The 103,015-nt window shown below is 42.4% G+C and overlaps 1 protein-coding gene and 1 long non-coding RNA gene across 8 annotated transcripts; both read right to left on the bottom strand.

Moving 5' to 3' along the window:
- Positions 1–29,570: 29,570 nt before the first annotated feature.
- Positions 29,571–72,538, bottom strand: ISM1 (isthmin 1). 7 transcript variants are annotated; one of them, XR_008449335.1, is made up of 9 exons: positions 71,915–72,127; positions 71,147–71,544; positions 49,503–49,739; positions 40,462–40,729; positions 37,221–37,364; positions 34,706–34,795; positions 32,494–33,103; positions 30,917–30,990; positions 29,571–29,727 (listed from the first exon to the last, which is right to left on the bottom strand). XR_008449335.1 is itself a non-coding variant. In XM_054063668.1 (7 exons), exons 1-7 carry the CDS (start codon positions 71,922–71,924, stop codon positions 32,586–32,588), a joined length of 1,665 nt encoding a protein of 554 aa, XP_053919643.1. In that variant the 5' UTR covers positions 71,925–72,127; the 3' UTR covers positions 29,807–32,585. The 7 variants fall into 7 exon arrangements, 2 of the variants coding, with proteins under 2 accessions (XP_053919643.1, XP_053919645.1); XR_008449333.1 differs by having other exon boundaries at positions 29,572–29,727; positions 31,510–33,103; XR_008449331.1 differs by having other exon boundaries at positions 29,573–29,727; positions 30,917–33,103.
- Positions 72,539–73,421: 883 nt separating this feature from the next.
- On the bottom strand, positions 73,422–101,933 carry LOC128851826 (uncharacterized). Its single transcript, XR_008449318.1, has 4 exons — positions 101,396–101,933; positions 90,700–90,795; positions 87,351–87,411; positions 73,422–75,036 (listed from the first exon to the last, which is right to left on the bottom strand). It is a non-coding gene; the product is annotated as an uncharacterized LOC128851826 (long non-coding RNA).
- Between the last annotated feature and the right edge of the window lie 1,082 nt (positions 101,934–103,015).

The raw sequence follows: 103,015 nt of genomic DNA, 5'->3' as shown, positions 1-103,015 counted from the left end.
GTGGAAGTAATGCCAGTAATAAAGGGTATAAGTGAGGCTGCGGTAACTGCTATCATTGCCTTAAACATAGATTAAGAGTAGAGTCTAGAAAACGATACCGAAACTATTGGTTATTACAGTATTGCATGTGAAACATTTTGCAGTGGCATGCAGTAGTGGTGCAGCTGGACAGTCTTTATACTTCAATTTTGAGCAAAATGATGCAGAATTAGGTGAGAAGTTCTAGAGTATGTATCTACACATTTTTAAAATAGAAACTTGGAATTCCATCAGAATTTCTGTTTCTTCTGGTTGTTATGCAAATAATTGGCTTTGAGTCATCAAGATATACTGAGAGTTCCAGTCACTTAGTGGTAGCAGGATTAACTTGTTCAAAGTCATTCTATTGTATGAAAGTTTTTTAAATAACTGAACGCCATCTGCAGTCTACATGGAGCCCTATTTCAAAAGCGTCTCCTAAATCTCAAAAGTTTGCCACTCTAACAGTGTTTGGACCTATGTTATTCTAGGTGACTGCAATCTCATCCTCTAGTTCAGTAGAAAGGTACCTTTGAGGTTAAAATGTGACTTGGGGAAGAATCTTGTTTTCATGTCAGTTTTATTGGCAGAACAAGTCTTTGAAGAGAACTGGTGAGTTGAAGGGAAATGTTTATGATGTGTCTGGATAAGGAAGTAAAGGCTCTTGCTAGAAAGCGAAGTATACAAAGAAATTTCTCTAACAAGGGAGATTGGGAACCAATGTAAAGTGGGTAGAAAGAAAACAAAAGTATTTTTAAGGAAAGAAGAGACAGAATAAGATGAAATAGTTGTGAGCACTTACAAGAACTTTGAAGATTGATACGTCCTCCACAGTGCTGCTAAGGCTAATCTTCCAAGGGATAGTTGAAGAAATGAGGAGTATGAACTGTTAACTTACACCAGGCCATGATTTTTATGTGAAAGGCTCATTTTGCTCTACAGCAAAGTGAGGACAGCCACAGAATTTCTGTGTCTTTTTGCCTGGAGTGTCAGCAGAGGTTTTTGTAGATGCCGTGCAGGTGAGTTGAGAAAGTGCTGCTGCCTCATATCAGAGTCCAAATCTGCCAAAAGATGCTGAGAACCTACAACTCAAGAAATTGTATTGAGATTCTGTATGGAAACTGACATCACTGATAGCTTGCGGTAAAGGACTCCTGCAGTGGGTCTAAAGATAACACTACTGATTAATTAAACTTACCACTTTTTTTTTTCCTCCTTTTTTACTGCAAAGCTTATGGGAGATTGTTCTGCTCTAATAGCCCTTTGCTGGATTATTCACTCCAGTACAAAATAACACAGAGATAAGGAGGACTTGTACATTGACTTTTATTGGTTTAGATCCAGCATTAGTCTTCCACATAACCTGGGTAATAAATCCCCATAAAGACCATTAGCATCACTTAATGGTGATTTGAACACTATAAATGTCTGTCTTGTTACCCACTCCTGTCTGCCTAATGGACCAAATAAAATTTGTTAGCAAAGACATGAGCAATAGATGCGATGGGACCTGCTTTCCTATGGCTTTGTGCTGTAACCATAATACCCTCGCTTGCTTAGAAGTCTCCTGTGTGACAGTGATGTAATACACTTACTGTAGAGCTTATGTCCTATGCTCTCTCAGTAATTTGCAGTTCCTTGCAAGGTAATATGCTGCTCTTCCTGTGTTCCTTATCCCTGTACAGAAATGCCAGCTGCCTGTGCTCCTCTGCCTCCACCCACTTTGAGCCAACCCTTGTGTCCCCAGTGTCCACCTATATGTCTTATGTAAGAGAGGGTTTATGTGAGGGGTCACTGTAAGTAGGTGGCTCCTATCGCCTGGCTGCTGAGTTCAAGTGTTGCCTGTAACCCCAGTAGGAAACGAGCATCTGTCAGAACTGTAGTCCTCTGCAGATTTGTAGAAATTGGCTAACGGATGCAGAAATTACTGGAACTGTACAGATCAACAGTATGGACATGTGAGCATGATTTCCTCAGGATTCAGGCTACAAGGATTTGAAGCAGTGCTTTTTCCTTGTTTTTTAAACAGCATCTGAGAGACAGAGAGCGGTGTTCACTAGTCCTCCAGTGGTGACTGCGGGATGTAAACATGGCAAAGCTGGCAGGCTCCAAGCTGTTTATCATATAAAAGTCTTGGAGACAAAACAGCTGTGAAGTTACGGTGTCGATGCTCATCCTGGAGGCTGTATAAGCCTGCTAAGGACTATGGGTGTCGTGTCCCTGCACAGTTAACTCCTACAAGTCTCTGCACCTTCGGGTGTCCGTGGCTGCTCCTATGCCCAGCATGCAGTTGTACGTCAGCCAGACATCAAGGCTGACTCGCAGAGGAAGAGCCCCCATAGCTTATCTCACCATCCCTCATGAAGCCTATCAATATACCATAATAGGTATTTAGTATGTTTAGTTATGTGGCTGTAAATATCCACACAGACATACAAAAAGAGAGCAACTAAACTCATCTTCCTAAAACAAAAAGCCTTTCAAAGTTGTTAAAATGAAGTTTACAGAAAGTACTACTTGAAGGCAAGTGTTTGAAGTGAGATCCTGTCCGCGGTGAGGTCACTTGGAGCTTGGCCATGAGCTTCAGCAGAGCCAGGCTGTCACCCTTGGAGGTATTTCTTTTAGAGGACTCAACTATTATGAGTCCCTTAATGTCAACACTGGAGACTTTGGAAATGAGATGCTGTGAGATGTTTCAATGACTCATATTTATTTTTTGGATTATCTGGTGGGTGTGCAGGGCTTGAAAAGTCAAGTGGAAGAACCAAACCAGAGACTCTTCCAGGCAAATAATCTGATGCAGCCAAGTAGTGACTTTGCTCCAAAAAGAGCTCTTCGCTAGCTGGGGGCTCTTGGCATAGATTTTTAATTTAAATGTCTTTTCTAAAGGTGGTCTTTCCTATAGCCCTGTTTCACTTTGGGTGCACGTTTTTGGATGGTTCAGACTACATGCCATCACAGCACAAACATGAGCAACTATTTCAGTTTGCTGTGATACAACTTACCTGTGACAAAAGCACTGCATTCAAGGTGAAGTGGCAATAAGCCACAATAGCAGCATAGATTGTAACATCTTCTGTACCTGCACTAGAAATCGTATTTAATGTATTTTTTTAGAATTGGTTCCTTAAAATGTGAGTTGTGTCTGACTGATATAGCTCGATAGTGTGATGCCTTGCTGGAAATCTCTGGCTCTACTGCCTGGGGACATGCAAAGGAGATTTGATTTAAAGTTGAGATCAAATTGTCCATTTTTGAAAATGATGATTTTTCACTCTTCATGGCTGATAGTAAGTTCCTTTATCTGGTTCACTACTGGGTGTGGGTGTCGAGGTGCTGACAAGGGGGGGCTATGAAGAGAGGTAGGGATGCCCCATGTGAGGTGCAGCTGGTTCTGGCCAATTCTAGCAGCCCCACTGAGGGGCACAACCCAGGCACCCCTCTATGCCAGTGGTGCCTTGGGGGAAGCCTTTTAGCACCTGGCAGCCAGAAGTGAGGAACATAATGTGAGAATCAGCCCCATGAGCCTCTCTTGCAGGAGAGGAGGAAGGATTTGGGGTGAGGGGCTGTAGAAAAGGCCGCTATCTCTCATTATCCAAACCTATTCTAACTGGCAATAAATTAATTTAATTTTCCCCAAGTCAAGTCTGGCTTGCCCCTGATGACGCTTGGCAAGTGATCTCCCTGTCATTACCCCAACCCATGAGATTTTTCATCTTAATTTCTCCCACACACTGTTCTTTGGACAAGAGGAATTGAGAGAGTAGCTGGGTGGGTGCGGGCAGGCAGCTGAGACCAACACACAGATTACAACTGCACCCAGAAGTCCCTTCAGCACTAAATCCAAAACTAAAAATTTCAGAGGAGTTAAACTTTTGCTCTTGGTAGGTTAGTGTTCTCTCAGGCCAGTGAACTTGCCCCACAGCCACGTGATTGTTAAAGCTAATGTAAAGGAAACATGGGAGCACACAGCTGGAAGAGGGATGGGGAGGATGGGATAACCCACTTTTGGCTGATGTTAAATCAGATTAAGTATAAAATGAAGCTGCCCCCTCATTGCACTCGTTATTCATATTGTTGGATGTTCCTCTCGTTCTGCCCCAGTCCATCTCTGGAAGTAACTGCTACATTGCACCATGGATGTTGTTGGAAAAAAAATGCCATGTTTATAAAATTGCTTTTGTGTCTAATTTTACAGAAATCAACTCTAGTGAAGTGCACTTCTCAGTCTGATGAAGAAACAGCTTCTAAAGTTTGGAGTCCCTTCCAAAGGCGATGAACTGTTCTGGGGAGATAAGAGCTTGCCAAGTCTTGAGGTAATAAACAGTCCATGAGACATGATGGCCTTTGAAACTAATATTGTGTGTGTGTGTGAGGAGGGAAGGGAGATTGTTTCAAACCCCATGTTTATTGTATTAATGTGTCATGTAATGTCCATGAAAGCAAATTAGCAAACCAAAAGGCAAACAATGCCATGGCACAGCAGAAAACGCTTTATAGTACGTAATATGCAAAACATTACAATTTGAGAGCTGCAACCCATTTCATTCCTCCTGGAAAATGATGAATGGATTGGAGAAGCATAATTTTTTGTGTCTTTTTTGCACATTAATAAATAGTTATTCCCAGGTAAGTTTCAATAATCGTGGGGTAGGAAGGTACCTAAGTTAGAAGAGAATTAAAAAATAAGGAAACTCCCAACTATAAATGATAAATAGAAACTCAGAATAAAGCTCACTGTTAAAAAAAAATATACAAGGAGAAGAAGGCAACTGAATTATCCTGTTGTCCAAAATGTGACTCGGACTTTTAAGTTCAGGTGTGAGCTAATGCTATTTTCTTCTTTCAGTAATTTTATATTTTATTTGTTTTCAGTTTTGAAGCTAAGATGCCTTTTTATTTATTTTTTTTCCTAGAGTAAAGGTATTTTCACTTTAGGAATCTCTAAAGTCATATCAACTCATTTTAAACAAAGATGCTTTTACTTCTGTGGAGATGACAAGCTCAGGTAAGGTAGTCAGTAGGGACTAACCCTGCAGGGAAGTGGCACCCAAAAGTGTTCACATGTCTGAGGGAATGAGGTAGGTTTGCAACAGTCTCCCATTCTTCGTCTTCAACTTAGTGCAAATTCTACTCTTTCATGCATATAAACACAATAGAATGAGCCACAGACACGTTAGATGGTCTCATAAATGACACACGCGAAGAAGTCAAAAGCTTTTTAAAGAATACAAGATCCATTAATTTCTTTTTTCCCCAAAACTGGCCTGCTGCTCGTCTTTGCCTGAACCCTGAGGATAAGTCACAATTTCTTCAGGACTGAAGAAGTAATAATGGTAGTCAGGCTGGCTAGTAAGCGTGATTACCTGTTCATTTGGAAATCTTAGGTGTGTGTTTTTTTCAGGCAAGTGTGCTCCTGTACCCACAGTTTGTGTGTGTGTGTGCTGTCTTTAAGTATGTCCATCTTTATGTCCTGTTCTCTTCACTCTTCTCTGTTCCTCTTTCTCCTCTCTTCCCCCAAAGGCATCGGTTGTCCAATACTATTAACAGAGGGTAAACAATTAAGTTTCCCTGGTTAAACTTATGTCTGTGGCCACAAAGAATAAAGAGCTACAGTAAGTTCCTGAATTGAAAGGAGACTGATGAGTCCCTTGAGGATCCCTGCAGGAGAAAGACTTTATATAGGATGTTTTCCCAATTAATGCTGAAACGTAGGTTGCTGTGAGCTTCATTTGGCACAAATCTGGAAGAAGCCAGGCCTTGTTTGTTCCAATAGAATGACTCTAGTCACGATTCAAAACTTTTTAGGTCGGTGCAAAAGAGGTTCCTCCCCTCACCCTCTACAATTTATTTGCCTTTTTTATTGCTCGGATTTTTCACAACTGGTAAAAACCAACTGCATTATACTGTAGTACCAGGCTTACACTGACAATTACCTGAAGAAGCCAGTGAATCCCTACTGGAAACGGTGGTGCTGGTGAAGGTGACGAAGGATCCATATCTGCTTTCTGTACTGATGTAGTTTATTTTTTCTCCCCACAAATTTGTCATCGAAGTTGATACTCCATTAGTGCACACGCAGAGGTTTTGCTAAGAGCAATGTTCAGGTAACTTTGAAATAAGAAATTCTGTATCCATTATTTAAATGTACATACAGTGGCTTTTTGGAGCAGGGCTTGTAACAGAAAGACCACATAATCTTTTGTTTCTTCTTTGCTGAAACCTTCCATGTGGAAGACACAAGCCTTTTTCCCCTGCCTGCTAACTAATCAATTTTCCTTACCTGTAAATAACAAAAAGACAAAAGACTTTCCAATGAGCTCATCCTCATCTTAAATTTCCTGATTATTTATATTTCACTAGCAGACAGGCTGCAAATCCTGGTTCTTTGTTAGTCATGTGCAATAAGAATACCAAATACATTTTGTTTTGGTCCATATTGCCATGAAAAAAAGATGTAATAACTCTTGAAAGTGGATTTTTCCTACCAGCTTGCTCCCTGGTGAAGCAATGCAGCTCTCAAATTCACTGCCCATATACACGCATGCTCAAATCCAAGAAGCATCACCTATTGTTTACTCTTTTCTCCTTCCTGTCTTCTTGACAGTCCACAACACACCCCTGGATGCTGGTGAGCTGTGGAGGTTTCATGCTGCACTTGTGATGTCAGCCTAGAGAGAAGTGTTGAGGACTTCAGTCATCCAAGGAGATGATGGCGGGGGGGGGGAGGGAAAACTCTGTGATGTGATGTTTGAAGTCTGTGATTAGGCTGTGAGGAAGGAAGAAGTCCTGCAAGATGTGTCCTTTTGATTTGAAGCTCTGATGAGTGATGATGTGAGTCCAGCACAGGACTGTGAGGTTCCAACCTTCTGCTGAAGTGGTGCTATGAGCCCTTCTTCTCTCCATGGAGAAATCATGGGATTCCCCTTGTTCTGGGCCATAGCTTTGTCGACAGACTTATTTTTCACTTTAGCATGATAAATAGAGTGTGTCTCCTGCTTGGAGATGATTCATCTGTTATTATGTTTAATAATTAGAATTCCATGCTCATCCACTGCTTCCTTGGTGCCCTGCCAAAGTGAGTGGTCTCTGCTCTGAACAGCTCCATCTGTTGGGATCACATTGCCATATCAAAAAACAAAAGTCTAAAAAAAACCCACAATCACCCTTCTAACGTCAGCACAGCAACAATAGCCTTTCTGCTTGAGCTGTGAAGAGAAATGATGAGCATGGGGCCTGGCACACCAGCTGCCTGCCTCCAAAACAAACCTGCCGGCTAAACCTCCTGAGCTCCCTTGTGTCTTCAGCACTCTCTGCAATCAGGACTACGAGGTGTCTGCTGAGCATGCTGTGGATCTGGGCAGAGATAAGGACTCGAACCCTCTGCACCTTGTGTCCTCACACCATTTCCTTTTGTTTCCCAGCCCAGCCTTGCCATGTTGGGTGCAGCCAGCAGCCGCCTGCTGGGAACAGGAGCTGGAGGCGGCTGGTGGTGCTGGGCAGCTGGGGGTGGGGGCTGCACACCCTGCCCACTGCACACAGCTGGAGGAGAGCTGCAGGAGCAGCTGAATTATAAGGTGTGGAAAGAGGCAGGAGACATCCCTACAAAGCTGCCCAGCTAGGAGTTGCAGGAAAGGCAACCCTGTTCCTCTGGGCAGAATCCAGTAAGCAGCAGAGCCAGGGGTTCCTGCGCCCTGTGCTGGGGCAGGTCCAGCCCTGTGGGAGCTCTGTGCTCATCAAGGGCTGTGCTCAGAAACCAGGGGCCAAGGGTGGTGCAGGGATTGCTGGAGATGAAGTGTTGTGGGTAGCGTGCAGGTTGCTATGGATGGACATATGACATGGAAATGACCAGGGGTGCAGAAGCATGGTGGGTGATGTAGTGGTCAATAGGGATGGACATATGACTTGGAAATGACCAGGGATGCAGAAGCATGGTGGGTGGTGGGTTGCGTGGATGAAGCTGTGCACTGGGATGGCTCTGGAGTGGTGTCCCCGAGATGCCATGTCAGACCTGGCCACAGGGGGGTACCACAGACAGTGACACAGCCACTGGACGGCTCAGCACTGCAGCCATCGCCCGTGGAAGCACCGCTTCTTGGGGCTCCATCTCCCCTCCTGCCCCTCCGCTGCTGGAGAGGCGAGGTGTGAGCCAGCTCCTGCTCGAGCTGGCAGAGCATCAGCCTGTTGTGCCTTCCTATATAAATCCTTTGCAGTGTTCGCTCTCTGGGCTGCTGGGAATGCATCTTCCAGATGCCTCCGTGTTGTGCTTGACACGAGGAGCTCTGGCTGCTATGTGATGGCCTGGCACATCAACAGAGGAGACCAATGTTGCTTCCCAACCTGATTTTGTAAAGGAAAAGCAAAGCAATCTTTGCAAAAACTGTGTTGCTTGTGGGGGCTGAAATTCAATGCAAACTTCTTTCTGCTTTTAAGCACCTAGAGCCCGATGCTGAGCGCCAGTAAATTCAATCATCTCCCTGGTGGCTCCGTTCATGCCGGGCTCAGCTCTGTAGCTGTATCTGAGCAGCTGCACAGCTTGTTCGAGGCATGAATAAGGCTGGCATCAACGTGGGCAGATTCAGTTTCCTGTAATTGTCCAAAGTTGGAGCCATTTAAAAAATTAAAGTTATAAACACGATCATGAGCAAACACTTTTCCTTTGTATGATTTATGAGTACCTGCTTCAAATAAATTATCATCTGCTTTCTTGAAAGTGTCATCTTCTTCCACCTGCCTCCTTGAAAATGTTGTCTTCTTCCAGCTCCTTGTGGTGTAGGTATGAACAGGCTTACAGAGCATTTGGTGCTTGACATCAAATATTGGATGTTTTCAGCATTTATACCTTTTATATGAGGCCTTGTCCTAAAGCAAGAATGAGGCTTTATTGATTTTTCATACATTTTTAAAAAGTATCTTCTTTAAGGAACATCAGATGTTCAGAATATCAGCAGTATTCATTATGATGAAAGTATACTGATTTTTTAGTGGAGGTGCTATTTTTGCCTCCTTAAAAGGCAGAAGAAATCTGCTAACTAAATAAATGCAAACATTTTACTTCTCATGCTATCAAATGCGGCATGAAATATGATCCAGCCTCATTTGTGAAGGAATAGTCCTAGATGAAAAATTATACTTGAAGGGCAAAACCAAACGAAACTGTGTAGCTTGTTTGCTTATCTTCATTTGTGATTGTCCTTTGGAGACTGAAATCCAGCCTGGAGCTGACATAGCACAAGATAGATTGCTTCTATGGACTTGGATTGGGCTATGAGATGTTGCAAAATGCCTCCCAGAAGGATGTGAGTATTACTTATTCATAATGGAAAAAGTGGGATATGAGCACTGCAGTGATTGCTTCAGATTCCCAGATTTCTCTGCCTTGAAAATGTCTATGTGCATATTCATGTTGCAGATGGACAGCCCCGAAGGAGAACTGTCAAGCAGAACCTGAGGTTTTGCCACAAAGGAAAGCATTGCCAGGTGCTCCATTATTGTGCTCTGGCATGGTTTGAGTTGCCTTGGCTCGAGTGCAGGTACAGCCATCCTGGGAAGAGCAGCAGCCCTCAGCAGAAATCCTCCCTGCACTAGTCAAGACATCAGCATTTAGCAGACAGAGGACTGCCACGTGCATTTGATGCTCATGCGCAGGCAGCGACCCACCCTGTGGCCTCAGCAACACCTTGGCTGTATAGTTAAGAGTTCAGAGAAGAACACTCTCTTTTCTGTGGCAGACAGGAGACAGAGATTCAGCAGTGTCAGACAGAGAAAGTTAAGCAGAAGTTAGTTGAGTGCCCCAAAAGCAGCCTTGGGTTTTTTTTATATCAGCTTATCCCTGGTCACAGCAATGGGACAGTGTCGAGTCTGACACTACAGACCAGCAGCTTGTCAACATTATGGAAGAAGAACAATACTTTGATCTCCCTGCTATTAAAGTAGACTTTCCTTCTGGGAATTAAAGGAAAAGAAGGGAATGGGAAAGCTTCTTTCACTGCAGCTTCCCTGTGCTGGAAGACAGGCTGCTTTGACTGTGGCAGCTTTGCTGAGTACTTTCACAGCTGCCTGATGTTGCTGTGTAATTTCCAGCCTCCTGCAGGATGCTTTGCGCTTCTGCAGTTTAAGATGGCCATGGCCAGAGGGTTCAGGACTAATTCTTCCTGAAAAGCCGGGTTATAAAGAGACAAATGCCAGTCACACCTGTGGGTGCATTTCTGGAAAGTGCTTGAATAACATTCACTGGCACAGGTTGCTGAGGGAAGTTGTGGATGATCCATCCCTGGAGCACAGCCAGGTTGGATGGGTCTTGAGCAGCTTGATCTAGTGGGACGTGTCCCTGCCCATGGCAGGGAGTTGGAACTGGATGATCTTTAAGGTCCCTTCCAACCCAAACTATCCCATGATTCTATGACATTGCATTGGGAAGTTGAGAAGAATGAGGATTGGAGTTGGTAGAGCACCTTGTAGATGAGGAAAAAGAGAGGAAAACTAGAACAGAGTTGTTTTCTCTTTAGAAGCTTTGGGGTTGTATTTCTAACAAAGTGAAGTTCAGATCAGAGAAAATAGCTGTATTCTTGAAACAGCCCCAAATTCTGCCTCTTTGCAGAGCTACCCCAACCGATTTTCAGAAGCCTTGAGATGTCTTCACAGTTTGAAGAAAAACCACTACCAGGGCTTGGGAAATGTGAGTTAGTCTGACTTTGGTTATGGAAAAGCTACTAGGCAGAAGTATGAAAAGCTTGCTGGTAAATCATTCACAAGAAAATACCTTACTCAGCATGGGGTTTGCAGTGAGGGGGTCATTTTAATGACCTGTTTCAAATGTTATTATAAATCATTACTTCCTCACTAGCTAAATCACGACTGCCTAATACTCTGTGTGCTCTCCCATTGAAATGTCACTAACTTGTGAACATGTTGGAGTTTGGAGCCACGTGGCCCCATGGGATGGAGGGAAGTGCAGGAAACATGAGAGGCCGTCAGGCATGCAGGGAGGGCAATGCCCATCCCAGGTTCGGCCGCATAGCTCCTGTGGTTTCATAGCACCATCCACTTCTGCAAAATGCAAGACTTTTGGGAGCTTTTTGACAAGACACTAAACTGGAGTAAGCTCAATGAAAGCATGTCCCTTATGCAGAAGCAAGAACAGTTTTCAGGAGGATAAAGGAGGCGAGAGTTTAGCTTTGGTTGAATGATTTCTTTGCATTATGTGGTAAAACTTCTTCCAAGCTGTAATAGACTTCATGCTTGCCTGCGATAGTCAGCGGAGCTTCGCGATAAACTGCTCCAGAGCCACCCCAGGCCAAATCTCCAAATCCCTTTCGCTTGAGTTATGCACAATCTGCAACAGTTAGAGGTGCAGGAGTGAAGGCAGCCCAATGAGTACATGGCTGCCTGGCCAGAGAGACATATATCTAGGGAGGGAGAAACTCCCTCCCCATGGAAAATAAACATCGCACCTCTGAAAGGCAGCAGCCACTGCAAACACGAAAGAATGTAGGTCCCACATCTAGTTCCTGACTGAGGGTCCACTTTGTGCTGGAAGAAGGCTATGGACTGTTTTCACCTAGTTAATTCTACACAAAGAAGTGGCAAAACCTTAGGGCAGTTTGTCTGTGGAGGCAGTAACTCCTTAGAAAAGTGCCCAGCAGTGAGGATGTCAACAGAGGTTTGGTAGTTTTTAAAATTTTTTCTACCTTTAGATCATGACTTAAAAAAAATAAATCCCCGTGTATTGCATATTCCTTGTCCTTGCTGCCTATGTGAGGATCATAGTCAGCATTTCCATAGGTAATTTAGGGAAATTCTGTGGTAACGATGTGCAAGTGAAAGCAGTATTTCTTTTGATGGATATGTTTAATATAATGAGTGCTTTTACATTTAAAAAAAAAAAGTGAGAAGAAAGAGAGAGCTTTAGTGTTATCTCTTTAGTCCATAATAAGCATGAAAACCAAAATCAAAGCAAATTCAAGGACTTACTATCTTAACAGAACTGTCTTTGCCAAAGAGAGGCAATAGGGCTTGTGATCTAGTTTCAAAGTAAATGGACAATTTTGGATTTGGAGTGAAGGTGGAGTAAGGAGTTAGAAAATATAATGTGAATGGAAAAATCAAATCTTCAGCAGAATCACAACTACCATAAATATAGCTGCGAGAGGATGCAGAGACAAGCAAGAGACTTAACCAGGCTGGGCTGTCCTATTTCCCATGCAGAAACCAAGACTGCTGTTTGCCAAGCCTGTGTACATCACAGTGTTGTTTATTTTCTTCAGTGTTTTTTTTTTTTTCGCTTCACATTGTGCATGAGTAAGATTTTAATTTTAGAAGAAATTCTGTTAGGTCTTTGTGGGCAGTTTGGAGGAAGGGAGGTGAAGGATGGTAATTTTCTTTCTTTGTAAGAATTCGGGGTAGTTGTCTGAGCTCAGCTGGAAAGGCCACCACCAGACAGGTGTTACAAGCTTAGTTTGCATTTAACTTCCCAGGATTTTCTTTAGAAGTGAATATTTGATGTCACTGTGCCTGTTTTGACAGTGTGTCCTATTTGACACACTGGACCTGTTTGCATGCCTATCACTCTGGTGCATTCAGAAAGTGGTTTTGCACTCCCAGGTCTCTTCACTCACCCACGTTTGGATAGGAGGGCTCCCAGGTCCTATGGAGATGTGGCTCTGTGTGAGCAAAATGTATTTAGAAGTATAGAACTCCGCTCACACATCTTGCAACTCTGGATGGGCCAGTATCTGCCTGGATTGTAGAGGAATCTCACTGACCAGATTAATTAATCTGGAGTCCAAATGTCCTTCATGTTGTACTTCTTTGATTCTACTGCAAAGGGGTTTGTCTGAGTGTGGGATAATCTTTGAATGGGCTTAATCATGATGAAACAGGTAACTGAATTGATCTCGTTATTTTGGATAGGGATCTGAGGCACTCGTACAGGTATCTGGTGCGAAAGCAGAGAGAAAATAGCACAGAGTTTCTTTTGGACTCCTTCTCCACTGACCAGTGCTGGAGTCCGAAAGACACCCCTGCCTGCTGTTTGTTTGTTTGTCCAGCACTCGTATATCCCTATTTACTTACTGACACAAGGGACACTGACTCATTTGGCAGCCTCTAATGACAGCTTACGGTTCACCACCCTTTACTAATTCTGTGGTGTTAAAAATACAAGTTTTTCCAAATGAAGAGCAACAGTACGCAAACACAGCAAACGGCTCTTCTCTAATTCACTGTATGTTTACTTTGTCCCACACCTTTGTTTTTGGAATTTCTCTTTTCGTAGAAAATGAGCACAAAGTTAGCTAAGTCTAACTCAGCTCTTTCTAAATATGTTTTCTGGGGATTGTCATGTTGGCTGAAAAAGAAGCCACTTCTCACAGCCAAATATTTGAACTGAAAATGAGGTCAAGAAACATTGATTATGGAGGCTTTTCGGTTAAGATTGGCTGCATTGCTGTAGAATGGTTATTACAGGTCAAATACTTCCTGAAATGCTCAACAACTCCCAGAGAGTGGTGTCGGGAGCTAAATTTACCAATATTTCTGTGGGGCTTTTAAAAGTAATTCTTGTTCTGTTCCATCAGGCTCTGTATCAGTAGTGGTCAATATTTTTCCCTACTTTGGTACAAGAGGAAATAACGACAAGAACAGAAAATGAGCTATTTATAAAGACCCACTGCAATGCACACTCATCTGCTTCTGATGAGAGGTTCTGGCCACTGGCAAAACCTGAGGCATTAGAGGAGAAAAAGGCTTTGTGTTTAATTTTGTACTTTGACTGTTACTCTGTGGCATTTGACCTAATGCTTTTCCAACATTTGAGCCTCAGAGGCATTTGTGGAGATGAGAATTTCCTTGGTTGCTCCTACCTGACTGATAAAATAAGGGGTCCTACGCAACATATTAAAGAATAGCTGTACGTGGTGGATGTTAACTCACACGCAAAATCTCTTTGGTTTAACAGAGGATTTTGCGTGCCACACCCTTTACCCTCCCTCCAAGTCAATAGTATGCAATAGACTTTTATCATGGACCTAAAGGCTGACGAAGGATTGATCATGCTCTCGTACTTTCAGTTGGTGTGGTGGTCTTGTAACACTTCTGAAATACTTGGGAATATTTGGTTTCTTTCATGTTTTTAGTGGAAGCGAATGTTGGCTTTCAGTGGGAAGAGAATCCTTTCTGTTGTCTGAAGTTGAAAGTCTTTTGTGATGCTAAACTAATGGTGTATTTTAACTCCTTTTTGTGGTTTATCTAAGAGAGTCATTTAGTGTTTCACCACTGTTGGGTAGTTTGATTTATATCCATCTTTAAAAGTAACTTCTTTATCCATTCAGGTATGAGTTGGTTAAACCATATAGACATTGCTGTTGTGCTGATAAAGGAGCAGTGTCAAGTCCTGGCCGTGGCTGGGACCTCTCTAGCTGGGGATTGAGCCTGTGAGGACCCTGCTGTGCTCTTGCGTTTATGCACACTCAGATTTATCAAAGAACAATTAAAAGTGCTATTTGGCCTCCAGTGCATTCTGGTGATGAGTATGTGGTTTGGCGTGCAGAAACACTCTCTCACTGATGAAGTTCCTTTTGAACCCCAGGTGTACTTCTGCCAGAGAAATAGGCTTAGAGTGGCTTTGTGGGCCTCCAGGTTGTAGTAACTTCTTGTGACAAAATAGAGAAGCATGGATGGTCACTGAGAATTTCTACAAAGGTCGGCTGTGTGAGACGGAAAGTGCAGAAGTGTCTACAGGTCTGTAATCAGGACTATCTATTAACAGTAGACCAAAACAGTGTTGTGACCAAAACTAGGTGCCTCTGTCTTGTGCAGTCTTTCTCAGCTTGGACACAGGGCTTTTCACGTCCTAGCATAGTGTGAGCAGAAACCGATTATATTCTGTAAGGCAACTAAGCATGTATGCGCACATGTAAATTATATAGTGAACTACATGCCTTTCTCCAGACAGCCTTCTGAGAAATGACTTCTTATAGAAAAGTTGTATTTTTCACGTCTGTCTCTTGAACATTGTTTTCCACTTACATGGTACTTTCTGTAACTAGCAACAAAAATTCAGGCATAAGAATATAGTGTGTGTTTGTTCCATGAATAGCTGGGACCTTTCTGATATTTTGCAAAATATTGAAAAGCTCATTTAATACCAGCTCAGCTATTTATACCTCTTGCACAAACTTAGCAAAAAATGCAACATAACTCATGAAGCAAAGGAGCGCCTTTGCCAAGTGTAATATTTGTATTTCGAAACATGGTCTATATTGTATGAAGCAGTAGCCTTCAAACCGCCTCCAAGGTTTCTTTTGGCTGATGTTTATCCAAATAGTCTTGCTCTTCATTCATTTTAATGGCTCAGAGGGAGCCGAGTGATTTTACACTGTGAGACTGGCCCAGTTCAGTCTCAGCTTGGCTGATGCCAGATGCCCTTGTCCACTAATCCAGGTGAGCACAGTGCAGCGAGTGCCACAGTGTGCTGACAGTGGGCTGATGTGCGCAGCCCTCATGCACAAATGCCTCTTCTGCCACTCCTCAATCACATCTCAATATTTTGCACTCTGATGTCTCTTTTTGCCCTACATGTCCTGCAGATTTGGCATAATGGAAATGAATAGGAAGCTGAGGGGACACCTTATTGCTCTTTACAACTACGTGAAAGGAGGTTGTAGTGAGGGGGTGTTGGTCTCTTCTGTTAAGTAACAAGTGATTGGATGAGAGGAAATAGCCTCAGGTTGTGCCAGGGGAGTTTTAGATTGGATATTAGGAAAAATTTCTTCACTGAAAGGATTGTCAAGCACTGGAACAGGCTGCCCAGGGAAGTGATGGGATCACCATCCCATAGGTATTTAGAAGACATGTAGATGTGGTGCTCAGGGACATGGTTTAGTGGTAGTCTTGGCAGTGTTAGATTTACTGTTGGACTCGATCTTAAAGGCCTTTTCCTACCCAAATGATTCTGTGATTCTGTGAAAGAGTCACAACACCGTTGTTTAAAGGAGGTGATGCCCTTTACTGACATGGCCATGAACAACTTGTGCAAAACCAGTGGATGTGGGAGAAGCACTTGCACCTGTGCCACTAGAGAGGGGAAGACTTCAGGAAGTTTGGAGAGAATGCATCTGGGAAGCATCCATGGGCTCCTGCTCTGAAGATGATAGTGGTCAGGTAGAGAGTGGAAAATGTGTCCTTTCTTTTTAACTAGCTGATGTGGTAAAATGTGGGAACTTAGTTACTTCCTATTTGAGGCCAGTGTCTTTGTCACTCTTCTCCCCTCTAGAACAGGTTAGCAAATATTCCCATCTCTTTTTTTCCCTCTTTGAGTTCTCTTTTTAAAATAATAGTAGCTAATAATAATAATAAAATCTGGTAGATGTGTTGTTGTACGGACTGCACTTAAGCCTTAACACTTTGGTAAGCTTAATCAATTTAGGGACCTACATATGAAGGTAAGTGTATGCCTGCCTAAATGGCTGCAGGAAAACATTTCCGTGGGCAAGGACATCCCACTTACCCTGAAGAGCAGAAGATGTCAGGACGTATTTCAAGGGAACTCTTAAACAAAAAATAACTAAACTTTAGGGAATGGTACAGTTAGGAATAAGGTACAATTGCTACACAAAACAGTGGGAGCAACAAGCTGGGAAGACATGAGTCATTCAAATGTGAGTCAAAGAAGCCTATTAATAGTGGAAATTTTGGAAGAAACAAAGACCAAGCCATGTTTCTCTCTCTGCTTTCCCCATCTGTCAGTTATATAGCATGTTACTGTAGGCTTTGCTGGTCCTGACACTATCACAGCAGCTATTTCTTCATGTGGGTGAATTGTTCCTGAAAAATGCAGTTGGCACAGACCACTCTTATTTTTCACACAAGGAATGCTGTTCCACATATTTTTCTTCAATGAGCACAATTATTGTTGTCACTGGGAGGAAAATCCTCTGTCTGTCTGCTAGAATACTTGAGAGAGGGAGATAAAGCATGAAATCTTTTTGTTGTGGCTAAGGATTTCCTCTGCAAGTCTCCACTTCAGTGATTCACTGCTCTTTTCCAAAAGAAATGCAAAGCTGGGATGCGTATTAATTACAATTTTCAGTCCTGGGCTAAATCCTCGGCTGTTGTAACTCGAATGTTCACTGGCTGCTATGAAGGAGATTTAGGCTGGACTAGGCGATCGGCGCTCAAGTATGTGCTACCTTCTCACACTGCTCTGTGCTCAGGTACGTGTCCTCGTGCAGCCTTGGGAGCGCTCCTTGGTGCCATTGGTGCCAAAGGACATTGCAAGGTTTCGGACATCATTTGTGCCATCCCCTTTGGTGTTTGCATGGCAAAGCTCAAGCGATTACCTGGCAAACTCTCTTTGGAAGTCACTTGCCAATCTGTTTCACAGCATGGAGTCTGCTTTTGTATTATTTTTTTTTTTTTAGTGCAAGAAGAGTCATAATAAATTTTGGCAGGGTTGAAGCAAAAAAAATAAAGGCAAGTGTTCTGATTTTTCTCTAAAGTTAGAGCTATTGTTCATCTGGGCAACTTTTTGTTTATGAAATGAAGGCAGAGATCTGTTTTTTGGGGGAGAGCCACAGTGTGGATAAGTGCAAAGGAATTCTGCCACAACTTTGCAGTGAATTATATGTTGTCTGAAGGTTTTAACAATATCACAAAGATCATCAAGAACAGGAACACTCATTTTCCTATCTTTTTCTGCCAGCAAAATGAACACGCGATTTTGCTTCCTTAAAGAAATTCCATCCGGTAACTGTGCCAACTCTGTCTTCCTCATGTTCGCGAGCATTTGCTTTGTTCCTGAGTCCCAGATGGGTCTCTGAAAATGGCACAGAGTTGCCAAAATGCATCTGAAGACACATATCATCAGTATGCACAAATTGTAAAGAATGCAGCCCCTGGAGCGATGTGTGATTTCATCAGAAGTGACTTTCCAGCTACGCTGAAACCTTTCATGTCTCTTGTGCAATCCGCAATGCTAAAGCAAACAATTCAAGTGCCAGATTGTCATAAGTATCTGAGGACTTCAGTATATTAAAGGGCCACAATCTTATCAAATCAGAGAAAATATGAAATCTCAAAGAAGATTAAGCTGCTATAAATACACTCAGGTAGATGCAATCAATTTGCATCCCCTACCAAAAAAAAAAAAAAAAAAAAAGAAATAGAATCATAGAATGGTTTGAGTTGGAAGGGACCTTAAAGATCATCCAATTCCAAACCCCCTGCCATGGGCAGGGACATCAGGGACATCTCACTAGATCAGACTGCCCAAGGCCCCATCCAACCTGGCCTTGAACACCTCCTGGGATGGGGCATCCACAACTTTCCTGGACAACCTGTGCCTGTGCCTCACCACTCTCATCGTGAAGAAATTCTTCCTTATGTCTAGTCAAAATCTACCCCTCTCCAGTTTATACCCATTGCCCCTAGTACTATCACTACAAGCCTTTGTGAACAGGCCCTTCCCAGCTTTCTTGTAGCCCCTTCAGGTACTGGAAGGTCGCTGTAAGATCTCCTTAGAGCCTTCTCTTCTCCAGGCTGAATAACCCAAACTCTCACAATCTGCCCTCATACGGGAGGTTCTGCAGCCCTCTGATCATCCTTGTAGCCTCCTGTGGACTCGTTCCAACAGCTTCATATCCTTCTTATGTTGAGGATTCCAGAACTGGACACAATACTCCAGATGAGGTCTCACAAGAGACGAATAGAGGGGCAGAATCCCCTCCCTTGACCTGCTGGCCACGCTTCTTTTGGTGCAGCCCAGGATACACAGTTGGCTGCCTGGGCTGCAAGTGCACATTGCCGGCTCATGTTGAGTTTCTCATCAATCAGCACTCCCAAGTACTTCTCCGCAGGGCTGCTCTCAGTCACGTCATCCCCTATCCTGTATTGAAATTGGGGATTGCCCTGACCCAGCACTTGGCCTTGTTGAACCTCCTGAGGTTCTGACAGACCCACTTCTCCAGCCAGGTCCCTCTGGATGACATGCTGTCCTTCTGGTGTGGCAACTGCACCACTCAGCTTGATGTCATCTGCAAACTTGCTGAGGGTGCACTTAATCTCACTGTCAATATCACTGATGAAGATATTAAATAGCACTGGTCCCAGTATGGACCCCTGAGGGACACCATTTCTCGTGGATCTCCACCTGGACTTCTAGCCATTGACCACTACTCTCTGGAAACGACCATCCAGAGAGTAATGGTCAAAACAAACCCAACCCAAATCCAAAACCAAACACCCAAACATTTTTAAGCTTATGAAGGATTTTAAAGGATCGAGTTATACTTACCAAACTTTTCAGTTTTTCTGGAAACCTTGGCCCACATTTTTTTGAGCAATGCTGTGTTTCTGGTGGTGTCAGAGGAGTATTTTTGGTGTCTCACCTGGGAAAAGGTGAGAAGTTTTGGATTTTTGAGGAATCTGTATATGTTATTGCCTACTTTTTGTTTTGGATATAGCAGCCTATATCATCTTAGGTTGTGAAAATAATGAAAAATAACAGAGGAAAAGTGGATTCTGGATGAGCTATGGGAAGTTTTCAAAAGGGTGGGTTGGTGGTAGGGAGGTGTACTCTGTGATATAGATTGAAACTGAACCAGTGTAGGAGTTTGTTGGAGCTAGGGTGCACAGTGACAAAAATGTGTACCCAAAAGGTATACCGTTGCAGGGAAGAAGAAACTAGGAGATGAGAAGAGAGCAAGAGAACAAGTGCAAGCCCAGGAGAGACAAGAATAAGGCCTTGGTGCAGTAACAGACTCTGGTTACAAGAGGACATCTGTGAGGAGAAAGGGAAGGTGTTGCTCTCTAGAGCCATAGAAAGGGGTGCATGGCCTTTGAAGTGGAAAGTAAGGAAGCTTTTGCAAAAACTTGCTGATGAGGGAAATAGCTTGCTCAGGTGTAGAGTAAAACCTCCACCAGCGGAAGTTTCTCAAAATAGACAGAACAAATCTCTGCCAGAAGCCCTGTGTTTAACCTGCTTTAAGAAAGGACAATGGACTGAACTTCCTCATGAGGGCTGCTGGGCCCAATTTTCTTCTCCCTATTAGCCCTGCTGCAGCCTCTGATGCTGTTGTGGTGTCCTGGTGCCTTTTTGTAGCATCTGTAAGAGGATGATGTCTCAATGCAGGGGTTTGGATATGGTGCCTGCATTCTCCCCCCTCCCCTTCCTTTTCCAGGCTTTGGGAACAAATCTTAAATGCTTGTCAAGTTTCAAGACAGCAGATTAAGTTGGTCATGTCATAACTTTGCCAACTGATCTGTTTCAAAAGAGTAAACCAGTGATGAATTCCATACAACTTGATGTCTCTTTTGGTAAAGGCACCATCTCCTCTTCAACTCAGTTTATGGTATCAGGAAGTTGGTATTTTCATGGCACTTTTCTTCAACTTAAAAGGAGATTTTTATGAAGACACTTCAGTCACTTGCTTTCTTTTTTCTATGTTGTTTTTTCTCTTTTAAAACAAATTAAGGAAGTTTTTGTGTTCAAAGGCAATGCTCGTATTCTGGCTGGAAACTTCTTTTTTCTTGCTGAGGATTTCAGCTGGATCAGCTTCCTGAATTGAACTACTGAATTAACACCAGGGTGAACACAAGGGCTGACAGTGAGTGCATCCGGCTGGAGGCAGGGGGTAAGGAAAAGAGACAGTCTGGGTGAGGAGAACAAAGTAGATCCGACCCTTGGTTGCTTTTCTGAGGGTCCACTGACACCACTAAAGGAGCTCACAGCCGTGGGGTGGAAACTTATGAGCGATGGCAATGTAAAGGCACAGCTGTCCCCAGAGCTGATTTTAAGCCAGAGCTTTTGTTTTCCTTCCAGACCCTGTGGGGATGCGTGCAGGTCTCTCTCTGATGTTGAGACATCTCTGCCACAGCAGCATCTGCAGGTGTTTGCTTCCCCTTTCCTCTCCCCCCGGTGCTGCTCTGCAGGCAGCCTTCTTTTTCCCAAGCAAAAGCCAAGTGCTCAGGCCCAATGCGGAGGCAAGATCCAGTCCTGGCAAAAGGCTGCCTGCCCTGCTGTGGCTCCTGTTGTCTGGCAGGTGTCTGCTCCTGTCAAAGGCTTTGCAATCTGCTGAGCAGAGAGGGGTCAGAAAAATGCTGCCCAGACTGAGCCAGGACATGCTGCAGCCCTTGCTTCTGTATGTTTTGAATCCCACAGTCAATGCTATTTCCAGTCTTCTTGCTGGTGAAGGAGTCCTATGCCAGCAGCTTTTGTTGGCGGAGCTTTAGGGGTGCTCATCCCCCTTCCCCTCTCTTTCCCTAGTTTATATTTTAGAAGGAGCTGGGAGACAAAGGCAGTGAGAAGCTGAAGTGGCCGGCAAAGCAGGGAGAGACAGCGTCGTATGCGAGGAAGGTAGATAGTGCTTGCAGGGAGCGCTTTATAAATGGAGCTGCAGGGAAGGTTGCACGCCAGCGTGTCCTCACCTCTGTGTCCATAGCTGTTATGTGCTATATTGCTTTGTGGCTGGTTTGAAGACAATACCTGCACAGATCATCTGCGTGACATTGGATGGGAGGTGATGACTGGGAGCAATGCCCCTACGGCCTCTTGGAAGGGCTCTGCCAGACCCAAGCAATCCTCCATGAAGAGAATGCACGCTCTCTGTGCTTTCATCATATGCATGCTTACACAACTGGCTTTGTGACTCATCCTTTTGGCTTCTGTGATTGCATTTAATAAACTGAAGACTGAGGTTTCACCCCACAGAGAACAAAGCCCTCCTGGATGCAGGACGGCATATCATTGAGCCGCCTTACGAGTGGCACATTCCTTGGAGCTGCTGAGAGCAAATGGTCTGTGCCGCCTGCGCTGTCTGTGTGCACCCTGTTTTGTACTCTTCAAGGCATGCAGGATTTGTGTGTGTTCTTCTTTGAGGTGTGGAGAGAGTTTAATACAGGCACAGGCTTCTGCCCTCCACAACCCGGTGGCTGCTCAGTTTCTGCCTAAACTGATGATGGAAACAAAACAAAATCACTGAAATCTTAGAAAATATCAGCATTAAAAAACATTTATCTTTCCTAGTCTTGCTTACACCGTTAGAAGTAAGATGGAGATCTATGAGAAAAGTGATTTACAGTCAGTTCTCAGTTTTACCGCAGCCTTTCCTCTTGGACTTTGGTCAGGTTAAGTCTCTTGACACAATGAGTTTCCCTTAAACTCATGAGGATAATATTAATCTTCATGCTTTAAAGCTTGGGGGGGAAATTAGCTTGTGAATACATGTAGTAGTGGAGACTCCTGAGAAGGGCTTAGAGAGGTTTTACTTTGTGGCATAGAAATGTACCGAGTAATGCACACCATATAACTTATGGTTGTGGTCCTGCTGCCTAAGCCTGCCAGTCCCACCTGAAGGTGTGCAGGGGCTGATTATTGCTTATAAGAAGTATCACCATATAATTGATTTTGTTTTTAACATAATGTTTGTGTGAGAAAGGCTGATTAGTGGGAAGGCCCCAGCTCCTTCCCTGTTTTGTCTGGAAATTCTGCCCGTGGTGGAGGAAAGCTCTCAGGAAGGGGTTATATGAGCTTTGCTATATGGGTATAGTTAAGCTAACAGCTCATAGTCCCCTGAAGCCCTTTTGTTATGTGCCAATAATCTAATGAAATTTGCATTACCATTGCCTATGGTTATAGGCAAGTTCCTTTGCATGGAAGTAGTAAAAAGCCTCACCCATGTGTTTGTGTGGGATCTCCAAGAAGCACCACAGCCTTTATGTTTGCTCAGGCTTTGAGCTCTTTGTCTAACAGCACCAGTTATAACTGGCTTTTGCAGTGGGGCTGCTTGTCCATAAGGATAGAACTGGGACTGTCAAATGTTCCCAGTTAGCTATGGTCAGATCAGTAATGGTGCCAAGATAGCCGATGCTGTTTCCTTTATGGGGAGAATCTGAGAGAGTGAAAAATGTACAAAATTTCATTGTCCATTTCCTAATTTTTTCCTCCTTCGATGAAATTATCTCACCTTTCCTTCTAAATTACTTTCATTGCCAGGGTGCGTGGCAGCGTGGGTGTGCAGGTGAGGAGCTCCAGCGCCAGGTGAAGGTATCCAGTGAATTGTCAGCAGATGGTCTGCCCAAGGAGAGAAAGAGCCTGTAGTACTGGCAGGGAATCAGGGAGGTCAGCTATTGGGATACTGCTTTGGTTTTGTAATAGGCTCCTCTGTGACCACCACCAACACTGAAAACTGCCCTCTATTTCCAGTTCTTTGCTTCCTAAATCATTTGCTTTGCAAAACTATTGCAGAGTTTGATTCACAAAAGTGCTCTGAGGCCTTGAGTGTCAAAGAAGGCATTCCAGCTCTTAATTACCTAGCACATTTTAAATCATGGAAAATTGGTCTAAAACACAATAAAATTAGCATAAAAAGGAATGTTTTCCAATTGCCTGTCAGGATCCTTTCAGTCTCACAACTGTTTTCGTGTGAAGCAACGAGTGTAATGCCTGTTGATAGTTGTTTGTTCCCTTGTTGTCTTGAAGTCGCTGGAAGCAATTTACAAGTTACTGTTGCTCAATGTCTAGGGAGAGAATGGAACATGTTTGCTTGTTTCTTTTTGGTAAAAAGCTCATTCCTGAAACAACAGACTGCATTAAAGATGACTTGAGCCTTGTCGTTGACTTTGGAGGGTGAAGGATCTGGCTTTTTCTATCTCCACCACTTGCCATAGGTGGCACTGAGTAAAAGTGTGGGTGTCAGGACCCTGTGCCCAGTGCTGTGACTGTGTGTTTCAATGTTCATTTATGCCACTCCCATTAAAGTGAAGGCTGCTATGGAAAGGGTCTACATATGAAGGACAGGATCATTTATTGTTTGATACTATGTGTTGGTACACTTTCTTTCCTTCCAGTGTTCAATATAGTCCCATTCATCTGACCTGCTCTTGTGCTGGCTGTGCCGCTGGCCCTTTGCCAACAAACCCAGCATTTTGCTCACCTTGTGCTAACCTGAAGACAGCATTCAAGCACTTCCTGATCAGTCTGAGTTTGTTTTCACGTTATCTTCAAGTATGCATGTCTCTTCGTTGAATAAGGGATGGCATTTTAAGGTGCAATGCAATGACAGAGTTTCTGAGGGCATTTAAAACCACATTTTCCCTTCACTGTCTGCCCAGGATGCCCGCCCAGTGCTCTGGAGGAGAGACATGGTTGTCTCCCGGGATTTGTACATCTTCCACAGGACTGAAAGCTTCACAGTTTGTTCTTTTTGACTTCCTGCAGACAGTCTAATTATATGAAAGAGTATCACTCTCCATTTGGCCAGAAGATGTATTCTTAGCTAAGTTTACCTAATGCTTTCCTGATTTGTGTTGGTTTTGCTCTTTTTCCCCCTCCCTTGAGCTGGACAACAATGTGATCTTAGTCCAGCAATCAAACGTGAAAGAGAGGCCATATGTATAATTTGCCCTTCTCATGCTGGAACTTTTCCAGCAGAGACAAATTGTCTTCATGGTGGAGGTCTGGGTTTGCCTCTTCCCATTAAAAAAAAAGAAAAATCTGGCATGAGAATTGTCTTGGGATAAGTTGGGGCAATGCAACAGCCATCGCCAGCAGCGCTGAGCTGCACTGTCAGACCTGAGAACTCAGAGATGCAGTGATGCCTCTGCCACGTGTGACTGCATTCTTGCAAAGCTGACAAAGGGCAAGTTAGTGGTAGAAGGGCTGCTGTCAGTTGTCCTCTGCACTGGAGGGTGAGCAGCACATGTATTGACATGGTGCCTTTCAGAGGATTATTTCAAACAGTCCTTGGTGGTTGCAATAGCAACCACACCTGGCTTTACCTGAAAAATTCAGCCAGTGGGTAGAAAAGCTAGAAGTGTTGGTATAAAGAAAAGCCTGGAAGCTCTTGGTGTTTTTTGAGGGGTGCAACAACATGGTGGATGTCATTTGGTTGTGTGTGGGATGATGTTGATGTTCTTCCCCTTCTCTGTTTTTCCGCCAGACAGTGAACCTCTCTGGAAAGCTCTGGCTTTGGAGACATTGGAGAGTAGCTATACATCTACTGAAAGTGGTGGGAAATTTTTCAGAAGGCAATGTGTAGGAGAAATGGATGGATATTCTTGGGAGGAAAAACCTCATGGTTTCTATCAGATTTTCTGTCTCCTGTTCAAGCTCTGGTTAAAGAAGCTTTTGCAGCTCACATAATGTCAGCCTGGAGATATCAGATGGACCACATACTCCTGTGGGACTCCTTGGTCTTGCAGATCTCCTACAGCTGGAGTTATCTGGTCTTACGTGCTTTCTAATGCAGACCAAACACCCCCTGACAGTGAGTTAGATGTCAAAGCCTGGTTTTCCTTCCATGTGTCCCTTTGGTGTGGGTGAGGGCCAGCTCCCTGTGTGGCTGCCTGGGTGCTGTTTCCATCCTAGGACTAAGGTTCAGCTTGGCAGTGTAGGATCTTGTACATAGTTGGATCTTGAAGTACATAGTTCTTGAGGCTTCCCACTTTCCTGCCCCCCCGTCAGTGCTGGTCAGACATGGAGCACACTGCTGCTTTCCTTTTGGCTCAGACTGAACCCATGGGGCAGTCCTGGTGGCTGCAAAAATGGCACTGTATTTCTAAGAAGGACACCCAACCTAGCAATGATAGATGAGGTTGTGGTTGAGGTTGTGTCAGCTTCCTCTCGCACCTCCAACTTATGCATCTTTGGTGACTTTGTGTCTCCTGTCTGTGTGCTTGGAAGATGATGTCAGGTCTCCCTTTCCTTGTGGGGAAGGAGACTGATCGCAAAGTGACATAAGCCAATGCCCCTGCTCTGTTTTGCAGCTGGTGGTGCTGGGAGGGGAGCAAATCCACTGTCCTGGGTGGTTGATATGGGCATGAGAGAACAGGGGTTGACCTTTCAAGCAAAAGCCGCATTAAATTACAGGAATACTGAGGGCTGTGCCACTATGGGCAAGGGCAAAACATTGTTATTTGTCAAGGTTAACCACCACCGTTAACCTCTCGTGGACGGCTGAAAGCTGTGGTGCAGCTACCACTATGCTGTGGCCTCTGTGGGCATGAGGATATTGTGGGCTGTTATTTAGGAAGAAGGGCCCAGTTACTTTTCCTCCCTCTGCACCTGCTAGGCTGTACCTTTTAATTTTACTTTTCTCATATTGTGTACCTAGTGGTGATTAAATACGTGGTGAAATAGCTGGGGAATAGGTCTGTGAGTGCATGGCCAGGCAAGGGAAGACCTCAGCCTCCTGGGGACATAGGTGCTTCTTCAGCATTTTCTGTGCTAGGCTCCTTTTCAAGACTTGCTTTCTTCCTTCTGACTTTCTCTGAGGGCATCCTCCTTCAGGATATCATTATGCTGATATAAATGTTGGTGACCCTTAATGGGGCCACATTGTAACACAATGCACTGTTGTTTCCTCTCCACACTGTCCCGAAGTAATTTCCGTTCCTCTTACTGCGTCTTCTTTATCAACCCAAAGAGAATCCTCCTTTCTCTAGACTCTTTCTCTGTGTTTCCCAGGCATATTTTAAGATAAGGGTGCATAAGAGGACCAGTGCATGGAATTCAGGCCACCATTGCTTTCAGACACAATTACTACTGCAGAGGCAGTGGTGGACCTTGCTATGTCTCCAAGCCATCACCCTCTGGCATGCCTGGATGCACTGGACTAGCCATAATATTTGCATATGAAATGAGGCTGTGCTTTTTGCCTCCTGGTGGGGGCTGGTTTTGGACAGAGGCTTCATGCCGGGCTGGATCCCCTATCCATTTGGGGAGTGACAGGGACGGCAGCAGTGCTGGTAAGCTCTTGAGATTTGTCCTTATGCTTCTCTGGCAGGTGAGAGATGTATGAAGCCAGGCAGTGCCGTGGTTTGAAGGTGCTGCTTGACTGCCTGATAGTTAATGCTGCTGAGGACAGTGGAACACAGGAATCCCTGTGTCTGTATGGTCAAGTACATCTGTACATTTCTCATCTTCTTACCTGAGAGCCCTCCTCAGCCAGTCAGGGCTTTTCCCAAGGCCAGCCATGTCCTCCTCTCTTTTTTGTGGCTGAGCGATGTCCCCTCAAGCGCCGCCCCTGGGAAGTGGGGAAAGGGGATGGCTGCTGGCTCATTTGGGGACAAATGAGTGTGTTAAACACAACTGTGCAGAGGCAGAAGCCAACCTGAAAGATGGTGCACAGAGTGGGAATTGGTTCTCAAGCCTTCTCTGCTCGCCGAACTTTTTGACTCGTACCCTGCATCTACTGCAATGGAGTGTGGATGCTGTTCCTTGCTTAAGGCATGTTTCAGAGTCGTAACAGAGCCCTCCTGAAATCCATACAGTGAAACACTATTCCACCCTAAGCAAAGCATTGGTCAGGCCCATAATAAACAGCAAACTCTAACGTGTAACACATGTAATGCTGTTTGTCCAGTTTTAAATAGGAAATATTATCTAAGTGCTCTCTGAAAACTAGAGCCACCCACACTTAGTTTTGTTAGGTTTGGCCAGTTTGACCTATGTCACATTGCTATCACTTCCAGAATACAACATTCTGAATTCCTTATGAACTGTGCGTTTTCCCGAATGAAAAGCTTCTCTATGTGTTCAAAAATCCCCAACACCTTCTGACGTTAGAGAACAAACGAAAGAAATGATAACTCCCTAAACTGATAGAAAATTAGCACAGTCATAGAAGACCTATATGGCATTAGCAATGCAGCTGAATAGGAAAAATGAATAAACCTGCCAATAAAGTAAAAGGCAGAACTGAAGAATTACTGCTGCTGGTTCAGCTTCCCGATCCTTCTCCCCACTATGCCAGTGCAAATAATAGCCTCATTCCCCTATGCAGGCCAAAAGCAAGTGCTCTTCTGTAGGCCCATTCCTGCAGACACTCGGCAATGTACTGCTATGAAGTGCATGACTAGAGGATATCCTAACCTAATTTACATAGATATAGAAATATATGCATGTGTGTGTATTTTGTATGAAATATGAAACCAGTGATTTCTTAGCCAACCCCTTAATTTGTATGAAACAGTGCAGGCATAATGGAAACTGCCCACACATTTTTCCATTAAAAGTTACAAACGGAAAGGAGGGGGGAACTGGCGATAGAAAAACACATGCTCTCTCTGCTGTCACATAAATGCCATGCAGCCAGGCAGCAACATGCATCCACACCCGTTTGCTGGAAAAAGAGTCATCTTTATTCTGGTGCTTACTGGTGATCTTCCTGTTCATGCCCTCCCTCGTAAGCACTCTGTATATGGAGGGGAGGAATATGGCTGTGCCTGTGCCCGTGCAGGTGCATGCAGTCAGCATAAAGAGGTCTGAGCTTGTCTGTATATGTTTTGCAGGCTTCCCCTTCTGAATTAAAAAGAGATAGCATTGCCACGCCATTGCCCCTTGCATGGTGTTGGATGATAGCGCAGGTGACTGTATGGAGCCTGCAGCGTAACTCTATCTACATGGGTTATAAACAGGCTCCCTGCCCCACCAGCTTCTTGACCCTGCTCGGCGTGGCACTCTCCAGTTTTGGGAAGGGTTTCTGTGTGGTCTGTCCAGCCTGAACGTGACTAATTTTCTCCAATGATGGATGAACATGGAACTGTGCTGCTGAGCATATGCCAAGTCAGTGCCACCCAGCAGCCACCCTCTGAAGTGAGCCATGCCGGCTGCTGGGTGGCTCCAGAGATGCCTTGATGGAGAAAGCAGGAAGGGGAACAAGGAGGGGGGCACTGGCAGTTCCTCAGCCTCAGGCACTTCCCCAGGCTGTCACCATGAGGTGCAGGTGCTTCCTTGCTGCCTTCCTACAGCTGTCCAGGAAGGCCACCACAGAGCAGCATGAGGCCTCTGTGGTCTGGCAGGGTCATCTTCTTGCTAAATGGCTCACACATACACTGCAATCTCCTACCAGCAGATTCTTCAGTTGGAAAATGGTGCTTTTCTCCTCTCTCCCACCTTCGACTCACCTGACTCCATTCAATCAAAAGTGTCAGGTGCCTCAGTTGTTCATTGCAACCAACCCTACAATCTCAATGAAAACGCTGTCTACGGAAAAGGCGGTCCCATGAACTTACTAGCATTTTTTGAAAGAATGTTTTGTGTTGACAGTGTTAACCATTTTGCACAGCAGGGGGGAAAAATGCAGCTGGTAACTAATGCAGGACTGTGGGGATTCGTGAATGCGTGTATGTTTTTGTTTTTCGCTATATTGTCCTAGAACCCATATGCATCACTGTGGGTTGTTAGTGGAATCTTGCTGCTCAGCAGCTGTCTGGGCAATGTGAAGCCAGGCCCACTCATCCTCTTAACCATCAAAGGTACGCATACAGATCCATTTATGGCTGCCTTGGGGCAATGCTCCACACATCTTCTTCAGCAGCAGTGCCAGCTTAAGGCATTCCTGCCAACTTGGCTCTAAAACTGTGTGGTAAACTGTATCTGTTGATTGATCGGGGTTAAAAATAACTTGGATGACTTGACTGGTTCCTTTTGCTGCACAAACAGCCAAACAGCTGTGCTTGCCCAAGAGAAAGGTAGTGCAGAGGAATGAAAGGCCAGGAGGTGAAAATACTCTACCCTGGCTTTGATGATGAGAAACAGGGAGACAGAACTGCTCAGAGACTGAGAGGTTGCTGTAAAGTCTGTATTTTAAGTTTCCTTTTGGGAAGCAGGATGGCTACTGGTGGGAGACTTTCTGAGCCCTGTTTAGTTCTGCTTCTTTCACTCTCCCTCATATCTTTGGTGGTCTTCCAATATGCCCATTCCTTGGTGACCTAGAAACATAAAACCAGTTTATTCTACTGACATATGCCTAAGAACGTAAGGTCACAATGCCTTCCTTGGGTCTTACTCTAATATGAAGAATTATATTTAAAGGACAGAGACAAAATTGGCCATGGCAAACTCCAGCACCTTATACATTCGACATACAATAGTCATTGGAAAGGAAAGAAAATAGAAAGTAAAAAAAGAAGCAGCCCAGACCTGAATTGATCATGATTTATTACAAAATAGGACTGACTTTGTTTTTAACAAAGACCATTACTTAAGACTGCAGAAGTGCAAATACTCTCTTGATCTATGCTCCAAGACTCATTCTTTCAAAAACCTGGTAGGTCCTTATGGGTGGTTATTAGGCTCCCTCAGAGCTTCTAGCGTTGGCAAATTACGAGTGGTAACACTTGAAACTTTGTGCGTCATTTCATTTATTAGAATATTTTTTCCTCTTCCCTGACACTTTCTTTGTTACGTTCAGTATTAATAGTGTAGTAGCATTTCTCAACAGCACCATAATTTACTAATCCATAAACTGCAAGGATGTGTTTTATATTTCAAGAATTGTGACTGCCCTCTCATCGCCCTCCCAGAGAAACCTGAGACTGCTGTTCCCCCTACACTGCTAACTGAAGTAAAAAGCAGGGCTTTCACTCCATATTGCAGAAAAGACCTTCTTCCCTGTTAAGTGACTGATCCTGGACTTGCTCAGGCCTTTCATCCATCTGCTGTCAATTTAACTGGCTCCACTAGCTAGTGGCTCCTTCTTATGACCTTGCAAGAATTTACAAAACCCGGTTTCTATAAAAATGAAGGGCTGATCCCCATGTTTACCCTCTTGCTCAACTAACCATGCTTTGTTACTACCCGCTAGTGCTAGAATACATTCACGTCCCCCCTCATCTCCGACTCAAGCCTACATCTGGGAAGATCCAATGACTCGGCCAAGACTGCCAGCTGCTGAAGTTACCTCAGTTGCTGTTGCATATGTGCAGCAGTTTTGCCTGGACCACTGTTTTTGGAAACCTGAAGCTATGTACAGGGCTGAGACTCTGCAGTCTGCCCGATAAGCCTGGCAGATCTGGGGAGAGCCTTCGCATCACCAGAAGTTTGGTCACAGTACGTGTCCTGTGTCCAGGCTGCTTTTTAATCCCCCGATTCGTACCACCTACCACTTCCCAAACTCACCAGACTTATTATGCATATGTTAATGCTGGGGGGCTGTGCACAGGCCTGTCTGGGAAGCCACAATCAACCAGCACCTGAAAGGCCAACAGAGACTTACAGTTATATGTGTGTACATTTACAGCAAAATGAATTGTCTTTCACAGCTGTTTTGCCTCTTTTGGCTAAGACTACAGTGCAAGTCTGGCTTTACTGCTGTGTGAGGTTCCATATGCATTGCACATATGCGTATCAGACCATATAACCCGAAAATAAGCTCTAGTGACATTCAGCCTTAGTTTTCCAAAGAAAGACATTCACTTGCAGTGACAGCCTTTTACAGGATGGAACTGTAAGTATTTATTTACCCATGGTGCAGTTTTTATCTTTCATAAGAATGCAGGTATCTGCTGCTGAATTACAGGATTACTTATGTAAAAATTTGGATATATAACCTTTGCCTAATCACAGTCTTATTCTTGGCAGTCAAGTTCCATCTACAGAAGCCTTACATGTCAGACACATATCCCAGGTGTGAGTTATTGTTAGAATTTAATAAATACTTTACAAAAATAATACTAGCTTTTTTTTTAAAAAATGAAGACATTTTAACTCACCAATAGTTCCTCCTAGACAGCTTCCTTAAAGAATAGCTTCTTCTGTAGGACACTGTGCACTCAGCATATGATAGATGGGGAAAAAGGGCTGGTTGCATGCTTTATCTCAGTGTGTTCCACTTTTCTTGTTCTTTAAAAAAAACCCCAACTTCTTTCTTTTCTTAAAAGAAAGAAACAAGCAGATCTAAACAGTCTTCATATTAAAAACTGGGAAGTAAGCATAATTTATTTTTTCCTTTGATATGGTTTCCTTCTCTGGCCTCACACCTCCAACGCCATGCTTAGCTTACAGATAGCTGTCCTGAAGGTCTGCTCCCCAGTATAAGACTGTAAGCCCTGACAGCTGTAGCTCTGTATCTGAATTGTCTCCGAGCGTGAGTTGTTTGTAACACCTGCAGAACCACTGTATCAGGACTTTTTCTGCTCCATAGGAAAACCAGAGTTATGTCTCCCTGCAAGCCTACCCTGGATTGACTGCAAAGACCTGAGCTAAAAGATACATGAAGAACTGCAAGAAAAAAATTGCCAGTAACTGTCTATATTCACTTTTGAGTGCTACCCTTCAAAAAAAAATTCTTCCTTTCTCAGACAGGACTAGTCATGAAATCAATTACAGAGAAAACTGATGCTGTAGGTGCATTACTCTTGTAAACCATTCCCATATGGAAGAGTACAGTCTTTAATCCTATTGCTTATAACAACTTTTAAATATGTGCCCTCCTCAGCTAGGACCCTGGGGCCTGATGATGATGGCAGCTGTCTCCCACCCCTTATGTTATAGTTGGGGAATAAAATGAAAGGCACATTATTAAATGAAGTTATTGCAGTATAAAATCCTACCAGGACAAGTTTTATGTAAGTCTGTATGTAAAAACGGGTGTGTGTGAGATAGAGAGATATGTGTTTATAAATTACACACACTAAGAAAAATACTTATCTATTATATTACAACTATATACATTCATTAGAAAGAAACTGATCAACCTCTATCAAGAAGACAATGCAGCAGCCATTATCAGTTCTTTGGCATCCAGGAAACGAATGCTATTTTGTGTCTGAAGAGAAGGAAAACCTTTTCAGTATTCCCTTGCTTCTTGAAATTGCTTGTAGTAGTCTTCGTCTGAAGGGTTTTCTGTACACTTCTGCCCATTGTTTGGAGGCCGTGCTTCGTTGTATCGACTCCAGTCACCTTTGCATATAATCCAAGGCAGAATGTCCACTTTGTAATGGAGCTCTGCAGAGAATTCAATGCTGATCAGGTTTGGCGTACCTGCTCCTTTCCCTCTGGTAATCAGCTGCATATTATCATCATAGCAGCAGTGCTGTGCTGCAAGCGTTGTGCTTTCCAAAGAGAGCATGGAGCGGATGCAGTATCGTGCAGTGGGCTTATAGATCTCCAGTTTTTCCTTCGGACCACTTGCATCTTTCCAGCGGAAGTTTTTCCTCTTAATTCGATCATGGATTTCAGCAGTGCTGTATGCAACTTCTCTAGGGTAGGAGCACGGGCAGCTGGGGAGATCATTGACCACTTTGTGCATATATTTCTTCAAGAACTCACTTTTGCAGCTCATCCATCTTTCACAGCTATCAGTATCTGTTTAAGGGCAGGAAATGGAAACTTAAGATACATTATGCAGCATCCCAGTTCGTATGATCAGTCATAGCAAATGAGTAAAGTTCAGCATCAGTGCTCTGCTTAAGAAAAGGCAGTCAAAGCTTGCCTCACTGCCTGAAATGTGTTAATATGCCATCTTGTCAGATAAAGAAATCACGTGTGACTGGTGTTAGGGCCTCAGGCAGTGCTAGTCTGATTTGTAGTGCAGCACTATGCCAGTGAGAATCCTTGACATTTCTTCTACCTGGCAAATTCTACTGCCAATATCCCAGCAGCACAAGAAACCCTGTCACAGGTTTACAAGCGACAGAACTGAAATAGGAAAATCACAACAATTTGATGCCATTCTCCAGTTTAAACCCCTTGTCTACACACCTTGTAAAAACAGCAGATTCAGATGTTGAAGGATTAAGTTTATTATGACACTAGAAATACCAAGAAGGCAAGCAGGGCCTGGATTACTTTTTCTGTAGTTGATTATTGAGCCCAAATACTTTTTTCCTATTTGGTCTCCAGCTTCCCAAAAGGGTATTTCAAGCAGCTGTAGTTCAAACATGGAGACTGACATCTAAACTACCTTCTCACAAATACAACCAAAAGTTGATTAAGATTCTAAAAGGGCATATGTTACATAATATCATGAGTGTCTGTACATTAACAGGACCTAATGGCACCAGAGCCATGACTTAGAGCTGGGACTAGAGAGATTTATAGACTAGCAGCATATTTAATACTGGCACTTTACTGTTTTGCAAGGGTCTTGGGAGAAAGCAGTTAAACATCTCCTACATAAAACATTGTTTAAGGTGTCTGTATCATGCTACAGGCTTTCCGAAAAACCCTGGACATGTTGCTCCACACTTACTTAACAGGACTCTGGAATAAGGCAAAGGCTGGGACCTAAACTCTCACAGCAAACATCCTTGCAAAATATTTACTTAGTGATCTGCGTCCTGTTTTTGTCTCCTTAAAGAGTCCTATCCCAGTTGTCATTAACTACTGCACTTTGCCACCATAGGAGGGAGGTGGTGCTGGATTACATTATTTATCCAATTAGTTCAGCATGAAATCAGAACTCTGTAGAGGTTGGGCTGAGTTCTAGATAGATGAGTATCAAATCATGCCCTATTAAATTGCTTTAGCTAGCCCCACTGCAGCGCACACAGTTATAAAAGCTATGTATGCTCATAGAAGTAATAGTAAATATTTTTTATTGTGACAGCTGTATCTGAAATGCTTTTCTCTTATTATCCATTTGAGGCTATTTCAGCAAAATGCTAAACAGTGTTTGATTATTTTCCCCTCCATTAGTGCGCAGCCTTACACCTCTTTTCAGAACTAGGACAGAGAATCACCACTTTATAATGGATAGAAGAGGTACAGAAATGTGCTACAAGTTAAGAGGAGAAAGATTCTATGACAGGAGCAAGCTAAGGTTTAGGTCATAAACTTAAGCAAGATTATAAATGGCCATTTTTACCAACACTTTTAATGGTAAACTCAGTCCTACAATGAGAGTCAAAACAGGAAAATCTAAGGAAGACTCTTATCTATTACTGAAAGATTGACTAGGCTGCTCACCAACTTCAAACAGTTTGGTAGCGTTGAAGTCTTCACTTCCTGCAAGCAAGCTCACTTCTGTGGCAGCTGTTCGGAAGGTATCTTCGATCCCTAAGACAAACACATGTTAATGGTGATGGTGTTTACCTACTAAAACACAATGCAGTCAACTCCTCCCTCCATCCCCCTGCTCCTTCCTCAGTTCTGCAACGTACTTTTGTTAGGCTGGGGAAGTAATCTGAAGTTGTTGCCGGTTGTTAGGCTGGGGAAGTAATCTGAAGTTGTTGCCGGAGGGATTGTTCATTTAGAAGTATAATATGACCAAGGAATCTGTGGCGTTAGGAAGATACAGCACTGGCTTAACCCAAAGGTCAAAAATTTTCAAGTTTTAGTGCTTAGATTGTATTTAAGCAACAGATGGGTTAGTTATGAACCCACTGCAGGGAGATGAGAGAGGAAAGCAATTTTGTTCTTCCTCTTTTTGGCACAAGGCTTGCAAGCATCTCCCAGTAATTCAGGTAATAAAATAAAATACCAGGATATGCCAGCAACCACCCGTTCAGTGTTTGCTATCAGTATAGAGAAACATGGGTTACCAGAAAATATATTAATTGATCTCACTGAAATAAATATCCTTTCATTGCTGCTTTAGTTTGGCCTACTGACCTGTCTAGCGTTTCTGCACTGTGTAGCCCTAAAACAAATGTCTCTTCAGAGAAGCATCTGAACAGGGTTTGTATTTTTTTTTCCTACACATTGAATTAAAGACCTCCAAGGAGAGCAGAAAGCTCTTTAATATGATAACTGTATGGTTAATCATGAAGTCTGTTCACCATCCATCTCCTTGCCAATGAACTTTCTCCTGATCTCCTGAACTGGGGCGTAATAGTGGCTTGCAAAGCTTCCAAACAGCCTCAGGCAGCTTTTCAATAAAATTATCATAGGGTTTTGCCTTAACTCCAGCAGTAGATGCAGAATAATAGATACCCAAGTACCCATTACAAGGCAGTAATTCACTGCTGGAATTATAAACAGTAGAAGCTGAGCTTTGCCCTTGTCATTTTAAAATTGTCAGCACAGCCTCAATGAGTAAGTATATTTTGCTTGCTGATCGTTGGGGGCCTGTTATGTGACATAATATATTCTTTCAAGTTTGCCACTGTTTGATGCTAGCTGGTAATAAATACTGGAGAATATAACCAGGGGCTACATGCTTTCTTCTGGAATTAACCCCTTATTATCAAGGTTTTAGGATGTATGAAAGCATCCAAGAAACATTTTTCTCCTGAACTACTCAGGATGCATACACCTATTTGCAAGCGAGAAACTTCTCTCCAGCTCTCTCACTGAAGCTTCTGTCTTCTCTCCAGCACTGCTGACATTTTGCTTCCCATAAAAAAAACCCTGATCTCCAGCTTAAGAATTTCTGCCTTTCTGAGTCATTGAGTAAACTCAGTGAAATGTGTACCACAACATTATGTGTTTTTGCTTCTCTCTGACCTTGTAGAGCACTGAAATTGCACATATCCCATGTATTGTGGCAACTACCGCATCACTGCATTACAAACTTGCCTAAATCCAAACACAGAGTTGCATTTAAGGAACGTAATGGGAAAGTTTTCCATAGCAGCTTTAGGTTTTTATTATGTAGGTTTGAGTGCTCAGTGCTGCTTTCATCAAAGTGAAAACTGCATCATAGCAAGGACACCTCTGTTACTGGTATTTAAATAATAATAATGCCTGTAAATGAGCAGGAGCTAAGGTAAGGCTCCTTGGCCATATTTTCTGAACATATCCAAGCCAAAACTTTACATTCCTCAACCCCTTGTGCACAGCTGTTGCAGTGCCAAACTTGCTGGTTTAAATTCTCCAGTTACCAAGCAATGTGTAATGAAACAGAGATGACATTTTCACCTTAACATTGACTTCCTAGGACAAAAAATTTTGTAGCTTAGCACCCAAAATCACTGAAGCGAAACGCAAAGCCGGTATTTAGAGTATTTTTTTATATAAATTTAAAGTACTTTTTTTTAATATTAATACACATGGAGTCTTAAAGCAACTCTGTGTACATTAGGCACAAAACTGAGAAGCCTGGGGGGAGCTATTGGTTCACAATAAAGGCATGCCCAGTCACTGCACAACAGAATGTGAGCTTGCTGAGGTAACAGTCAGCACAGCTGTTTCGAAATTCTGAAATTAATACAAATTTGTTTCAAGAGACTAGATTGCATCCTTTGGAACACAAAACATACTGTGCACTAAAATGACTGCCCTAACCCAAAAAAAAAAGCCTGTATTCATCTTTTAAGTCCCAGGGGATAGTAAACTACATCTAGCAGCATATCATTACTAGCAGAGAACCTGCCATTTCATAAATGGCCTTGAAAACCAGCGTATCTCTTCCCAGTGAAACCCTTCTCTAGGCAGGGAACAAACCAGCCCCGGGCTTTACATTCAGGGGGCTCTCCTTCCCCTCCCTTGACTGCCTCTCCCCACTCCTCTCTTCCACCAGTTCACAGGAACATGATCGCACCTGGGCAGTTGGGCCGGTCGCAGGTCCGTGACTCAGTGGCAGTGCAGGCATACCCGCAAGACCTCGTCCGCTTCTGATTGCCGCTCCCACAGGTGACGCTGCAAAGGGACCATGGGCTCCAGTCTCCCTCACCATCAATATAATCTGTGTAAGAACAAAGATGAGGAAGGAAATGAAGAAACAAAACTCCGACTACCCAAAACTACTGTGTGGTGTTTTTTATTAAGAAGGCAAAACAAGAATGGAATCCAGATGTCTCTACCTGAAGCTCGGGCTAAATGCCAGGCATAAGCCTGCTGTTTAAATGGTTTTCACACTTGGTGCTCCTCAGGGAAATGCATGCAACATTATTTGAAAAAATATTTCCTTTCTCTTTTGACCTTTTGCCAGCTGAGAATCCTCAGCTGCAAAGCTGGGTCATGAACTAACAGCACACATCTATTCACATAATTTCTTTGTATACGAGAATATGTTTTCTGACCAATGAATAATCAGGCACAGGATAAATGAAATTTTCTTCTTCTTCTTTTCAAAGCATACAGCAACAGCACAACAATACTCACTTCGCTAGTTTTTAGGTCACAACGAAAACTGGACTACAGGAGGCTGAGGGTCATGCATGAAAAACTGCAATTTGTTTTTTCAGTCCCTTGAAGAGGAGACATATTACAGGAATACCGTCATAAATACAGGGAACTGCATATGCATCTTGCACCCAAAACAACATGCAATTTGTAGTGTTTCATGTGAATCATTAAATAACATCAAATCTGACTGTTTACTAGTGAGAGCCTTCTGAAAATGAAACACGACTTTCTTTTCTTCTAGTACACAGACAACGGCAAAAGTCTGCACTGCCATGGCCTGGCTCAGGGCACTGGAAGTTCCTAGACCCTTTAGAGCCAGACTCCTTTGTTTGCTGAATTAATTGTTGCACATCCCAACTTGTGAAGGCCACCAAATGGTCCATGAACCAGTCCCAGTTTTCTTGCCTTCCCAGGGGCCTCCCTAGCCGAGTGTTATCTCCCGCTAGAGAGACAAACTTAATGCATTAAGTTTCATTTGATGGATTTCTCTGCAACCTAGAGGAGATATTTAACTGACCTTGTGATGATAACTTGTAGCCTTTGCTCATTTGGGTTAAACCGGCACTGATAGCAAAGCAAAACTGGGTTTAGTGACTCTAATCCTGGCTTGCTCTATGGGTATAGTCTCATCGTGTATGTACAGGCAAGACACAAGGACAGATCCCTGCCTTCACTGTCCTCTGTGCTACACGCGATTCCCAATTTCCCCTCACCCCTCCACCGCGCTGTCTCTGGGCTTCCTGAGCTGGTTAGTAGAACACGTAACTTGATTTGTACCATATGTAATGACTGATGACAACTCTGTAGGGTGCTATTAAACATTTACTGCCAGGAGTATGGGATGGTTATATATCTCACTTGTAGCAAGCTGCCTAGATGTGAGTTCCTCATAGCAGGGATCTTATATACTTTCCCTCCTTTTCTTATGCTGCTGCCATTTGGGAAGCCATGTGCCAGCTGCCCATGGTGTGATGTGGGTGGGAACATAGCCACTGTCTGTGTGCGAAGACCCACAATTCAGAGATTTGCCAACAGGAGAGCACTACAGCAGTCTGAAGAGGCCTGAGACGTCTTAGGAAAATGTGATTTGCCTTTTTTTTCCTGGCTCTGCTCTCCTTCCCAGTTGCTCTTTTTCAACACTGATTTTTCTGTCTCTACATGGCTGGTGAGGGAGACGGAGGGTGAGCAGGTGCAATGCTTGTCAAACAGCCCAGCCTTGGAGGCCCAGGAAGGGCAGGCAGAGCCGTGTGGCTCTTTTTGGCAGGGACAGGACAAGGGAGATAGAGCCATGAAAAGTGTGAACACGTCCATGGGTGGACCTGGCATAAAAGACCCATATAGGCAGGATCTGCTGGTACATCCTTGTGGCCGGGGCCAACGGCACACAACATTTTAAGTCAGTCAGAATGCCAGGAGGCTTTTCCAATTAGTAGGGTGCTCTGGAGTATAGCAGAATGCTCAAGGACAATTTTTAGGCCTAACTACCTAGTATATATACTGCACTATGAAACACTATAGTATCTGCTATTAAACATATCACATTAGATTTTAAGCTGGAGCTTAATCTGTTCTTTTTATTTTTATATTTGTAATTCTTACTATTTTTTTCTTACCACGGTTATTTGTGAAAGCAATTGTATTTTATCTAAATGAATAGCTACCTAATATATGAATTCTTGGCAATAAAATGTGCCCACAAATAAATGCAGGTACAAAAAGAAGGGATAGACTTTAATCTTCTGGCCACAAAATTTAATACATATGGTTGGTTTTAAGTACACGGTTCCATCAAAAGTCTCCCTCTATTGTTAAGGCTCTAGGAATTAAAAATAAGCAAAACAGGAGAAAAAATAAGACTAGATCAGTGCATGACAGCCACTTTGCGGTATCTATGGAATCCAGAAGCGCCAGGGTAAAAGTAATGTGGCTTTGAAACCCTGCTCTAACTAAAAATCTTCTGCATTCATATAAAATTCAAATCCAAACGGCTCTGAGCTACCTGTGAGCACACAGTAGTTCACCTTTGCTCAATCATTCCCATGTGGATAACTACAGCCTGTTGGGGCAGTGCGTAACTGTAGCTCCTCTCTGTTTCTAGTTTCTGCAACTGTTTCACACAAGCTGAAAACAATTGTTTTCGCCATGACACATCTGGAAGAGTATTACACACGCAAATACACAATGTTCCTGCTGCATATGCCACTCCCCACACATGTACCAACATAATTCATCTTATTTGTGTATCCACCAAATACTACCATGTTTTAGATCTTGCTTGTTTACCCAATAATTATATTAAGTTTCCCAAACTACCACATAACTCTAAATTTGTACTTATCCTTACTCTAAAAATAAATACAAAACCTTGTTTCCTTTGCTTTTAAAAAAAGTACATTTAGGACTAAAAAAAGGTCCTCTTATGGGATAACTGGTATGATTTTCAAGATTATAGACTTACTAGTGGAATGCAGCTACCACAGTCCAGCTTGTGCATCTGCACAGATTTGTATTTAAAAGCTGATGAACAAGAGCCCCATGCTGAAAAACTCTGTTTTGCTTGGCCTACTGTCAGCGATGCCTCACCATTCTCATTTCCCCCAAACTCGCTTTTACAATCCCAAGATGCCCATAAGAGGCTTGGAATGCAAACTTACCATACTCTGGCTGCTCCTTGGACTCAAACGTCCGGTGACTGGGTGCATGACTATCCCACCCACCGAGAGGGTTTAGGAAGTTGCTGTCCTCAGTAGTGCTGTCATACTTGTAGTCCTGGTCACCACTGCTCATGCGAGTCAAGGTGGAGGACCTCTGCCACCAGTTTCTCCAGTCAGGTGATGGGACTGGCCAGCTAGGCTTGCTGCCTTCTTTCTGCAGGTCCTTGTCTGCCTCAGTGTCGTGGCCATCCACCACTTCAATGGTAACCTATGGGATTCAAAACAGACCAGGCTGTCTGTCAGCATCTCCTCCTAGTCAATAGGAAACTTTCTATACAGTGAAGACAAATGACTGGCGTTGCCTTGCAAAGAAGCTATGTAATACTGTAGGGTTCGCATGCTGCAAACAATATGTGGATTACTGAGCCCAGAGATATGCAGCAGCTGAGTGATCCCTTCTGCTACCTCTGCTGAATCAGGCCTTGGAACAAAGGCTAGGAAAAATCCCACAGAAAATAATAACCCACGCTGGGCCTGAAAACTTTGCAGCAGAATTTTCTGCCTTATGGAGAAAAGATGTTTAAACCCAAGCATATATGAACAGGAAAAAGAAAACTGAATCTGTTACTCTAATTACGCTGAGACTGAATTTGAGGCAAGCTTGAAGCACACTGGTGTGCAGAGCCCATTCCAAGGACTTGTACTGACTCAAAACAGGACTAAGTAACAGCAGGAGTGGGAAGGTGGAAGAGGCAGAGACCTTGGGCTTCCATCTGCTTTGCCCTCCAGTGGCAGCTCAGCCTGTCTCCTGGTACAACCTCCCTGCAGCACCAGCCTCTTCAGCACACCACGGTGTGGGCTGTCACTGCAGTGTGAAACCACATGCTGCGGTGACGAGAGCCAGCAGCTCTTTCAAACATTACCGAATAAGTCAGTCATTTGCTGCTGAGCCCTTTGAAGTAGGTCCTTTTTCTGTGCTAAAGAGTATACTGATGTACAACCCGTTAATGGTTTCTACAGAAGCCCGGAGCCGAGATTCAAAGTTTGCTGCCCTATCCTATCACAGATATCATGAATGTAAATATAATTCAGCATAGGGACAACCCTTGATTACTCCTTTTCCGTGCTGAGCAATGTGTAATTATGAAACTCTTGGATAAATACTGCACGTGCACATAGGTGCCTATTTAGGTAGAAACAGGAACTAGCGATCAGAAACCTTGGCTCTGTGAGTCATGCAAGCACAGCCACAGATAAATCATGAAATGTTCCAATGCTCCATGTTAATTCAGTTCAGTGATTACATTGGACTGGCTAAATGGGAAGGGAAGGGAAGGGAAGGGAAGGGAAGGGAAGGGAAGGGAAGGGAAGGGAAGGGAAGGGAAGGGAAGGGAAGGGAAGGGAAGGGAAGGGAAGGGAAGGGAAGGGAAGGGAAGGGAAGGGAAGGGAAGGGAAGGGAAGGGAAGGGAAGGGAAGGGAAGGGAAGGGAAGGGAAGGGACTTACAACTATCATCTACTCCAACTGCCTGATCACTTCAGAGACAACCAAAAAATAAAGCAATGACACAGAAGTGACTATCAGATATACCCATAATATTTAAAGGGGTTGGAGGTATTATTCACATTTTATAGTTTACAAAGCGGTCTTTCAAGACAGTACTTCACGAAAATTGTGTAAAACCAGAATAACGCACTATTATGCTAAAAGTAATTTACATTTGGATTTTGGATAAAAGTTTTATTTTTATACAATTGTTATTAGAAAAATCATAAGATATACACAAGTGTCAGTGTTTCTTCCACTACCTGTGATCCACAGAGGAGTGTGACATAGGAAACCAAGCAAAACTCCTGCCATAGCTTCGTAGCTGCAGACGTAGCTGCACAGATAAGACAATGCCCACACATCGTTTTTTCTGGAGAAAGGATATTTTGCATCTATTTCATGCTTTGCTTTTGGCCACAGACCAAGCCACTGAAAAGAAACAACATTCAGGCTACTAAAAAGCTCCACTGGGAGAAAGACCAAGAGCGAGGGAAAGTGCAGTTAACAGTCTAACAGCATCTTTACACAAAAAGCATGGAATTTGAATGATTACTTAACTAAACCTCAGTTTCTACAGACCAAGAATTAGAATGGATTTCATAAGTTTGAAAACATCAGGGTTAGTTCAGGGATTCAAAATTATTGCATCTGTCCAAGCAAAACAGAGTTTTCACAATAAATGAAAGGAAGTAGTGTTACTGAATGGTTATCACTGTATGCTGCAGGCCAGCTGCAGGGCTTTAGTACTGCCCATGTGAAAATTATCATGGCTCTAGTACTTTAGCAGCAAATATTTTTAAGACCACATGAACTTTGCAGGCAATGACTCAGCAAAATGGGGGAAAAAAACCCTTTTATAAAAGAAGACAAGGAACACTTGATCATAATTCCATTTGGTTTGGTAATCTGTTGTTATATGATTGTGAATCAGAATGAACTCACATTATTTCAGTCACGCACAGCGTGAAGAACCATAGGGATTTGATTTAAAACACTTATTCAGGATGCCAAGTCAGTTAAAGCAAAAGAGAGTTTGTAGGGGCAGAAAAATTTCTGTTGTGCTATATGTGCTATACTGGGCAAGAGAGGCAGGTGTAATGCACAGACTTCCAGGCAAAAGAGACCTCCAACAACACTACCACTCAGTTACTTTCAAGACATGTCTGTGCAATCACATATCTTGCTTCAGTCCTTGTTTACTACCAGGAGGCTTATTACAAAGGCCTTTGAAATGAGTTTTCCAACACACAAGAACATACCCTGCCACCAAAGCTTCCTACACCTGGCTTAGAGCTGGCTAACATGGAGCGAACTAGGAAGCCACAACCCATCAGGCTGACATGGTGCTCTGCGATAGGCGTGCTTGTCATCAGCAGATAAAATCACACGGTGCCTCTTTCGGTGACACCTAGGAAGAGAAGTTCTTCCACTCTGTCACTCTCCTCTTTACAATGATTCTAACTCACTTTTCAGTACTATGGCACTTTGTCGTCCACAGACCAGATAAGGCGTTAAGGCCTGAGATCTTATTCCAATTAATTATCCCCTTGTCTCAAAGAGAAGAGAGGTCTGGAGCAAGGCAGCATCAAGAGATCCACTCCAAAGTAAGCAGTATTTTTTAAATAGCCTATCTAAAAACCGAACATAACAAAAGCAAAATCCAGTGTGGTAGTCCGACACACACCTATATTACTTTCTCCCCTGTTTTAAACTTTGATTAACAAGTTGTTTGCTTAACACGTGGCATAAAAAATTGTAGACTGAAATTCTGTACAGAATCCTGGGATTGTCTGAACCACTGTTCTTGGATATCAGAAAAGATGCCTTCAGTTGACTCTAGCTCTCTGTTTGTCTTCAGGGGCTCAGCTATAGTCTGCTCAGCCCCATTTAACTCTAATGCACCTTCCAGAGATGGGGAGATCAGAAAGCAATCCCAGTAATCTCTCCATGGTATGACCCAGAAATTAGAGCAGAGGTGTGAGAAGAGGCTGCTGCTTCGGGCAAGCAATTGCTTCCCTATCCCAGTGTAAAATTTTGAAAAATCAGCATTCACTGAATTCTCAGTACTTACAGACAGCCTTAACTACTTTAGCCCACAACTATAATTATATGTATACATACATGTCTCTTGTTTGATCAGTTTCTATACTGGGGGTTGGTTATACAAAGGAAAAAAAGAAATCAGATCTAGAACTAAGGTCATTAAAAATGTGTGTTTAAAGCAGCTCTGGAAAAGCTTTGATGCTGTATAACTACTCCAACAAAACCATGTTGTCTCAAAAATTAAAAAATAGACCAAGTTTAGAATTTTTATCTTGTAAACTGTTTTAAAGACTTCAATTTCTCTGATTTCTTCTTCCAGTGATTATCAAAGCTGTAAAGAATACTTATTTTTTTCTCAAGCTTCCCAAAACATCTGTGGTAACATGGTTCTTGCATAAATCCACAATCATCTCTAGAAGTATTCAAACCTAAACCAAAGCCATTTCTTTTATGGTTGTGTGAGCTATAAAAAAGGATGTTCCTCTAAAAATTGTTAAAAACAATTGGCACAGGTACATTAAAACAACAGATTTGCAGTCAACTTCTAATGAAACAAATGTATCAAGCACAGATGTCTTGAGAAACCAACATCCAATTTTCTCCTGGCAAAAAATATAAAGAAGATAAATATTATCCCCGCCTGCTGGAGTGTACAAAAAGTTCTGTGTACTTCATCCTGTTTACTGAGATAATATTTCTGAATTCACTTCAATGGTGCAAACATCGCCCCAGGCAACACTAAGATGATGTTTCAGGAAGAACTACATTTACAATATTGTGCAAGCAGTGGATTCTATGACATTTCTATCCTTTGTTTTCTTCATGCAACTGATGCAAATTTGCAAAGCAGAATGTGCAGTTCCATTAAGGTGGAAATGTGCAAGTCAGCAATGAGGTAACTATAATGAGCTCATTAGATTTTAGTTCATTATAAGATATTGAAATGGTAAATTAAGGTTTACACCACATAACAACTTCAGTTAAAATGATATCAGTGGCGAAATAAATTTACTTCTAGTCAGAGCATGATAGGTCACTTAGACAAGTTTTCTGGACTTGATGAAAAAAAAAGTGAAGGACCCTCAAAATTTGCTGGGAGCAAATAATACAATGTGATTCCAAACCTGAAATTTGTACTTAATGTTGTCATTCCTAGTTGTACTCCCTGATGGGTTTACTGAACCCCAGAATTCAAAATCTGGTCCAAAACCCAGCTCTGAATTTTGCACTCTGCAGCAAGCTCTGATCACATCATGACATTAAGAAATCTGGGCAGAGGTAGTAACAGTCCTGGTATTGAAAGAGGTTTAACCATGGCCCTTGTGGCACCTTGTTCTGCCTAGACCAGTCTCTATAGCTAGCTAAGAGGATTAGCTAGTTCCCAGCATAGCTACATCACGTCTCTGGTGCTGCAGCTAGCACAGCGAAGGAAGCATACTGACCGGAGAAGTTCTTTAGGGCAGAGAGTTCCCCATGGTATGGACTTAGCCCAAGGGTCAAGAAAATGAACAGGTGCTCCCTGCTTTTCAGGATCTTAATTTAATGATAGGGACAATTGTTTGCTACTACGTTAAACGATTAAGCCTTAAAGGCATTACAAGAAATAAGCGCTACTGGGGTCCTTACTGTGCTAGATTAGGAATGGGATGTACTGCCTAGAGCTTGGGCAGTACAAGAGCAAGCCCAGAGCTTGGTATTACAGATATTGCTGAGTCTTTTGTGATGATACTCAGAGAGTGTTGCTTTCCCATGCAGTGAAACCAGCAGGTTCAAACGACAAATATAAATGCTACCTAAAAAATACGTCTTATAAAACGTGTTAAAAGTGACATACGTTAATGGAGGTGAGGGAAATGCCCTTGGATGAACCTGAGAAAAGCTGGTTTCAAGTGCTCAGTTTCTTTTTCAAACACAGATAATATAGGCTTCTATCTCTGTAGTTGTTTATGCTCCTAGAGTGTTCCGTGTAGATGTTTTTTTTAGAGAAGGTAGGAACTGAATAGATATCAAAGAGAATAAATAAAGGTAATACAGTAGCACTGGAGTGGCATGACTGGTGGATATGATCCACAAGCCTCATGCAAAATGATAAAGACAACACATCACCAAGCAGGCAGCATTAACTTCTTCTGCCTTAAAATCACTCCTATCAATTATTACCACTACCATGACTCAAAGTGAGGACAACAATCACCACAGATTTAATCATGCACTCATTTACTTCAGTTTTCTAGGGCACATCAACATGTTTTTAGGCCAAGAATCCTACCTAACTCTGCACAGTTTCTACGGGGAACCTATCACCTCATCCAAAATGTTTGACATATCCATCACAAGTGGAACTCACCCCACTGTGTTTCAGGTACACTGGCTGTGAAGCTTGATCAAGATTCAAGTCCTCTGAAGAGCATTAATATCAACAACATGTCCTTGCCCGGCACCGTAAGGAATTTTCCCTTTTCTGTTCATTTGTCGTGGTGTTGAGCACTGCTAGGAAAGCTGCAAAGCAGTGGTACAAAAGAAAGCAGCACACTATCTGTAACAGTACCCAAGCCTGGGAAACCAGGAGTAAAAAGAAAAGGGGAGGGACAAAAGCAAGAGTTCAATGGCAAGTTGAAGCATCTGCCTCCAAACAGAGCATCCGCTGCAGAGAAGAGTGGAGGGGTTATAGAAGACTGTTTGGAACAGACAAGAAAAACCCATCAGAAATGGAAAATAGGCAGGTTCCTATACACCTCCCATGTGACTTCATTCTGTTAGAATGGGTAAGAACAATTGTGTCTTACTCTGAATAACAACCCTGCCCAATTACAAGGTCTGCATAGGCATCTCTCCTCTAGTTTGTCAAATGAGTGCAAATCTATACAAAAGGGATTTTCCTCCTGTGACAGGAAACCCAAAGAAAATGTGTAATCAGCTTTTGTAATCACATTCTCATCCAGCAGTCTTCCAGGCATTGACAGAATCATTGAAATGACAAAAAAGAAGAAAACAAGATACCTCAAACCAAATAGCCAGGTTTGCTCAAGAGCAGCTACTCTCAACCAAACAGCGTGGAAACAATGCTAAAGCAAAAAATACCAATTGAAATGATGGGAGATTTTACAACGCTATAACACTACAGAAAGACCAGTAAGTGTCATTCTGGTCTTGCATGCAAAGAGTCAAATTGCATTTGGATTACTGCATATCCAACTGTTATTTCTGGCACTTGATTATCACCTGATAAATACGGTTGTACCTGGGGACATGTTCATTTTCTGAATTTCTCTGATAGCATTCTGATACCCACCACTTCTTTCCCAAAAGAGCACACACCCAGGAAACCAGAGAAGGAATGACCATAAAGAAAACTCACTTCAGTATCTGCTTTTACAGGCTGTTTTGTGTCTGTTTACTAGTCTTTTAAAATTTCCACGTATAATTTCCCTTAACAATTTTAATTTTTGGTCTATGCAGATTTGTACTAGTAGGAGGAAAAAGAAGTTATGGGTCTTTGAGAAGTAAATGTAGCCATTGTGCTACTTTAATACAGAGAGGCTTTTTTTGCCTTTCCAACCTCACTGTCCTAGGAGGACTTTAAAATTAACACCCCCAGGATTGTAACTTACGGAGCTTGAAGCCATTGTGCAAAAAGAAATGTGAGTATTGATTGTGCTCTCACCTGCCAAACGTCTGATAAGTAATTCACAAGTCAACATTTCCATTCAGGTCAGTACGATACTATTTAATGAATTCACTAAAATCCTGTTTTTCCCCAAAGAGTAGTCAACCTTTTACAATCCTTAGGCAAAGAAATAAACTTTCATCGACTCTGTAATGAATTAATGAGAGTTTTATCTTCACGACACCTGACCTGCTGCAGGACTCTCAACTGGAAGATCAAAGAAGCTTTGTATATCTCTATTTATGCACCTAAGTAAGCAAATATAATTAAATTAAATATAATGCAGAACTTGGAGAGCCTGTTTCTACAACAGATGATGCTTGTGCACAAAAGCTCTGGGATTAATGTTGCCCAACGTTTTCCTGTTTACAGGACTAGGTTTCCCAGTTCTCAGAGTCCAGCAATACTGCTAACAAAGTTGGATGACACATCTCCAGGATTGGGTGGTGGAAAAAGAGTCGTAACAGAGGCAGTTACTATCAAGCCAAGCCAGGAAAATGTTTCTATCTCATTTATCTGTTCTCTGGGTCTCAACAGTAAATGTTGTTACTAGTCAGATGTTTTTGTTTCCTCCTGTCCTTCTCCGTGGTTTACATACTGTTCAAACAATGTTATACTATTTACCTCCTGACACAATCAAGGGCCCCTGTAGCTTCCCAACCTTCCTTTCCTAAGGCTTTCTGGAAGGCTTCTCCTAGCACGAGAGATGTGTACAGTCACCACATGTTGAACATGTTTACTACCTTGACGTGTCAAGTACTGGACCGCACTTGATCCAAATCTGCTAGTCTTTCTAATGCTGCAAGCCATCTATGACATAATGGAGTGTCAAGTGGGAGACAGCTTGTTCTCGCCCGATCACGTTGATCTCTCACCAATAGATCTATTGTATCTTTATGTACGTACTTCTTAGACGTACTAAAAGGATGGTAATTTTGTGGGCTGCGAGACTATAAAAAGCCAGGAATTAATTTAACCAGAAAACCAGTTCTAGTAGTGTCTTGTTTTTATAAGCACTTCTTAGGCAGAACAAAATTTCAGTTTATTGTTTTGGTTAGAAAAGACTGCTTATTAATGCCAATTTTGTTTTAAGGCTATGAATTAAAAACAAATCACTCATTTTTTTCCTCTTTCTAATCCTTGAAATTTCAAGATGCAAGTGGCTTATAAGAGGCTATTCCAAACCCAAGAACAGTTTGAGGAAAAACGTATAACAAAGTTTCTCGCAGATGACTCTTTTTTTACTATGGGCAGCTGCTGCAGGAATTAACTTTACGTCTTGGGCCCATACAAAAGACTAGATTTTGAGCTGAAACTGAAAAGACTTGTTCTCTTATAACCTTTTGAAATGGCTGCATTTTATAACAGCACACCAAAAGAGAGTCTGTTTGCAAATAGATTTTGCAACACAGAATGAAAACCAGAATTTAAAATACCCATTTATTATTAATGAAGATAATATGTTCTAAAATGGCAGTACTAAAGATTTTAGTTCATAAATAGGTCTGTATTGATGCCTACAACTTACGCAATCATCACTATCCAAAGAAAAATTGAGGCAAAATTTGAAATCTCTGCATTCAATTTAAGACAAGAAGTATATTATATATAATGTGTGTTATATGACTATATATAATGTATCTTATGCTATGTTATGTTACGTTACATTATGTTATAGGTGTTCTGACTGCATGTCATGGAAGTCAGGCTGAAAGTTCTCTTGGTTCAGTAAAATAATTTTGTGCAGCTCAAAAAAAAACCTCATGCATTAACAAAAACTTGTACCTGAATGTTGGGATTTTGCCCATTGATATCAGCTTTTGAGAGGTCAGGGAAGTTTGGCAGATCCAGGAGGAAAGATCTGGGTCCATCTCTTTGCAAGGACGTATGTCCGTTGTCCTGCCTGAATCGCTGCTTAGGGAAAGGCCGGTGGGCAGCCTGGAGATCAGGGTATTCTCTTCTGTCCTCAGGGTTCAGGGTGAAGCTGTCTTCAGGAGAATGGTCGTCTGCTGTGAGTGAGTTCTGGGAGGAAAAAGCAGTGCACTGTAACAACAGCTGAGCGTGCGTGCAGTCCTGCCAGTACCCCCGTCTCCATTTCCCTGCCAACGATGGCTGCAGAGAGCAGGCAGAAATCCTTACAGCACACAGACCCACAGCTTGTCACTGAAACACACAGAAGCTGCGACTGGTATTTTCTAGTGGGCTCATGAGCATGGCACCTGACTCACTGAAATACACTTAGAGTGGTGCAAATCCGTAATCATCTGACACAAGATAAAAGGAGGCAGACTCGCCTGCTTATCTCTCTCAGGTTCCTGTAATTCCAGCCTTGCAGTGAGCGCCTACACACTGACACAAGCATCTAACAAAGCAAAACTGGAAACATGAAGCTCTGCAGCAAACTGAATTATCACAGTGATATCAAAAGAAACACGTCCCTAAAATGGAGAAAGGTATCTTTATAATAAATAGCTTTAGTTTTCTTTGTTCCAAAGCGAAGCAAAACCCCTGACTGTTGAGTGCATGTTGAAATCTATGGTATTAAAAGATCCTACTGCTGAACTGGCAACTTCCTCCTTTCTCTCCTCATGCTGCTGCAACTTCCATCTCATCTGTGTTCCTCACCCAGTTCCTCTGGTTTGAACATCTGAACCTTCCTTCCTCTGGGATCTCATTTTCATGTTTGCCTAATGGTGGGATTGAATTTCACCAAGCTGTGGGTCAGTGGTTAATGTTTTTGTTATTGTTGAGCGTACTTTTGGGTTTTGTAGTATATTACTGCAGGCAACCTTCGAACCAGTAGCACTGCTGCCACTGCCTTTGACCTCACACAGGAGATACATTTAGTATCAAAACACTGGCTCTCTGGGTTAGGACTGGGCCTGGGGACTTAGGGAAAAACCCAGCAGAGAAGTCCAATCTTCTTATGGCTACAAAAAATGCATGGGGTAGATTCTGGACAGGCTTTGCTTTTGACTCAGCTGAAAAACTTCAGGCTTGAGGTCTTCATATGACTGCCTGGGGAGCTTTTATTTTCAGTTCATAAAGAGACAGCAAGCATGGAGAGGGTAAATGTTAAAGACCTATCTTTTAAAACAAGCACAATTAAAGTCGAATGGCCACATGTGGTTCTGGCTCTACCGAAGCATATTTTTGCCAGCATTTCTGGTTAAATGCAATCTCCAGCCAGCTCCCCTGGCTCAAATTAAGCTAGCATACCTTTTGTTAAGCTCACAGATAGATAACAGTTCCAATGCGTTTTATTTCATGTTTATTTGCCTAGAAGGTTCTAAATCGACCTTTGAAGAGATTTTTACAATATAATCTGTGCACGTTACAGGCAAATATTCAGCGAGTTAACCAAACCAAGATTTAAGAGTCAATCTGGGACTAAGTGAAGTTGTCTCAAGCAAAAACTAATGTGGTTTCCCTCTCCCTTTCTGTACTACATTCGAAAAGGACAAAATCAAATTTAGCAGAATTAATGGTATAATATATAATACATATAATGTTAATGATATATGTTATATCTATGATTCTAATGTTGTCTTGGTATTTTCATGATTAGAGTGGTTAAACTCTGAAAGTGTCAAAAGGGTAAGCAAGCTTTGGGAAATAAAATTGAGGGCCATCCATCTAACTTTAGCTTCCTTACTTCATGTACTAGTGCTTTAACCTCACACTTACTAAACAGAACTTAAATGCAAACTTATTGGCATGTGAGGATTAGACGGCTTCTCAGTTATTTCTGACTAACAACAAGGTGTGATTGTGCTGTTACTAAATTACTTCACACAGTGGTACTTTACTACTTTTTTTCTCAGGTATCGTGCCCATAATCTCCCCTTTATTAAAAATAAAGCAACATTTTATTAAAAAATAATAAAATTCTCACATACAATTTCATACTTTCCTGATCTGCTTGCCAATTCAGGAGCATCTTGATTCTCCACATTAACATACCATACGGCTAAAGCTGTTCAAGGACTTTAGAGACCTACATTTAATTCTGTGTGATCTTGGCAGGTCGTGGTCTGTCTATGCCTTGGTGGGGATAAGAGTACTTCCCTTCCTCACTGTGATGTTTGTGGGGAGCTCAGCAACTACAATAATAAGGGCTATATAAAAAGTTTTTAATAGTGTCAGACAGATGGAGTATCACATGGAGTTAGTTAGAAAATTGTTATGGTGAAGTAATGACATCAGGCTGATCAGGCCCACTACCAAGCTGCGTGGGGAAGGGACTGTCATTAATTACAGACTGACTGAGTTGGGGTTGTTTAGCGTTAAAAAGAAAAATGGAGGGGGGACATGGTAACTGCCCTATACCAAAAGCTGCTACAGTGAGGAAGGGAGGTGGGCCACTCCGCTTGTTCAGGGTGGACACAATCAGAAGACCCCAGCTCAGCATCAAGTACTCAACGCAGTGACAGCCAAGGTCGAGAGCAGACTTGAGGGGGGGATCCTGGAGCTTGTTTTAAGAGCAGGGTTGACCAATGCCTAGCAGGAATGTCACAGGTTAAACAGAATGTCCTCTGCCTAAAAGCAGCGTTATCACTTAGCACCTTTCATGCTAAGGCAAGCTCCCACCATGCCTCCCTGGGGCTTCTGTATCATCCTGCAACGTACGCAAACAGAAACACTTAATATGTGTGACCATTTCAGTTATCTGCTCACAGTACCATGAGAGAACGAACACTTGTTTCCAGTTACTAACATGAGTAGAACATCTATTTTTCAGGTAGATAGTTCTTAGTGTTGCGTCTAAGCCAATTCACGGTATTCTTAGAAATGTACATTTCTGGTAAAGAGATAACAGAGGCTGCCATAGTAAACAGTGAGCCTGAACTGCATGTGAGGAGGCTCACTCTGTTTTACTGCATTAACTCAGGCAAAGACTCTTCCAAGGCCAATCTATCAGGAAAAGTTTGTCTTTACTGCAATACCAGCATCCTTTCTGAAGAAAACACGAGTTTGTTTTCCAAAGCTAATAGACAAAACTTAATTTCTTTTTATTTGAAGGGGGGGAATAAGCTTCTTTATTTATTTCTCTGGTATTTCACATGTTTATACTTCACACTATTTATTTTTAGGTATACACAACTTGTATTCTCCATTACTTTGGGGAAAGCAGTGTTGCTACTTGCCTTCCTTTAAAAGCTATGTCACTTCAATTCTGAACTACTGACTCAGTTTCTTGGAACCGCTGATATTTCTAATTCAGGCACACTGGTTTCTTAGTCAAGTGATGGATCTGCTCTAAATATTTTAAGATAAATCACTTTTCCCCCCTACAATTAATAGGATTATTCATAGCTTTTTAACTTTCCATTAAGATTATTTTTAAGGGGTTGCTCATGCTTGCTGTCAGCTACAGTTCTGCTGCCCCACAGGATCAGATATTTATAAAAGTTCCTAATATGAAACCAGCTTCAGATTTCTGAGTGTTCTAAGTGTGGACAGCATATAAGGGCAAGAACAGATTATTCCTAGCTGTGTGATAAGGCAATGAATGAAACCCGAGATTCTTGCACATCATTTGTATGACAGACTAACACACCTTGCCACACCCATCACTGAAAAAGGGAGGGCAATAGTTCAGTACTTGTCAATGTCTTCGTGCCCATCTATAAGCCAGGGTAAAAGAGCAATTCACAGGGCTTTTGTGAGGATAACTTTAAATGCTGGTGATCCAGGTGGGACTTACACCACAGCAGGGTTTAAGACACCAAGAGACAACCCTGCGTGCAGGATAAAATTCCAACCTGACACTGCAGTGTAACTTTCCAATAACCAAATGGGTATTGTAGCTCCCTCCATTGGCTTCCTATTTTGTTTCTCCCTCTGTCACACTGGACATTAGCAGCAGGGAAGAGTACCATTTCTTCTCCCAGCGAAGAAGTTAAACAAAAATGGGAACTTGTGAAAATACCAAACTAGGGTAAAAGGGAGTTTCTCTGCATTTTTAGCAGGTGAGTAAATCCATCTCCCTCCTCTCCTCCTCATTTTCATCTTATTTTCAGTTCTGAAAAAACAACCAAGATAGAGAATAAGAAACAACTGGAGCTACAGAATTGTGGAACAGCTGCTTTTTCTCTGTCCCTCATATTTCTTACCTTCCTTCATTCCCTTCCCACTTCCAAGCTAAAGGCACATTTGCAACCACTGCTAATTATGGAGTTAAAAGAATTTGGGAAAACTGATGCAACTTATATCTCTAATGGCTTCTGGACATCAAGGGAATCTATTACTAAATGCCTGCTGTAGCTACATTGCTTCTTTATTTCTTGTACACTCCTTTGAAATATCTTGTAAAATGATCTTGACAAGAGGTCTTGAATTGAAAACCAACAGTCTGTCACTGCACTTTCATGATGCACCTGTACAGCATCTTCAACCACCAGGAACAAGGAATGCTTATTTATTAGGAAACTTCACAGACGCTATAAAAGATTATATTGCTATCAGAGACAAAATGAGGCCTGGGGCCTTCACAGAAAACCATTATAGGCATTAGGACTGGTTTCATTTCCCACCTGTCTAAACAGATTGTTTTGATTTTGAAGGCTGTTGTGTGTTTCCAGGTTAGCGCTAAATGATCACTTTAAAATTAACTGGTCTGGGGAGACTGAGTAACACACCGGGATACTACATGAGACTTTCACCTCTCCAGATCCAAGATCTATAATGAACTTGGGTGACCTAATTCCTGGGTTTTATTTCTTTTTTTTTTTTCCTGTTGTGAGTATAAGCAGCACAGGCTCAAGCAGGGAGAGGTATGAGGACAGGGGCAGGACACTTAGGTAAGCAGACAGGGATGTTAACAGCTGAAAGGCATTGTCAAAGAGACATGGAGTATAATTTCTTTTATGATTAGCGCGATGTAGTCCAGGCAGTCAGGAGACCTTTCTTCTGCTCCTAGCTCTCTCTTGGCTTCCTCATTTAACAGGCAGATCACTTGGGTTCATATTCAATTTCTGTGTGACTAGCTGGGGGTATTGAGCTCCCAGCTCCAGTTCATCAAGGAGTCACTGATAGTTTGTATCTCTGAAAGAAGTTAGACCAGAGGGATGTCACATCAACCACTCAGCTACTGAGCCACTCATTTTCTTAAAACATGCTTGTCCCTCGTGGTCACATACATCAATGAAGTGAAAGGCGTTACTTATCTTTAGAAAGCCACAAAAAGTAATAGTTGTGTCAATAATTAATAGCATGTTTTAGACAATCACTGTTCCTAAATAATTTAAAATTAACTACATTGGCTTGCATGTACACAGTTGTTTTCACTAAGGGGCTCCAAAACAGAGCATCTGCTTCAAACATTATGTAAGTGGAAGACTGATCACTGATTACAGTTGGTGATAAAATATAATAATAATTTAAAAAGAAGAGTTCTGTTTATCCAGATCTATTTTTTAATAATGCTCTATACGCTCCAGCAAAATTAATAAAATGACGTTTTATCCAGTTCTTTCTAACTTGCAGTACATCCGCATGTGTGGCTATGTAAAGACCAAACCCAGTTGCCCCACCGGATCTTGTTATGGAACACACTGACTTCAGGGGCTGTACAGCTCTTGAAGTGATTATGTTTCTGTGGAGAAGGGAATGGAGATGCAAATCCTGTCACAATTAGGACAGCAGAAATTCAGACTACAGTCACTGCTGGAGCAGAGGTCTTCTGTAGATAGCTTAAACGTTGGATGCCAGTGGCATCACAGTTAGGCAGTGAGGTGCTTGGGATACTCAAATATATACCCAGCCCACCGCGGCCGATTTTCTGCCATATGCCAAAATAGCTCTCAGAAGCTCCATACAGCGGAAGCAGAACCTCAAAGCATCTGGGCACTTTTATCTCAGAATCACAGCTTTTGTATTTTAGGGTTTTTACACTAAAAACTTCTAGCCCTCATAGCTACACAGAAAATCTCCAGAACTGAACATGTAGCCAGGACTTACGGTACATCCATAGAGATCCCACAGTGGTAGCATTGAGGCCCCCTTCACATCTAAGTTCTAGTAAGTTCCTGACCACTCTTTCAAGGCACTTTGCCAACACTATACCAGGACCCTCTGCAAAGGAGGAAAAGGCTGTTACCATCTGAACTGATACATCCCAATTGCTGGAGCAGCCTTACTGCCATTCCTCCCCTCTTGGGCCTGTTTATTTACTTGCAGTTGTCAAGCTTTGGTCCACCCTTCATTCAGTCTCTGGTTGGGAGTTTCATCAAGTTCCCTGTCTCTTTCACACCGTTAGTAAACAGTCCACATCTGAACTGCTCTGGCAGATAATATATTCTCCTCAGAGCTTAACGAGAAAATCAACCGTATCATACTCGAATCTGACCACCTTTTGCTACATGTTGTGGACACGCATTTCACAGAACAGCTATTTTTTATGTTCTGATGTTTGCTTGTACTTCATATTTATCTTCAGCTTCCAGGTGAAGAACTGTCAGTTCATATAAACACTTTAATAATGCAAAGGACTTGGTGGTGGTTACAGCTCAATGTCTAATGGAAAAAACAGCAACCCTTTAGCAAATTTTCTAGCATAGTACACACTAGTGCTTTGTTTTTCAGCAGATACTCAGCTACCCATGGGACAGCCAAGCACACAGAATTAAAACTGTGTAGGGTTTTAGTTGCCTAAGCTGGTGGCAAACATTTAGTTGTTCTTCATGACTCTGAAAATCTTCCACTGCCTGGCTGGAGCTCTCCATACAGGATGCCTTGATTTAGCAGCTGAACAGGCAAATGTACAACTGAAGAGTGGCCCAGCTATTCCACTCCAATAATCTGTGGTGCCAAAAGCAAGTTCTTCCAAAGTTCCCACTCTCTTTAGGCTTTATTAATACTTGCATAAAATCAGTAGCATTAATAAAGCTTTACATAGAATCCATTTATACCACGGCTAAATTTAACTGAACAAGTCTAATCTCACACCTCACTTGAAATCTGCATCATAATTTACACATCAGATTCCAACAGAATGGGAAAATCCAGCTCAAGCTGCAATCAAAACTGCAAAGGCAAAAGAAATCCGTAATACTAATACTCTTGGTACACAACTTTTGGGTCAGGCTTTGCAGGCAAGCACACACAAAGTCAGTGTAAAGGAAAGAGAACAAATATACATCTGAAAATTTTAATGAGTTTTAAACTAGGTCCATTTGCAAGTTTATTCCACTAAATCACTATGGCTAGGATTTCACTAGGTGAACCAACTTTAATAAACCAAGTTTTCATCTCTCCCTAGCCAAAAGAGTAACCTTACTTGAAACCTTTTCAATTTTCAAAGTTGCCTTTAGCTTTTAGTTTCCAAGAAATAGCTATTCCCAGCCTCTGTGTCTCCCTCTCATCTGCCACTGAATACCCACCCTATGCTTTCAAAAGTGTCCATGACTCTAGCTGCGTTAGCTGGCAGACGGTTTTAGAGACTAGAAAGTGTTTAGTCCCTGTGGACTAAAAGTTACATGATGACTTCATCACATGAGCAAAAACTAATAATGGGAGAGCAAGAAGGCAGACAAGTGTTATATTCCAAAAACATGATGTTTCCTGTGCTTCTGGCAATACTACTTCTATGCCTGAAAAAAGGAAAATCACTTGAGTCTTGATGCTCGAAACATACACACTATCGAATCACAGCAAGGTAATTCACTCAGTCCTCCCTTAGCTGCCTTCCCCACCAATACTCATTTTTCTTTTCATGGAAGTTAAGAGGGTGAAGGCAGAGGAAAGGCAGCGTTTGTTTACATTCAATAGCTATGCACCAACTATATGCCTCTGGAAGGGGTTGTTACTACACCCAGGAGTTTACAGCAAAACAGCAGCAGAAATCTGAGTGGCTGCCTCAGGACCACGCACCTCTGCTCCTGCGGAGAAGTAGTCTTTCAAGCTTGAACATAATTTTACTCTCTCCATTTAGAAAACCTTGGAGACTGATAGACGAGCAACTGGAATTCATTAGTATTAAGTGGCATCTGCACACGGAGTGCAATAACTGTCTTATTTTTGTATCAGGACATAAGCAGTGGACATTATGCCCCCTCTCTACATCTCCACGAACTGCCCTAATGGCAGAACTAGAGAAAGAAACGAGAGGAAGCAGATACACAAGAGAAAGGCCTCCCTCCAGTGACATTATGGGGAAGAAGAGCAAGGAGTAGATACACAGCACTGTGACAAGACCCCTCCCTGTTCAAGAGGGGAGAGAGAAAAGATTTGCCCTGGAGAGGAGCGTGGGCTTCTTGTATTATGAATTCTATGCATGTATATGTAAGTTTTCTTAGAACAGTAAGGGAGGGGGGCTATTTCCTAGAGCTGATTAAAGAAGCATGACTTGATTTTCAATTTGAAACGACTTGGGGGGCATTCCAATAGACTGCAGACAGGAAATGAATACCATACATGCACTGAACAAGGCAGATGCTTTTGAATCTGATACACGTGAAAAGAAAATATCTTCATTTCTGTCTCCCCTCCACCCCATGATCACTAGTCAGTACTGAGCTATTTTTAGGATAAATGGTTTTATTTTTCCAACTTGTTATAATCTTAGCATGTGCCTGAAGCCACTCAGACGCCACTGACAATAAGCTGTATTGAGCAGACCAAACGCATCTTTAGATTAGTCCCAGCAGCCAGAGCAGCAACAAGGTAGAAAAGGAAAGATAAGCAGTTCAGGTTTGAGATATCCTGACCTCCTCTGTTAGAGGAACAGAGGTGGGACTGAAGCTGATATGACATATTGCAGTGAGGGAAAGCCTTTTCTGTGCAAAGAAAGATTCTGAAGCACATACAGCAGACGCAACGGAGAGCAGGTTGGAAGAACGTTTCCTGGTAGGCTGTGGCACACAACTCACTTCCAGCTACTTAACTGTACTAAAGAGATAAATATACATCTTTTCTCCTTGCATGGCTTTTACTGCAATAATTGTCATGGGAGTATTTTGGGGCTTATAACCTGACTGCAATGTAATTGTGGCTCCTTTTGTTAATGGCAATAATGCGCATTGGGGCATTGGCATTTACAGTTCTTTTGCCCCACTTAGTCCACATGTATACTAACACACCATTTCAGCTGCAAATTGCTCTTGCATGTTATTGTGGGAAAACTTAAATAGGATAAAGAAAAAAAAATCAAGAGGTGGTATTAATCTGGCCCTCACTCTGATGTAATGCAAATAATTAGTTCATTTTATTTTGCTGTTATGACTGCCATAGCTATATTTCTAAGAACATGAAAAAATCCTCTTAGGAGAGAGACTGGAGAAGAAAAAGGGATGAGTAGGTGAGAAAGGAAGCTCTGATTTACATTGTTCAAAAAGCCATGAAAGCTAGATGAAAGAAATGCAAGAATCAAATTCACTTCCACTGGAGGGTTTCAGCAGCTTTTTCAGAGCTATTGACCCCTCAAGGGCAAACTCTTTCAAACATTAGGTGATGCCTCTAACTAGCCAGAACTCCCACCTTATGCTGGCTAAGCCTCACGTAGTTTGCTTTCATCATCTGGGATACTGGGAAAAGCAGAGACACCTAAGACACTGCTGTATCTGGGCCTGGTGAAGGAGACATACAGCAGAGCGCAGAAATAGCATGTGTGCATTTTCCGCACCAGATGTTGCCTTTTTAATGGCTATCATGGTAGATGTTAAATAAAAAACCAATTCCTGGCTGAAGAGCTGCGTGTTTGGTGACCACCGGATACCATGGAGTGCTTTGGCCAAGGACAGAACACAGTCACCCTGGCAAAAGCCTTGGGAAGGCTTTGTTTGCTCAGTGCTGGCTTGCTGATAAATATAAAATCACTTTGTATTTTGTTGTGGGATAAAGGAGCTACTGCTGCTCAACCAGCAAGTGGTGACTTGTTCATGAGTTTGGATTTGCAGGTCTAATCTGAACAGAAGGCACAGGATCTAAGCCTAAATCAAGTTTGATTTGAGCTGTCAAATGCAGTACAGATTGGCATCTTTCATTCCCCTTCCCTTCCATGGTCAGGTGCCTTTAGAGTCTGGTGGAGAAGCCTCCAGGTATTCTGCCTTGTCAGGACACTTCAGGATCATGCCTTAAGCAAGAGCCACTGGAACCGGGGGCAGTGAAGTAATTTCAGCTGCCTGAAATAGTCTCCTAAGAGCTGCCTTTGGGTTCTGATATAGATTCACTTGCGCAGAGCTCATTGGTGCTGCCATCTTCGCATCCCTAGAAACGCTACATTCATCCTGCCTTCCACATCCACGGCATTACACACATGACTACAACACCGCATTACAGATTATTCAGCTCCTTCCAAGCTTTGCTTACAATTCAAAGTCTATCTCCTCCCACCAGCAATTAGTACAACTTGGTACCTTACACATTTTCATGAATGTGATGACCTCTTTCCTGCCTTTGATCCAGAGCTAGTGCTGCTACCATTTAAATGGGTATAAAAAGCTCCGGGACTCTATCAGGCTAAACAGTTGATTTGAAACCTCTGGTGCTATTGTTCCAGCATGCCTGAAGACACAGACATAGTGTGGCTGCCCTAGGGTCCCTTTAGATATATATTTTCACAACTGTTAGACATATACATATCAACCCCTCTATTCTTCCCTAATGAAAAGCTTGGATTCTAAAGGACAAGATGAGGAATAGATACTCTACCATCCAGCTGCAGCAAGCCTTTCATAAATAACACTACTATCAACCCCTGTAAAGTAAATGATACTCCAGAAGCTATATGCTGACATACATCTGTTTTCCTACCGTAGGAAGGAATAAGACAGAAAATGTTAAATGCTGAAAGCCTAAAGAAACTCTGAATTAAGACGAGATGGGAGTAGTAATGATGAATGAATTGTAAGCCACCTGCAAATGTTAAGATTGCCGTACCCTTCTGCAGACCACTGAGTCTATACTGCAAACCTCCAATAGATGTGGACTGTGCTCTATAAAAATCATGATGAATGCAGACTTGTTTTTATATTATGGAGGTCCTAATCCTCCTCCTCCTCTGCCTTTGCTCTATTGTTACAACATCAAAGACCAACTGCTGGCCGAGATACAGTCAATATGAAAAGGGCGACCAGCAAATTTACTGCTTGACTTCATCCCCTTTAAATGGAATAGGCACCATGGCCCTTTTTCAAAGTCCAATCACCGACATATATCTTTTTTATTGGACATCATGTACAATAAAGTGAAGCTGTAACTTGGAAAAAAAATACAACACCTTAAAAAATCCCATGAGGTGAACATTCCTTTATAAAAATATCACTGTGGTTACGTGTTTTGAAAAACGCTGGGCACTCCACAGTGCAAAAGGCATGGACTGGCTAGGTTATAGTTTAGCTAAGATGCATACCCATGCCTAATATCTAGTGGGTTTAAAAAAAACAACAACAAACTCTAATAAAAAGTGATATATTTAAGACAGAATGCCCATGTCATTCAAATAAACTGAAATGGCAGCATTCATGTCACAAGAATCATTAACTGCTTTGTTATAGCCTGCTCTGTGCAGTGAACCTTTACAGACTTCTTCAGTCCAGAGAATCTTAAAATGCTGATATATACATTGCATCTTAAACAACTCCAGTCTGATTACTGAAGTAATTTCAAGAGGTACTTTAGGATGAGAGTTTTATCTGTAGACATTAAAGACAGAGACAATTCTTTGGCTGTTGCTAAACAGATGCTAAATAACCTCTCGCTATGAAATTTAAAAGTTTATAAGCAACTCACATGATGTAGGAGGTGAGTATGTTGGCAGTTTACAGAACTCATGCTAGTTAGCTATTGGTTTTATTTTTAAAATAAATTATATTTCAATTTAGTGAAAAGCTTCTGGCTTAAACTGTTTTAAACTATTAATCCTTTTTGTTTGTTTGGGGTAAGTTGTGCAAATAGACATTAGTAAATATCTGATTACTAATGGTATATCTAGATCAAGTTCATATTGATCTTAAAATCTTGCACTGACATATACGGCAGAGAAAACCAAGGAAATTTATGTTTTGTTACAACTATAGTAATCTTAGACAGTTGATTCCAGTGGAGTAACTTCAGTTTCCTCATGGTAAAATCTGCTGCTATTGGGTTACTTCTAAGATGAGAAAGATACCAAGTATATGTGACTAATTTTTGAAGCACAAAATTAGTCATCTTATTGCTGGGTCCTCTTCACTGCTCTTTCTCTTGCCTTATGACCTGTTGCCAGTCTCATCCTCTTTCCATCACAGCCTACAGCACAGATCTTCTCGTGCAAGAACCTCACCTCCTACTCAGCCTTCCCAGACATGCACAATAAAAGGTGTTTCAATGACAGGTGGACTTGACAGCACTAGATTAATGGTTGGACTTGATCATCTTAAAGGTCTTTTCCAACCTAAATTATTCTATGATTCTACAACCTCATTCAATTGTTCAGTACCTGAACGCCAAACAATATGAATGCAAAGGCAAGATGCCTGAAGAAAGCTTCTGGGAGCTGAAGCTGTCTCATGGACAACACTCAACCACTGCAGAGGAAGGAATTCACTTTTTTTTACAGGGTACCGTAAACTGTGGTGAAAACACATGAGGCATACTATTTCGGTGGTTTTTATAGATCCTCACACTGTACTCATAATGGCACTGCTACAATTTCTGATCTCAATGTCCATGCAGGCAAAGAAGAAATTTCAATCCTTCTGAGGAAGAAGAGCTACCATGGAACAAAGCAGTCCAGGATTTCTCAGTGCATGTGAAACCAAGAATGAAATGTAGTGGTTGGGAATGGGTTCATGCAATCTGAAGAAAGCCACACACCAAACCCCAACTTGTCTTCATGGATGGAGGTTGAGATTATGTGTGTTATAGGCATATCAATTCTGTAGAAAAACTGAGCTGTGAAGGACTTAAATCCAAGAGAAACTTCGGATGGGTCTGCAGCCAACACACATCACTGACTTGTCTTGCTTTGTGAAAGTCAACGTAACAAGGTCAATTCAAACACATTGAGAATACAGATCTAACATGGGGGCATAAAAGCCAAGGTACATTTGAACTTCTTCTGCCTTTCAACATGGACCGACTCCAAGAGCGATGAAAGATTTCATCTATGATTTTCCTCTCTTGTCTTTATGAGCACCTCTGTAAGACTAAAAGGACCCAAATAGCTAGCATTCTACAAAAGCTTAAAGGTGAACAACTCAAGGTCTCTTTCATCCTGCTGACAGCTAAAGTGGGGGAATAGAAAAACAATAACCCACTACTATAAGTTCTCCAATCACTGAAAAATAAGGGCAAAAGGATAAAGGAACTGCTACCAGCACTGCCCACACAAGCTCTTCTGACCAAGTACTGTACTGCCACACAACTGACCACTGTGGCAAGCCATCACTTATTACAATAATAAGTTACATTTTACTTTGTTTTTTTTCTTTTTCTGGTATTTCAAATCAAAAGTACATGGAAATGCCACCACTGGAAACATTCTGCTCTTACTAAGATATCAATGGGCTCACTACTCTATTTCTTGGAAATGTTATTACATTGATATCATTGACTGAATTTAGCCTGGCATCTTCTGTCTTCAAAACTTGTAAAATCAGTATCCTAGAGGCACAACGGTATTAAAGTGCAACAGTAATCACTGCGTCATTTAATGCTTCCTTTTGCAACTTATTAGAGCCCTTGTACTTTTCTGCTATAAGTTATCACTTCATTAGCCAGTGCTTACAGCCTCCACTCAAGCCTGGAAACCTATTAGACAAGCAACAACACAACAATGGAATCCCAACCTCAAAGAGCTTGGGGTGAGATTTAAAAGATAAAATAAAGAATAAAATGTATCAGTGACCTGGCTTTGCTGCCAGTGAAAAATGACTCTTCTAAAAAGTCACCATTTATGGAGACTATCATCTAGTCAGTGCAAAGAGTAAGTAGTCTTAAAGGAAATAGAAAGATAAGAAGCATAACAAAAAGGCCAAACAAGCTTAAACAACACTGTAAACAGAACAAGTGAGGCACAACTATGTATGACAACATTTGCTTGCCAGGAAGACTGACGAACACACAGAAGAGCGGAAAGCAACAAACTCCGACAATTAAAACCTGCCAAAGCAGCTAAATCTCGTCTATCACTGTGCTTTCAGGAAATAAGCACAAAGAAAAACTATATTGCTTCAATTTTTTAGTTTATTTTTGTTTAAGGAAACATCTAAGTTGCCTGTGTATGTATTTTGAGTTCATTTCAAGACTTCAGAATGATGACTCAGAAGAATGTAAGCACAAAAAAGTACAGCAAAATAATTTCCTACTGTTACTTGCATTCTGTGCACTTTAGATACTGATAACTTTTCAGCAGTCATGTCTATCTCTAGCATGTATTATTTTATAAAGCTTTTCAAACATGACTAGTACATTTATGCACCAGTTTGGATAGCATAGTCTGCACCATTATCAATACTATCGTCTTCTGCACTTCCTGTGAAGTTTTCAGATGCTGTGACAAAACACAGCTGGAGTTTTCACCTAATCAATAATTCTTCCATTGTTTCTTGTTTTCTTTGAAGACTTTTCCCACCATTTTGGAACAATAAGGCATTGATTGTTAATATAGAGATGTAGGAGATAGGAATAAAGACAAAAGAACAACAGCTGAATTCAAAACGTGGTTCCCGCTTTACATTTAAGGTAACCTGGATCAGTTAAACAGATGTCTCGCTAGCAAAAGAATTCCACAGCAGAGCAAGGTGTCGAAAGGCTTAGCATGCTTAAGTACTAGGGCTGAGTTACCTATAAACAGGTCATAACACATATGTTAAAATCACAAGGGACTACACAATGACCAGCTCCAGACAGTAAAAGGATGATGAAATTGTGGGGGTCAAAAGGACCAACAGCAGAGCTTGAACTCTAGGCCTCCTGGTTTTGTGGACAGCTGGCATTAGGAAAGGACAGAGCAGGGAATTGGGACTCAACCTCAGAGTTTAAAACGAAAGTTAAAGGAACGAAGGATTTTGTGCCAGTCAGATAACAGCAAGTGGGGTCAGCAGGAGTGTGGTTGTACCACTGTTACGCTGCTGTTACAGCTGTGATGGACCAGACGAGTTTGTCTTCTATAAAACAAGCTTCTCTTTACATGATGAATGCAATATAAAATCTACTCCAGAACAGGTGCTGATTGTCCAAGCTAGATGAACTAATATGAGAAATATCAACCCAGCTCCCTTCAGGATTTGTGTACCCTGAGATCTGTCTCTCTGCTCTCGAAGTCATCACAGCTGATCATTATGGCTCTAGAACTTCTCAGGAAACAGAGTCCAACATACCACTTCTTCCACTATCATATGCCAGCTGCCTGACCATCACAGGGCTCAGAAACACAAGGCAGCAGGCTTCCCTTTCACCACTCTTCCCCCAATTAAACAGCCCCATAGGTAAGGATGGACGGAAAGGAGAGAGAAAGGCAAAAGCACGAATGTCTCTGGCACCTCTGCCCTGTAGTAGTTGCTGTGATTTGTGTTTGACTCCAGGCCCATAGGAAAGGGGACATGATGGCCCAGAATGAATTCAGGATTACATACACTGTTTTTCTCATACAAATACCCTAATTTTATAAAGAGCTGAAAAAATGATCCTAAATCTTGCTCAAACCAGAAATAAAGTATTCCAGTAGACTCTTCTGTATAAGGCACCAGGAAAAAACCTGCACCAAGCTGTAGCTGTGAAGGCAACATTGAGAGGCATCCTGTGATTTATTGTCTCATATATATCAGTGACGATCCAAGACGAGCAGTATAGTAATTGTTAGCTGTTAAACTGAGGATAAGTTCAGCAAAATATGCCTCATCCAAACGTCTTGGTCAAATCTAATGTAGAAAATTATATTCATACCTGCCTAACTCTGGTCCTTGCAGCAATAACTAAATATAACCTGGATCCCTGTTTGAAATTATTTCAGTAGTCTTAGATACTAAAAAGGTTCCCACATCCTAACCTGAAGGTGTGGTAGCTTTTTTCTACCAGGGATGCTGTAGTTTGTAGGAAATGAATCCAAGTGATAGGTACGAAGAGAAGCTTAATTAACACTTTCTGGAGTTTTCCCAGAGCCAGGTTTGGAAGGTGGAAGAATCTCTCATGGGAGCAACGGACAACAGCAAATGCTCCTCTGCTCAGAGAAGTAGTTCCACTCCTTCACCCGTTTTCCATTTTATCCTTTGCTTCCATGCACGCAGCAGCAGCACACGTAACGCTAATCACCCTTCCTTTCCCCTAGATCCTGGAACAAGCCACAGCCCACTAGCAAAACCACTAAAGAGCACACATAATTCTCTCCCTTGAGAGATGAGAGAATGAACTGCACATGGTGTAAGTCATTCGTAAAGCTTAGTGCACAACTGGAAGAACATATGCTCATGGTAAGGGTGAGGTTTAGCTAACAACCTATATAGCAAAGCCTGCTGACAACAGGCAGGTTTTACTTTCACTGTCAAAAAGCATGAAATAGCATCCTCTGTGATGAGTAACAACTTCACCAAAAGAGATTTTGGTTTTCAGAGACACAGCCTGCTTCATTTGCAAACCACCTGCTCTCTGAAAGTTATTTGTGCAATGTAAGAACTGCACTTTAGGCAGAGAAAAATTTAGTGCTCGTATTAAATATATGATGTACACCCACTTATTGGCATCTTACGCAGGCTAAGGACAGTCTGGAACACATGAATGCAGATGTTCAATCAACAGCTTTCCAAAGATGATTCAGTTGATCAATTTCTATTAGAACTAACCAACCATAACGCTCTAGAGCTTGAATAAGCCTTAAAAATCTCAGTCTAAAACTCTCCCAAAGTAAACAGCTTGAGTCCTACTTAAAGGACTTGAGAAAGACAGAAAGCTGAAATATGCCATTGTGTATAACTGCAGATCATTTTGCAACTTGCTTGAATCCAGTACAAGGGGCAGCAGGAATGTATGAACCTTAAAAGGACTGAAACGCACCCCTGCAAAGGTAACCAACAGCACAGAGTTTCTGAACTTCTCATAGTGTTGCGCTGTGGGTCTCAGGAGAAAATTAAGAGTTCAGCCCTGTAAAGGAACTCCTCACATGGTTTGGAGAGTGACTCTTGTGTAACTGTTTATAAGCAGCAGAATGTGTTTCTCCTGGTAGGGCTCAGAGAGCATTTCTGACGCACTGTAATTGCTTGCATGCTTTTTGAGGAGAGGGGCAAGGACAGGAGCAAGGAGATTAAAAGTAAAAAGCTGTTTACAGCATTGTGCTTCTTTTCAAATTATGTGCTCTTATATGGCTCCAGCTTTATGCACAACTACTGAGTTTCATACTAATGTAATACTGCTGCAAGTACCGCAGTGGAGAATCTGACTTCATGTGCTATGGCATATATTGTTGGTGGCTCCGTTACTACATTTTACAAGGTCATTTTTCTTGGTGCGGGAACACTGTTTTTCTTGGTGTGCAAAGCCTGCTATGGAAAAATTAGAAGTGATGGGAATAAACTTCTCGATGAAATATTTTCTCAGAATGAAAGCACGGATTTTAGAGCATTGTGAAGTATTACAAATATCTTTCAAATTTCATGTTCAAGCCTCTCCTTCATTTTAGAGGTATGTAAAAAGATAAAAACATATCTGAGCAGCTTAATATAGCTTCCCTTGCTGTTATTCAGGAGCAAAAGTTTGTATTTATCCATTCCATAAATATACTCCACAATAGTTTCTGGATGTTAATTAAATTACACCTAATAGGGTTCTCACCAGCAACAACAAAATGTCTTCGCTCCCCAATTCTCTCTTTTTTTTTTTTTTTCAGGGTAGAGATGGAAGGAGGGAATAAAATCTGTTTGAGAAACAAATGGCTGATTCCTTCTCATAACTCCAAACTGTGAGATGTTTTACAGCTCCAATCTGGATTTCCCATTTTGCGTCAGTTTACACAACCACAAACCGATTATATCGGCAGCATGAAACGGCAGCAGTGCAGAGGTCAGTGCCTACTTCTACAGCAGTGAACCGAGGAAGCCTGTGCCTCTATCTCACCCATCCTGAAAAGGACCAGCAGAGCACAGAGTACATCAGGGTTTGCTCCTCACTGCTGCTCCATTACAGCCAGTCACAGCAGCACAACATGATCCCAGACATCTGGGAATGCTAGAGACGCACACAGCACAGGGAAGGACATAGAAAGTAAAAATAAGAGGGAAGAAAAAAAAAATTGTTCAATTTTAGGATGGAAGTTTTTTCTGGATTTCTTTCACTTATCAATCTAATTAATTGCAGGGTTTAACATAACTGAAAGACCAAATGAAATCAAAACCTATCTTTCAAAATCCTCCCTTCATTTGAAGGACCAGGGGATGGATGAAAGCTCTCCCTCCCTTAACGAATCAGACTTCAAATATACAAGCCTGTATTTTACAGTATTTAATTCTCAAAAAATATTTTAAGATTTCTAAGAATTCCTCCTGTATCTGTTTTACATAAAAAGGCTCAAGGATGTGCAAAGTTTTGGAGGGTTCATTTTCTTTTTTGTTTTGGAACTAAGACTAACACTTCAGATTTTCTTTCAGACACACAGGACCAGGCTCTGACCACTTTATTTATGCAAACAGACCACCTAAGTCCTAAAGTACCATACTCTGCATTTGATAAGTTTGTTTGTTTTTATACAAATTTGCCTTGTCAAAATACATCTATAAACAGTCGCTGCAAACATTACTCTTCCCTGGACTCACCACAATGTGCGCAACAGACTTTGTCAAATGAAATATTGTCAAATCAAACACTGACCTAATCACTTCTCACAATCTTTTCTCTCCAGAGACCTACCAAGACAGAAAAAGCAACAGCTTTTTTTCAGTATAAGCGATAGCTACCAGAGATTTCTATCAGCTTATTCCAACAAATCTGGGCTTGTGCAGTTTTGCTTTCCACATTGATTCTTTACCTGGGAATGCAACGGACTAGGATTTTGCATTTCACTTTAACATGTGCCATGATAACAGTCCAATAAACCCCAAACTCTGAAGAACCCAGTGAGAATTTGCCATCGAGATCTATATTGTGATGCTCTGGATGGCAGCATCTGCCTGTCAGAGTACTATTTTCTAAAGCAGGTTATAATATTTTCCCACTGGCAACAGAATCCATGAAAATTATAAAACAAAAAAAAACTGGTAGATTTCCATCTGTTTAACTGATTGCTCTAATCAATATACTTTCCTCCCATAATGTCTTGTACAGACATGCTCTCTCAAATACATCTGCAGAATCAATTCAGTTGGGAAGTACATAAAAATTTCAATTCTACAAACGGCAAAACATGGCGAAAATATGAACTGCTAAATCTATCATGATGCATTAAAGGCACAGAGTTTTATTAAGTTACCTGTAAAAAATCACCAGGCAGAAAAAAATCCTTGAAGTCAACACTCAACAAATTTCCACAAGACAGCAAGCTACAATGATAATACTCTAGGATAGTTAGCTGAAGATGATTTTCCTGATTTTCCTCTCGTTTCACCCTAACCTTATAACGGTGCTCTACAAAGAGCTCCTTGGGGAAATGGCATCACCCAGCGTTCCCACTTGCCCAGATGTTTCCCTCATTATGTTACAAGCCTGTCAAGAAAAGGCAAATTCAGGGTTATTCTAATGATAGCAAACACCTCATAAAAAACCTCTACAAATTTACTTTTCCAAGGAACATCATTTTAGAAGGCAATCTAAGTGCCCATGAGGAAAGAAAGCATCATTTATAAAACATTATTACCAGAAATCTTGAAAATATTAAAAAAAACCCATCCTGGAATGTCAAGCCAGTGATAAAACTGCAGCTCAACAAGAGACAGCACCCTGGGGCCTTACCCAAAGCATGCAGCTGAGCACTCCCAGGAAGGACTCCCACGAAGTTCATCCGGAGGTTTTCTGAGTTAAGGGACCCAATCCCAGCCTGCGACTAGGATGTTGAGTCTGCAGATCTGGGTTCCCTCCTGTGCTAGTGGTTTCACTTTGTGGACCACCAGCCGGGGATCCCACGCAAACAGAGCGATCATTACAGCCTGCACTCTCCTTATTTTTCCCTCATTCCTCACAGAAATTTGCTCTGCTGGTACTACGACTCTTTCTGAGATAATAAAGGGGGTTATGTAAATTTATAGTGATAATAATGATACATTTTCTGTCCATTTCTTTGCATAATTTGGTGGTTGATTTTTCTTTAACACTGGGATGTGGGGGGAAAAAGTTGGGCAGGACACATGCAACTGTCCAGAGAATTTACTAGCCTTGCATGGGGATTTTGATGATTCGGCAGCTTTTATGGCTGTCTCTAACCATTTTAAATGAATAGCAAGACATGACACTCAATAGAAAAGAACTACCTGCAAAAACAAGGAAACAGAAGAAAAGTCCTTTGCCTCCGCTGGACATAATTCACTGGCAGTTTCATGGGATCAGAAGGCTGGAACAGACTGCCTAGATCATGAACTGTGTCCTTCCTGATCCCAAGCACCCATCACCCAAAGGTTCTTGGCCGTTTCAGGACTATCTACCTGCCTCTCAACAAACTTTCCAAGAAAAGCCATGCAATTTGTTCCCGCATTTCCCAACACCACAGACCAGTTTGGTCCCCTCACTGCATTCTCATGAATCCCACCTGGGTGGGACAGGGGCCGCCTTGCCTCCATCCCTCGGCTGCCTCCATTCCATCGCCTGCCTCTATCCCACTGCCTCTCCATCCCTTGCCTCTCCATCCTTCCCCTGCCTCCATCCCATCGCCTGCCTCCATCCTATCGTCTCTCCATCCTTCGCCTCTTCATCCCTTGCCTGCCTCCATCCCAACGCCTCTTCATCCCTCGCCTGCCTCCTTCCCATCATCTCTCCATCGCATCGCCTCTTCATCCCATAGCCTCTCCATCCCTTGCCTACCTCCTTCCCATTTCCTTTACAGCCCATCTCCTCTCCGTCCCACTGCTTCTCTATTCCATCGCCTCTCTGTCCCATTGCCTCTCCGTCCCATCGCCTCCCCGTCCAACTGCTTCTCTATTCCATCGCCTCTCCATCCCACCTCCTCTCCGTCACACTGCTTCTCCGTTCCATCTCCTCTCCACCCCATCTCCTCTCCACCCCATCTCCTCTCCATCCCCTCTCCTCTCCATCCCCTCTCCATTCCATCCCCTCTCCATTCCATCCCCTCTCCATCCTTCACCACTCCATCCCCTCTCCGTCCCACTGCCTCTCCGTCCCATCTCTTCTCCATACTTCACCACTCCACCCCATCGCCTCTCCGTCCCCTCTCCCCTCCACTCCCCGGTGTGACAGCGTGGGACGCACGCTGCCGCCACTCCGCCGCCGTCCAAAGGCGTCGCGGGTTTCGGCTCCGCCTCTCCGCCCCGGTCTCCCCGGCCGAGCGCAGCCCCGCGGGGGCGCCGCGCACTCACCTGCCGCTGGCTGTGGTTGCCGGCGGGGACGTGCGCCTCGCCGCCGCCGCGCAGCACGGTGATGTGCAAGGTGAGCAGGAGCAGCCCCAGCAGCAGCAGCAGCTCGGCCGCCAGCCGCACCATCCTCTTGAGCCGGGCGGCTTTAGGGCCCCGCGGCGGCGGCGGCCGCGGAGGAGGCGGAGGAGGAGGAGGAGCCGCAGCCGGAGCCGCCGCCGCCGGAGCGGCCCCGGCTGCAGGCGCGGGAGCGGCGGGGCGGGCGGCGGGAGGCGCGGCGGCGTCGGGGCAGCGGCGGCAGCAGCAGCAGCAGCAGCAGCGGGGGCCGCCACACCACGGCGGAGCCACCTCGGGGATCGCGGCGCTGCCCGGCGGGGGGCGGCGGGCGGTCTGTGCGGGCAGCCCTGCAACCCAGAGTCACCGCGGGCCGTCGGAGGGAGGGAGGGAGAGAGAGAGAGAGGCGGAGGGGACGGGGCTCACATGGCGGGGAAGACGGGACGCTCCGAGGGGAGGAGAGAGAGAGCTGGGGGCTATCGCCTCCCTCCGGGGTGGATGGGGGTGGCCCCCGGAGCGGCTCCCCGCGCCCTCGCCCACCCCGCCGCTGCCCCTCCCGGCGCCCGCCCCGTCCCCCCGCGGCTCCCAGCCCTCGGCGGGGCGGCTGCGAGCTCCCCGGGCGGGGAGAGGGGCGGATCGCCGCCTGCCCCTCGGCCGCCTCTCTGCCCCCCGGGCGCTGCCGAAAGCCTCAGCCGCCCGCGCTCCCTCGGAGCTGGATACCTGGCTCCATCTCTCTCTCTCTCGCCTCCGGTGGCCCTAGGGCTGGCGGGGGGGCAGCAGCTCCGCACTCTCTCCTGCCACCGTGCGTGCGTGTTTGCGAGCGGCCGGCTCTCCTCCCGGCTCCTCCGAGACCCGCTTTCTCGCCCCCTCGCTCTGTGTCGGGAGAGGTGCGCGTCGGATGCTTTTATACCGCCCTGCCTCCCTCCCCTGCTGTCGTACCCCCCTCCCCGCTCCCCCCCTTTCCCTTCTCCCTCTCTGCGGCTCCTGCCCTGTCGTACCCCCTGTCCTCCCTGTGCCCCCCTGCAAGCGCTGGTTTGCGGGGCACCCGCACCCCGTCCCGCTCGCAGCTGCACCTTGCGGGGTGACATCCAGCGCTGCTCAGCAGGGACGGAGCCGTGCGAGTGTGTCCTGTCCCCTTCAGCTGGTCCCCACGCACCCAGAAGGGCATGGGACACGGGAGGACTCATTCCTCACTCTTAGTTCCCGTCCTCTTGGTTGCTGACTGCGTAAGTACAGTGGAAAAAACTCTCTCTCGGATGGGAGGTTCCCCAAATTTCAAAAATAACGTGAATTTGAAAATATGTGAAAATGAGGGTTGGATTTTCAGTTGCTGTAAATCAGTATCGTTGCATCCGATGTGATGGAGCTAAACCTCTTTCGAGTGCTGAAGATCTGTCTCAGTGTAACAAGAACACGGCGCAGCTCAAATCAACTTGAAATGTAAATAAAGTCACCTAACAAAAAAACCGGGAGTTTTGGTATCTTTGTTGTTGTTCTTCTGCGTCTGGGAATGTTATGAGTAAAAATCATAGAATAACCGGGTCGGAAAAGACTTCTTGGATCACCGAGTCCAACCATTAAAAAATGAGGATGTAAGTGAGCAGGGCCTGTGCAGGTGTGTGACAGCCAGGACACTGGATTGGTATCAAAATGTATGGGCAAATTCGGGAAAAAGTGTCTCCCGTCCAAAACATTTTCATTTTGAGACCGTAGTCCTCAGCAGGGTTCCCATGACATAAAGGTGAGACGTGCTCACAGGGTGTGATGCCACCTGGGGTTGAGGTGCGTGGTGGGAGCCTCTGTCTACGCTGTGTCTGACCCGGGATGCTGTCAGATTTGGGGCATGAGGAGAGTTGGAGCTCATGGGAGGTTTCTTTCAGGTCTTGATGCATCTGAAAACTGTGATCACAAATGAGTTGGAATGATGTCTTGTACCTTTCCAGTCAGGTTTCCCTTCCAGTGATAACGACGGTAAATGATCAGCTGTTAGGCAGGAATGTGATTAAAATAATTTCACTGGAGTATTGTTAAAGGTGTGACCAAAAGTCAGAAGACATTCAGATTTAAGGATTTTTAATCTGCAAACACGTTACATGTTAGCACTGTAGCAGGAATGATCGGCACAGATGATAGCGCAGGGTAGGGACTCCCATGGACTGTTCTGAACATGTTACAGGGAGGCACACCCCCTCTATCTCATGAAATCACTCACTGATAAGTACCCAATATCACACTGATGCTCTCAGTTACGCGACCATTTCTACAGAGCTATTCAATATTACATAAAGCCGTAACAGCCTGTGGGACCATCACGTGGTTTTTAAAAAATGTGTTGTTTTTTTGGTTTTTTGTTTTTTTTTTAACCCAAACATTCCTTTGACTAATCAAAATATTGAGAAGATAAAACACTGATGTACTTCAGCTGTCATCGCTCGGCCTGGGCTCTCCTGCTGCCATTGCTGTGATCCTGGTGTCCCTGTGTCCCCTGGCAGGCATGCCAGCGAGCACAAAATGGGGTGGTTATAAGGAGGCAGGCCTGGGGAGATGGGCAGCGAGGAGGCAGGAGAACTGTCCTCCAGCTTTGTCAAAGCCTGACCCTACCTAGTGGCTTTCAGTGGATCCTGGCTGTTGAAGAAAAGTGGAAACTTGGCATGTAAATTCTGTGTTTCAGAGCTTAATAGTACAAATCGACAGCCAGAGTGAGACCGAAGGCTCGTAATGCAAAACAGTCCAAGTGACAGCCTGGTGAAAAACGCACACATGGAACTGTGGCTGAGCTCTGGGTAATGTAAGTTCTCCTTCGCTTTATGAAAGAAACTGAACCAGAAGACATCTTTAATCCAGATGAGATGGGCCCATACTGGTGCACGTTTCCTCGTGGGACATTAAGTTTTGAGCATTAAGTTGTTGTGTAAAGACAGTGAGGGACAGAACAGTGCTACTATTAGTATTAGCAGCGAGCGCACGCCAGAAAGCCTCTTCCCACTTGAAAGAGTTGATGTAAAAGTGGCACCTGGGTATGGCTAGACTGCCTGTGTGGCTGTGCTGGGGGCAACTGGAGAGGAGAGCGTGCACGCGTGGGCTGTAGATGCCAATTTAAACTCACCATAACTGTTCAGTCAGAAGATAGGTTCATCAGTGAATCCAGATCACTGAGTTGCAACCTGTAGGACTTAAAAGGAATAGCTCCCTTTTTGTGGCTGGGCAAACACTTGCTACAGCAGCTACCATATAGACCCTGGAAAACAAAGCCAGGCTCTGCCCCGAGGAGGAGATCCATCAGTAGCCTGAGGGTGATGCTGCTCCTGGGATGTAGTTATGGGCAGCCAGCAGGGAGGTAAATCAGCGGTGCTGGGGTAAGGGAGTTGTGTTTGTTCCCTGTGAAGGTTCACAGCTCACACTTTGCTTCTTCACTCCCAGGTTTTAGTTTCTATTTCTCTTCCCTCCAACGATAAAGACAGACAGCTCCTATGCACTCCCAGCCCCTCACCAGTGCCAGAGGAAACACACTGAAACCAAGGTCTTTAAAAAAGTGTTAAATTCACAGGTTTTGTGCAACATTTGTGATACGACTAGCACATTACATGGTCAGGTAGTGTAGCTCAGCTGACGTTTGAGGAGTCAGTAAGCCATGGTAGCCCATGATCTGATGTCCTGCCTCTCTTGAGCCCGGCAAAACCTGCTTTCATCATTACGTGGCTTCAAAGAGGGGTCACAGTTGTCCATGTCAGAGCCTCCTTCAGGTTGTGATGTCTCTCTCCTGGGGAAGTAGTTCGGGGATCTGTTGGCTCCAGTTGTGGTGCTGCCTCACCAGGAGGCTCCAAGGTCTCCTTTACACCAGCCTGCAAACGACAGTTATCTATGACCATCGTGCCACTTTCAGTGTTCAAGGCTGAAAAAATTGTGTCTGGAGCTGAATTTGCGATGTCCTCCCTAGCATATCCTGCTGGCACTGTTCCTGTCTCCTCCTGTGGCTATCTTAGCTGACCATTTCATGTATTGACCCTACCACATTGCTGTGCAGGCACCTACTGTTGGTGTTAAGAGCCCTGGAAAGCAAATCATTGCCTAACCGAGACACAGCACTTTGCAGAATCTGGGTGGTCCTGAAACAAACAGTGCTTCAATTGTACCTGCTGAAGTGTGAAAAATCCTCATTTTGGACAAGTGGCACCAGGTGCCAGGTGGCATCCTTCAAGGGCAGCATGAGAATTGCTGGAGAGGGAGGGGGGAGACACAAACACAGTATGAGTGACTTATACAACATAAATCTCTTTACATGTGTTGTCTCAGAAGTGAGGACATAGAGGCTAGAACAATAGATTTAACCTTGGTGAGTGCCGCTGGGTTTTACGTCAGAACACCACGGCTTACTTGGGTCCTGCATCCCAGTTGTCCCAGCAGTTGAAAGATATTGGAGTTTACGTGGTTGTCCGCTTTACCTCTTTTTGATATTGCTCCAGGACTGTGGAGGCATCCTGTCAGGAAGACTGATTCTCTTTTAGAGGAGCATAGTTGGTTAGATCTCCGTCTGCCCTCTTCAGCCTGCTCCTGCCCGCGTCTACTCCCAAGATGCTGTTGTTTTATCTCTAAGCCTGGAGGTTGCTTTAAAATTATCTGGGATTAAAACCTGGCTGTACTGAAGTTGTTGGCAAAGCTCCCATTGACTTCAGAGGAGCCAGGATTTCACCTAAGACACTTTGTAGATTATCTGTGAATGGAAAGCATACGTCTGGATTCTTGAGGGTTATTATTGTTGGTTGTGACCTCTGCTCTGGTGAGCATTGAGCAAGGCTGGGTTGAGACAGATGGATAAAGCTTTCCTTGTCTCTTCCCCTGCTTCCTCATAGAGGCTTTGCTTTACGGCTCATCATCTTGGATGCTGCTTATCAAGGAATACCTTCTGGTCACCTGCCGGTGGAATTTAATGCCTGTTTGCCTCCATTCCCCTTCCCCCAATGCCAGCAGATCAGAAGATAGGAGACAGAATGGCTGATTAGCTTCTAGCTCCAGCCTCTTAGGTATAAGCTGCAAATGCACACACAAGGGTCTTTGCTAAAAACACAACGAAACCAAAATAAACAACCTAAAAAGAAAGAAGCAAAAGAATAACTGTCCTCTGCAGACAACCTAAGTCTTTCTGTGATGCACGGTTCCTTTAGTTCAATTGAATACAACTTGAATAGTAATCACTCTTCTCTTAAAATAACCGATTAGCTTAGAGTTCTCCATTTTCCCGCTTCTCCTAGACCAGTGCTTTCCTTCCTGTCTACATATTTTGCCACCAGCTGGGCCTAATGGCTGGGTCAAGATTCCTGGATTCTGCAGCATCTTGTGTGACAGATTGGAAACTCACCGGCCACTTTATTAAAAACTGGACTAAAAGTGGAAATGTATGAAGAGTAGTCTGAATTATGGAATATGGAAATGGAGAAAACAGTCCAGCCCAGTTTCCTGCCTGCTATTTATTTTTTTTTAATATCATATTCTGTTTATTTTACATTCCCACACATTTTCGCTTTTCAATATGCTGCACATTTCTGTGCTGATGATGTGCAACTGCACTGTAGCATTTGCCAAGATGCAGCAGTACGGGACTGTGGGAATCAACACGCCAGGCAACATTTTTCAGAAGTGCCCAAAGAGCCTAAATTCTGCTGACTTTCAGAAGAGCTTGCCACAAGGAAATTTTTGCCTCTTTTGAGACATACAGTGAAACCAGCAAACCCATTTCCTCTAAACACAATTTTATCACTGAAAAAAAAGTGCCCGGGTTGGTTTAGCTGAGACAAGTGCTGCAAATGGAGTAAAGGGTCAGACACCTGATTGAGTTACCTCGGTTCAGCGAGTAACATCAGCACATCAGCTGAGGCAAGTGCTTTCCTGGTGATTTTTCTGGCTGTGGTGCTTGCCGTGCGGCAGAGCTGGCCCCTTGGCCTGCAGCAGGGAGGCAGCCTTGCATTTTGGCAGCAGTGGGCCATTACCTTGGCTCATCCATTAAGTTGGCTCAGCCACATTCATCATTAAATTTAAATTGCTGTGTACAATAATGAATAACATGGCAGCTCACTCTTTGTGCACCTATGCAGGCTGTCTGTGGGTGCACAGCAGTGGGCACTGCAGAGAAGGAGCTTTGCATGAACTCGTCTGGTGGGAGCTAAGAGCAGGATGAGGAGGTGGCCCTTGCCCAGCTGATGGATGAAAAAGTTGTAAATCACTATAACGGGTTGTGTGACTGAGGCTGATCACTTCTGACAAGTTTTGTCCTGCGCTTAGCAGAGTAGCAGTTGAGCAGCCTTTCTGATAATTAAAAGAATAAAGAAATAGAGATAAACAGAGCAATTCACACCTTCCATACCTATAGTTTTCAATCCTTCACTTCACCAGGGAAAATATCACATTACAGTTGGCTTTTCTCAAGACTACTTTTGTTACTCTAGGGATCAGAAACTTAATTAAAAAAACAGATAGACAGCTGAGCTACTGAAGGCTAGCTCTGCAGATAGGAAGGGAAAGGAGGGAAGGATAACTCTGCAGCTAGGAAGGGAAAGGAGGATTACACAGAAAATGCTGGGATGATGAGTGAGAGAAGACTGATTGTCTCCTAAAAAAGGAATTTAGTAGAGAGGCTTTCATTCCCACAGAGGAGGTGAAGAAAATATAGCTTATTTTTTAGTAGCTTCAGGTGGTGTCACCTGGCTTCACTTAGGGGATTTAACAGGGCTGGAGCACAGCCTGTGCAAGGCAACTCAGATTTCTGCTAGGGTGCTGCTGCACTGGCACAGGTAATGATCTCCCTTATCTAATTATGTTTCATAGGTAGGGGCTTCAGGGATTTTATTTCATTGTTCTTATTAAATCAGTTCCTCTGCTTGATTGCTGATGCTTTGGATTTCCTAATACCTTTTTGCAGTGTTTTGTCAGGTCAAAATTATGATGCATCAATGAAACATTCAGTTTTGAAACCTGCATATTCTAATGTCTGCAAGAGCAGAATGCTGAATTTACACTGATTTCTCAGCTCAGTTTTGAGCCAGTACTTTAGGAGCTAAATAGAATTAGTGATAAATTTCTTCTTTTCCATAATGGAATCTTTGGCAAATGTTTCGAGATAAATACTCCACATCATGTACCGAAGCAAGGAGAAAAATGCCACGGTCCTGTCATTACAGAGAGACTTTGTTCAACAAAGGTGGCAGAAACACAGAGAGTGAGGGCATATTTTTTCCTTGCCATTCACCTCTTTCTCTGAGGCCCATTGGTACCCCAGATCTGAACCTGATGACAAATGTTGTACAACTCACAGAGATGTCTGATCTGCAGCAGTCTTTTCAAACATATATGTTTGGTGAGATGCAGGGAAAAAAGCTCTTATGGGAAGTAAATCTCTTTTCTGTAGGGGGTGTGACTATATGCTCAGCAAAGGCATATCTGTTACACAGCTATTTAGTGTACAGCAAGGGAACAGTGGGAATGGGCTCATAGTTATTACAGCAGGTGAAGAAATATTTTAAACTAGCACATGTGTTCCTTCTCTTAATGCTTTTTATTAAGTTGCGGAGATCTCTAATTAATTTGTGCAGGACTGAGGATGGCCAGTTGGATTAGATGTTCCTTCCACCAGTACTGAAGTGCAGGCTGGTTTTAGTGTTGTCTCTTACTGCAGCTTTTAACATAGCAGTGCCGCTGTTTGCGATACCCTAGCTCCAATAGTAACAGTCATAATAACAAATAAGGATAAGAATCCCTGGGCAATGTCCCAGGCAGAAGCGGACAGGAATAATTTGAAATGTGCCTTTAAAGGAGGATGACATTATGTCAAATAAAGTAATGGAGAAAGAAAAGAGAATCTGGGACCTCTGATCTAAAGTAGTTAATTCTAAGAAAAACTTTCCCTGCTACCCAAATCCAAGCATGCTGTCTGGTGAACAAATGTGCACATCGCTGGTGCTCTCAATTGCAGTACGGATAGCAACAGCTTCACCTGCTGTCCACAGTGGGATGGTAAAATTCACAGTGGATCTGGGTGGGATGGTCAGATCACAGAGCTAAGGTGGAGGAAGGTGCTCAGAGAACCTCTGTGGCAGACCTGATGCCTGGTGTGTGCCAAGAATAAGGGTGAGAGACCACCCACGAGTGCCTAGGAAAAGACCTGAATGCCTCTCCTGGTCCTGCCAGAGGCAGAAGTTTTGGAGAAATTGCTCTGGTCAGCTGGAGACACTGGGCTGGGCTGGCTGGAGGCTTCCCTTCACATGGCTGCAGCGGGTTTATGGCAGTGGTCGGCACTTGTGAGAGCAGGAGGGAGGGAGAAGAGTTTGAACACGCAACACTGGCATGCACAACCGAGGAAATCACTGAAGATCAAAGGACGTGTTTATTCAAGGCAGCTGACCTGTCTGTAGGAGATTTTCACTCTTCCAGTACCCTGAGGACAAAAGCAAGCGTGAAACCAAATGGCAAGGAAAAAGCAATACCTGGAGCTCCACCTTGCTGCCCGAGACAGTAATTTGTTGCTAATCAACAACTGAGATTTTTCTTCTCTGTTTATCAATAACATCCCAGTGCGGTGAGAATAGTCTTCAGGAGATGGTGTGACCCTACAAATCTTCCTGGGAGGCTTTAGAAAGATTGGTACAGGAAAGGGGCAAGTGCCACTGAATGACAATGCAGCCCCGCCTGATTAAGCTCAGACTTCATCTTTCCATTGCGCTGGCTATAACCATTGGTCGCTTTGTGCAGTTATACCATGTAACTGTCTATACATTTCCAATACATTTGCTTATACATGGTGTCATTCGCTTTTTAAAAAGTGGGATATATGGGCTTATTGTTGCTGTTGAAGCTGCTGCTGGTGTTTCTTTTTTCCTGGCTGGTTCACCAGTCTGATCAAATGGCAGGGCATTCGGGCTAGACTCTTGCAGTTTCTGTTCCAGTCACCTCTACACAAGGCTAAAAACTCAGGCTGTTTCTAGTGCTAGCTCCACAAAGCAGGTTGTTGATAAGACTATTGGCTCAAGAAAATAGAAAATTTGTGGCTGGGCCCACTATAAAAGGAAATTCTTTTCAATAATTTACAAACAAATGAACTTCAGTGCAGGCAAGATCAGACCGTTGTGTATGAAGAGTCCTTTTTACTGTATATGGAGATGCTAGAGAGATCTTTTTTAAACAAGAAATAACTTGAAACAGAATGAGAAGGGGGGCAAATTAACCCTTTTTTGACTTCTGGCACTTAACCTCCTCTAGCTTTTTAGTAGAATCCTGAGGGAGTTCATCTGTAAAATACTACAATTTACAAGCAGGTTTAACTACAACATGTTGCTTTTCAACCATAGACAGACAGAAAAAGATCCAATTGACACCTGCTTCAGACTACAAGTGGAACACAAAAGATGAAACTCATTTCAAAGGGTCTATTTGTTTGTCTCTTGTCATGGATTAAACCAGGGGGCCACTGTTTCAGGATGGATTCTGCTCCCATTCCAGTCAATGGAAAAAAACCCCTCTATTTGTGTGAATAATGCAGAACTGGCCCTTGGCAAGGAAATGAGTTGGTTGTTGCTGAAGTTTTACTGACAATTCTGTAGAAAGCAAGGATATAGTACTTCTGAAATGCTCTATTTGCAAGCCAGCTGTTTGAAATATGAATATTCACACTTGCAGAACTTTAAAAAAAGCCGATGAAAGTTTACTGAAAAACAATTGGGAATACAAGAATTTTTTAAGAATGCAAAGTACCACAGTGCTTTTCAAAAATAGGTTTTCATTTATTTGCTTCAAGTCTAAGTCAATTTAGAAAATTCTTCATGTCTAAAGCAATTTCTCTGTGTCTGTGTGTAAGAACAGAGAAAAATTGCTAAAAATTATGCTTTTTAGAAATTCAAACCAAATGAAAAAGAAAAATTACCTCTTTGCCAGTAGTTTCATTAAAGGGCATAATGAGATGCAGAAGCAAACATTCCAAATCATCAATATGCTTAAACAACCTCCCTGCACATACACTGTTACAGGGCTCCGCTAAACATGTGCATGGCTAACAAACTATTTGCACTTTCTGATTTGGGCCCAAAAGTCTTGCTGCTTGGGTGGAGGTCAGGCTGTGATCAGCTCAGTTGCAACCCAGCTTAGCCAGCCCAAAGGGGAAACAAACAAACAAACAAAAAGCTTGACATGAACATTTTGGCAGCTCTTTGTTTCAAAAGGAACGGAACCTTGTCTACTACTTGCTGTCCTTCAATTTTTCATGGATGGATTTCCAAATCCCCGCCAATCAGCAAGCCAGTTTTTGTCCTCAGATACCTGCCTCTAGTCCCCTGGAGTTGCAATGGGTTTGGTCCACACATCAGCTTTAACTTGTCTATTCAGTCAGTGTGGGGAGGGTGGTAGTTAGAGACTGGACTGTTATTCACTGTTCTGCTCCTATGGTTAATCTCACAATCACTGTTTCTTTTCCTTAAAGCCTTCCAACTTAAAGCTAAAGAGCATATTAAATTAGTGGGATATTTTTTAAACTTGCGTTTCTAACGCTGGCATGTATATAGGAAATAATGAAGTCAAAGAGACTCCGAAGCAGAAGACAAACCCCAGGACATGCAGATTTTAACTAGTTTTCAGCATGCATTTACTGAAATGCTTTAAATCTGTTTTCTATCCTTTTAACACCCCATGGATCATTGAAGCTAAAGTACATAGGGTTTTTGTATCAGTTTAACTCTTCTAGTTTGAAAATGGGGTGCTTAAATAATGTGGTGACACTGCCCACTCTTTGCAGGTAGATATAATGCAAATATAAAGTGTGTTCCAATACGCAGGGACAAACTATACAAGTATAAAGCACCGTTTGCCGTTAACCTTAACTTCATTAGGGCTTTCACTAATTTAACAGGTTCAGTTAAAAAAAAAATGATACTCCCTGGCTGAAATAGATAGAAAATGGGTATGGGATATGAAAGGGCTATAAGGCATGGTTGTTCTTGGCTAATTATACAGTTTGAAGTATCAGATCTTAAATAGATTGATTGGATGTGTGTGGAACTAAAAGTGGCGGATTGTTGGTACATTAGATGACAAAAATGTTAGCGATAATTAAGGGTGCTGAGCCTGAACCCCCATACAAATACCAAACAAACTTATGTGATTGCCCAATAAACTAATTAAAACTGGACAGCTTTTAGCACCTTGGGGGACAATGAACATGTAGTTTTTTTAAACTGCTCTGTTTTGTCTCCTTCTTGAGATCATCAAGCCTGCAATATCTTTTCAAATAAGTTAGGTATGGCAGCTTTAGTTCTGTCTCTTGAAAACACATGGCAATCTTCTTGGATGCAATTAGACTACTAACAGTTCTGGTTCATGTAGCGCAGTGTTTATATCTATAATGGTATCTACTTCTTGTAGACATCAGTACCAAGTAAAATAGTTGATATGATCATTAAAGAAATACAGGACTTGCAAGCATAACATGAAGAGCGATATTATACCTCTCCAGTCCACTGGCGTTCTTTGACTGTTTCAGCAAAACTACAAAGACTTCTTGGCCTTGCAGAAAGATGCTTACTAGAGATTATTAAATGAGCTGAACGATGATGGTTGAAAGGATGAAATTCTACCACTGGCTGAAAATTATTTAAACAGTAAATTAATTTCTTTTAAAAAGAATAATGAACACATATGTGTGTGTGAGTGTAACATAACATGACATATATAAAAATTAGTCTTCACTTTCAAACAAGGCTCTGGATTGCTATACCTATTAGCGATTTGAGGAAGAAACTTGGAATTGATGTGCTAAATTTTGCAGCTAACACAAACCTGATAATGCTAAGCAAAGCTGAAGGAAAATACAAACAAATTCCATTCCAAATAAGCAATGCAATGATGAAGAAATTCAAAGTAGAAAAATGTAGCAGAAATGATGTTGCAAAAATGCTTTCATGCATTGCTTGATGCTAAGGAAACCTACTAGCCTAGGTGCCAGTGTGATCAATCGACAGTTGATTGGGGAGAAACGTTCAGAAGAAAAAGCTGTGAAGAATGTGAAGAAAATAATGCTGAAAATATTCTTGCTGTAATTTCAGTTAGTGTTTGGAGTGATAACTCTGTATCAAAACTAGAAACCAGTAGAGAAATAATTACACATGACAACCAAGGTCAAAGGAACTTTCCCGGAAGAGACCTAGAGGGATCAAAAGGAAGGAAGGGAGCAAACATACCAGTAGACAGAATAATGTCTAGTTAAAATAGCAACTGCTTTACACAAAGGGAAATGACCTCTTCCGTACTATTGGTCAGAGAGAATGCAGCGTCATTAAATGACATGACTTCTGAAAGCAAAAAGGAGCATGCTTTTAATAAATGATGCCTAGCAATGTAGAAATGAGCAGCATGATTCAGAGAGAAAAGTGTTGAAACCAGAAGACCAAAGAATTTCTCCACAAATCTAAGCATTTTTATGAGACCAAAATCTTTCACAGACAGCATAACATTAGCAAAATCAGTGGTCTTCCATGAAGTTTTTAATGCGGAATGCTGCATTTTTTTAAGTAGAAATATAGATCCCTGTGCAGTTCCTGAGCCTACTGACAATATGTTTGTTTTTCTTAGCTGCCTGTTGCTGCCTCAGATTCATAAGCTACAGGCTGGAAATCTCTTTTCTAGCAGATTTCAACCCCTGGAGCTCAGAACACAATCGTCTCAAGACCAATTAGAGAAAAACAACTAGTGATGGGAATGGAAGGATTCTCCATTGGACTTAATTATCTAGGACAAGGAGAAAACATCCCTTTCATCCAAGAAATGCATAATTGTTTATTACGGGCTATGGTCTTGGTTTTAAAATGAGTGACAAAACTTTTATTGAATGAAACGGAAGAAGGATTTGACCCATGAGTGTTCAGACATTTCGAAGCATCTGATCTGCTGATCACTGACCAAAACAATCTGGGAAAAATAGAAAAATAGTTCAGTACTTAGACAATATACTTCCAATGTCTGATAAGCTTCCATCTCAATAAAATCCCTAAAACCAAAACCCCAACCAAACAAGAAATCTCCACTGACTCTGCCCATCTCCAGAGTGTACATGTGCATTTATGAGGTAAAGTTTGCCCATTGCCCAAGTGGAAGTCCAGGCCATACGGAGAAAATAAATTTTGTGTGTAATTTGGGGGTTTCCTTACACTCAGGAATGAGTACGTGTGTGTATATAAAACAAAAGTAGAAAATAGGAAATTCATAAATAATCAGCATTCAAAAGAGTGGTCAAGGCTATCATTACAAATAATGAACCCAGGCTAAGAGACCAGTTACAGTCTGTGTTAGGCTGACAAACTGGATTTGAAATTAATTTTTAGCTGGAATGAGTTTCTGAAGTTATTTTTAGCCTCAGCCATGTGAGAAGCACATGGCTCCATAAATACATTCCCCTCAAGAATACATTAATGAGGTTGGGGGGTGTGGAAGGAAACAACCTAAACAATTCATTTAAAGTTAATAACTGAATAAACAATTTTAGAGCTTTGTTTTTAAAACATTTGTCATTAAAGTTTGATTCACTTCTGCAATAACATGCATGCATATACCAAGACTTCACGGTATAATAGGCTGATGGGAGGGTTCAAACGGGCCCCTGTTAGGCTATGGTATCCCTGGGTCCTCCCTGGAGCTGAGTGAGAGAGGAATTATTCACAAGAGCATTTTGATGCAGTGGTGGTAGGCTCTGGCTCTGAAATGCCTAATAAAGGGACTCACTTTTTCGTCTGCTCATTCAGAGAAGGCTTTGGGAGAGTCTGCCTGTGTGAAAACCTCCAGAGATCATTTTAGAAAACTGTGCATAAGAAAAAAGTAAAGAAAAAACCAGTTGTGCAATAATGATTATTCATTTTCATCAAATGTAAGGGGGTGGGACCACTGAATGCGCTAAACACGTTTGGCTTTTCAGCAGAAGAGGGACATGAGAAAGGACTTCTGCGATAGAAATCTAGCCTGCTTTCCCAGCTACATCAGCAGAACTTACAAAAAGGCAGTGCTTTCTCTACAAACCTCCTCTCTCCTCTGGGTAGAGATAAAGATGACAAAGGGCTTCAGCAATTAAACGATATCGTTACATACTCAGCCTGCCGATGTTTCAGTTAAGAGACACACCTGAGCTTTAGAGGTGGAAAAAAAAAAGGAAAAAAAAAAAACACGAGAAAGAGAGATAAACGGGGCTTGTTCTGGTTTATTCTCTGACTCAAGAGGTCACAGGCTTGTCACCTGGGTGCTGCAACTCTTCAGGTCTGCAGGCTGATGAGGAAATTTACTCCTGGTGGAAGAGCAGACACCCAGGACTTCGCTGCTTCTGCAAGATAGAAGCATTTTGGTCATTTTGTTAAGTTGACCTAGGCACCAAATTACCATTATGACGGCAAATTTGACTACCAGTCTGGAGGGGACCCTATCAAGGGTCTCCAGGACCATCCATGACCAACAACACCATGGAGGAAGAGCAGCTGGACCTATAAGAATTCTGTGGAGGGACTCTTTATCAGGGACTGCAGTGACAGGACAAGGGGTTACAGTTTTAAATTGAAATAGGTCAAATTTAGACTAGAAATTAGGAAGAAACTTTTTTGTGTGAAGGTGGTGGGACACTGGAACAAGTTGCCCAGGAAAGTCATGGAAGCCCAGTCCCTGGAGTTGTTCAAGGCCAGGTTGGATGGAATCTTGAGGAACCTGATCTAGTGGGAGGTGTCCCTGCCCATGGCAGAAAGGTTGGAAGTAGATGATCTTTAAGGTCCCTTCCAACCCAAACTGTTCTATGATTCTATGAAATGGCAATGAATTGTGTTTTTTGGCATACTGGAGTCTGGGCTTCACCTCCCAGCTGTATGTGTCCATGTGTGTATCTCTGACTATGGGCTTGATTTTCTTAAACTCTACACAGAAGTTTATCTTTGGCTACTTCTACTGTGCACTACTGGCAGCTTTGCCTCTTTTCAACCTACAGATCAAAGACGTTATGTAAAAACAGTGCAATTATGGCTAAAATAAACACTTTACTGTGTTTTCATCCTGTTACTGTGATTTCATCCAGATTTTTTTTTCTAGGTTTGTATTAACACTCATGCGACTCAATCATCATTGGTAGCAATAAAATACGCATGATAATCCCCTGCTGATCCATCATTTGTACCCAGAAAACTTAAGCTGTGCAGCTTGTATTTTATTTCCTTTTTCTAGCCTCTGTCAAAAGTACATGCCCTTATGAAATGTACATATGATACTTAGAAATCAAAAGAACAGCTAATTAATTACATCCCACCTCCCCATATGGAAAATGGATCTAAACTAACATCTAAAACACAATGTGTTTGCTTTAAATAGCTTAACGCGGAGGGACTAGAGAGATCTGTGGGGAATTTTTGGCACCATATGAAGATTCTTTCAGCCCTCGAATCCCCCACCCTTGAATTCTGTGGTGGGTTAGTAGGGAAAGGATATAAAATTGTGGAATTTTTTTAAAAGGCTTTTCTCTTTGTTTTCTATTCTCCTTGGCTGCGCTCTTATATTTTAATACTGTATAATAGTAAGGGACAAGGAGGGTCATTCAAAAATATTTTTTAATCTTTATTAAAAACAGAACTGCCTTTTGCTGCTGCTGGACCACATTTACCTACAAACTCCTAAAATGGCTGAAAAGGCTGCAACCACAGCTTCTACTTAGGGATTTTGAGGGGTGCCCACACAAGTCCGAATGACTGCTGCCGGTGGAGAATACCAGTCTCTTGCTAAGTTTTTACATGGTGGTGACCACTTCAGTATCAAGGCATTTCCCAGGGGTCCAAAATTAGATACCAGCATTGCTCTTTTGCTTCTGAACAAAAGAAGATGCTTTGCTTAGGCCTGACTTTTTCCACTTAGCCCCCCTTTCATTAAGGCGTATTTAACTTTAATTCACTATGATGGGATAGTAGGATGAATTTAAGGGTTTTTGGTGAATGAAGAGGGGATTGCTCATGTCTTGCTCATGCACATTACTCATGTATTAACAGTTTTAAAGTGCCACAACAGCAAGAGATGGAGTGAATGCTCGGTGTCGGCTGTGATGGGAGTTTGTTCTCTTGCTTCCAAAAGTATTTTTACATTTGGGCTTTTTTATGTTTATATTGATACTTACACTTTCAGACTTGGTTTTACCGTCTGCAGAAAAGGTAACTCTAAAAGCCTGAAGAAGGGTTCTGTAAGGAATAAGAAGGGTATTGGGAATATGAGGGTTTAGAGAAGAAGGTTTATGTCATGTTTTATCCTCATCCTGGCTAAATTTTGGCAGCTAAAACAGAGGAGCAGTTGAACTTGCAATTCCCTTCTCCCCTGCCCCCAGGGAAAGGGTAAAGGGAAATGAGAGGAAGAAGACTTGCAGGTTGGAAACTAAAACTACAGCTTTAATGAAAGGATAATAATAACGATGATGAAAATAATTAGAAAGTAATAATATATATATGAATATGTGAGATTTCAGCTCCATCCCACCCCTTGATGACTATATGTCAGCACAAATGCTGCAGAGCAGACACAATGGAAAGAGTCCAAGGCTAGGAGGGAGCTGAGCTCAGGAACTGGATTCAGGAACGCACGGATCTGGGATCAGGAGCGATTAGAGATATGAGGTCCTCACTGGATATCACCCATCCCTGAAGAGAGGTAAGACCCTTGTGATCTCCCATTTTATACCAATTATGATGTATATGGGATGGAATACGCTGTTGGTCGGTTTAGGGTCATCTGTCCTGTCCACTCCTCCTAGCACGTGTGGCCTTCTTTTCCACCAGTTTGAGGATGGCCTTGGTTACTATAGGGATAAGTATAAGCATTGGCCTTTTTGCCTACCAATGCCCTGTGTTATCACTTTTAGTGAAGAACACTGTCTCAAAACCATGCAGTTAGTTTCAGAGAATGAACTTACTTAGAGTGACTGAGTTAAGAGTTACAAAACTGATTCTAACTTAGCTCAAACGACAAAATTCCACCCCTTATTCCGTACTATTTACATCATGCTCAGGTAATTACTACTTGTATTTCAGAAGTGTTAAGGTTGGCCCAGCTTATTCCAGTACAGGGGATGGAGTGCCTGTGCTTTCTTTTTCTTCCTCCCACATGCTGTACAATCTCAGAATCTATTGCCATTTGTACAAATCAGCAAAAAAACCCCCCAAAAAAATCCAACCCAGATCACCAGAATTAATGGTTTTCTTCTGCCTTTAGGGATTTCTGTTTCTTGCCCATTTTATGAAGGATAATGCGTTCCACCCCCAGCTTCCATGACATGGACAAGATCTCAAATGTCTATATAACAGAAGTCAATCTCACTGCTGATACTTATTGAGGCTAATCAGATAATCTGTGCCCTGCTTTTTCACACAGGCACAGATATTGGGAATTGAATCACTGACATGATCTCACATATTCTGTGGAACCTATCATAGAACTATTAGGAATACTAACATAAATTAGCAGTCACATCTAAAGACAAGTAAACAAGAATTAAATAAATAGAATTTCAAAACTTGTTATTTTAAAAGGAGGAGAATTTAAATGTTTACACACAAAAAGGAAAGCAATATAAAAAGAATGGCAATTTGGCTTGTGTAATGTCTGAAGCTGTCTGGGTTCCTTCATTATTAACTTTCATCTTGAAAAAAAATTTCTCAGAAAATTAGTGCAAAAGATCATTAAAAAGAGTAAAATACCATGTTAAAATTGTATGAAAGATTCTCATTAGAGCATACACATCCTATCTCATGGTCTTTGATGTAGTTACACTGAAATACTTTCTTTTCTCATAAAGAATGGGAAAATGACAACTTCAGTAAATACTGTGTATCTACCAATATAAATGGATCGACAGCATGTCAGCTGAATTATCTTGGGAAAAATATCCAGCAGAAATTATAGCAACATCACAGATATGCAGACCAAGTATCTTAGATGAGTCAAAATATCTACTATTGCTTGTTTTTATCTTTCTTTAAAGGGAAGCTATGTTTGACCTTTAAGGAAGGTCAACAGCTTAATTATTGTACTCAAGACAAAGCTACTCTGTGCACAGGAAATGAAAGATAAAGAGAAGCACTTTGAAAGAAAGACATTTTACTCTCTTAAATAAATGAGACCTGCAAAATTCAATATTGTTTTCATCCTGACCACCAGTCTTCTGGATGCTAAGTGATGTTCACCAAGTAAAGACAGGAAATCCAGGAGCCTTCCTGCCTTTGCAACACAGGAGCTGTAGCAGAGCAAAGCAGCTTGGAAGACGGTAAAAGAAAAAAAGTCTGTAGAGGAAGGGCTCTTACAGCCATACTTCGTTAGAAAGCCAAATCCACTTGCTTGAGAAAACCAGCAACTTGAGACATATTGATGAAAAAAAAAAAACAATTGCTTCTTATGCTAGGAAATGGTTAGAAGAGGATAGCTCTGATCTTCTAGAAAGTTGCAACCTGAGAAACAAGGAAGAGGCAAGAGCAGTTAGGATCTGTGATGTGCCTCCTTCTGAGAGAACACCAAATGTCACAGTTCATCCAAAAATTCCAAAAAAGAAAAAAGAAAAAACTGTTTTGCCAGCTTGTTCCTCAGTTTTTACTTTACTGCCGTACATCGGAGCTATGAGAGGCCTAATTAATCTTTGAAGTCCGTTCAGTAAAAATGCTATGCTGCTATTTGGGTTTGAGATAACTGGTGCTGGTCAGGCCAGCAGGAAGGAAAGGCTGTAGCTCACAGCAAGCAAGGAAAGGCACAGCAGGAATGTGGAGCGTTATGATTAGAGAGGGAATTCAGCTTCACCAAAGATGCAGAAAAGGGATACTATTCACCAGGGTTGGAAAGGCATGAAACTAACTAGGGTGGTCTGGCAAAGGGTGTAAATCACCAGCCACAGGCCTTTTCCAGAGAGGAAAAAATGCCCCTTCTAGTGAATGATGCAAAGACTGCAGACCTGCTCCAAGGGAGGGAGTGACCGCTTTACCATCAATCAGATAAATGTCCAGATTACATGAGCTTCGGGCAAGTGTGTATGTGTGTGCTATTTTTTTTCTAGAGTTTAACAATACGTTTTTCCAATACTTGTACCAAAGTTTGTGCTTACAGGTCACAAGTTAGCACCTCTGTAGAAGTCGCCTGATTGTTATCAGTGCAGTGTTGCAGCTTCTCCTACAGTTGACAAGAATGGTCGGCAAAGGGCATTGTAACAGCCATGCTGCTTCTGCTGAGCCCTCTGCTTATGGCCAGAAGACCAAAGCTCCTACCACCCATCATCATACCATGGTCTGTTCCCACCCTGCGACACAGCCAAGAAGCTCTGCTCACCATCATTGCTAGTCCTCTCTCTCTCTCCACTAGGCTTTGAAATACCTCCCTAATGTTACATAGAGAAGAGTGGGAAGTCCAAGAGAGTAAGGAAATCCCTTCTGACTCCCTACCTGTGGCATATCCCCATCTGTGGAGCTGGCTGATGCTCATTTTTGGCAGCTTACCTGCTCAGTGACGACTCAAGGGGATGATGTTTTCCAATCACCCCAGTGATTTACAGCTCACATTGCATTTTCAGAAGTCAGATAGAACTCAGAAGCCTGTATTAAAAAGAATGCAAATGCAAAATCAATAAGGGAGGGGACCTGTGGAAAAATCAATAGCAGTCATACAATGAGAAGCTATCTTAATCCCCACTCACAAGGAAAATTAGTTTAGTTTTGAGCTTAATCCTGACGTTTCTTACTGAATTCATTCCTATGTAAAATGAACAATCTGAGTTGCTCAATCTTGAAGCATTTATGTGCTCCAAGAACAAAGAGTGAGTCCAGCATCACCAACATTTATCATCACCAACATTTATCCAAAAGATCTTCAGCAATGTTTTCAACTCTCTGATTTCCACAGGGCCTTGTTTCTTCACTTACAGTTGGCAGAGCTGCCATAAAACCAGACCCCTCTTCAGGTAATCGGTGTGATAACTGGCCATGTTCACAATTACAGGATATCCACTGCAGCTGATAAGGCATTTCAGAGGGAGAAGAACCAACTAAGTTTCAAGTTCAAAATCCAGTACTTTCTGCCTTTTTTCAGCTGTGGGAATATGGGTAAAAATTGTCCCAAGCAGGCAAACTTTCCCAAAAGTCTGCATAGTGACTGAGAACTGAATGATCTGGCTAATGAAAGTGACCAGTTATATAGAATTAACACAAACAGATTGGGTTTAATCTGTCTGCATGTGTGTACTGGCAAAACCTACAGCCTGCATCTGGGCCAAGGCTTTCACAGTCACTGCTTCCAAGATATAAATTGTCATCCATAGTCTTTGTTCTCAAATGTATGACCTTGCATTTTGCTGTTCTAAAACACGTACTCAGAGAAGTCTAGTTTACTAGGTGTTGCAGTTTGCCTACAGACTTGACCCATCTTGTATATTTATCATTGCGGTGCATCTACAACTTTTCCAGCAGCTAGTTTATGTATTTTTTCTTTCAAATCTTTGATAGCAATAATGTATAGACTAGAGGCAAGAAAAAAAGTTTTGCAAAACTTTGATAAAAATACCTTCCTGATACCCTTCAGTTCTGATATGTCATTTTACTCACTTATCATGTGCTACATTTTGGGTAGTGACATTTTAAAACAGTATTGTACAGTCATTTTTATTATCAAAACTATACTGACTGGTGTCATTTATTTCACCATCTCTTTAAGTAGATGTTGACTATTTTGCAGTTGTTTCAGAACCGAGATCAGGTTAAGTGGGCTATATTTACTTGGGGAGGCTGGGAGAAAGGGATCACCTTCTTCATCCTTCTAAAATAATGAAACATTCGTTCCCTTCTAGCTCTCTGGAATTCCCCTAGTACCTTATGAAGTACAGGGTTCCACAAGAGATGCTGAATAAAGTACAAACTGCTGTAAGCAAGAGAAAAAATATTGGTGTTGAGGCTTGGAAACAACTTTCTAGCTCTTGGTTTCAACCTAATCAGTATGGAAACTGCTAGCATTTGTTTCTGAGGAACTGTAAGCTGTCCTGGTTTTGATTTTGAGGGATTCAGCTCACTTAGAGCTACATTCAGTTTCTGCAATTTACACGCACCTAAAATCTCCAATGTCAAATTACTGACTCACGCTGACTCCAGTAGCAGCCTGATGTGGCATTACCAGGCACTGCCTGGTTTCCACCTGTTACAGTAAATTTCCTGCGTTGGCACAAAACTCTACCCGAGCTTGCAAATGTCAACCCAACCGGCCTGAATTGTAGGATTTTATTAGACCTCCTGAAGTTGGCATTTTTACCTGGTTTCGAGTTTCATTAAGAAAGCTTTGCATCAGCTTCAACCATTTTTGAGGGTAGCAGGGTATCACTACAACTGTTAGAAATGGAGGAAACTATTCATCCTTCAGGAGAACATCACTGCAAGGAGACATCACTAGGAGACTGTCTTTGACAGCAGACATGTGTTTCTAATTTTTCTCTTAAACTAGTTTTAAAGGCCCAGAGAGAGAGTCTTTGTCTTTTCTCTACCACAGTAAATGAATTGTCTTCTCCTTCGCACTTCTGTATTTTAAGGCTGTGTGTGCACTGAGTCATTTTAATGGAACAGTAGAGTTGCGCTGAAGTCATAGAGTGCTCTCTGAAGGCTTGACATAAACAGGTGGCAAAGAAAGGTTGTTCCTAGGCACCAAGAAGCAGTAGTCAGTAGATGCAGCTCTCAGGAACAGCATGAAGTATGCCCTAAAGTACATGCAGCTATGTCCAGTTGACATTTCTTCTACTTACCCTGGAAAGAAATTTATTCCACTGAAAATTCTGTCTGTCTTTGACACTAAAACCACCTGACAACGGTTCCTTAACTCTGGAGCAAAAATAGTTCTTAAACATTGATAACAAATTAGGAGAAATCCAGCAAGAGAAGTCTCTGGTGGATGATCTGTCTTTAAGAGACTCCTTGTAGATATCTAGAAAACATACAGTAGATTCAGCTGCTTTCCCTCATTCTTTATTTTCCCTTCATTAAGAAGTATGATTTTCACAGATACAGTGTTTACATGGGCACAGGACAAATCTGTGCATTTTCTTCTACTCCTACTCACAACAGAAAAAAGAGAAAAACACAGAAGAGCTTTCACCACTACTTTTAGGGCTGATCCAATATCAGCATTTCTCTTTCAAGAATAACTCCCACTCTCAACACCACAGTTAGAACTGGGTTTTATTCTTCATTAAACATCCAGAGGGCCAGACACCCTGCTGGACTGTATTAAGGTAGTGGCCATTGAACTTAGACAGGACCAACTCATTCTACACCATGGTTTCTTTCAGGTCTTGTGTACTTGGAAAGTTGGTTTCCCCAAATGAAGTCTCAAATGCACCAGCAGAGACAAGTTCCCAAGACTGAGAGGAAGTACCAAATCCACATACTTCATTTTCACACTATTTCTTTAAACATTTATTCAGGAGGTCAAAGTCTTAAACTATTTGATGCCTTTTTGTAAATCAAGTGCACCCCTATTTGGCACCTATTCCATGGCAATGTAAAATTGACTAAAAGGTTTGGTCAACAAGGGTATGTGAGGAGTCCCAGTGCTTTAGAGAGGGATGGAGATCTCCAGCTGTAGACTTTGCACCTTACAGTTTGCTATAAATAAATTTATGCCCTGGAAAGTTCCTTTTAGTTCTTATATGGGATCTCAGGACATGTCCTATATCCACTTATGCTTTTTCATTGATAACCCTCAAATTTGTAATAGAAAGATTGCATTGACCAGTGACAAAATAGTTCAACCAGACCTGTCTGGTTCTCAACATTTCTGCAAAGACTTCACTCAACACAAATTTGGGAGCACTTACTGTGATACACAGCAAATGCAGTCCACCTGTGGTCAGGCAGAGAGAGGCAGCCTCTCTCTCCAAAATGGTAGCAGTAGAATCCCAGCTGCGCTTTCCCTCAGGTGTGTTATTCAGACCCGGAGTAGGAAGCACCTCTAATAACTGCCTGGTTCAGCTAATTTTACTGTAATCACATCCCACATCTTCTATCACCTAACTGGGTGCAAGCTGTCAGAAAAATTATGCTGCCTCCCTCTTGCAAGCCTTACAGATAGTATTTAAAAAAAAATTAGAAACCTGTTAAAAAGAATGTGTCATTTGTCTCCATTAATAACAAATCCAGAATTATTTTGGTGCATTTATTGCCAGAAGAGTTTCCTTCTAAAGAACAAAAAAACACGGAAAATCAATGTGTTTCATTGATACATCACTGATACTCCAGAACTTTAAAAGCCTTTGTCGTGCTGTTACTCCTGTGGAGAAAGTGGCTAACTCTGTCTGTACACACAAGGACAAATTCGTTAGTTTTTGTCTGTAGCTTGAGCAGCAAACAAGCACTGCAATTTATACCAGACACTGGAGAATATGAATATTTTCTTTACTACTCAGCTCCAGGAAGGGATAATTACTATAAGCAAAACCAGATGAAAATCTGAGAATATTTTATGATCCACTTTCATTAAAAAAAAAAAATCTCTATTAGCCTTAGAACAATGGGGCCAAATTCACACTTGGGGTAACAACACTGACATCAGTAGAATATTACAATTAATTTGGCCCATGGGATCTACTTGAAAATATAACATACTGTCATAAGCATGACAGCCAAACTCTGTGGAGAAAATCTTTCTATACCAACTAATTTGTCTTTAAAAAGGCTGCACAGCTGTACAAGCAGTATTCCAGCGGACTGGATCCTCAAGCGCAAATTTGCTTACATCAATACAATAAAGCTCAATTATAACTACCTGAGAGTCTGGCCAAGTATGTTTTCCAGACCAAATGGGAGATCATAGTTCAAGTATTGTTCGGTACTAAAGTGATGCTTATGTGACATTCAGAAAAACAAAGGGAAAGATATTGCAAGGTAGAATTTAAGAGCAACCAGGTAACCAAAGATTTAAATGAAATGCTGATATCTCTTGCTAATCCTTTCTTATCCTGTGTCTTCCAGCAACTAAGTCTCCTGAACCATATTAAGCTGCAAGGAGAATAAGAGAAGAAAAGCAGAAGGCTCTTTTGCTGTTTCTGTTGTCATTTATTTATTTTTAAACAGAAAATTCTTGTCTGTTTCAGTGATGACGTTTTAATGAATCCATCAATCACTGCAAACTCCAAACTAGAATCCTACATGAAAAAGACCTATTTGTAATATGTGACCTAAGCCCATACCTAATGAAATTAGTTCTCAAGGAGACAATGCAGGTCTTTCATTGCTGTCTCCATGGAATCATATATGATTAAGCTGGACAGGGCCTCGTGGGTCCTCAAATCGAATCCCTTACACCTAGCATCACTTTATCCTCATGTTGTTCCCTTGAGTACGTTATCTAATCCTTTGCTGAGTGATTGTGACCCAATTTACAGCTTCTTTTCTATGGGCAATTTTCATTCTGTTGCCTAAACAAGCTCTTGATTAACCTTATGGGTCTTCAATTCCCCATATCAATAATTTTTTAGGGTGTTTGGATCCATTCTATCTCCTCTTCCCTTAGTTATTTTAAGTCTTTCCAATACTGCCTTTTGTTTTTCTTAATTCCTTACTCATTTGCTCTGTACCTTTCAGTGTTGCGGGTTCTATTTCAAAGGCAGTCCAGCCAATCGTGCATCACGCCTCTGCCACCATATTTGGCTCCACGGGGAACATTCATGGTAAAATCTTTGATTTTTTTGGCCATTGCCATATTGCAGTAAATTCCCCAGGTTTGCCACATCAGGATTCAGTTCTTTGCTTCCCTTTTTATGCCTAGCAGGCCCATTATGATTTGCTTGCATTACCTTTGCACCGTTTCTCTCAGGTTGATATTTCACCATTCTCACTTTATGCCTCTGGTTTCTTACCACAGCACTGCTTTTCATTGCCACTTGGCCTGTACCTACAGGATTTGAGCTTACTTCTTAAAACTCAGATTGTGAGGATTACTTAACCATTTGTTTTGACAGCAGTCTCCTTACCAAATGTTCTTCCCCAGGACTGCCCCTAGTGATGCCACTGAGGTGTAAATCCCTAACATGATTTTTAAAATTAAATTTGACTTAGAGAAGAATCCGACTCCACATTCAAAACTTCTGAGCTCTCCACACTTCACTGACTGTTGTTGTGGTTGCTGGTGGTTTAAGCTTAGGTAGATGACTTAAATACATTGTGTGCTCTACCCACAGACAAATCCATGAACAAATATCCATGCTGGCTTCAGAAGTATCAAAGAAAGCAGTTGCTGCTCCCTCGTGGTCAACAGCATCATCCCTGTTCTGAAAGTTACCATCAACTCCAACTTTGCTTCTGTTTACAATCTTCTATCTACTGTCTGTCTACAGAGTGTTTTCATCTATGCCCTTGGTTAAGTCAAAGCGAACCAAGATATCGAAGACTTACACTGAAACAGTTTAAATCAAACCATGTCTGCAGCCTCACATGATGACTCAACAAGATTCAGATCAGGAGACTGTTACAAACAGCAGTTTCTAAAGCAATTGGGTAATCCTGAACTCAATGATTTCTCTCCATCCTTTTCTGATTTCTTGTTTACCACTTGGTAAAGTGTTTTCACTGATTACATCTCCTGTCAGTACTGTCTGGCATGACTATGAAGCAGTTTCAAAACTTAGGTGGCCCCTTGATTTTCAAAGAACAGAAAAAGACCAGAACACTTATATTGTATACAATACAGAAATCAAAGCTTAGATGTTATCACACAGCTGACCTCCTTCTGTACTCACTGTGGATGGCATCACACAGTAAATCTGCAATTGTAAAGTGAATGACAATTTCAAAACCTTTAGGAAAAAATGTCTTCATATATTGGGACCAGCACAGAATGAATACTTTGCTGTCAGTGTAACTTTATTCTATTGAGATCCATTGCCCCTCACTACATTCACTACCAAGATAATTCTTTTCCCATCTGGTAAAAGCCAGCATGAGATTCAGACAGGACTCTTGTTCTGGTTTCTCCCTGTTTTACACTTGAAAGCTGGCTTCAGTCCCTGTTGCCAGTTTTAGTCCTGGAAGTCTAATATCACAAGTGGCCAAATGGAAACCACCCTCAAAAAAGAATCTGACTCTCAGTGTTCAAACATGCATAGATTTGCTTCACAGAGCTAGGTCTGAGGAAATACATAACTTTTTATTACCTTATCATTTTCATTCGGGACCAAAATGTTCTGTGGAAAAACTACTGGAACATCTGTATCTTAAAGCATGGTCCTCTCTCTGTTGGGAGTTATTCTTGATCTGTTTCCACAGTATCACTTCTCCTAAACAGAAGACAATCCCTGTTTACATCAGCTTTCCTTATTTACTCTGCCATTGGTTCATATCTAACATTCCTAGTTATGGAAAAGCAAGGCTTCTCTCTGCTTTTTTGCTCTACATTATGCTTCCCTTCTTCTAAACAATCTAGGGACCTGTCTGCTGTCATGGATGTCCTTGTCATACTGGCGTGGTGGATCTCCTCTTCTCTCCTGCTTGTCTGAAAATCAGTCTGTCTTTTCTTCCCTCCCTCATTCTCCCTGTGGAGTCTCAATCCTGTCTGTCTCCACTGTCTCGTCATTTAGTCTTTGGGGGGTAGTTTCTCTTCCTTTCTTCTTTGCCTCTGAACTGTTTTCCTCCTCAAGCTGAAGAAATTTGTTGCTCAGCTTCATCTTTCCTGCACTTGCTATGTCCATCCTCTCTCTTGCACTTGGGAGGTGCTCTCCCATGGGTATCCCTTTCCACCTGTCTGTTTTCCAGGTCATATTCTTCAGAAGATGTTGTGCTCTAGTGTTGCTTCTGCTGTCTCCTTAGGATATTCTTCAATCATCACTCTGAATTCCCATCTGAAATTCAAGTTACCTCCACTTGCCTCTTTAGGAGTTGCATTGTTTCCTCCGTGACTGTGGTTGTTTCATACTTATGTACCTTCCACCGTGTGCTGTACCACACTAATGTGCAGCTGGGGGCTTCTGCAACCATCCATTGTCTTTGTGAACACTTTCACCTTTTATCCATTTCAAATTATTCTTCAGAAGAGCCTAACAGAGTTAGGTAACAAAATTCCACTGATACTTACTAAGTGCTAGGTGCATTAATTTCTAAGACATGTTAGAGAAACAGCAGATAATCACAAGCTGTTATGCAATAAAAATCCCTGTGACATGGTCTGTTGTGGTTGGACATTTTATTGAAAAATCCTGGATAGTCATTTGCAAAAAAGCTGACATGCAGGGTTTGGATTTAATCTTCACATTTCCACTCAAACTGTGGCATTGTTTGAACACAACAGCTTTGGGATCCTGGCAAAAGAGTAAAACTGTCCAAGCTGTTCCACTCTGGTTTGAATTATCTCTCTTTTTATTTATTTATTTTTAGCTTTGAAGTCTGTGTACTTTAAAAATCAATGAACATCATATTAACAAGCAGGCACTAATTACATTTTAACAAACTGGAAAGGCTTGGCTACAAATCTTAGGAAAGATAAATTCACATTTAAAAATGCTTCCTAATCCAACTGGCATCAATAGTAGTAAGAAATTGACAAAGCCTGCACAGAATGGAAATCTCAAAAGAATCTGTTTTCCAGAATTTTTTTTTCTATGATTTATAATTAGTCTTCATCACTCTACTGTCTCGTACACTAGGGCTGGTAAATAGAGTGCTCATGACTTTTACAGGAATAATGGCACTTAGCCCTTTTGTAGCTCTTTTCATCAGCTGAACTTAGTATTTTACAAATAAATCAGGTTTACAATCACAGTTTTACATAGGGATAAAATTGAGGCATAGAAAGCTAACGTCTCATCTGCAATTACTTAGCAGAGCAGAGATAGATCACAACTGGGTTGTGATCTTGCATCCAGTTTAGAGCTCTGGTCCGTAGGTTACAGAGTTTTGCAGAGCAATTTTTAAAATATGGGTATTGGAGCATGCAGTTGGGGTCAGACAATTTGTATCAGGATGTTCTGCACACTGGGAAATGCCAAAAGTGTAAAGAGATGGTCCAGGAAAAATGAAAATTATCATGCCTCTTCTGACCACTTTGGCTGAGAGTAGCTGCGTCCTTGCTCTCAGGGTTTTTTGAAAAGCAGCTTCCACATGAAAGTAGGATCCCAAGCAATGTGCAAAACAGTTCCTGTACAGTGCACGGAGCCAAGTCATCATGAGGTTTGTGTGGCAACAACAAGGGGAGAGTAGGACACACGTAGGATACTTGTGTCAGAGAAAGCTCCGGGAAACAAAGTGGGAAGCTATGCTTTTGAAATGTCCCCACCAATTTCATCATTTCTGTGCTGTTCCAGAACAGCTGCTGGAGAGGTCAACAGATGAGGAACCTGCTTCAAACAAGAGGCTATCTGCAGCACAGCAAAAACCAGCCTGTACCAAGGAACACTTACTCACTGCAGTGCTATAGTCCATATAGGGTCATATTGGACCCTGATTGGCTTAGTTGTCCACTTTATGCTGTGCTCTGAACTGGTAAGATACAGTAAGTGTTGCTTCCTGTGATGGGAGTGGAAATGAAGCTACTGAAGATAAGGGCAACAAACCTGATAGTACTTTGTGCTTTGCCATGGTGCAAGAGTTGAGTTCTGTGTTCCAGGAACTGGAGGATACATATACCTTGGCCCATTCACAGGATACTAGAGTCAGCTCACGTTAATAGCAAATTCTCTGAGACAATTTCAGTGGGGGTGATAGAAGAGCAAGCTTTACTGTCACCATTATTCCACGTCTCACACGTGGAATTTCCTCTTCAGTTACTTGTGAGAATAATTTTTCTAGGCTTTCTAGTGTCCTACTTTCATGACTACGTCCACTGGTTGAGCTAATTTGCTAGAAACTCATCTGCTGAAGTGACCATGTCCTTCTGCATCTGCAAAGAAGAGGACAGACTATCATGCCTGTTCTGGAGACTTGTCAGTTACACCTGACAGAGAAGTGCAGGCAGTTGTCACCATACTATAGCTGCCCTCAGCAGCGGCATTCCAGCAATGATGCCCAATGAAAGCATCACAGCCATCAGTGATGCTGTGTACGGTTGTCATTAGAATGATCTCTGAGAAATTTTCAGCATCAATACTGTTCTCTATAGATGGTAGCTTGAGCGTCACTGCAAACCTGGTTACCCCTGCAGCACAAGCTGTTGAACTCTGGTATGTTAATAACAATTCATAATTGTTGGCCTTGGCACAGCATCTGGCAGAAATGACTCTCCAAAAAGGATCTATGAAACATAATGGAGAACCAACTATCAAGGACATCTGCTATGGTACTCTGCCTACCCTGTCTTCTTTTCATTAACAAACTGGACTGACAGTGCAGTATCTCTCTTTGCTTGTCACTATTTTGATACTACTGACCAAGTTTTCCACCTAGCTAGTCAAAAGATTTTAAAACTCCTGTAAAAACTGTAGAAAAATGTTGTTTGCGCACTACCGGATCTAGTCTTAATCTCCAGGTCTACGTCTCTCTAGATCCTGTGTCTCACCATTACCCTTTTTATTTGATGAACATGTGATATAGATGGATTTATCACTGCTCCCTTATGTCACTTGCCAGTGACATACTACATATGTGAAAAGAAACACACTCACCTCTTAGGTGGCTGCTGAGCAGCCAGTCTGGTTGAGACCTCGGACTACTGTTCTGATCATGCTGAATTATTATTTTGTGTGGTCGCTTGGGTGGGTTTTTTTGGGACCATCCTGACAGGTCTGAAGCTCTGTCTCACTGATGAATAGAGTGAGATTATCCTGTGCATGGTCTGCAGTGACCACAAACACTGAATGTGTGAGTAAGGGAACACCTAGATAGGTTTATTGAAGGCATCTGGAGGCTTGAATATGCAAGCTGCCAATACTGGAATGACATCTGTCATTTCTCAAGCTGGTGGTTCAGTTTCTTTAAAATTTGGTCTGGACTTGTGTTTTAAATTGAAGAACAATTAAACTTGATGCACAAATAAAAAAAAGATCATATATTACAGAATATTAGATTTCTAAACAGGCTAGGAAAGTAAATAAACACTTTTAGCATAAACTGCTTGTTTTACACCATTATTTTGTTCCCTGTCTCAGCATGACAGGGAAAAACATGATTCACCTTCAACCAAACACATTTTGGAAATAAAAATAAAAAAGAAAAAAAAAGAAAATTGAAATCCTACCTTAAATAAATTTACTTCCATATCTCAGTCCCCTGTGAAGATCAGCGGCCGTGAAACAGTCCAGAAACATCAGCATTCAAACTCCTCTGAAATAAATGCAGGCAGCTAACCTCACACTGACAGGTTGCTCTCATGGTTGCGCTAGTTTTAAACCAAAAGTATTGATTTCAAAGCAAGATTTAACATGATCTGCGCTTGCATGAGTGATGGATTAAGCTCATTCTTGCTTCAACTGCTTGGGCAGTTCAGATTTGGTTCAGCTTAGAAACTTAGCACCATCAGTAGGAAACTTTTATTTGAAAAGCAAAGATTAAAGTCTGCAGGAGCTGATGAGGATGCCAGGAAAAGCAGGCAGGGTGAGGCAATAGCTAAAAAGCCAACTGTTACACTTCAAGTCCTCTGAAGCAGCCAGCATGCTTTCCCCTACACCCAGAGAACAGAGAGAACACTATAAAGAGGCAGGAAAAGCTGGTTGGAGAAACACCTTGACACATTCAATAAGTCCAGGAAATGAAGGCTTTCTGAAAGATGAGGTGGAATGAAGGTACAGGAAAGAGCAAACTATTCAGATACTCTATTGGACAGCTCTTAAGTCTTCCCATAGCATGAAGGTCAATCAAGATTTCATGTAAGATAACAAGATGCCGGAATTGCAGCTTGCCAACAAAAAGTTAGTCTATTCATACTTACATGTCCACTGGATTAAAAAATGACAACTTGAGCAATTTTTATTCATAGATGGCAGTTCTTCTTCAAGGCCTTCTAAAACAATAACAGAGAACTAAATCTCCAGAGAACATGCATGCCTGAAGATGGAAAATATTCTAGGAAATCTGTGATCCTTATGCTGGATGTGCTAATTCCCTAATAAGTAATCTGACAGATTTTTTCTTAAGCTAGCTAAAATAGAGTCCCTAAGTGCTGATCAAATCTAAATCTATTGAAACCGATATAAATCTGGAAAAACTCCACTGAAATTGTGCTGGTGGATCTAAAACTGCAGTTCCTGGGAGTTTTATTATTGCACCAGTGTAGCAGGGATTTCTCCTTAAATGTTCCCCAGGCCAAGGATAGTCAGCCTGTACTTTTTTTAATGTGTAAGAGATGGAAGAAATCAAAAGAGAGCATATAATAAATCAACTGACAACCTGAAAAATAGCTGTCCTGTGTCCTTAATATGAGAGAGAGTAATGTTCTGAGGGAAGGAGGAATTCAGCTTTAGACAGAAAACATTCCCCTATAGGGGGACAAAAAGTGATCATTCTGTAGCTTAATCAATCTCAGGCCTTCTTCGAGGGAAATAGCATGTTGCCTGCAACAGCACGTGTAATAATGTTTGCTGAAATATAAACTACAGCCATATACCCCAAGATGGAAGGTCATAAGTCAGCTGAGGATCTGGCCACAGATGTTCAGCAATAGAGATCAAAACACAATATATCAAATTCAGCACTTTTCCTTGAGGAGCAGGTTGCATGAATTTCTCAACCCATCTCCTTCACACTAAGAGCACTCACCTTGAATGTAACAAAGCTGTATATCACAAATTGCCGGGTTATTAAAAGGCAAAGCTTACATATCCTAATTTCTCTGTCTTGTGCTTGAGTATTTTAATATTTA

Source organism: Cuculus canorus, chromosome 3 (genome assembly GCF_017976375.1).
Source record: "Cuculus canorus isolate bCucCan1 chromosome 3, bCucCan1.pri, whole genome shotgun sequence".
Taxonomy (NCBI): domain Eukaryota; kingdom Metazoa; phylum Chordata; class Aves; order Cuculiformes; family Cuculidae; genus Cuculus; species Cuculus canorus.
The sequence above is the reverse complement of the archived record's forward strand: the minus strand, read 5'-3'. Positions and strand labels throughout refer to the sequence as shown.

Coding starts and splice junctions, on each gene's coding strand:
- ISM1 (XM_054063668.1), bottom strand. Junction 49,740..71,146: donor GCAACCACAGCCAGCGGCAG/GTGAGTGCGCGG, acceptor TTTTCCTCCCAG/AACTCACTCACAGCAGACGA. Junction 34,796..37,220: donor CGACCGGCCCAACTGCCCAG/GTGCGATCATGT, acceptor TGTTTGTCTTAG/GGATCGAAGATACCTTCCGA.